Source organism: Chroicocephalus ridibundus, chromosome 1 (assembly GCF_963924245.1).
Source record: "Chroicocephalus ridibundus chromosome 1, bChrRid1.1, whole genome shotgun sequence".
Classification (NCBI taxonomy): Eukaryota; Metazoa; Chordata; class Aves; order Charadriiformes; family Laridae; genus Chroicocephalus; species Chroicocephalus ridibundus.
In genome coordinates, this window is record NC_086284.1 from 112203621 (window position 1) to 112347799 (window position 144179).

The window sequence follows — 144179 nt, forward strand, 5'->3', positions numbered from 1 at the left end:
GTTGTTACAGCCTTTCCTGAAGCAGAGGTTCATATCCGACGTGGAAGTATCCATATTTGTGTTTTAATCTATTCACAAACCTTTCTGTGAATTCCCTTACCTGCTCTTGAAGACATCAAGTTTCTGACGTCCCATACATCCTGTGGTAAAAGATTCCACAGCTTAATTATATATCATGTGGAAAAAGTACTGTCCTTTCTTTTTTTTCAAACATCTCTGTGATGACTTAATTTGATGTCCCTAGTCGCATTCTGAGGAAGAGAAAATCTTTCATGTTTACTCACCTTATAAGTTTTATCAGTTTCTTCGAAATCATGCCAGTATAGGCAGACATCTCTTACTCTTTTCCCAAAAGTTATCTATTTCCCAAAAAGTTAAAAAGACTTAAAATTTTTAACTTCCTTATCCTTTTATTTAGCTCTTCTTCCTATTTCTTGTATTACTTCTATGTCCTTTTTTTTTTTTTTTAATTTGGCTATGGTAGCAATATGCAGCATTTAAAATTCATACATTAAAGAGATTTATCCATTGGTATGAACTTTTTGTTTGTTCTTTATTTCTTCTCTATTCTTTTCCTAATATTATATGCTCCTTCAGACTACGGCTGAACATTAAACTGAGAAGTATGGACAAATATCCATAAGATCTTCAAAACTTCTTTTCTGAGAGGTAGAAACCAGGGTGGTTTTCCTGCACATTTCTATTATATTTACCACTTTATTAGCTAAATCCAGTGTCATGAGAACATTTTGTGACTTTTAATAGTCCATTTTTATTTTGATGCACTGTTAATAAGTACCAGTTTGTTCATCTCCCTATCCACTCTCCTGTCCAGATTATTTATGGACATGTTGAACATTAAGATGCCTTTACATAAGAGCTCTGCAGCGCTCTTCCAGTAGTAAACTTCTCCTCACAGTAAATACTGGCTATTTTGTTTCTTGTGTTTAAACCTCTGTTAATTCATGACCTGGCTATACTTCTTGTCTCTTTTGTAGCTTATTTTCTACAGGAATTTTAATTGAGGGACTTCATCAAAAGTGACATGGAAATCCATGTGCTCTATATTGCCCTCATCACACTTGTCTATGTGCAGTTACTTTCCCCAAAGAATTCTAGTAGATTTTTAAAGATTTATTTCTTTCCATAAAAGCTGGTGGTTATTACTTCCCTAATATATTAAATTTATCTTTTCATCCAGTAAGTTCAATCTTTTATAATGCTTTTTATTGATTTCCCTGGTATGGAAGTAGGACATGTTCTTCCACAGACATTGCTGAAGCCCTCCTCAAGATCTGCTGTCACTTCCCCGTTCTTCTTGACTTTGATACTGAGGCTAAGCGGAGGGGCTGTGGAATAAGGGCACAGCACTGCAAGTGACAAGAAGGACGTAGACTGGGTCTTCTCTGAGACCTCATACAGAAGGAGAGCCTCAGTCCCCAGGTATACTCAAGGGGGGGTAGGCAGAATTTGCCCTTACGGGGTTGCGAAGTATGGATCCCCTGACAGTGAAGGCTGGAGGGCTCTGGCCCCAGAAGGATCAGCACCTGAGTTGCAGAGGAGGCACCAGGTTCTGTGTCCAGCCAGGGGCCTGAGCCATCTGGGCCTGAGCCACACAGCAGCACTGGCAGAAATGATGAAACATCATGGTGGGAGATTCCCTGAGACAGAGGATGGAGGCCTGCCAACCTGACTTGCTGCCCAGGGAAGTTTTGTGCTTGCTGGGATCTCAGAGCCTGGACATTGTGGAGAGAAGACCAAGGCTCATCCAGCCCTCAGGCAGTTCCCCTGCTGCTCTTCCATTTGGGCACCAGCAATATGGCCAGGAAAGACCCAAGGCATATCAAGCATGACTACACAGCTTTGGAGAAGAGAGTCTAGGACAAGGGAGCCAGGTGTTGTCTCCTTGATAATGCCAGTGAGGGGGAAGACTTGAGGAGGATGGACCCTGCAGGTCAACACCTAGTGGACAGCAGATCTTGACAGCAGAGATTTGGCTTTAGTGACCATAGGATCCTCTTTAAGGCTCAATGACTGGGAGCCACCACCATAAATTTATGAAAAGGAAATCATGCCTCACCAATGTGATAGCTTTATACATTAAGGTAACTGGCTTAGTGGACCAGGGCAGAGATGTGGATGCTGTTTATCTTAACTTTACTAAGGCTTTTGATACAGTCTCCTGTAACATCCTCATACACAAACTGATCAAATATGGACTAGATAAGTGGACAGTCAGGTGGACTGAAAACTGGTTGAACGGTCATGCTCAAAGGATTCTGGTCAGTGGCACAAAGTCCTTGTGGACACTGGTATCCAGTGGTGCACACCAGGGGGTCGATCTAGGGCCAATACTGTTTAACTTCTTCATTAATGACCTGGATGATGGGACAGAGTGCACCCTCAGCAAGTTCACAGTTAATACAACTGGGATATACCAGAAGGTTGTGCTATGTTTCAGAGGAACCTCAACAAGCTAGAGAAACGGTCTGACAGGGATTTCATGAAGTTCAATGAGGAGCATTGTGAAGTCCTGCACCTGGGGAAAAATAACCCCAGGCATCCATATGTTCTGGGGTCCTACCAGCCAGAAATTAGCTTTACAGAGGAGTCCCTGGAGGTCAGGGGTAGATGTCCTCATGGACACCAAGTTGAACATGAGCCAGCAATACTCCCTGGTACCAAAGAAGGCCAACAGCCTCCCTGGTTGTATGAGGCAGGCCATCGCCAACAGGTTGAAGGACATGACCCTTCCCCTCTGCTCAGCACTGGTGAGAAACATCTGGAGTGCTGTGAACAGTGCGGGGCTCCCCAGTACAAGAGAGATGGGACATACTGGAGTAAGTCCAGGGAAGTGCCACAAAGATAATTAAGGGTCTGGCCTGAGCATCTGTCATATACAGAGAGGTTTAGAGAGCCAGGATCATTCAGCCTGGAGCAGAAAAAGGTTTAGAGGATTCTGATTCCTGTATATAAGTAACAGATGAGGAGAGTAAAGAAGATATAACCAGGCTCTTCTTGATAGGACAAGAAGCAATGGGCACAACCTGAAATAGAGGAAATTCCATTTAAACAGAAAAAACCTTAAGGAAACACTTTTTTATTGTGAGAGTGGTTGAGCACTGGAACTGATTGCCCAGAGCAGTTGCAGAGTCTCTATCTTGGAGATATTAAAAATCCAACTGGGCATGGCCTTAAGCAACCTGCTCTGGCTGACCCTGCTGGGACTGAGAGCAGCCCTGCCAAGAAGAATTTAGTGGTATCGGTGGATGAAAAGCTGGACGTAAACTGACAATGTGCACTTGCAGCCAACCGTATCATGGGCTGCATTAAAAGAAGCATGGACAGCATGTCAAGGGAGGTGATTCTGACCCTCTACTCTGCTCTCATAAGACCCCACCTGGAGTCCGACATCCAGCTCTGGAGCCCTCAGTACAGGAAAGACATGGACCTACTGGAGCGAGTCCAGAAGAGGGCCACAAAAATAATCAATCAGAGGCGTGAAGCTCCTCTCCTATGAAGACAGGCTGAGAGACTTGGGGTTGTTCAGCCTGGAAAAGAAAAGGCTCTGGGGAGATCTGATTGTGGCCTTTCAGTACTTAAAGCGGGCTTACAGGAAAGATGGGGACAAACATTTTAACAGGGCCTGCTGCGATAGAACAAGGGGTAATGGCTTTAAGCTAAAAGACGGTAGAGTTAGGCTATATATTAGGAAGAAATTTTTCACAATGAGGGTGGTGAAACACTGGAACAAGTTGCCCAGAGAGATGGTAGATTCCCCATCCCCGGAAACATTCAAAGTCAGGTTGGATGGGGCCCTGAGCAACCTGGTCTAGTTAAAGATGTCCCTGCTCATTGCATGGGGGGTTGGACTAGACAATCTTTTAAGGTCCCTTCCAACCCAAACTATTCTATGATTCTATGATTCTATCTATGATTCTATGCTGTGAGCAAGGGGCTGGACTAGATGATCTCTGGGACTGCCTCCCTGCCTCAGCCATTCTGTGTCAGTCTGTGATTTAAAGAGATGAAATACAGCACACAGTAGTTTTAAAATCATTTTTTAAAGTTCTCTTAGACATGGTTGATGAGTACCATTGAATCCATACAGCTCATTATAAGTTTTTTTCATTTTATCTGCAATCAGTTCCATTGGCACTTCCATTTGAGACCATTTCTTCAACTTTTCTAATATAAAGAAAGTTGCAATTGGACAAATTTACCTGTTTTTTCTGTGGTGATGAGCACAAAGAGGTTATTTAATTTTTTTTCTGTCATCTCTCAACCTTACAGGCCCTAGCCTGGTTCCTGCTTCTAATATATTAGAACATGCTTTTATAGGCATTTTTTATGAGCTTACCAAATTATTTCTCAAAACCTTTTTGGTCTGCCCATGATTTGAAATCTAACTTGCCACATACTATGCATTCTCTGGTTGCCTTGCTTTTGATTTCCACACTCTTAATTTCAAAAGATGTCTTTTTACTTTTACTATGCACTATGTTTAGTTATTCTGAGTTTTTATTTTGTTGACTTTTGGGTTTTGATTTCTTGTGATGGGTAATTGAAGACTGATCGTTGTGGTTAATACATGGTATATCCTGAACGTATGATGTTTTCAGATAGGCTCCATGCCCTTTACAAGGGTCTCATCTAACTGGTTCTTTTCAATCTACTTTTAACAAGATTCCTTATTCTTATATATTTCCCTTCTTTGAATTTTAATATACTATTGTGAATTTTTTGCTTGCTTGCTTCTTTGAAGATAACAGTAGCTAAAGTATTTCAGAACATTTCTTCAATAACTTCATCCTGAACCAGAGGTACTGTGCTTTGCTCAGAACTACATGAAGATTTGCTTTTCCCTTGTGGTTTCTTTGACCAGTTACTCTTAGAGGCAATCACCTCGGATAAAATTTGAGGTTCTGTATCATCACCTCTTGTGACAATTATCAGTTTCTGCGGGGCAATTTTCTCAGTATTGCCATGAGATTGAGGCACGGTCGTACACATGGTCCTACATGTGTTAGTAGAAGCAGGGTCAGAGAACGTTATCATGCACGTCCAAACAGCTACCCTCTTACTTAACAGCTCAGATGCTGCCTTCCTGTAAAACTAATGCAAATTTTAAAGCCTGATAGAAGACATCTTTTCACCTTAAATTTATAGAGAATGTTCTTATTTTTAATGAGCGCTAAGTTTACACCAGATTGTGGATCATCCCTTTAATTCTGCCATCACATTACTTGAGCAGAGACAAGTGCTGCTTTGAAGTGTCATTGTGCTGTGGAAAATCTGACATTCTGATCTGAATGCAAGATGTGGCACTAAGAAAGTGGAAGACGTAGACTCCCAGACAAGGACATTTCTCTGAATTTTAATACACACCTGTATTTATTCTTCCAGTCCCTCTGATTCAAACATCACAGTATCTGTTTTACATCAGAGAAATTAAGTTTTCTTTCATTTACAGGTTCCACAGGAAAAGTCAAAAGTAGGTTAAAAGAAAACATAATGTTATGTTGTTTTTTTCCCCAGTAAAAAGGAGTGAGAGAACTACCTTTTATGATCAATATGGTGCCATTTCCTTTTGTGCTAAAAGCTGTCGGTTGCACTCTGTGTCAACTCTGCACAGCATGTTCAGTTACTTTAAAAACCAAAACTTTAATTACTGGATGGAGAACTTGAGAGGTTAGCAAGATATGCATTATCTGGGACTTATTTAAGGATGTAAGACAAAGAAATTAAAATTGTTGTTTTAAAGAAAGAGTAAGAATAAACAGACATTTAGATCATACTTGGGCCACAATACATTAATTCTCTATTGTATACTAATAAATAATGCAGAGACATCAAATAAATGTAGGAAAAGTGGCCTATTTGCAGTGACCACTAAATGACCTTAAACGAATAATTAAAAAAAAAACAATGCCCTTCCAATGGAAAAGTTTCTGCTGCATAAGAACATTTGTTTGTACGTAATACATACTAAAGGGGACATTGTTGAAAAACAATTAAACCTAATTGTTAAAACTCAGGAGTCTGGCAAAGTGAGATTTATAGTGTTAGTATGATTTATAGAGCCTTTTAATTAAAGTAACTGAAGGAATTGCACACCTTTGCAAAAGTTTTCAAGTGGAGAGAAACAGTCCAGATTTGCAGTAACATTTTCCTGGCGTGGTCATTTGCAGCATTTTAACATGAATCAGAATGAGAAGGTCAGAATTTGCAAACTGAGATTATTGATCAATACATACCGTTTTCTCATGGGGCCCTTAAAAAAACTCCCAAAATTTCAGTTTAAGTTTGTGCAATCTGAATGATACTAAAGAGAAGAAAGAGGTATTTGCAGGAAGTGTGAGACTTATGTCTTCCCTTAGAGATCATCCAGTTCTTCACTAGCTGCAATTGTGGCATCTCTCTTATTTGTCCTCTTGATAAAATATGATAGTTTTTAAAATAAATTGTAATACAGCAATCACTTTAACTTAGAAAGACAGTAAGTATGGTAATCTACAGCTGCAGGATCAGTCCAGTCTCAGTTGCCGTGCAGTTTCTTTAAGACAAAATAAAAGCCATTATCATTCCACACTGTACGTCAGAAAATGGAGAACATAGTATTCATTTTCATTTATTCTGAGAATTTATGTAGACAGCATGGAAAGGTCTACAGACCTGGTCTTTCACTGGTCTTAATTATTCCACGTATGTCATTATCATTTATGAATCTAAACTTGATATCTAATGGCACATATCACCAGTACTTAGGAGTCTAAATTTGATATTTAATGGCAGCAAGGTCCAAATTTGGGGGACTTAATTCCAGCTCCTAATTCATAAACTTGGCAGTTGTCACTATGATTTGTGGCACTTGATGATGCTAATTATGGAGACCTAAAGCCCCCTTTTCCCTCTGGAAATCCATGCATGACTACCCTAGCCTATCTCTCTTGTGTTTGTAAGTAACTGGAACTGCCTTCACAGGAGTCCTTTATTGACTCAGAGAGCATTAGAATAATTCCTCCTTCTATTTTCTTAAATCCTTATCTGTGTTTGTGTAAATTATTTTTGGGAATATTAAATTATTGACATAAGGAGTAATGTGCATTAATATAGTTTACCTAATGACTGTAGTTAACTGCCATTAGGTAAAAACCCATTTACTTAATGGTGCTTTGTTTTTATTTTTATTTTAGTATTGTTGTCTAGAAAATAGCTTTTGTAATTATTATCTTGAAGTGCTTAACGTGCATAGAGACTGAAGTGCATAAGCATTCCGGGGAGGAACGTATTGGTAATTAATACACTTCATAGTTTAGAATTTTCCTTTCCAAGACACTTAGCCTAATGACTATAGGGACGAGGTAAAAAATGTACTGTAACTTCCTACTGTCTTCTGGTTTGTGTTTTAGACTGTTTACCTGCATATAGTGAGCTATAGGCCAAGTCTCTTACCTGTAGAGTGATGCGGCCAAGTCAAATACACTGCTCTCCTTCAGATACGCTTGTATTCAGCAACCATGCTCTTCATATTTACAGAAGAAAAATGTAAATTTTCCCTTTTATATTTTAAAATAAAAAATAATCGAATAGGGAATCTTTTATAAATCACACATTCATAGTTATATTTGATCCATTTGACTAATTTAGATTATATCAAGAATGGCAGACATGAAATGGTATCATGCGTTGCTCATCCCCAGATAGACCTTAAGAAACAAGAGTTTAACTGAAAATTTGTTCTCAGTCCCTAAGTAGAGAATGCTTCAGAAGGCTCTTCTGTCAGTATTGCATAGGCTTCAGTTCAGGGGTCTGTCTGTGTTGTGATCATGATGGAAGTAGAAATATTCATGTACGTCAGTTACCGAAGGTGGATAGTACTGGCAATTTTTCTGTCCCAGTGTTATTTTTCACTAAATTCACTTCAGATTTATAAATGTTAAATCCCTTTTGCTTTAAAAGTGTATTTTATGGTATTTTCAGAAAGTGATGCGACTATGCCTGACATTAAAATTTGGGAAATATGACTGACATTTCTATGTTATCAGGAAATTATTTCTACAAGACCCTTGAAACAGAGGGTTAGTGGAAAAGGTGCAAAAGACTTTCAGCTGTGAATATGCTGATGAATGTTGTTTACAGGTTTCCAAGCTTATCGCAAGTACATGCAGAGATAACTTGCATTTAATATGAATTGTTGAAAGCATGCATGACCTAGTGCACATTAACGTAAGTGGGAAGATATATTCAGACTTTCTGCTTGTAGGAAAATATTGTAAGAGGTGAGGACTTTACTCTTCCATTTTGGAAGTAAGAATGTGAAAACTTGCCAATCAATATTACACCCAACTCAGACATTGATAAAACTCCTCCAAAAATTACAGTTCTACTTCATAGCTTTCTACCAAATGATATTCACTTTGTTTACTTTACCCATTTAAGATTTCTAAACAACTCTCTTTCCCTTTGCCCTCCAACTTTAGTTTCTGCGATGAATGTTGCAGCAGGCAGGAAAGGATGTTTAGAATCAAAAAAAGATACATTATTAAGAGGTTTGATTCCTCTTGTTCTAAGAGTGAGACTGTAGAAAACAATGAGTTAAGAATCCCGAATGTGACTAATTTTTATTAAAAACATCCATTCCCAGTGCATAAACATGTGTTGATATGTAGTTTACCAAAAATATAAATAAAGCTGCGTGCAAAATACAGTTCACATATGTTATTCTCAAGAAAAATAATAGATGCAAAAATGTGTATTTTATACCATATGTAGGATATTAATTATTAATGTGCCCTGAATATATAATATGTTAGTTTGATATAACGACAGATGATATTAGTCTTTTTGCCTAAAGTCTCATGCTATGAAGATGCAAGAAAGGTTTTCAAGATGTTTGTTGCCTAACTTTTACCCGGGCAAGCCCGAGGCTGTCATTACCACATGGTTTGTCACTGCAACAGAAAGGAAAACCCCCTGAGTTAACAATCATAGCTGGTTTTTGTAACCCAGGTTTTCAGGAATCAGTAAGGAATAATTTCACCATTGACTTAAAGAGGTATGAGGAAATATTCTGAAATATTACTTTGTGTACATTACAGGAACGAACTCTGCACTACTCTGTTCATTGTCAGAGGAGAGGAAGGAAATGTAAACAGTTATATTGGAAACATGAACATCGGGGATATGACACCTGAAGTAAAAGTTATGGTCCAAAAAATCTGCTCAGATGTTGAGACAAAACACTTAGAGATGTCTAATCTTACTAAGAAGCTCTCTTTTAAGTTTAAGTCCTATTCGGTTAATAAGTTAAATATTATGTGGTGGGCTTAGAACTGACCCACTCTCTGTTTCTACAAAACTAAGTCAGAAACTACGCAGATTCATACCTAATACCCATCAGATATGTAAACTCTGAACATTTCTGGAGCGTGTCAGGTGAAAATAGTTCCTTAGGAAATGCTTATAAAATATTTATTTAAAATAAATTTTAGGTATTTTTGGTTTAAAATTATGTTTAAATGTTTTTAAAGTAAAGCCACTGTTAATAGTCCTTAAGTTCTGTATCATTAGCTTAATTGTTAGGCTGCTTTACTAGGAAGTGGAACACCAAGGTTTAATTTTTCTTTCACTTTAAACCCTTTGTCTCCAGCTTCTGAATACGTGCTCTAACCAGAGTAGTAAGTTTTTCAAGGTGGATGCTTTCCAAAATAAGGTAGAAAAGGGGTCTCTCAGGAGTGACATGCCCTGAAGGAGACCAAGTGAAAGGGAAGTGATTCTTTAGCTTAATAGATATTTCATGTTCATGTGAGGTTCTGGATTTCAGTTCTAGGTCTCAAGATTACTTCTGTTTTCACCAATTTAAAATGTGGTGGGTCTCTCCTCCTGGTTATTTACCATAATCAGCAGGTAAATAATGTTTCTCCCTGTCTTCTGGAGCTTTTTCCATTCCTTAGGCTTCAGTGCCCTGGCCTCACAAGGGCAGTTGCCTTTGTTTTAGAAAGTCCAAAACACTCATGTTCTGGGACAAAAGGAGGCAGATTCTTGATAAACTCCATGCTCAGGATTACCAAAGAGGACAGAGGTGCTCAAACTTTGGGGAAGGGTGGGATTGCCAGCCCTAGACAGTAGTGCTGCCGTCCTGCTGGTAGGTCTTTGATTCTTCTTCCTGAGGTGTCACCTCCCCACAGTGTCCATGGTGGGGTGCATGAAGCCAACCACAGTGAAGGAAAGAAGCGAGTGTACTGATCAGTTCAGCCGTATTATATGACAGGGAACATAAACCCATGCAATGAATAAAACTTACAGTGATATCACAACATCCCGAGTTTTCCTGGTAAAGCTGTGCCTTGTATACAGTGTCTGCATGCCTAACCCTAGGATTTGACTTTACATTAAGTTGCAGGCACTTAAATTTTTGCTTGTTGTAGCTACCTAAATCTTGATTAATTGAAGAGCAGCCGTCAACCCTATGTAGAGCTATGATTACGACTACAGTCTTCAGAGAGCTAGGGAGCTGTTCTGGCAAGTAGGTTACTCTACCCCATTTACTATTACTATAGTATGCTTTAAAGTCTGTGTTTTCATTTCTGTGTGACCACATCTTGACTTTGAACAGAAGTTACATGTCTTAAATTTTTCATTCAGTAGATGGAATCATTTCCCTTAGATGAGTAATTAAAGAATACAGCTGTCCTAGATATGTCTGAAGTGGGAGACGGGTTCAGAGGAAATACAATGCAGCCACTGCCATTTTGAAAAGTCTTAATGTCAGGCAAGAAGGAGTTAATGTGGACTTAAATATATCTGAAAGCAAACACACTTAATGATAATGACAAGTACTTATGCAAATGAACTGCTAATACTTATCCAGCCAGAGGTGATTAAGTCTTTTAGGCCAACTGGAGATTTCACCCAGCAGGGACTATGTGGAAGCTGGTAAAAGACAAAGGCTTAAATAACTTCAGGGGTTATAGCTCCAGTGCTGCACTTAAACCACATTTCTCTGAATTACCCTTTCTGTCATGCCCCTTCTCTTCCCCCAAGAAGGAGGTCACAACTTCAGTTACCTTGTAAATCTTTTAATCTATACGTTTTAAGGTCTGTAAGAGCACAGTAACCTATCCCAGAGTGATATACTGGTATTAAATAGACTGGAATAATGAGCGGACCTAAGGGATTATCTAGTTTGATACTTAATTATGTAGACTAGGATCAAGGGAGAAAATGGAGGAATCACATCTGTCTCTTAACTCCTATAGCGTATGTTCACAAAAAATAGTTATTGATAATTTTTTATTAAAAGCCTTGCTTTGATAAAAGAAGGCAATATAGGCATGGGTGAAATTTAGGTCTATATGAAAGGGTGAAAAGAGATCTTCAAGCAAAATGAACTACCCTATCTGAAACAGAGAAAAGGAAAACTACTAGCTACCGGAATGGAATTGTAAGAGTTCCCAATAGTTCCTTTTTTTATTCCAAATACTTCACTTAGTGTATCATTTTTATGTGCTGTTATCATATAGTTGGATTCCATTGGAAGCCAATGAGGTTTCAAATGGATCATTTTCCCTTTGTCCCGTATTTCGTTGATGATAAAAAGCTGTCCTTCCCAGAAAAGGAAGGTACAAAGACATCTGTAAAGCAAAACAGCACATAAGTAAGTAAGTAGATGAGGTGGGTCTACATACATCCTCTTCAGATGTATATGTGTATATATACACACATATATATGTATTTTAGAACAAATCGTCCAAGTTCTACTTCTCGTATTAGAGGTTATTTTACTAAATATATTTTCCAGTCAAGCAGAAATTAAGCGTTTGATACATACAGCTAATTAAAAAAATACCTGTTACTCAGAATTGTTATTATGTGTTTCGTACTGTTGTGGCTAGTGTTTCAGAAAAAGTTGTACAAGCTTATGACTCAACAGCTTCAGGAAAAAGCCAGTAGTTAACAGGTGTTATCAATCACTCCTCAATATGGTCTTCATAGCTGGGAGTAAAGGATCCAGCTGTCTGAGGTTTTCTGATTAAAAATTCCGTTTTAATAATCTCCCAGTCTTTTGCTTGTGCCCACACATGTTTTATACTTTTCCGTGGGCTTGGGGAAATGAATGGATTAGTAGTATCATGCCTCTGAGTCAGTAAGTTAATTAAAGGCTGCATGTATAAAATGGAACAATGAATTATTTAGTGGATAACAAACATTATCTAAAATTCCATTTACTCACATTTCAAGTCAATTTTTACTGTCAGAATTCATATACCAAAACCTAGTATTTTGCATATTGCTAAAAGTAAATGTTTGCAAACAACATGTTTGCCAAAGTTTCAACTGGAAGTCTCTTGAGTGCTTTGTGACTTTACATTTGGGATGTTTGCTTTCCTTCCTATTCGCCGTCCCCAGTGAAATTTCAGGCAGTGGTGGGAAGACAGAGAATTGTTTGTCTGAAGATCAACACTAAGTATATTGGGAGGTGTAGATTTGAACCCAAATTGCATACCCTGCATCGTTTGGAGAATCTCTGCTCAGATTTTGCTATGGCTTTATAATGAGCCATGTGAAACTTCAGAGATCAAAACCTTCCAAATCAAGAACCGAGTTTTACAACAGAAAATACATATACACTCACTCACCACATCCATGTGCTTGTTGTTCATGCATCTAATTGAGGCAACCTGGGGTTTTTTTTGTGTGCAAAACCCTGCATCACAAATATTTCTGTTGATTTCACTGGGACTTTTGCAAGCCCATTGTAAGCCTAGAGAGAATATTTGCCTACAAAAAGGTTTTATTTCTTGCCATTTAAAAAAGAACAGTTGACTGTCTTTATTGTAAGACATACTTTTCTGCACCTTCATCTTCACTGGCAGTATGGAAGGGCCTGTAAATCTGCAAGACTGACTGTCAGCAGTGCATTTAACTTATGGTGGCCTAATTAGAAACAACTCCAGAATGTTTCTTTTATTTAGAGCCAAAAGAGGCCGTTGATCTATTGTTCATAATGACTGACATCCATTTGGCATAGGAGAATGGAACAGCTACTTTCTGAATCTGATTTATGCAATGCAGTATTTATTTTAATAACTGAAATAAATGGTAAATATTTATAAAGTATCTGACTGATGCAAGCACTAAACTCCCGCAGATTTTCAAGAAGAGCTGGGAATAAGCCCCCTTTGACTGAAAAGGGGACCATGTATTCCTGCTGCACCACAGATGCTGTCATTCTCTCCCAGAGCCCATAAGATCCAAAACAAAGACTTAGATATTGTGTAGTCTTCTCATGAGAATCGTGACTGACCAGACCTCTCCTTTTTATTATTATTAAAAATTAAAATTAAAGAAAGATAAAAGAAACTCATTATTCACCACTTTCCAAGAACATACTGACTTTTGCTAAGCTTTTTGCAAGAGGATATTAGAAGGGCTCTGTCCTCAGATGGGAGCTGTAGCTGGCAAGCAGCAGTTCAGGCAGCCTCGAGCTGAGGGTTTTATACAGCCAGTGTCATAGAGAGGTATTCTGAAATTAAGCATTTCTCTGCTCATCGTGATCACATTCTTATTCTGATCTAAGCATGAGGCACCAAAAAATCCTTTTTGAAATGTGCTCTGTAACAGCAGTAAATGTTCCATGTGTCATTTGGGAGTCTACCTTTACATTCTTCAGCTATCATTCAAAAATCTTGAATTGCTAAAGACTGAGGAGACCACAATGTTTTTTCTTGTTGCCCACAAATTTTTCTAAGGATTGAGATTCGAAGTTTTGCCAGGCTCTAAGAGGCCTGGCTTTCTGAATGTTTTGAGTTTCCACATCTAAAAGCTTTACTTCTTCAAGAAATTTTAATCTCTGCACTCCTCACTTCTGAAACTTTCCTACTCAGGTTCCTACCCAAGAATGGCAAAAGTCTGCAGAGCTCTCTGGGGCCATCCCCAGCATACTTGATTTTGAAGAGGCTGGAAAGCAGGGTTACAGCAGGGTTACACCCAGCAAATGCCTTTTTTTTTTTTTTTTTTTTAAGGAGTCAGTCCGTGAAACTTTTTACACCATTTATATCGTCATTTTCTGTTGTAATGCGAGAAGTGGTCCATTAGAAGTCTGGGGCACCAAAAGATAAAAGGTACTCCTACATTTAATAGCTTTTCCATTTAATGGAAACATCCAATCCTTTTATTATTCTTAAACATTTAAATGTATGACATCCTTTTCAGTACGTGCTTTCAGGCATTGCCTTCTGATCGTGATGTGCATCAGTTCTTGGAAAAAAACGAACAGGGAGTTAATCTCATTTTTCTGCTTGGACCTAAGAAATGTCAATAAATAGAGAGCATAGAAACATATGTATAAAGTGCACGCTCCATAGCTATACAATCCGTTTCCTAAAGAAAGCAAAGAGAAAACCATTCCTTTTGGAAGAGAGGGGTAAGTACTCTGTTAACCAGTGAAAAATAGCATGGCTGTGACATTGGTACTTTCAATGTTATAAAGTGCTTTATTTAATGATATAAGTTTTCAGCAGAATATAGTTGTGCCCAGGTTGAGTAAAGTTCAGAATTCTTAACTACCATTTTTTTTGCAGAAGCAACATTCCACTTAAAAGGTACATATTTGTAGGTTGTTAAGGGTTTCCCCCCCTTCTTCCCCCCTCCCCTGTTTAGTTCTGTGAGAGTCTACACTGTATTGGACTGGCAGTATTAGCTGTATAATTTTATATGAGTACATCTAAAGTACACATGTACCGTCTTTTGTGCTTAGGCATGCATATAAACCGTACACATGGATCCAAAGCCAAACCCAAAATTTGGTGATGTTTACATGGTTATTATATCCTTGCCATAAGGGAGCTAGTAAAATGCGATTCAGAAATCAATTTTTAATCCCAAATGAGAATGCCATGTAAATTAATGCACATCTTCCTTGTTTTTCTGTCCTAATAATGATATATCAACCTTGAACAGAAAATTATAAACTCCTACATCTCTGTCATTCAAAGCCAAAGCAAAAGTGAGATATAAAATATCCTTTCAAGTGTAGTGGTGTCTTCTTTCCTTCCAATATTTCCTCTACTAAGGCATTCTAGAAATGGGTTATTTTTGCCTAAACAGATAATTACCTAGATTTTGTTTCTTATTGCTTATGATCAATCCTCATTGAGTATTTAGACTATCACACTATGAAAACAATTCAAAACCCTCTTAATAGTGATAGTGAGCATTCTTTTAAATTCAAAATATTTCTGTAAATTTGTTTCAGCTCCTATAGTAACAGAGACTAGTTCATAGGTAATGAACATGTGAATTTCGAGCTTTTTCTTTTTTTTTTTTTTTTAACAATTTATATGCCTCATCATGCAGGAAAAATGAGTGTAGGTTAAGTCAAACTTCCATAAGAAGGTGGAGTTTTTGTCAGCTTTTATTCTTCCAGAGGAAGTATCTGGGGAAAATGGATAATTACAATGCCAATTTTTATTATCAAAATAATGTGCAAAATTTATGACCTGATAAATCTGTCCTTGGATGGAGATTCTCATTTTGATAATCCCCCTAAAATGAGTAATAAAGCACCTCTGATAGTAATAAACCATTTTTCTTTGACATTTCATGATAAGTGTAACAACAAATATAGAAGGAACTTCAAAGACTGCTTACTTCAAAAGCTCTATAAAGTCCATTTGAATAAAATCCACGACTTTCATAAAAGTGGTGTTGAAAATGTCATGAATTAAATTAATGGTCTACATCTCTTTGCTTCATATTGTCTGTATTTTAATCATAATTTATTCTTCAGCACATCCTGCATGTTGTTGATTGAAGGAAATATTAAATCCAGCTGAGCTTTAAGCAATTTTAAAAGGAATGAATGAATATAATTATACATGTTAATAGTCCTGAATCTGCTTTTTTATTTGCTGCTGTCTGTCATATAACAGATCAGTAAGCTTTGCTTTTTATAACTATCATTAATCTTTCACAAAGATTCAAGAAATATCCATTTTATAGCTACATTTTTGTTTGGTTGTGGTGTTTTTTTTCCTTCCTATAGCCTTGTTTTAATGTTCGTACTGTGCCAGGGAAGTGAACTACTGATGATTTGATCAATTTCTGGGCAAAAAAAAAATCAACTTTTCCTAATTAAAGAAATAAAGTTTTTAATGTTCTAGTTACAAAGAAAATCTCAGTTGAGAATAGGTAGAATTGACTCTGAAACCAATCTTTTGAGAAGGAAATATTTTTTACTTCATAGTTATGAAGAGCAATGACAATATAGACTACAGTATTCAGTTTTTCCATGTTCTTTTACAATAGATTATTCATATGCGATGGAGCTTTTTTGGTAGCTTTTGTTATGCTCAGAGGAATACTAAGGTAGCTTGAGTTCTGTCCTCAGTCTGATGCTGGTCAATGGTAACTCCAAAAAGACATACTCTGAGATAGTTTGTATGACTTTTATTAGATTACCCTTTGCCATAAAGGAACAAATAATTGTATTATAGATGTTAAATAAGAACTAAGGTGACTGAAAGAGTTAATCAGTTAATACTTCTTAAGAATTGCACAAAAGAAGAATACTTCTTGGGTACTTCTTTAATGTTGTACAAGAAGGATAGATGTTCTCTAGATTAATTTATATGGTTATAACAATGTATATGGTTATAGTTTGGCTATATTATCTCTGCAAAAATGAAGTTCTCCAATGGAATATATTCTAAAATTTTGCTACTTACATCTAGAAACAAGTTCATAAGCACGGCTGATCAGGTTGGATATTCTGGATCAGTCCCAAACTCTGTGTGTCATCCTCCCTGTCCTTTCTCTTAATACTGTTAAGCCTGTTTCCCCAGGAAAGGGTCTTATTTGACCTATCTGTCAGAATGCAGTCCCTCCTATAAATATAGTCCAGGCCTTATAAATTTGGAATTTCAGTAACAGAGAGAGAAAAATCTTTAAGAAATATGTGTTTTGAGATTCAGTGTGCTCATACATCAGAGTGGTCAAAAACGTATCTTAAAAAATTACATTTCTGAAAGAAAGCTTCTGAGCAGAGGACAGACCCCAGTGAAGAGGGACGATAGTGGGAGTATTTGTTCATTGGTCATCTGGGGAAAAAAGGGATCAAAAGTACCTTGCCTCAGGGGGGACCCTTTCCTTGGAGTATTTGCTCTGTCACATATTGGTGAATCTCATCTCGAACCATGATTGCCAGGGAACCAGTCTTCTCCAATCTCAACTTCAATCTATTCTCCAATCTTAACTTCAGGTTCTTCCAGCATTTTCTCTCATTATGAAATTGTCTCTACCTGTCTATGAGAGTAACAGCTAGAGGCAAGAAGGAGCTGAGACGTCCCAGTGAGCTCCACCGGGACATAGGGGAAATGATGGCAGGACACGCAGGGAGGTGAAGTGACAACCCCAGGCTCTTGGCCAAAGTGGGTGAACTACCAGGGCTGACTCACTGAATTGCCAGGACCACAGTTTTGCTGCTGCTATTGAAAAGCAGATTTGCTGATGCTTTCGTGAATGGCGCTACACGACTTTCTGGAGCTAGGGTATCACTGACTTTGTGAGCTACTAGGCGATATATGAGAAATGTGCATTATACTCCATTAGATACCTATATGCCTATAAAAAGTCAAATCCTTTTTTTGTTTTGCTTTTGTAGGATACGTAAGCCTAAGCCGGATTCGGGATCTATTGCTGTGTATATGGCTATAATTCATAATCTTCCTCCCTTCCAATCTGTCCTGTTGTTTTTCTTTTTTTCTTGTGTGTCATTTTTCTATTTTTGACTTGTGTGTCACCGCTGGTAGTGATGGTGTTTTTCTTTGTCAAGTCTTAATTTTATTTAAAGTGATAAAAATGGGAAGAAAACCTCAATTACATAAGAATACTAGATTACACTGCATCAAAACTAGCTCTGTGTTATTTTTCAATAGCAGATATATTTTCTCACTGAGACTGACCTTGTAATTTATCCACTGGGGAGCTAGATAATACAACTGCACCCTTTGAGATGGTAATTATTGCTGAAGTAATGTTGGACAGATATTTATCTGTGAACATTTATGTTAAGTAGCTTGATATTATTGGCCTTTCCCAGAAGGAATTGATATTTTAATACAGTATTCCCAGGCTATATTTCAGTTAACAATATTAAATTTACACTAATTTCTGTAGAAGTTATATTCAGCAGCAAAAGTTCCCTTAAGAAATCCCAGCCATGTAAATATGGTAACTGAATCCTTGTGTAGTTGAGCTACAGAGTAACGATACACTGATGCCTGAATATTTCTTTGAGATCACATTGGTTTCCTCTTGGGATAGCTGAAAAAGGTCAAGAAGCATAAAGTCAAAGAGGGAATAACAATTAAGGAAACTGATCCCTTATGTCACCAAATAACCTTTCCTATTCTTGTGTGACTCCTTTAAATTAACATGGTCAGATGTGAACATAAACATGCCCATGCTTTTCTGGTAAGACTGACAACTTATAATAAGGTTTGTAACACTACAGGTACCCTTTTTCTCTGTGAACTCAGTCAGTACTAAATATTGCTTTGTCTGTCATTGTAAAACCCCGTCAGCCTTATTGTTTAGCCTAAACTCCATTCCAAATATATTCTGGATGAGATGCAAGGGGAAGAATGGAGTGAAGGATGGTGGCTTGCAGCGTGGATACATATAAAATAAAGAAGCTTCAGGTTTCCGAGGCAGTTCATGACAAATGTCTCAACCAATATCTCTTACAAAACCTTAGAAACATGATAACCTAAAGGGAACATTTCAGTTTACGTATTGTCAATGCCATAAAAGTATACATATTGTAATTTTTGGTCGTGTGGGGTTTTTTTGAGATAATGTCTCAATTATGATTTCTCCTTTAATTTTCATAATACAGTGTCTCCACGAATTTAATTTGTTGATGTTTTGCACAAAGCACCTAGGTGTAAATGTGAAGCATAGAGTCTTAAATGAAAAAGGCTTCTAAAGGTATTTCCTAAGATATTTTTATCATTTTCATTTTATATTTGTGCTATGTAGTTGCAAGGAACATTTATGTGAAAAGTAAGATATTTTGTGTTTCAAATTCAAGATGTCACCAGTTGAAGCAATCTAAGCATTGCATCCTACTTCATGTTATTTTACCACCATCATTTTGTATTTGATGGTCTTTTAAAAAATTACTTGAGGAAACACTGAAATTAGCTAATGAACAGTGTGCTTTAAAGTACCAACGGTGTCTTTTTAATAGGCATCTGTGTTCTAGAATGCAGTTTTGTACTGTACACTGACTCTGACTTTCTATAAAACAGACAGGAATTATGAAATAATGGATTTATTGTCATAGTTTGTTGTTCAAAATCAGGCATATTTTAGATGCTTTTTCAAGTTTGAAGCTTTGTCTCTGCATGTTTACTTTTTATGGGCTATGAATGGAGAGAAAATGAGAAGAAATATGTATTCCTTAATTTACAATTTATAAGGAGTTATGTGCCAAGAAAACAAAGAAAGGGAAAAAAGTCATGTGCATAAAAACAAAGAATCCAGAAAAGCAGGAATGGTACTTGAGTAAAAATTGCAAGAAAAGTTCATTCATGAATCTCAGATCATTACAGACAGACAAATCTTGATTTTTTCAAACTTCTGCTATTTTAAGGATGTGTTGAACTCTTAAATGACTTGTCATGTTTAAATTAAAATAGAAAATTTTACTCTTCTCATGTAGCTGAAATGTTGTGAGGAGAAATCTCAGCCTGAATTGATGTAAATTCTGTGCAATTAAGCAGAACCAAGTTGCTCGCAGATGCAAGTTTTTACAAGCTGAATAGCCTTACCATGAGGTAGATTAAGACTGTGTGTTGAGTCATCTCTGCAAAATGTGCAATAAATATATTATTGTCATATAGTACTAGTTCAATCCCCAACATGGATCTTAAAATAATATTAACCATAGTTAAATAATGTATACCAACATAAAGCTAAATGCAAGGTCACATGTGTCACGACATGTGTCACGACAAACCCAAGCACAAATACAGGCTGGGTGGAGAATGGGTTGAGAGCAGCCCTCAGGAGAAGGACTTGGGTGTATTGGCTGATGAGAAGCTAAACATGAGCTGGCAATGTGAGCTCGTAGTCCAGAAAGCCAAACGTATCCTGGGCTGTATCAAAAGAAGGGTGGCCAGCAGGTCGAGGGAGGTGATTCTGCCCCTCTACTCTGCTCTCATGAAACCTCACCTGGAGTATTGCATTCAGCTCTGGGACCTCAAACATAAGAACGACATGGACCTGTTGCAGTAGGCCGCCAGATGATCAGGGGCCGGAGCACCTCTCCTATGAAGACGGCCTCAGAGCATTGAGGTCGTTCAGCCTGGAGAAAAGAAGGCTCCAAGGAGACATTATAGCAACCTTTCAGGGCCTAAAGGGAGCCTACAAGAAAGATGGGAAGGGACTTCTTATCAGGGAGTGTAGCAATAGGACAAGGGGTAATGGATTTAAACTGAAAGAGGGTAGATTTAGATTAGATATGAGGAAGAAAATCCTTACGCTGTGGGTGGTGAGAAACTGGAACAGGTTGCCCAGGGAAGTTGTGGATGCCCCATCCCTGGAGGTGTTCAAGGCCGGGTTGAATGGGGCTATTAGCAAACTGGTGTCTTGAAAGGTGTCCCTGCCCATGGCAGGGGGGTGGGAAATAGAAGATCTTTAAGGTGCCTTCCAACCCAAACCATTCTATGATTCAGTGATCATCTGTTCAAACCTTCTGCTTATGAGTAAATGTAATTAAAATGAACTTAAAATTTCCTTACCTTACAGCTATGACGTCACTATTATCTTTACTTAGCTGTGAGAATTAGTATAAAAATATTGCCTTATTAGGTGACAGCAAATACAATTTTGTGTGCCTCTCCCAGTTTCTCTACCATGACCTATCAAGGTCAACAAGGATTACGAGAAAATGTTCTTTCAAATGGTGAAGACTTAGTTATTTTATACAGAAATAATATTCCTATTATAATGTGTTTGTGGTATTAAGTATTCCAGTTTTTTAATAGTAAGACTTAAAAACTAGAGAGACATTACAATAATCAAATAAAATATTAAATCTTCTTAGATGGAACTGTTTGGCAGTGTACAGAAAACAGAAACAGGTACAGAAATTAAATAGGTGGAAGGGTAGCAAGGGGAATGGGTATCGAAGTGGCCTGCAGGAGTAGGAGATGAGCTCTCCTACTCCAGGAAGTAGGACAGCCCGGGAGGTTTCTGTCCCCGGGAACCTCTTCCGTCCCTGCACTGCTGTGTCACCTTCTACACATGCTTTAGAGCTGTACAGTTAAAACGCAGCTATCTGTGTCATAATTCATATATGGAGGTATACTTCTCTGAGGTTTTATAGGAGATCACAGTAAACAGTTAAAGAAGAGGTGGTTAACACACCTGTAATGACCAAGGATTTATAGTTCTACGTAAAAGAAAAATGTTAGTTCGTGATATTCAAAGAACAGAAGAGCAGAGGGCAGTAAGGAAGACTGGTATGACATATTGTATACAAAGTGAGCATGATGGATGCATATGTAGTATATTCTTTTAATTGCTAATACATAAACATATCATGTGTTGGAATGTTACATTTGTAAACTGAAATCATAGCGAGAAACTGAAACTGATAAAGGAAAGATCTTTGTTAGAGATTTAAGGTTTAAGTCGATTTGCACAGGAGGGTTAAAATTCACACTTACTCTATTGCTTAAGCTAGTTTTTCTGCCTTCTCTCTTTCAACTGAGCTAAAATACTGTATTTGCAAAATACATTGTTTGTACATTGTTCGTATTATTTTTTTTTAAGTAATTACTAAGTAACAATTTACAGAAGTGAAAGCTTGGCTACAGTGAAGCTGAGTGGGTTTTTTTTTCATAAAAAAACTGGGACTATGGTTTCAGCTGTCCTGTTTGTCTTCTAAACCTGATGGAAGGCACTTTGGCTATGTGTATATTGCTAAATAAGAAGACAAAGAACAATTCTCTGATCCCAGTGTTGAGCATACTCGCTGGTTTCCATTCACACTGACAAAGACTCATCTCCTGTTGAAGTGCCTCCCCCCCAAAAAATATTTGATTTGGGCACAAAAACCTTAAGTGACCCAAACAGAGCTAGTGAGTAACTTAACCAATGTGGATAATCAGGGGCTCAGACCTCAACCTCACACCCCAGCCCTCTTTTATTTGGCAATACAGACAGCAGGCAAAATTTCACCTGCTGTGCTCTGTGCCTTGGATGTTGTACCAACATGTACTGGAAGGTTTACAGTCATTAAATGTGAAAGTATTTCTGCACAATTGTTCTTATGACTACGTGATGACTGAATATTCGGCAGTAATTAGATGTCTGTTTAGGTGACTTGGATCAGAAAGAAATGTTATAGAGAATAGTCTTGAAATAGCCTTGTATGTAGGCAAAATGTAATATTGGTACAGCTCTGCTACACACTTTCCCTTAAAGAAAAATTATATGCCTTTTTTTTTTTTTGGCTTATGGTAACCATATCTAACAACAAAAGCCATTGTGTGTTGCTCAGGAGGAAAGTAGGCCCAAAGATGAGTGTAAAACACAAAAGACCATTTTAGATTTATTTTGCTTTGTCATAGTCACTATGGTTTTTTAGGCTGGATTATTTTTAATGCACTGTTTAACATTGGCCAGACTTTAAAGTTCCCATTATTTTTTTTTCACAATTTTAAATTCTGGATGAACGTTAAACCTTGAGTATGTTTACTCATGGTTGCAACTTAATTCTCCACAAACTCAGACAAATCCCGAGCGCGTTAGATCTGTGACAGAGAAAGCTCTTTGTTGTCATTTAGTAGATTTTTACCATGTAGAGTTAGACATAAAGGTTAGGTCCTTGGAGTCGTGTTCTGATGAACATGAGTAGCTTTGTCTTCCCACTCCCTACAGCAAAATATTATATTCCTAACCACACACTTGGAATTGCACGTCTAGCAAATTTAAAGCAATTTAAAATCTTTGACAACCTACTTACACAGATCTAATTGCAAGATCAGTGTGTCCAGTATTCCCTCAGCTGTACTTTTTTTTTTTTCTTTCTTTACAAATGTGTTCCTGCTTACTGCTGCTTACACCTACTGAGATGTGATCTGTACGTTCTCATGGGTGAAAGGCAGGAAAAGGGTTTCAGATCTCAGAAGGAGCCGGCTGGCCATAATAGCAGGGCTCTGTGAGGTGATCTGATACCCGGGCAAGCAGATTTTGTGCAAATGCAGCCCTTTGAACTGACTCTTCTTCATGATAAATTAAAAATACACACTTATTTTCAAATCCGCTGGTCTGTGGCATCCCCTTTCTGCTAATGGAACAGCTATTGTTTTGATTAGTCCCTTTTTTCTGTGTCTTATTTGATACGTTTCCCCCAAAAGCACTGTGTTCTGTTTCCCTGTTAAAAATACAATAGACTGGCTTTCTTTTACAACTGACATAACTAATCAGATTCTGAGGGGAAAAAATCAAGACAGCTAACACATATTCGTTACCATGAGTGTTGTGCAGGCTGCATTTTTTTCCTCACAAGATTGATTAATTAAATATTTATGAAAGAGAAACACCTGGCATACTTCCATAAACAAATAGGTCTCCTGTGGGTTTGCAACAGCTGAGGAGAGTTTTGAGGGACCACAGGGATCTCAGGGTAAAGACTTCCTCACAGCTTGAGTTCTTACACATTGCTGTTTCTCATAAATATGCACCAACACACAAATAATTTCTATTTTGAAGACAGAAAGTGCAATATCAACAGATGAAATCCAAAAGACAGCTAAAGAGAAAGGTAAAGATTAAGCAGAACAGAATTACCGTATGTGGGGAAAATGGCTCGATTTTATTTACCTAAGAAAGGTCTAACGTTAAGGAGGCTCAAACAACTGGGGCCCCTTTTTTAAGGTATTTGTCTAGGGCTGCTGGTTAAATAGTAAGAGCCTTAGACTGAAGAGATCTGTTGAAATCTAAGGGCAAGGGTTAAGAAATTATGCAAGACACCTAAAAGTGGGAAATTCATTCTGTTCACTATTTCAGCTGCTCTTCCAGATGGATCTGCTTTATAGATACTTCCCTGACTCTTCATCTTCAGTGGAATGTTTTCACTGGTATGTCACTGCTTTAAAAATAATTTTGCCACTGACTTCAGCTACAATTTAGCTGGCATGATTGCTTTTATCGACCGCTGCTTTACTGTGGCCAGTTTCCTACAACTGATTGTTTTAGTTCTTGGGAGTGGAAGTAATGTAGCTGTTAGTGTCAAACTCTTGTGCGATATCTTTTACATGTGCTTACATGCCATGTGCTTTCTGTATGTTGTATTATACTTCATCATACTCTGGCTAAGGTTTTTTGTTGGGAAACCTTAGAAACTGGCCAGCTGCACTAAAGCTCGGAAGTTTAAGGTTCAGCCTATATGGGATATGATCAAGACATATTAACTGTCTTCTGTTTCTGAGACCAAATTCTAAAATTAGTTGTTCTGATGAGAGTTTCTGATATTGGTGAAATGTTAATTTATTTCTTAAGTTCAGATACAGCAAAATACATAGGTTCACAAATTTTTAAAATGCAATTTTAAAAAAAATAAATGAATTTGGTTTTATTCTTTACCAAAACTGGAAAAATATTAGAAAAAAATTATCCTTTATCATTTGGCATCTTTAAAATCTGAAACAGAAAACTTAGTTTATAAAAGAAAGTTCAAATGGCTAATCATTGAATTAATACAGATTAAACTTCGGGTGTTTTTTGATTTGGGTTGGGTTTTTTTGATCAAGTGATTTTCTTCCAGTCAGTATGTTGCATTTGTATGGAGTGTTTCTGAGCTGTGAATTGTTTTAAGGATTAAAATTGAGAGGATCATAAACATGTCAGTCTATTTAGGAGAAGAAAAAGTGAAGGGTTTTTGATGAAGTTCTGCAAACACAACTGTTTTGTAATGATAAAGTCCAATGATGTGTATAATAATGTGGAGATAAAGCAGCATTGTGTTTATTATTAAGAGTAGGTAGTACTTTATCTTCTAGGTACCCTCTGTAAGGTGAAATGGTTTTGTTGCTAATCCTATGAAATTTGGTCAAAAAGCTGATGAAATAGAAGCTTTTTCATGAGCTGCAGTATACCAGTGAGGAGGTTTTACATGCTTCTACTTGTATTGTGCATACTTTCATTGTATGAGTTTTTGGGGAAGGTTCAGTGGTACAGAATTCAGAAACACAAGTCACTACTTTTTGCCATGTTAATCTCTTTTTTTTGTTTGTTTTTCATTCATTTCACGTGTTTTCCTGAAATATTAAGCATTGATATGCAGTACATCTCGGTGTGAAACATTTTCAAAGGGCAGTTACGAAGACTTAATCTACAGCAGACTTCTTACATACCTGCAGTTTCCTTTGGCTTTCCCTAGACATCTATAATAACAGTATAATGTATTCCAGGTTTAAGCTGTTTCTTTAACAAAGATGTTGAGCCTACAGATTTTTTACTGTAAAAATCTAAAATCACTCCTCGAAATTAATGTGAATACTAGATGTATGAGGATTGAAGAATTCAATCCCTAACTATCAAAAATGTATTGTAATTGTATATGGGAAAGGTCTTAAATGTCCTGACTGGAAAGAATATTAATACTGAGTGGTAGCAGGTAGATCTTGATTTAAAAAAAAGTCTTTATTTCCTGCTAACTGAAAATGATCACAGGATTGTTTAAAAAGGATGAACCATTGAAATCACCTTGTTAGATATAAATACTTAATAGCAACCATTATAATGAGATAAAAAGTGATGGTTGTAAGGTCAAGTGTGAGAAGGAGAGAGTTCAAAGACGGTGTAGACCCTTCAACATAATATAACCTAGCTTTAAAGGGGAGAGAGGAAATGCATTGCTTGATGAGAAGAAAAGCCTCATGTAAGCTTGATAAATATTCAGGGTTTGTATGTAATGAGAAATGGAATCTGATGAATGAAATGTCATGGTAAAATCATTTTAATCAATAATGGAATGTGACATTATTCAGACCATAGTAATATGTCTTCTCCTTTTTATTCTTTCCCTGTGATACGCTTTCCTTACATTTCCTTTTTTTAAATAGTTTTGGGGTTGGGTTTTTTTCTTTTTTTTGGTTAACCTGAGATTGGTTATGCTAATGTAATGTTGTTGCAACCTTTCTTCTGCAGCTAAGATATTGAAAGTGTAATGTCACAATTCTGGACATAAACCTAGGAAAACAGATGTCATACCTGAAAGTACAGCATTTTCTAGGAATATTTACATATTCAAAAAATAATCTGCCTTTTTTCCTCCCTCCTCCACAGCTGGTATTTTTAAATATAAAATTGGGATAGGATTACAGTAGATGTCATGTGTGCGTAGGGAGTGCTTGTTCAGACTCTTGGGTAATGTAATAATGACCCCAGTGTAAATAACTGTGGATAAATTATGTACTATTGCATGCTAGTTGTCATTTACTTTGTTGCAATGTTTACTTTAGCTTGATAAAATGAGATCTTGATTTTTCATTATTGAGATCTCATGTTACAGCAGTAAAAATTATGATTTTATAATTCGTTCTGATGATAACACTTTATCATCCTTATGGACTCTTTTGTCTGAAAATGCTGAAGTTCATCTTGAATGTTAAGTAGTCTGTCAGTTTACCTTCATAATTTCAAGGAGAAAGTAACTGAGAGACACCCCTGTAACTCAAGGCTTGCTTTTGGCAAAATCAACACTAAGTTCTCTTGACTCCTACTTTTGATTCCAAGACTATCTTACTGCGGACCTTTGTGGACCTCCCAGCTCAGATTTTGGAGTGTGCAGGAGACACAAATATGCATATTGCATTCCCTTTCAACTATTTTTAAGCTTTCTAAAAGTCTTGTTGATGAGCAAAAGCAGACAACCAGGAAGCACTGTGGAGTGAATGAGCCTAATGGAAAAATACGTTCCTTAATATTGAAAACTTGTCATGCCTCTAGAATATCTTGGATGTTGATACTGGGGGGAAGACAAAATCTCTCAAGGACCTTTAACATTTACGCTGAAACCAGTCTGGGAGAAGTAATACACAAAACTTCCAAAGCAGGACAGGGAAAAATTTATTCCCCCTTGTAACTATGTTGGGGTTTTTTTCCCAATTTATCTTCCTATGCTTGTTCTATGTGTGTCACCTACCTCTTTCTCTAAATTTAAAAACAAACAAACAAAAATCTGCAAAACAACTGATAAAGGACATCTTACACATATTTATCTTTTGTTTGTTTGATTGTTACTAGCCGCTTATTTGGGAATGCTTGAATTGATCTTTTTTTCCTTTACTATAGCAACAGCATGGACTGAATATAGTCCATATATTAATATCAAGTGTTTATTTTTGTTTGGATCAATTTGGCTTAATGTCATTCATATCATTAACATTTTGCAGAAATAATATTGATGGAAGTTATTGATCCCTCTTGCAGAAGCCATTGTATTAGTTGTGCTGAAGGCTTACAAATGTTTGATTTTACATTAGCCACAACAATGGTTTGATATAGTCTATAGGCTCAATACAGCCAAACCCAAGTAATCGTTGATTGAGACGTTGGGTAACAAAATCTAGATCCGGGAATGAATTTTGAAATACTGTGCTTCAGTAAGCAGGCTGCCGCCCCCCTCAGGTGCTGTACCTCTTTTCTACACTGATTTTGTTGTAGAGGGCACAAAAAGATACTGTTAGCCAGGCTCCACGTTGGTAGGCATTTTGGCAGCTACAGTTTTTACCTTTACACCTTTATACAAACCCTTCTCTCTTCCTGATATTTTGGAAATGGTAGCACAAGCAAGCAGCATGGTTCTCCTCCCCTTTCTCTTTCGGTCCTTTCCAGCCTAAATTAATTTCCTCCACTGCAGTGTCAAGAAACAGGAGTGGCAACGGCAGAGTGTTTCAGTGGGATGGAGGGAGGGAGGCAGAGGTGAACAAGATGCCCCTGCCTCCCCTCTCTGGAGCTGCCCAGCCTGAGGGGTCTGGGGATGAGGAGCACCCTTCTCCTGGCTGGTTCCCCACGTACCGCATGGGGTCTGGGTGCCAGACCTGAAGGAAGAACATCCCACAGCTGACCTCTTTCCCAGCCTTCAGTAGTTGCTTTTGGATTGCAAAGGCTGTTCCTTCCTATTCCTACCTGATAAAACAGTTCTCTTTCTGTCATCCTTGCTGCCCATGTGCTGGCACTGGGACAGTTGCATTTGCAAGTATACATTATTCTTTTTTAATGTTTCCTGAATACAGATTTATGTAAACACACAAACACAAAGTAAAATTCCACTTTTAGCGGTGTGCAACACTGCATAGTGCCCCAAAGGGGTACCATAATATTGTGTAGGTGGCTAACACAGAAATTGCAGTGTCCATGCTGTGGCAAATTAGTATGTTATTCATGCTTTAAGGGTCATACACAGCCCACTAAAAATTTGCTTTCTATTTTCTGACTTTGAACAAATATCTTTAGGATATTTATAGCGGCATATATTCTATACTTCTGTTAAGAGAATACAGTGAAATTTTTTAAGGTTACAGATTAAGAGCCATGTAGCTTGAAGATTCCTATCACAAAACAGGTAGAGCAAAAAATATTAGTATAGAATCCCTCATCCTATTTTGCAACAGGGATATTTAAAAATCAATGAGCCTTGCTGAAGGTCTCAGTACTCCAGAAACTCAGTTACTGATGAACCTTAGGTCAAATAGAGTACATATTGTCATGATGTAGCAATAATTATTACTCAATGCTGGTATTAATTTTTTAATTCCTTATAGGAGGGTAGCCCAGAAAGAAATTACATAAATTTTCCTAGTTAGGAGGCAGGTATGCTTTCTTGAAGTTCTTTTATCTTTATTACATGGAAGGTCATTTGTGATGTACTAGAAGGATGAACGTCTAACTTTAAAATGTAATTTGTTAAAGTTGAAAATGTTTTTCATATTATGCATGGCTTTCCTGCTTCAGATGAGGCACTTTTAGGAAGCATTGCAAATAAAGGAGTTAAGCCTTCTGTTTAAAGTTAGTCTCTACGAAAGCTAGGAAATAATTGAGAAGAGTAGCTGTACAGTGTAAATACAGCTTCAAAATACTTGTTTGTGGAGGCATTGAAGAATGCTATTTTTTCCATTTTTTTTTTTAATTTGAATTCAAAACTCTTATAAGGGTGCCTGCATAAAAATAAATACATGCAGTAAAGAGAAGTGAAAACGTATGTATGTGTCTGTGTATTTCAACAACAGAATGTTAGGCTTGTAATCTGGTACAATTAGAATTTTAGCCACATTACCTAACCAAAACAAATCCTTCCTTAAAACTGTGAATGCGTTTAGATAGATGGCGTGTTCACAACTGATAATCAGCTATAAGCTGCCAACGTTTACAGAACTGTTTAATTTGAATCGTTGCTTTCCTTATTCAAGGTGTGTCAGCCCCTCAGTTTTTCTGTTGTAATTAAGCATCTTTAGCCTTGCAAAAAACGCTTTAACTGCAAAAATGTATTGTAATTGCATTCTTTTTTTAAGTAAATGCAAGATAAGTTAGTGTGGCATTGGGACTTCTAATGGAAATTTATGGAGCTTTAGCATAAAATAACAAAACTATATTGACTGAGCAATGTGAACAGAATTCTAATGTGTGTTTAACTGCTGGCTGCTAGTTTCAATGAGTACGAAATAGCACTTACTTTATAAAGGATGTAGTAGTTACTATGTACAGGAACTGAAAACTCTTCAGATTCATTATGCAACTTACCATCTGTTATCAAAAGACTGCTAACTTCTCAGGGGATCTTACAGAGAGTAGTAGTTGCTAATCACAGCTTTTAGAAATATTTTTGAGATAAGTAATAACTCTAACCTATAAACCCTGTTTAAATTGGATTAATTTTAAAATACTGGTTTACATATAGGTACTTTTTGATGAAGTTATCAGAAAGAACATTTCAGGTTTTGAAGATGAAAACAAACCTGAGCACTCACAAATTTTTTTTTAGTGCACCTTGAACAAAGCTACTATCTAAATTTCAAACACATATTTGAGTGTGGGGGAATTTACTGTGTATAACATCTAAGTGTTAAGAGTAGATGCTGTAAAGAAAATCAGAATTGAACTCTGTGACCTACCATTAGCTTCCTTGACAGTAAGAATATTCCAGTAGGTATCCCCAGAATCTGTCCATTTAAGGAAGCTAGTCTGAATTAGTCCTAGGAAGAGCCTCTCATTTTCCCTGTTGACTGCAATTACATCTTGCAAATACCTCTCTATAGTTGCTTCAGCCTTTAAAGAACAGCACGGAGGCAGAAATGCTTGAGTCAATTTCCTTTTCTTCAAGTTGATGTTTGAGATAGAGAAGTGGCATACTTGAGAAATGTGAATGCACTTAAAGTTTGGAGGATTAATTGGAGTTGTATGATATGTTTGAAAAAAGAAACTGGTTTTTTTGTTGATAGCAACTTCTGTGTTAAAGTTGGAGGTTTCGTTATCTTAGTTCTTCAGAACACAAATTATATAGAACGTGGTGTGGTAGCACCAGTTGGTTGTACTCCTGACCCTACAGCTGGCTTCACAGGACTGTGTCAGAGAAGCCTCTCACCTAAAAATGGCCAGCTGTTAATTAAACATTCTCAGTGACAATGCAATAATAAAACAGCCCTTTTTGGTTTCTTTCATTTTCCAGTATGTTCACATTGAGATTAAAATATTGAAGATGGGCCAATAAGTGTCAGTGTCTAAGGTACTAAACACTGTGCTAAAGCATGATGGATATCTAGTAACACGTTATTGCTCTCTATTATCTACTCTTGGCTAGATGAGTGATTTGTTCTTGGCTTCAAAATACATAATACAGAGGAGCTGAAGAGGCCATCTCGCAGTTCCTCAATCTAACTTGAAACTGTGATGAACACAGATATTACTAGTTGTTGTTCTTTTTTAATTAACAAAAAATAGGGCAGTAGTAGTGTTTGGTGCTTTTTTATTGAAAGTAGACTAGTTTGGGGAATAAAGATTAGTTCCAGCAAGTTCCTCACCATGAGTACCAAAAAATGCAAAGCTAATTAAGGTATTTTTCACACTGCTTATTATGATATATTTCAAACCTCAAAATAACTCCTTCTTTCAAAACTTTCTATTACTTTTTAAAATTAATAATAAAAACATGGCTTTGAATAGAATATGGTTTCTTCTCATGTGACTACTAAAAATTAGTTATTTCCCATGTTCTTTATGACTTTTTTCTCCTCTTGTATTCCTGAATGTTACGATCTTTTCTGATTTAAACGCTTAGTTAACATTGGTAATATGAGAGAAACTTTTAGTCAGTTTACTACTTTGTTCCCCAACCCACAAACTGATGACATATGATAATGCCTGCCTTTGAGACAGCTTTTTGATTAAGAAGTGGAACTAGCAGATAAAACAGGCTGCTAATTCAAAGACTAACCAGACTTTATAGATAAAATCAAGTTGCTCAGTTTCTTTGTCTCACCTGGCCTTTGATATTTGTTTACAGATGGGCAAGTAAATTACTATACCATAGGTTAAGGAAAGAACATAAAACACCAAAAATTACTATGGTACTTACACACCCACACCCACCCCTCCCCCCCTGAAAAAAAAAATTTCCTCAGGTTTTTGGCCAGTTGTGTTTCAGCTCAAGATATTTGTTTTTCTCTTTGAAGGAGGTTATAAGGCACAGGTGGGCAATTTGCCTTAAAGAGTAGTAAAATACTTCATTTCTGATGTTAAGGAATTTTTCAAAATACATCTCCCCTTTTTGGTTATGAACGTGTATCTTTTAGAAGGGCCAAATAGTTAGTATCATCATTTGGTATCTTAATGACATTCTAAGTTACTCTTCAGAGGTTAGAAAGGAGGTCCAGCTTAGTTAAAACTATGAGTCTATATATTTAACATAAATAAAACCTATTCACCAAGATTAAGAAGTTGGTGCCTGTTAGGAGTTAAAACCAAATGATATTCATGTACAAAAAATCCATTAAATTTAGCAAAAACAATGCAGGCAATTCCAGCCTCAGGAGCTCTTATTGGGTATTAGTGATAATATGTTCTCTACAGAGCTGCAGCCCAATAAAGGGAGACCTCTTTATATGCAGGATGTAGCATAGACAAAAGCATGCTATCTGCTTTTTATTTTCTTTTCCCTTGTAGTGTCAGATTTAGTTCTGGCTTTTTACATATGTATTATAGCTATTGTAATTAGCACATTAAGAATGTGATAAAACTAGGCTGATACAAAAGTTCCTTTGCTGTTTTTGTGAACAAAATCCCAAATTCGAGAGAATTTATGATTGGGAGAAGAGGAGAACATGGTCCAGGAGCAACCTGTATTTCAGAATAACTCTGTAAAATTAGTATTGGATGTTAGTCATGATTAATAGGAGGGATAAGGGGATATCATTTGATGCAACTCTGAGAACCTTGCAATAGTCTTTAGAAACTGTTACTTCTTTTAGCAAATTTTTGAGAAGTTATTGGCCTAAAAGCTTTCAGCCACTTTCCTTATGAACCACGCATGCCCCTTTTGTGTTCGCTTTGAAAAATGAATTTGAGACTGGATCCACTAAGCTTATGTGAATTTGCACACATGTGGAACTGTTGAAATGAAACATCACTTTCTGAATGAGATTGCTACAGTCTGAAATAATTTGGAGTTTGGAAGAGAGTCAGAACTTGGCAATAGATTTACAGAAAGTAAATAAAGGATGTAGAAATAATAATATAAAAGAACACCAACAATTTCAGTTTGGGTAGTGCTTGAATTAAAGTGCACAGAAGACAATATAAGCTGCTTTCTTAAGCCATCCCACACCCTCAACCATAAAAGTGACGCTGGTATGTGACCACCACTTCCCTACTCCCTTACCTGTGTTATTCATTGTAATACCTATGAGTGAAGATTCTTCGTTCATGGGAAATGTCTGATTCATTGTCAGTACAGTTTTAGACCTGATTTCTGTTTTCAAGAGAAATTTGAAAGCTGCTCATCATCCTTTAATCTCAGAAAACCTTCTTACTGGTGTGATGATACGTAAATCCTGTATTTTCAAAGGTCATATCTACATAAAATCAGGCCCTGAAGAGGGATTTAAATTTTTTTTTAATAAGATTGCAAGTAGATATGTAAAGTAAATCATTCCCCTGCCTAATTTCTTCTCACGGTTTCTCCCAATTGGTGGAACTTTCAAAAACAGAGTAATTCTTACCACAAATATTTTACAAATTCATATGTTTAACTTGACATTTTCAAAACAGAAAGTACTCGGGACCATAGAATCAGTTCTCTCTCTGCTCTTCAAGAAATTTGGTAGATTTAGTTTTAGTGTTTGCAATTTGATTCCTTTCTTGATAAAAATCATAGAAATGTTTCTTATGTGAGTAAGTGACTAAAATAAAATTACCCTATTCAACACAGCTCCCATGACCCTGTATGAATTTTGCTTTAAATGGGTGGAATGATGGATTCCCACAGATTCCTTTGTCATGGGAAAGACTGAAATCCCATTAAGGGAAAATTTGTGGGTGGCCCCACCCTCAACACACCATGTTGGTTGTGTAGAGTCCTTATCCCAAAACAATGGCAATAATAGGGATAACGTTGCCTGAGTTCAGAGGAAATAGATTGTGCAATCTGTTTGTTGGCTGATTTCCTTGCTTACAATACAACTTTCAACATGGTAATGAAAATGCTTGTTTTCATTATAGCAGAACTTTTAAATGGAGTATTTTACACCACAGCACAAAGTAAGAGAAAATCTGTTCCTCTTAAAACACAGAAAAATATAAGTGACTTAGCTGAACTGTTTTTTGTGGAATCATAGATTTATTATTCATGTCAGAGTGAGCAATTTGATAATGTTGACAACTTCCTGCAATGCAGAGGCTATATAATTTCACAGAGGATTTTTTTTCATCAGGCCAATAACTTCCTGTGTAGTCCAAGTATATCCAGAAGAAGATAACGACTCTGGGGATTTCAGTTGCTGTCATGCCCCTAGGAAATTGTTTACTGTGATTTTAACTGTTTTAGAAACTGAGCTTATCTAATTTTCCAGCTTGCAGCTGTTGGATCTCTGCTAACCTTGTATTTCAGATTGAAAACCTTTGCACTATCGGAAAGACAGTATTCTCTCTACCCACCAGTCATAACAGGGAAAGAATGAGTCAGGATTTAGGGATTGAATCTGTTTCACTGCTGTGCAGCATGGGAGATCAGGAAGGACTTCTTAATAAGGATGAGTGGTTTATTAAACTTGCATACCTTTGGTATATATTTTATTCTTTGTCAGGGAATGGGTGATATACATCTTTTTACTGATATTAAAGATTTTCACAGATTTGCTGAATGGATGCTCATTGTAATCAGTAGCATATGTAAAGGATAAGTAGATGGTGTAAGAAGATTTGACTCAAAATTCATTACTGTTTTCTAGCACAAAGGCAATGGGGAAATATCCTGCCTGAAAATTAGGACAAAATTTGGCTGATGCTGTATTGTAACCACTTAATGCCACGGCCACCAGAGAACAGTAATGGTGCAAGAATAACTGTTGTTTCTATCTTCTCTGAAGGTAAAACAAGTATTTCCCCCAAATTAGGTCACATTCACAATGAAACAGAGAACTTGTGGTATAGCCATTATTGTAATAACATCCATCTGTAAAGTTGCTTCTCTGTTATTATAACCGTGTCTTGGCTCAGAAGTTTGCGAAAATCACATGCTCAAAATAAGTAATAAGGTTATCAGAAAATGGGAGGACACGTTGCTTGGTAGGAAACATTTAGAGGAGCTAATCCAGTGCCAGTGCATCTGTTAAAATGACGTTAATTTTAGGACAACACTTACAGGAAGGCAAAGAAAATAACTTCAGCAGGTGGTAAAAGAGCTTTTTGGGTGTTTTTTTTCTTTTTCTTTAAGCGCTTTTATCAAAACTTTGTTATATTTTATTAGGGAAGGGCTTCCTTAAAATTAGCACTCTAGGGCTTTACCTACTGTATAAATATTCCTGAATAAGAAAAAGTAGAATGAATGTAATTTGCAAGCAATTATCATTTCAGCAGAGGACAAAAATGCATGTATCCATGTGTTATTTTGGAAACTGCCCTGCTTTATTCCTGTGTTCTTGGTGATATTTGTGATGGCCAATCAACAATTTTTCAGCTGTGTACAAAGTGGATCCGCAAGGATGGTTGCAGGCAGCCACTCCTCCACTTCTCTGAAGAGCTGCATTTCAGCGCTGAACCGTGCGGATTTATGCCAGATCTGGCTGTCTTCCCAGACTGGTGCAGCAAGCCCTTTAAAGGAAAACCTTGCTACAGTATTCACAGGAGTACATATACTCAAAAGTCTGAATGTATGCATGAGCATATGTTTTTGGAAGCTTTCGGGGGTTACATGGAAGCAGTGCTTTTTCTCAGTTTTTACAGGTGAGGAACTAGCGTGCATCTGCCTTAGAAGGTGAGATCGTTAGATGTTTGCCTTGCCTGTGCTACAGGCTTTCATAGAAGTCTGTGTTGTTCCATGTAGGTCTGCCCCAAATACACAGAAGTTTAGACCAGCTCCCAGGAGAATACAAATAATTTATATCACAGCCAGGAACAGATCCAAGATCTCTTAATTTCTATTCTGTATTATTAATGTCTTGCAGATATCTGTCATGTCAAACTTTCCAGGAAGCCCAGGAGTTGAGTTTGGTTTTTAATAGCAGCTATTACTCTGATTTCTTAGAATTAGCTTTAATCATTTTAGAAGAGCTCTACAGCGATCTGAAATGTCATCCTAATGCAATATTTTGATATAGCTCTCTCATGGCATATATGTTAACTCTTAGTTGCAGGCGCAAGCAAGAACATCCCTAAAAAAAAAACAAACCACAAACAACTGAGAAGAGTGAGAGAACAATAAAGAACGTTTATGTTCTTTCCCATAGTACTAATTTCAACTTTGTTTCTTGGGTGCTTTCGGTTAATTTCTCTCCTGTTCTGATTTCCAGGAATAAATGAGAACCCTCAGTGCACCGTTTAGTAACATATTTGAGTCCTGAGAACAAAGTAAAGTGTCTTTCTTAGTTTTCCACAAGCATTTAACATCTCTTCAAATTATGTTTTAGTAATGGAGAATTATTAATGTAATGTAAAATGTCTGAAGGCTAAAAGCATATGCATCTTTATTTTACTATGTTTTCACCTACCCTGACTCCAAACATTTTAATTGTGTCTTTGAGCTTATTTTTTAATTTGAAATTGCCAAAACAATAAAATTTAAAAAAACATAATCTTGAATGAATTTTCTATGTGAGGTGGAAATCTTACTTGTAAAATGATACATATAATTATTTACCATGAGAAAACAATGAGACAACCAAATGAAAAAAACAAGATACAGTCACTCTTGCAGTACATGTAATTTAATAAGCATCTTGCATTTATTCTGAAATGCATTTGGTCACTGAATACACAGTGAATTAAAACTCATTTATCCACAAGCTTGATATGTACATTCATATCATATTCCAAGATCTTTTATCAGAGCGACATATGTGTAAGCATATACAAGTGGAAGTAAAATGCATTGCAAAATGAATTTCCTTTGAGTGGGAGGTATGCAGTTGAGCCAATAAAAACAGGTTTTTTTCCAGTCATCTAGCTCATTTCTCCAGTGAGGACTGGGAAGACACCTTTTATCTGCTATGAAAACTGATTGATTTCTTCTTTTGGTTTTCTTTGCACCACAGGCTTCTGCTGAAAATTAGTTCTCACTTGTAATGTTTTCAGCCCCAACTGTGTTCACCCCTGAAATCAGTCTACTGTATACAAGTATTTTGGATTGGAAAAACATACATTTCTTCTTTCAATCTAATGAAAAATATTAGCCCTCTTGGTTTATTGATAGACCATCATGCAGGCTTCACAGCTCTGCTCATTGATAAGAACACCTACTGATAAATTTTATTAACCTCCCACTTTGAATTCTTATTAAATAATTAAAATAGTTAGATTGCAAAAGGTTGTAAAAATGTGTATTTTAAACTGTTCTTAGTTCCTGCTGATGTTGATTTCACTGCTGCTTTTAGTGATTATCGTATTTGTAGTACTTTGCCTAAGTCTGCTTGGACAGACCACTGCTTGAGTCCTGAACACTTAGCCAGCTGCAAACAGGCTCATACTAGCACTTGGTTTTGTTTATAGTCTTTTGAGGATATAATTAAGTCAGGATTCAGTAATTCAGCAAAAACCTAGGAAGTGTTTACTACTCAATCAGCATTACTTTGTATGAATTATATCTCAATTCAGATCAAATATTTTCTCTCCATTGCACAGGCACAAACACAATCGGACTATGGTCTTGGTCATTCATAAAAATGAAACTGAGCTGGATAAGACATTTGGGTTTAGATTCTAGTTAATGGTATTGGCTTATCTGGAATGTTTCTTGGTTTATATATTTCACAAACTTGTATTAGTGGTTAGGCTGCATTGCCAAGAATATTTACAATTTTGTTGATCTCTGCTTCTGTGGAAGACAAGAACTGAACTCACTCTCGAGCAGATTTAAGTCCAAAGCGGCTAGGATTGAAAAGCCATTCTCTTTACTTGAACATATGATGAATCTGGATTTCAGTCAGACATCAGAGAAAGAGGAAAATTTACTCATCTCCTTGGATTACATGTGGCTAGGAATTTAAAATGTTGTTGGAAGAAATGTTACACTTTGTCACTGTGGTATGGAACAACTGCTCTACAATGCATATTAGTATCACACTAAAAAGAGTAAACAGCACTTGCTTATTACACGATCTTTACTTACTAAACATATAAAAATAAGTACCTATCACAAACACATACCTATTATTTGGCTGCTTCTGTGTAACATTCTAATCTGGATTGCATTGTGCATGTGAGATGTTTGGCTTAATCACAACATGCTTTTTCTTATAATGGATTCCTTCAAACACATCGTGTGATGTAGTATTTTCTTTGAAAGGTGAGGGAATAGAAGAATCATAGAATGGTTTAACCCAAACCATTCTATGGAAGGCACCTTAAAGATCATCTACTTCCACTCCCCCTGCCAAGGGCAGGGACACCTCGCACTAGACCAGGTTACTCAAAGCCCCATCCAACCTGGCTTTGAACACTTCCAGGGTTGGGGCACCCACAGCTTCTCTGGGCAACCTGTTCCAGTGTCTCACCACCCTCACAGGAAAGAATTTCTTCCTGATATCCAATCTAAATCTACCTTCTTTCAGTTTAAAACCGTTACCCCTCATCCTATCACTACACTCCCTGATAAAGAGTCCCTCCCCATCTTTCATGAAGGCCCTCCTTTAAGTGCTAGAAGGCTGCTACAAGGTCTCCTCATAGTCCTCACTTCTCCACACAACCCCAACTCTCTCAGCCTGTCTTCATAGGAGAGGTGCTCCAGCCCCCTGATCATCTTCATGGCCCTCCTCTGTACTTGCTCCAGCAGGTCTATGTCCTTATGTTGAGGGCCTCAGAGCTGGATGCAGTACTCCAGGTGCAGTCTCACCAGACTGGAGTAGAGGGGCAGAATCACCTCCCTCGACTTGTTGGCCATTTTTCTTTTGATGCAGCCCAGGATATGTTTGGCTTTCTGGGCTGCAAGCGTACATTGACAGGTCATGTTGAGCTTCTCATCAACCAACACCCCCAAGTCTTTCTCCTCAGGGCTGCTCTCAACCCATTCTCCACCCAGCCCACGTTTGTGCTTGGGATTGCCATGACCCAGGTGCAGGACCTTGCACTTGGCCTGGTTGACCTCTTGAACTCCATGATGTTCGCATAGGCCCACCTCTTCAAGCCTGTCCAGGTCCTTTTGGATGACATCTCTTTCCTCCCGAGTGTTGACCACACCACAGAGCTTGATGATGTCAGCAAACTTGCTAAGAGCGCACTCAATCCTGTTGTCCATCTTGCCAACAAAGGTGATAACAAGTATCAGTCCCAGTACTGACTTCTGAGGAACGCCACTCATCACTGGTTGTCACTTGGACATTGAGCCATTGACCTCAACTCTTTGAGTGTGACCATCCAGCCAAATCCTTATCCACTGAGTGGTCAATCAATCAAATCCACATGTCTGCAATTTAGACACAAGGATGTCATGTGGGACAATGTCAAATGCTTTGCACAAGTCCAGGTGTCAGTTGCTCTTCCCTTACCTACCAACACTGTAACGTCATCATAGAAGGCCACCAAATTTGTTAGGCATGATTTGCCCTTAGTGAAGCCATGTTGGTTGCCACTGATCACCTCATTATTTTCCATGTGCCTTAGCAAAGTTTCCAGGAGGAATCTTCTCTGTGATCTTGCCTGGGCACAGAGGTGAGACTGACTGACCTGTAGTTCCGCAGATATTCCTTTTTTCCGTTTTTAAAAACAGGGGTAATGTTCTGTTTTTCCAGTCAGTGGAACCAGGCTGCCTGGTTTTTTTGCCCAACTTCCTCTTTGTTGGGATGCATCACTCCTGAGCTTGGACGAGGTGATCCTTGAATATTAACCAGCTTTCTTGGGTCCATCTTCCCTCCAGGGCTTTATCCCACAGTACGCTACCAAGCAGATCCCTGAAGAGGCCAAAGTCTGTTCTGCTGAAGTCCAGGGTAGCGAGCTTGCTGTGCTCTCTTCTCACCACCACAAAGATCATGAACTCCATCATCTCATGGTCACTACAGCTGAGGCTGCCCTTGAGCTTCACATTCCCCACCAGCCCTTACTTGTTCATGAGAACAAGGTCCAGCATGGCACCTCTCCTCACTGGCTTCTCTATCACTTGGAGAAGGAATTTATCATCAACACATTCCAGGAACCTCCTGGATTGCTTATGCCCCGCTGTGTTCTCCCTCCAACAGATACCAGCATGGTTGAAGTCCCCCATAAGGGCTAGGGCTTGTGAATGTGAGGCTGCTCCTATCTGTCTATAGGGGACATCCTCTGCTTGGTCTTCCTGGCCGGGTGGCCTGTAGCAGACCGCCATCTGTAACATCACCTGTCCCTGCCCTCCCTTTAATCCTGACCCTTAAACTCTTGGTTGAGAGCTTCAAATAAAGCAAGCTTCAAATAGAATATGGGAGATTAAGCTAGTGTAGAACACAAGAAGGTGCCTTGTGTTATTTAGAAAACAATGACATGAATATTAAGTGCTGCATAATAACTTACAGACAATTTGGCAGTGTTGTGAATTCTCAAACTTTCCTTTAAAATAATCTTTTTCATCTTTGAACTGGGTTTTGAAAGACTTGAATATAGAAATCTTTAATCACTAAGCTTTTATACAGAGTCTGAGGGCCATGAATTCAGGTAAATGGATATGTTGAGTAGAATATGTTGAGAATACTTTTGTTAAAACATCCTTGATATCTCCTCTGTCTGCCTTAGTTTATTTTTTCTTTTGAAACTAGCTATCATAGTTTAAACACTAATCTCACTTCCAGTTTGTTTTCAAAAATCAAACCAGCCTTCCAAAGATAATATGACAAAAACAGTCTGGGGAAAAAAGGTTCATCTGATCTACATATCTATATAAGTGTGCACAAAATGGCTGGAGATGTAAAGGGGGAAATCATATTTTACCAGCTCCGCTTAAAATAAATCACTGCTTTTAGACTCAGGTTTTGTTTGCTAATTTCTAACCTAGACCTCATTTTTATTTTTAGCTTGTAAACCCATGAAATCAGGGACTGGGAATGAAAATGATAAGACACTTTATTGTAGCAGCACAACCAGACACCACTGTAATATTTTGTTATGATAACCCATGAAGAGAATTCACTGTTAACTTGGGACCATACATAATAAAATACAAACACAGATAATGACTTTAACTCCTTTGCTTTATAGGGTGGAGATTATAGTAGCAAAGAAAGAGCAGGCTGGACTGATTGTCAGAAAAACGTTCTTTCCAAATGACCTGGTGACCCATCAATTTAATTTTATTCTTTAAATTATATGTATTGAGATTCCAGCCATGAAATTGATTGCATAATTGCACTCCTCCTGAGCCCGGGGGAGTCCTACTGAAGCAGGGATGCTGGAATATGCCCAGGCTTTTGTGGGTTTGGAACCATAAATACCAGCAGAGCTCACAGCAGTCCCTGCTGCCAAGGAATTTCTGCATCTTGTTCCTACATCTCAGGTTATTTATTGATATTTTATTTTGGGGGATTGCATCTTATGAAGCATGGATCTCAGTTAGAGATGTTCTTTAAGGTGGAATGGGCAAGCTCCAGTGAGCTTTTATTGATTTAGTGCTTATTGGGGAGGCAATATAGCGTCCGGTGTCATCAGGTGATGAGATAGAAAGGCTCTGTGCTTCTAAGTAATGAGCTGTAACAAACTTGAGCTCTTTCTAAGTCTCCTTTCATCTTCTCATGTGTTGTAATGCAGTACCCAAGTACAGAGAGGATAAGTACACAGATTAAATTGACTGGTTCCACAGTCATTAGAGAAGTATATATTCCCTTGGCCATTAGCAGGTGGAAGAACAATAGATAATAGGTATGTAGTATTTAGTGTTATCCATCTTAAAAATGCTCTTAGTCTGATCCTGATCACCTTTTAGGATCCAAAGGGTTCTTCTCATGTGGGTACTGTATTTCACCATTTGCTAAGAAAGCCAAAAGATTTAGAGTAAGATGTGCTGCTGATATCTGAGCTGGAAGACAATAGAGAATTTCGTATATGAAATCACTGATCTATTGCCATTGGAAAGGAGTACTGGAGGAGGAATTTTATTTCTTTGCATGAGATTTTGTGGGTAATTTGACTTTTCTTCTCTGTATGCTTTTGTTTCATGTGTTTTGAGCATGAAATCCTATCCAATCTATATTACTTCCGTGTCACTCTCCAGGTGAATTAGCAAAGTCTGTCCAAATAGATAGAAATAGGTAGTTTTTCCCCATTCATTGCATCTTTTCCCATCTTCATTGCATCCCATCTTTTCCCATCTTATCTTTAACAAACTAAACATTTGTCATATGGCAGGAAAGGAGACTATGAGCTGTTTTGGGGATTTCTTCCCAGAGCAAGGCTAGAAAATCTGAATAACAGCAACACTGATGGCTTTTAAATACAAACATGCATTGCGCTTTTTGAAACTTGTAGATAAAGCTTGATGCTTTCCACCTGTCCAGGAAGATTCTCAGACAAGACGAGCATTTTCTTCTCAATGAGACTGCTGAAACCAGGTGACCCAGTGTTTAGTAAGATTTATCTAGGTCATTAGTTCAAATTTGATTCTTGCTTTCCTCTTAAAGCTCCTTTTGGCTGTGTTATATTAAACGAACTAGTAGCTAGTTCCTACTGGAAAAACTGCTCATATCACCAAAAAAAAACCATTTAATTTTGTTTGCTGAGGAAAATTCAATGAGCCTTTAAACTCGAACCTCAGTTTTCTTTCTCATCCTCTCTGTCAGCCTCCTCATGGCTGTTTGAGTCATTTTTCTGGTATTTCCTCTGTCTTCCAGAACAGTACCCAATAGTTGTGGTGTTGAAACGCTTTGTGATAATATACTGCTTTGTTTTTCAGTAAAGCCTGGGCAAGACCATTAGATAAAACCTAATAAAAAAGAAAAAAAAACATTTGAAGGGCCGTAATATTATCAGAAATAATCATTTTAAAGGTGAAATCACTGAGAATTGGGGTGAAGAAGAGGCAGTTTCTGGTTTTTGTTTGCGTGCAGGTTTAGGGTTTTTATTGTCTTGGTTTTTATAGTATATCTGTCCTATATAGTGTAGGAAATAAGTGTTACACCCACCATCATGACCAGTGAAGAAAATGCCCTGTGTCTGCTTGGGAATCAGTGTCACACTGGTTACTTGTACCCATCAATTCAAAGGTGAGCAAAATGCTGTAGTAAAAGAATGAACTTACCTGAGGTGACTACTGAGGAAGCTAAGCTTTGTACCACTTTCTGTGGTGTTCAGTGACAACTTTGAGCCAGAGTCTGACAGGACTGTTTTCTTCCAGCGTCAGAGGTCTAACTGATGAGGATTTTCCGCTATGACCATTTCCCCTTCCTTCTAACTACTGTATCAGTTCCTTTGTTTTCCACTAATTTAGTCTGGTGAATCAGAACTTCTGTGAAGGATTTTAGCAACACAGTTGTTGAGCTACTCGGCCTAGCTTTTTGGCATCCATTGAAATAGTAAAAAAACCCAACTATTCCAACTCGATACAGTACACATGCACAGACCATATGGCATCTTGTTGAAGTAACTAGATTTGTTTTAGTTTGCAAATACTAACTTGAGTATTAAATGCCAGCATTTTTTTCTAATGCAACTGTACTTTAGTGATGAGGAAAAAAGTAAAATTCCCCCTTCTGCATTATAGCCTTCCTTTTGATCTCCAATAGGCTGGAAAATGAGTAAAATCTTAGCTTTGTTCAGTTTATCCCTTGCTGGGGAGCAGATTCATCTGACTTTCCCTTCCCTCTTTCCCTTCAAAAGAATTTCTAGTTTTCTAGAAAATTATATTTTTTTATATATATACATATATATGCTATTTGATTTGGACTGGCATCAATTTTAGTTGACAGTTTAAATTTAAATAAGAAAAAAAAAAACTTGAAATGAAAAAATCCTGATTTTAGGCCAGTTTGTAAGTGATAGTTGAATATGAAACCATGGGTCTTTTCATACATACCTAATTTTTATGCTATCTTTTTTTTTTTCCTGTTTTCCCTGGATAGACTAAGGTATCAGAGGAGGAAACAACTGTGTTTGCCAGCCAACTACACAATTAGTACTACCCTTAAGGCCACAGTTATTAAGATATTCCTTGTGAAAAAAGGGAAAACCTGCTGTATGGAGTAATTCTACACAGAATTATTTCAACACCATGTGTCTACAAGTAATTGTACTAATTTCTCTTTCCAGTAGTACTCTTAAGGATGTGTTGTCTCATCCTCAAATCTGTACATTTGTAGTTGGACATCATGATACAGTTTGGCGCTTAAATAGTTGTAGATATTTCATCTGTCAATCCATAAAGCAAACTAGTAAATTTTCCTATTATTAGCCTAGCTTTTTTTTTATTTTACTAATTTCTCAAAAATATTTGCAAGCGACTACGTAAAAAAATCTGAGGAGCCAGCTGAGTGAAAGATGCCCAGTTTTAAAAAGGATACTGTTGGCATTTGCAGAGATTCAGTTAGGGCTGAAACTTTAAAAATCCCAAATTGAATGCCAATGTAACATTGGTGACTGACGTCCCAATGCGAGATTAATTTGAATTCAAAAGCTCACTTTTAGGTGGCCAGGCATTACTATGAAAAGAATCCCAATTTTCTCTCGCATACCCATTTCACGAATTATTGTAATGAGCTGTTGGTGAAAAGGAATAACTTCTCTTGTGCTTGATTTTTTTCTGTGTATCAAAATTATTAGAATCTTTTAGGGCCTTTTTCAATGATAAACCTTCAAAAAGAATATCCACAGTTTCCTATTATGCATGCAAGCCTGTGAGTCCTGACCATCTTATCCCAAGTTGCCTATTTACAATCTTGATGAAACACTGATTAGCTCTGATTAGCTAATGGATCGCTGATTAAAATGTCTAATTAAGAAAGTAAGTTATTTTATTCATGCAGTCAAATTAACTTCCTCCCACAAAACCAACATGAAATAGTTGTACATGCTGTGTAAGTACTTGATTCTGGAAGGTGCACAGTGTTTCCCAAGCAGTGAGAGTTTAGAGTATCTAAGTTCATTTCATTAGGTATTGCAAGTTATGCAAGCTTATACCACTTTAATGAAAAGTATTTGTGCAAATAATGTTTTCTTGAAAACACTGGTTTATTTTATAAAGTAATGAATATCTTGTTACTGCTGTTTTAATCATGAATTTATGTTGTGTACTAATTTAACCAAGTTGAAAAGATATATCATTGAGTATTAACAGACAGAATAGATTTACTTCAGAATTTTTATTGACAAAGCAGAAATTTAGTAGTATTTCTCAAGTGATTATTCGGTAACTTTTAGAAATAATGATTTTTGAATGGTCTGCTGACCTGTAGTGATGATACGGTGTGACGAATAGAAATGCACAGATTTCTATAGTTTTTAATAGTTTTTTTATAAATTTTAATTTGACTGCCCAGCAGTAATAGTGAATAAAGTGGATTCATTATGCTGTCACAGTTGAAACAAATTAATCTAGTCCACAAACTGATGTGTCCAACAACTAAGTCAGTATTTCATAAAGCTTGCTTATGCATCAGCTAGGCCAAACTAGGATCTGTAACCAGCTGTAGACATTTTCTTTATTTGATGATCAGTAGTGACAAAGATGGAGTGCAAAAGTTATGAACAATTTCCAGTTCCCAACAACTGGATGTGCTTTTAGACAAGTTTCAGGAGATATATCCTTACTTCCACAAGGACGACGGCAAATAATGGGGCCTACGGAAGCTGAAAAAGAATCAACTACTTTTCTTAAGAAACGCATAGTTAATTGCGCTTAAGAAATGGACTGTGCAAATTTAATGAAGGCTTTAAGAATGTGGATTTACTGTGCAAGTGTGGCAGCCAAATTACCTATCCATGGATTTAGGAGTCCCTTAATACTCATAGAGGTGATAGACCATAATGGCTCTGAGGAACTGTTAAATCCATCAGGTCAAAAGCAACTTCACATGACAAATTTTACACCTAGATTAAAAACTGTCAGACATTCCTCCAATATCCTAGCTGTTCAAACAATTGCTTTTGTTGCTAGTTAAACTGCAATGTTCACAAACTCTGCTCTTGCTCAATTTTTAACATATTCTTCATTGTTTGACTTTGATTTCAATAAAAATATTGTCTGATATGATGACAAGAGAATTAATCCAGGAGTTCGCTAATCCACTGAAAACTTTGATTTGACATTGTGAAAGAGAAAATAAAATGAAGGAGGAAAAAGTATGGGGCCGTTAGGAGTCAAGTTTCCTGAAAAGAAGTTGGAGCCTAAGGAAAAGTAAACCCAATAACCATAGCACAATAAATTTCCAATGTCTAAAATTTCTTCTGGAAATGAGGAGAAAGAAATGAAAATTCCTGTTACAACACCATCCTTGCTTTTTTTCTGTTATGTACCTACTATATATCACTCCTTAGAGACCCATCTACTACTTCATCTGTCTTTCTAGTAACCCTTGTGCAGAGTAATGTCACAGAAAGAAATAAAGGGGCAAAGTGGAACACCACTGATAGCACTGCCCAGGGCTGATTTAGTGGGCCATGACAATATTCTTAAAAGAAATATATGGATGCCTATTGTGGCAAGGGTATAGAGAGAAACAAATCACTTCTGCATGAGCTGTTGGTGTGGTAAGCTTCCAATTCTCCCTCATTACATATGTTATTAGAAAGCTGAGGCAGGCTCATAATGACCCTCAGCCCTGTTTTGGATGTTAGTCAAATCATTTAACCTTGTCACCTCCCTTTAACCTTCTATCTCAACCCAAGAGCACTGACAAGAACAAGGAACATAAAAGACTTTGTATCCTTTTGATGGTGGAATGTGATACAGCAGCAAGAGAATAGCTTTTGCTTTAACTCATTTCTTTTGTTTCAACTGGGTACAATACAATTAGCAACTCATGGTGGGGTGTTTGAAAAAACATAATAAACTAAAAGTATTCTAAGATTTTGAAACAAGGAAACATGTATTCATGTATGGGAAAAAATGGGAAATATTTACCAAGTAGTAAAAAAAAAACCACCCAAAACCAACCCAAAAACCAAAACCAAAACCAAACAAAACAAAAAAGAAAACCCCCCAAAAAACCCAAAACTTGTGATCAACTGCTAAAGTACTTCCATGAAGGAGGGAATGCCAGAGAAACAGATGAAAATCTAAGAAAAGAAAATGCCAGATTGAAGAAGGAGAGACTACCTAGATCATGTGATTTAAGAAGAAACTGGGTTGATAGGCGTACCCTTTCATTGGACTGAGTGTAGTAAGTGTGAGAGGAGGTCTTCATTGGTAGTTTAAAATACCCATAAGACTCTTTCAAATCACACTGGGAAAAGAAGCTGAAAATAGGGAGTCACATACAACTTGTTTCTAGGGGAATCTCATTTTAGTGCTGTGAATCCACCAGGCACTCCTGTGGCAGAGAAAAATAGTGAATGAGCATTGACTTTGTCCAGCAGTTGGTGAATCCATGTTGACTACCCTTGATAACCTTCTTTTCTTCTACATGCTTAGAGCTGACATCCAGAACGGGCTGTTCCACCACCTTTTCAGGGATGGAGGTGAGGATGATTGGCCTTAATGGAAGGAAAAAATAGGGAGATATGATAGTTATTTTTTTTTACTAGTTGGAATTTCTATGCTTTCTCTCTTATATAAGAATGTCTTTTTTAGGAATTTTTATCCTTAAAACATGAATAAATACTGTTTGAGTATTATTGTAGTTTGATTTTGATTCCACTAAATCAGTGACTGGAGAGCAAGAGATCTAGCAATATCAGCAGTATCTCTTCTTTTTTTTTATCTTGTCCTCCTTCATATCTAGCGTTATTTTTTGTCCTTTGCTGTCAAAATAACCTACCACTCCTCTTGCAGAAGGATTTTACAATCTGTTGAGCAAAACCAAAAGAGAAAAAATGATGCTCAATGGGTAATAAATCCTCCAGGAAAACGTATTTATTAGATACTCATGTTGCAGAACTGTGTCTGGGAAAGATCTGCAAGTGGTACTTTAACTGTGTTGTATTGCAAGCCAAAAAACCAATCTGCATCAGCTTTTTCCAGTTTGCATTAGAGGTGCAAAGAAAGTCAATATTTAAAAGCTAAATACCACCACAGGATTCATATCTCTTTTTGTAATCACTTAATCACACAGGTAATGACCCATAAGAAAAATATCTATCATGATATTTACTACTTCAGCAAGGTACAATTAAATTATATAAGTTAATGAGTTTTCTTAGTGACTGAGACTACAAAAATAATTCCTTTTCTATTTTGTTTTCTTGAGCAAGGAATATAATTACATTTTTTCCCCCCTTCTCGTTTGATGGTTCTTTGTACAGTCATTGCCCTGAAAATGTAAACTTTGATTTAAAAGGAATACAGATGTTGTCTCCTGTCCTCAATGGAAGTACAATGGATGTACTTTTTCTCACTTTGGAATCAAGGTGTGGATCTCTCTTCTCTTGCAGCGATACGTTGTGATGTTAATAATTACTCCTTCTTGAGATCCTCCAGATCAGCTAGGTGATGTCCAGCCTATCTTGGACGTGAAAAAATATGGAATATTTACTTAAAATAGATTAAACTGTTTTCAATTCAGTACATTTCTTATGATTTGAGAGCAACAGAGAGGCATTAAGGAGCTAGGAGCTGTTAAAAACCAGTTGAGCCAGTTTCAAATAGGCCCTGGTGCTTTGCGGTGTTCCGGTGTAAACTGCTCCCTTTTCTTCTTCCTCTTTGCCTGCCCCAAGCCCTTCCCTTTGCCTTCATAGAACATCCTTGGAAGCAAGATTATCTGAGCCCAGGCTCTAGGGCTTGGTCTGCCTGCCTGCTTTGCAAATCTAGAGACAGACTATGCTTTACAAAATGGAGTATTATATTTTACCAGGTTTATTCAGCTACATTTAAGCAGCAACAGAAAAAAGACAAAAATACCCTGCCTCGAAAATATATTCAGGAGAAAGCAACCTGAAGTGCCTGGACACTGGCATATATCAAACTGTGACTATGTCCTGAAGAGTTCTTAAACAGTTGTTTTTTCCATAACATTTTTCTCACGGGACTTTTGTTGAATTAAAAGCTTCTTGAGGAGAACTGCACGTGAGAAATGTGTCTTGTGGTCTGCCTGTTAATAGCAATGTTTTGGTAAAATACTGTAAGTTATTAGCTTTAGATTTGTAGTTGGAGATTATCAAACCATTTGTAGAGGTTAATCCTGGATTCATTGTAAAGAAAAGAAGGAAGTAATAACAATGCTGTGGTATTAACGGTTAGCTTTCAAAACTGAAAGGCAGTGAGATCTGAGGCTTTTAAGCTTGGCTCCGCGACTGACACAGCAAAATAAGTCTGTCTATTTTACAGTTTCGGATGTTAAAGGACGGATAAACTATTTTCTGTGGAAATCTACAGGTTACGGACTCGTAACAGAAATAATTGGGTGTGTTTATAAGTTTGTAGAGACGTTAGACTTTCCTATTCTACTGGCCTTCCAGAATGAAAACACATTGCAACACTCACTCCAGAGTTTTGTTTAGCTTCAGCATTAGTTTCAAGTGTCAGCTGAATTTTGACTTTTTTTTTGTTTTATTTGAGGCCAATTTTTTATCTAGTTTATTTAGTTCCCTTATTTCTTCCCCAAGAACCTCACCATTGCTTTTTCTTCCTCTCACCTTGGACCTTCTCCAAAACTTATTAAAATCAATAGATTTTTTTAATGCCTGCTATTAGATGAATTAATTTTAAAGAGAACTGAAAAAAAGTATAAAACTGTCACAGCATTATATCAGCTTTACATATTTATGAAGGGACAGTAAACTTATTATGCATGATAGCTTGTATTCAGTGGAGATCTGTATTGTAAATGAGTTCAACTACGGTTTATTAGCACTGAACAGTCACTACTGGTCTTTACTCTGTCTTTGGGAATAGCAAACCATGCTCAGTATTAGTATTCTTACTCTCTAGCTTGAGTACTTTGCAAGTAATATTATCCCTTCTGGAATGATTTAATTGCATTTTATATGATTGTGAAGCTTGAGTAGTATTGTAGACGTTAAAACTAGAAGTTAGATTTCAGGACAGTAACAGTTGTGTGATATCTGTTTTAACCTGGTGGTGGGTTTTTTATTAATTAAATCTTTCTGGGCAAAACCCATGCTACATTTTGTAATCTTTAACACTTGAAAATGCACAACAAATTTCACGACAATAGATAATAGGAACATATAATAATAACAGAGTGTGGAATATTAAGTCTATTCTGGAATCTAAACACTGCGAAGCTAAAAGATGAAAAATATATGTGTCAATGTGTACAAAGATAATTTTTCCAATTTGTACAGGGTAGGAGCAGACTGGTTGATGTTCAGCAGGAGGTAGAAAAACTCCTTTGGACATTCAGTGTCATCTCTGGAGGGAAACAAAGAGCTTCTGCTTCAGCCTCCCTCTCTGTGCTTCTCCACCAACTCTCTCACATCTGTAACCCATCTTATTCAAATTACACCAACATCCAAAATATTACACTTGACCCTGTTTGACTTGACCTAAAGTCAAGTGGGGTTACATGTCTGTGGTTTTGCGTAGCAGGGGTTCATGCTAATTCTTTGAGTACTTTGGGAATAAACACATTTGCAACACCTAAATTTCACCTGGAAACTTGGGTCAACCGTGCACATTGGGTTGAGAACCTTCCTCTGAGCTGAAGTCATTTCTAAAGCTCAGAAGCTCTAAGCAAAAGCTTGTTCTAAAATGAGAGGAGGCTCCCTTTGTCCATGGGCCTTCTCAGCAAGGATAGTTGGATAGGCTCAGGATAGGCTAGGAAATACCCTGAGTTTGTCAAGGATTTTAATTTTAATGTGACTATTTATGTGCATCTATTATTTTTTCTATGCCCAGACTATGCCCATGCATCTACATTTCTGTGCCCATGCATCTACAGCACAAGATTTCAAGATAATTTAACTACTAAAACACCACTGTTACTTCTTACTTCAAGACAGTTTTGTGCCAAAAAATTTCAGTTTTCATAACAATTGGACAGGAACAAGAGGAACAGCATATTTCTTCCCCCATTTCTAGTCTTCCACCCTATTAATTAAATGATTATATAATTAATTTTGCCAAGGAATAGTTAAATTTGTGTCCAAAAAAACCCCCATAATATGATGTGGTTGTAGACTTATTGCCATGTAGTAAATTTACATTTATGTGTTAAAAATCTCATCATTTAATCTTTTCATAATCATGGCCACAGATGTGTCTTTGCTGATGTGTATTTGAATGCTTTGCGTAGATACAAGTGAGACTCTATATATCATTCTCCCCTGTCTTTTTAAGACCTTATTAGTTTTAAAATAGTCTTAAATATGGCCTTCTGCAATTACTTGTATAATTCACATTTACAATTAATACAGAGACCCTGGATTATGTATTTTGTGGGTCCATGTACTAAATTTCCTGGCAGTGATAATTAATTGCTTAACAACAAGATTTGCCTGTGTATTTAGAATTTACAACAGTTAAAAATCTTTTAAGGATTTTAAATCATTGTTCAGGAGTTCACTAACCTCAGCCTAAGGTCAAGAGGAAAATGCAGTTATATTCTTCCACACATGGTGCTGTTCACTGTGAGGTTTGCAAAGATCTGGTCCTGGCTGACACGATCTCACTGCATCTAAAATTAATTTAAACTCAATCAATCCTCTAGTTCAGAATACTTATCTGTATCTAATCCATTCTCCTCTTTTCATGCATGCACACGCATGTACAGTTTCTGTGAGCATGAGGGAGTGAAACAGATGGCTTTAACAGCAAGATTTTCCACCGACTTCTATTTAATATAATATTTTCACAGGAAAATAATCCCTCACATGATTTATTAGGTATTTCTTGAACAGGAAACCTAGTAAGTATCCAAGTCATCTTCATTTCTTCCCCAATTATGTGTTGTGTCATCCAAATACAACACTTAGTAATTTTCTGAGGAAATAACCTTTTTTGTAGTTGTCGCCTTAGTAATAATATTGCTTTTACTTTTTAACTACTTCATTGGGAGCTTACCAGAGGCATGTAAAACAGAAATCAGTTTGTATATTGTCACCTAAATTGCACAGAACAGCGATTTAGTCTAACCAGAAAGAGTTTGCCTATAGGAGGCAGTTTAAAAGGTGCAGTGTTCTGTGAGGATGAACCCACTCTAATGCCGGTTTTTCTTCTTCCACATATAGTTGTGCAGAAGTGAAGGAATGACTGAGCATGATTTATAATACGGGTTATATTAAGAAGCATAGAGTATGCACTGCTTACTCCTGCTAATGGCTTTATAAAGCTGCAATTTTGGCATGTGCTTTCATTGATTTAAGACAAACTAATCCCAGTATTCTCATCTTTGCTTTTACGGGTGGTGGAAGAAGCCAATGCCATTAAGACCCAGTCTTACACATTAAAAGAGAAGCATCAGCCCCACGGAAACTCCTCTCCCAGAGGACTGAAGAGGTGTGGCATGGGCAGTTGGTGGAGGCAGGTCTAGAGATTAGCACAAATGTTACTCTGAATCACTCTTTCTGGCATGTTTTTGCAGTCTCCCAAAGGAAATGCAGTCAAATGTTTAACCAAAGTTAATCCCTTCCCCAATTACCATTGCACAGCTGAAGCTGTAGCAGACAGCCAAAAACAGCGGAGCAGTTCCCTTACTCCAGTCCATAGAGAAAGAGACATGGGGTATATGAAACCTCAGCAGTTCTGAAACTTCTATTTACTTTCAAAGTGCTGTTATCTGGGATACGAAAATGTCATTCACCTTTCCAACAGCAGCAGGAAGAATAACAACTTATTTTGCGTGTGCATGATAAATCATTTTAATGGTAAAGGCTAATAGAAAACACTATTTAGAGGACAAAGTTCTGCCAGGGTAACTCACTTGGAATAGCCCAAGTCATACTGGTAGTATTACTGTTGAGACTAATATGCATATAAGAGTTGAACACCTAAGTTATGGGCTGATTTTGTTAGACTGAAAGGGCATTGCTGTGGAATTTTTTGTAGGGACCTATGATCTCTTGCATTTGTTTTGTGTTTTTTTTCTTATCTCATGTGAATTGAAATAAGAACCTAGAATAAGCACTGTTTAATTTTAACGACTTAGTTAAACAAATGCATTTTATCATTTCATCAGGCTTATGGATTATTTTTTTCTCCATCATTGAGCTGTACAATACAAATACTGGTTTTGCAGATAAGGAATTCAATTAGCATTTCAAAGGGGTCAGATTCACTCCCTCTCATAGCAAGTTCTTATTAGCTTATTTGGGATGATTGGGACCCTTGATCAAATTAGAGTCTAACAAAATTAAGGGACATACATAAGGAAAGAGAGGGTAGTGTTTTATTTTGATATAGTAGAAAAAACCTTCCTAAAAATAATTCCAGAAGCTTTTGAAAATTTGGAGAACAGAGTATTCATAAATATCAGCAGTTGTACCTTACCTAATGGAGGTAAGCGAATACATTGATATCTAGAATTTTCATATTTTAGGACAACATTTAACCTGGAAAAGGATCTTTATATGCCTTGACTTTTATGCTTCCAATTAAAATTAGAATTTCATTTGCAGTGCATTTATTTATTGCAGGAGAGTTAAGTTTGCAAAAATGGAACTTACTCTGTTTCAAATATGCCATGTTTAGAGATGTCTGGGAGACAATCTTTTGAGTCTTGTTTAACTGTGATTATTCCTGTCCATATTTTTAAAGTAGTAAAAAGATGTGGGGAGAAACGGTGTTACAAGAGTTTACCTGAAGAACTGCCATGCTTTCCAGAGGCTTGGCAAACCCTGCACAAAGGAACAGCATGGTCTTGCTCAATATTCCATCCCAAAGACATTGGTGGCCTTTGGCCACCCTGCCGATGTGGGAATATCAAGAGTGTAGGCTGGTCGAGAGGCCAGTGAAACAGAGTGCTGCTGTAGTTATCTGTCCCAGGAGAGAGATGCAGATGCAGTTGAATCTCACATAGCACACGCTGACAGGAGATGCACAACTTCCACTGCACTCATCTACCCTCCAACTCCCCCCTGGGAATACAAGTAGCACCAGAGGACATCCTCCTCCTAGCAAGACACAGGCTCCAAACTGCCAGCATTGAGGCTTCTACATGGTGCAGTAGGATGTGCTTCCCGTTTTATCTACTCTGTCAGAAAATAAGAGGGATTTCAAAAGTGCCATCTTAAAGTGGGCAAAGCTGCACTCTGAGGTGTGAATCTATTCTAGTAGAAAAGGCACATTCAGCTTTTTTTTTTTTTATAAAGATGTTCCATTTGTTTTAAAGCTGCTTTTTATAACAAGAATAAGGACGGGAGGAGAGGGGTACTGTTCTTGCAGAAGTTTCTGAAAAGCTGAATACAAATAAAAATAACTGATAGTACTACCCAGAGTAGCACACAGGAATACAGGAGGCAGTAGGTGCAGCGGCTGGACAGCAAACTCAAGCACTTGTGACAACTTATGTCTGTCCAGATGGAGATTAGAAACCATGGCAGTGCAGGGAATTCTCCCAGTGCTCTTTCCCAATTTGTCATCTTATTTTCAAATGCACATTTTGCATGTAGTTAATAGATGTTTGACTTCTTCCCCGCCCCGCCCCCAGTAATATAAATGGATATTTTGTAAAACATCTCACACAGTTCTGATGTCAGTGTCTAAGACATCTTTCAAACGCTTCTCAGTATTATTTGCTAAATGAGAACCTTCTTCCAAGGGAAAAAAAATAAATAATGCGTAGTGTGGATCCCTGCAATTTTCATGGATTGTTACTTTGCTGAAAATTAGTGCAAAGTAGTATAAAATATGCAGAACTGCTTTCTGGCACAAAGATTTATGTAACCACTACTTACCTTAGTATGTGTGAGGTTTGGCTTTGTTTGGCTTTTGCCGTAGTGGTGACTTACCTTCCTAGCCTTGCGTTTACTTAGTAACAGTATGATAACCCTGTTAAAATGCAAAATATTACAGCTTGTCTTCAATGCTGACTTTGGATTAAATTCAGCTTCTGTGTAGGAAGATACAACTCTTACAGACTACAAAGCAAATGTAGTCCTACTGGTTCTCAACTGCTCTATAATAGGAGTTAATGTCCCAAGTTTGCTTCAGAAGTTCTGCCTTGAAGACAGCAGATGTGTTGCTAAAGCCATCTGGCTCTTTTTTGAATATAATTTGTATGCCTATAAATAATCACCATGCATATGGGCTGCATTTCAACCGTGTGTTCCTCAAACTATGTAAGTTGAGATAATTTATTTCTTCTAGTCTTGCTAAGAGCTTCTGCCATACATTCCTGTCCTCTTGTTAATATTCTTGCAAACTATTGCAGTAAAAAAGCAACTTATGTGTACTAAGAAGCCAGAAAAGTTGATTAGACAGGGAAAACTGAAATACCCTTTTAGGCTTAAGCAATCACTGACTTTTTTCGGTATTTTCCAGCATTTGAAGTAACGATTTAGAGTCCCAGAGCTGATTCCAATCTCAAGTCTGCACATGTGTGCATTAAGAAGAAAAGTGTTAGAGAAGGGATGCAAACAACCTCAGTCAGAGATATTATTCTTCTGAAATTATTTCTGCATAATGTGCAAAAACCTGATGTGTGAACTCTTGCTCACCTTTCCATTCGGGATTCTCTTACTGATCAGCTGCATAGTTATGGCTCATATGCATAGAAGATTTCCTAAGCCAGCACTAAATTTGGCTTTGCCTTAAACTGAAAAAAATCTCAAAAACTTATAAAATAAATATTTAAATCAATCCCCATTACTTGTGCTCTCCTGTATGAGCTAGTGTAATTTTGCTGTAGAACTTTCCAGTCTATATTCTTTAGCAAAAAAGTAATTTCAATATAATTTGTTCATATATAGGATTACCTTTCTGCGTGTCATGAATAAGGGAATAAAAATGAATGTCATTGCATCTCAAGCGAAAGGAAACTCAGTTTTTGCACTTGGTAGCATCAGCAGAATAAAGAATTCACACAACCTTTTTAGAAGACAGTTTGAAACTGCCTGTTACTTATTGGAAAATAGCAAAAGGCATTGTTGCATGACTACTTACGAATGCACAAATGGTGAACAAATGCACTATAATCCACAACTAATTGTCTTAACAAAATGGGTATTTTTTTCCAAATTTTAGGATGGTGAATGATACACCTGACATTGCAGACCCGCTTAGAATCTCTGTGAGGAAGGGACGGGAGATTCTTGTTATTGTAGGTGCACGTGTCTTCAATTCTGCTGTGGGGCTCCAGCTCAGCATCAATTTATGTGCATCTTAGACAAGGTACATGAGCAGAATTTTGATTTCATAATAATGCATTTGCAAAACATCATTTAGATACAAGAATTTTGTGGAAATAGAAGTGCAATGCTCTGTTTTGGAGATGGTTTAGAAGTTTAGCTCAAGAACTTCAACTACGTTGTTATTTGGGTTTGTTTAGGTATGCTAACTAAGAATGTCTTGCAAGTTAACTCAGATTTAGAAAGTCAAATTAAAACTATTTTTTAATAAGTGCTATGTAAATATACACTTAAAGTTCATACATGTAATACAAAAGAATATAATATTCCACTTACCATTTCTCTTCCCTTATAACATAGTGGTTTTGATCGATTAAAACTGGTTAGCAGTTTTCTGAACAAATGCTTACAAACTGACAAATGTTGATTCACTGGAAGTGAAACACTTGAGTGTGCATGTGTGTCTGTATAAATTTGTTTCTCTGTGTGAGGCTTTTGAAAGGAAAAAATCCTGAAAGGTATGATTGCAGTCCTCTTGGTAACCATTTAAAGACTCTTTTGGTCATGAGCTTTGGTTTCCCACAGTGGTGCTGGGACTGTCACCCTAGGGTGCTTTTGCTGGCAAAAGAACACTTTATTTGTATGGTACCTTCACATTCATCATCTAAGGACTCACACATGCTGCTTTTCTTAGACCTCCAATCTTGCAAATAATTGGGTGGGATAATAGCCCTGCTGACATGGCATTAGGCCATGAGACAGTCTTGTGTCTTCTTAAGCTTGCATATCATCTTATTCCCTGAGGACTGAAAATCAGGAGATGCTAAATAAGATTTTCATCTATTTTGAATGGTGAATTTTCTTTCACAGTTCTTGTCAGTAAATAGCATGAATATGCATCAAATGCTGTGGGAGATATTTAAAAGAATAAAAGGCCATTTGGGTTGGAGATGGGGGGAAATAACCCAAAACCTCCAGAATTTTATGAGCAAACATTAGTTTTACTATGTCAGAAAAGTATTATTTTTTGGAGATTTACTTAGTCTCAAAAGCCTGATGCAGTATATTTTTAGAAAACACATTTAGAATGTGTTTTCTATACCTATGTTGTCTTTAGAGCATAAGGTTCAGAAGCCACTCTGAAAAATCAAGTTTTAATACCATTTTTAAATCTGGAATTCTGTCTTTAGCCTTAACTTATGCTCAGGAGGCATTTTAAATTTTTTTTTTAAGTTTCTAAAATTCCACTTGTGCAGAATTTAATTCTGATAAATAATGGAGACTGTTTTTACAAGCTTACTGTGTTACCACCTTTATGAATTTCCCATGATATATAGGTGGACAGGGAAGCCATGGAAAACTTCCCTAGCATCCTCCACAGTTTGAACGCGGCTCTGAGGAGTTGAGTTGGGAGGTTGATCTGCTGCTCTGCAGAGAGAAAACCACTCAAAGAGTAGAGACAGACATCACTCTGCTGGGACAGTGCATGACAGAAGTGCAAGTTACTGCTGCAGCCAAGGCTTGGAGTACCTCAGTAAAGTGGTTTTTCCTTTTGGCCTCTGTCAAGCTTTCCTCAGCCTACGTTAGGTACTGATATCATAAAGAAGCAGGGCTTGGGACAGTATGTATACAGATGTAATATTTAAAAAGAATAATAATCCAATCTTCAAGAATTTTTACCTGTGACTGAAATAGCAGAAAGAGTTGTGTTGTTCTGTGTGATGCAGTTAAAGGTCTGAAAGGGTTCTGGAGTTGCTTGTTTAAGGTTTTCACCTCTAGCTTGGAAGTTGAATCCTGACAGAGAGACACTATACGAGTATCACATATTCATTCACCACATCCATCTGGTTTCCTCCACGGCTTGTTTTCTGTCTTTCTTGTAAATATGATGCCTGCAACGTGGGAGCCATATGAAGGATGGGGCCTCCAATTAAACTGGAATGGCTAGGTTGCTCAAAAAGGTAAAGGTAGAGGATGGATAGGGTGTGAATCTGTCCTTCTAATGGCCTGTAGTACATGTTGATCAGTCAGTTAAAAAAAAAAAGACAAAAATGCATGGTAGAACCTGGTCCTAATACCTTTATCCTTAACATGAAATGCACGTAAACGAATCTTCACAAAAGTAAAATCCTTCTGATCAAAGTTATGTACAAGAGATTTTGAAACTTTTTCCTGTAATCTTTGTCACTGATTTCCAATAAAAATTCTGTGTTGTCAAGAAAAAGAAAATCAGGTGTAAGCAATGAAAAATATGTAAAGAAATTAAACACAAATACTTTGTCATTCTAAAAGCAAAACTTATAAACAGGAGTGATTGGATGATGCTGTCAATGCCACAGCTGATCCTTCTGTATAAATATTTTAACTAAGATAAAAGAGGATAAAGTAAAACAGGGTTTTTTTTATTGTTTTCTGTTTGAATTTTTTGCTTGTTTGTGAGGTGGGGGGAGGTTGGTATGATATCCTGTAGGTTTTTTGGAAGGTTTCAGACCTTCAGACCTACTTTTAGGATACCATTCAAACAAAAGTCAACTAAGCACTTATCCTTGAGAGCCAAAGTCTTGTGAAGCCTGATCTCCTCTGTCTGAGTGCACCTCTTTTGCCTTTGCACAAAGAGTGGAGGCAGTGAAGGGTGGTGGTACATCTATTAAACAGCACTCTCCAAAGATCCAGTGAAATTGAAAATAACTGTTTCATTGATAATAGCTTCATGATCAAAGCTAGAATTCCTATCTCCTTCCACTTTCTTCCCATGACTATAAACTGCCTGAAAATGTTTGTTTGATTATACTTCGTGGTTTCATTTACTAAACATCTGTAGAACACTTGTGTATAAAATCCTTTGAAACCTTCCTGCCTTGTTCTCAAATTCTTTATGTCTTACTTGTGTTGCCTTGATTTTGTTGGGTTGTTGATTTCTGTTTGGAGCAAATAGAAATAAGGTTTTTGAAAACCGTAAAATGGTGGGTAGGACCGTGACCATATTTTTAACTACTTCTCTCGTCCTCCACCTTTGTCAGTCTGCATGTAAGCATGGTGAAATTGGACTATCAGTATAGTACAGTATTGTACTGTAAAACGTCACCAAGAAAATAGTTAGTGATGTTAACAGTATATCCCAGAAAACAAGGAATGACTCTAATGAGAGCATAAGTCGTGCAGCTGCCTCCAGCTTCCTCTAGCTAAGAGTGCTTTCTCATAGTTTTCTAGGCCCCTCTGGATTGTGATCTCTGAGTTACTGCTCCAGTGAAAATACAAAGTTGGCTGAGTAGATGACAGAAATACTCTTCAGGATGCTTGTTTGATGTCAATACTGTCTTGCTGCCTCTTCTGTCCTTCTGCTTCTGTTTCTCCTCCCTATGACTGCACATTTCCACATATCATTTTAGGAGACTGAATGCCATTGTGCGGTCCTGTGCTTGCTTTGGTCTTTTCAAATTGATTGACATAATTGTGAGGATCCATTGTATAGTACTAAAAAAAATTATTTTACTGAACATATAGAGTACTTGCATCCTATATTAATTAGTTCATATTGGAACTAATGGTTCAATTGGCATGGTTCAAGAAGATGGTGCTTCTCTCCAAGTGGGAGAAATGCAGAGCGTGTGAATGAATGGTACTTCTACTGTGATGCATGGTAGACTGACCATCTGAGTCTTGCTTTGGAGTAAGTTATCAATAAATTTTCTTAAAAAACTCAAAATCTTATTCCCCATAAAAGCAGCATTTCTAAGTTGAATTCAGAGGTAGTATAACTTAAGCTATGCCCTTCTTCTGATTTTATCTGCTCTGTTACTGTATAAACTATCTCAGTGCACTAAATAGCTAGGAAGTACACAGCAAATTTAATAGAACTTTGTGACCCTTGTAAGGACTTAACAACACAGAGAGTCTATACGTTGGTGTTTGTTGTGACTTGGAGAGGCTAGTGCAAGGTAAGTGGTAGAGACATATCACATCATAAACATTGCAGGTTGCTGGATTAACCCCTAAGGCTGCACTTGCACACGCACTTCGCCTCTCATCCGTGAGATGGGATTCCTGTGATGGGAGGAGCAGAACTGTTGTTTCGGGGTGTATAAATTCACAGACTCCATTAGGACTGTGGCCAGTTTGTGGTTTACCTCCTGATGTTTTCAATCACTGGAATGGCCATACCATTACCTCCATTTGATTCCTGAGTTGAAAGTGCTCTGTTACTTTCCTATTTTTAACTCTTTTCTGTTGGTTTTGATTCAGCCCCTCTTACTCCTGTCACTTCGCAGTTCAGTGAACACTTAAAAGCCTGTTTTCCTTATTGAAGGAGGCCACACAAAGCTCTTCCCACGTGTCACAAGCTTATTTTTTTTAAAACTGTAAGGTGACATCTTTTGCTTGCTTAAGTTACATGACAAAGTCGGGAATCAGAAAGTTAGGGTAAAAGAATTAAAATGATGTGCCTTCATAGTGCACTGAGTTCAGCAACTGATCTTTTTGTCTTCACAATTTCAGGAGCTTAGTAACACATTTTAATAATCATAAGAGATCTATAAGCCAGCTTGTGAAGTGACATTAGCACAAAGACCATATGGATGATTGTGAAATATCTTGTTGAATTTTTAGGAGTGTGAATTTGTCTAGAGTCATGTCTCCCTGAATACAAAAATAATTCTTCTTCTGTTCACTGTGAAGTCAGTTTCTAGCAACACAAAGCATTGCAAATTCTGTTTTGTAGAGTTTTAATTCTCTCAAGTTCAACTTCAATTATCACATACAGACCTTTCTGTAAAGGACCTGAATATCCACAGTAATCTATGTGCTGAATGTTTTATCTGTGTGTGGAAAAAAGGAATAAATGAATCAGAATATAAGGTCTTTGCAACAGAGCAGTTCTCGAAGAGAACTGTTTCAGTTGCTATTTCTAAAGTAATTTTATCTGCAGTCCAACCATCTACCTTTCAGACCCTCTTTACAAGCACACAAATTTCCACTTTTATGTACACATGCCCTTTTCACTATGTGCCACTTTCAGCAGTTGATGAATTATTGATTTCTCCTGTCACAGTTCTCTTGAGCTACAGTATTCACGATTCTGAAAAAGGAACAAGATTCATTATTTTACTTTTTTGAAATGTGTTCCACTCTCTTTAGATTTTCTTATTTTCCCTTAAGGCTATACGAAAGGGGTGTTGAAATGGCCACAAGTATAGGACAGGAACCTGCACCCAGATGGAAGGGTTCTTTGGAAATATCAAATAAATTGATGAAGACAGCAACAGAGTTCGGGAGTAAATGTTTCTGTCAGAAGTCCGTTCTTCTTGTCACTGGGGGAGGAATGAGAAACTAAATGTTTACTAAGAAGATAATTTTCCTGTTTTTACTTTGGGTTTTCAGTCAGCCTTTTGAAACATAATCATGTTTTATAAACCTGCTGTGAGATAGTTGGGTGTGTTTACCTTTCTTTTACAGATAGGATGCCTTTAATTGAAGCAGAGGTTAAGAAAACAAATCAAAAATTAGAAAAAAAAAAATAAATCAAGAGGCTAGTGATTTAAACTTGCATTGTTAAATATTGGTGTTTGATTTAGACTTCCAAGGTTTTTGGCTTAAGCAACTTTGCTTTTGGTGTCGTGGGTTTATTCATCATGTGCAGACGTTGCCTGCCTTTGGAGCAGTGCTGCTTCTCATGAACTCCAGCCAAGGCCAGAGCCAGAGGTGTATACATCACCGCCAGCCGCCTGCCGGCACTGGGAGCACTGCTCTGGGTCAGCTCTGCCACCCACTCCCTCTAGCATCCTGGGTTTGGCAGAGGCCAGTAACAGACCATTCAGAGAAATATGTGAGATCTTCACAGCATGCAGGTGTGAGATATGTTTGGTCGTCTTCTGTATCTGCTAGAAGCTGGCTTAAGACCTAGAGCATGCAATTTAATTTAAACTCTGCGTTTGTACTACCTGTATTATATATCAGACACTTGGTAACCAAGCACTAAGTTTTTTAAATGTTGATGTCTTGCCTCAAATACTCTGCATCATAGAGTTCCATGGTCTATTTGCCGGCTGGGGGGAAACGCAAACTTTTTTTTTATCAGTTTTGTCACTTCAAATGTAGTTGAATGTTCACTGTTTCCTCTGCCTGTGAAGTTTTGGTGAAAGGGATTTTTTTTTTTTTTTAAAGAATTCCATGAATTGCTTTAAGTCTGTGTTGATTCATATCAATACTAGACAAAGTAAATACACATTTCCTAAAACAAGTAAGATGATGCAAACAACTCTAATGCGTGCTGATAAGTGGGTTGAATGATGGATACATTAAAAAAACGGAGGAATGCATTGACTATTATATGTGAATGAAGTATTGAACTTTCAGCCCAGAAACGTTTTTTGACAAAATTTTAAAGATCTTTTTTCCAGATAATAGTAGATGCCATGTAATATCTGCAAGTAGAATATAATTTCTCTCTGCAATGAACTGCATAAACATCTTGACAGAGAAGTAAACTGTTTGACAATCAAATGCAGGATGTGCAGGAGACTTTAGTCCAAGTTTATTGTTGTTTATGCAATCTGCAAATCAAATGATTCTTGGCATAATAGGGGAAGAAACTTCAGTAAAAATCACTATTATGAGCACATGACATATGTTTGTGTTAGTAACCATGTACCCTTGCAGATTATCTTCAAAAGAATTCAGTTTTACGATCAGAAACAATGGAATTAAAGATAGTGGCATACTTCTTTCCCTCTTATCTGAATAAAACTCAAATTTATCATGATGTAGAAAGCATTTTCATTTCTTGTTCTTAGACCATTTTTATCACTACAATGCAAAGGCTATTTTGAAATAATATTTAGGTTTTTATATTTTAGGATACATAGAAAATAAGACCTCAAGAGAAAAGAGGTTACTAGTCCTTCCCCAGTCCCAAAACAGTCGTGACTGTTTGTCAGTTCCATTCTTGAAAACTTCTCTGGGAAATTTATTGCAGTGCTTAACTGTTCTTTCAACTAGAAAGGTTTTCCTACCTTAAATGTTTTTCCTACCTTAAATGTTTTTCCTACCTTAAATTTACCACCCTTCAATTTGACTCTACTGCTTCTTATATTGTCTGCTATAAATCTTAAAAGTAGCATAAACATCCTCTTGAATGTTAAGCCTGTTTTTTCAAAGAGCTTATTAACCCCTTACAGCCTAATGTGAATTTAAAGCCAGTTTTCCCTTCCGTCATTCTGGTCTTTTGTGAAATATTAAACAGTGCGAGATTGGTGTGGACTCTGACGAAGCCCAGCTTCATACTGTTTCTTTCTAATTTAAAGTGAATCCTTGAGATCTATTCACTTGAGTAGATCTTTCCCAGAAAGCTGCTTTACTTCCCATTTTCTGTAGGTTTGTTATGTTGTGCAACTGTTTCATAGTGGTTTCATCTAGACCACGTTCTGTAGCTTGTTTATGAGATGGGCATATAAGATACTGCTTTACTAGACTCAAGGCATATGGTGTTTACTGCTTCTTCCCCAAGGAAAGCATATTATTGTGTCATAAACGGAAAAGGGATTGTCTTTGACAAAACTTATTCGTGACAAATACCTGTTGGCTGTTGTTCACTTCACTTATTTCTTAATTTGCAGATCATTTTTTTAACTAGTGCAAGCAATTTCTTTCTCAAGTTATGTGAATAGATTTAAGTAACATTTTCTGTTATTGTTTCAAAGATGGTTTCATAAAGACGGTCCAGCAGCGGGAATGACTTACACAAAATAATTGTATTTGCAGAGTTTTATGCAAAATCAGTGAGCAGTTTGAAAAGGATAGTTAATTCTGAAGTTGAGCCCTTTTCACTCGATGAGCCAGATGTTGTGCGTTTGGACTTACAAGTTCCATTCTAGGTACGCTGGGTTCAGGAAGGGGTTGTTTATATTGGCCATCTCCTGGAATCATTTTAAAAACAGGCTTTGTTTAATTTAAGTCCACCAGGAATCTGTCCCTCTTTAGTTATTTATTTGCTCCTCTGCGCAACGCTTTCTAGAATCCTTGATTCTAGGCTGAGTTGGGCAGATTCTCTGGCCTACTTTTCATAGCAGCTGATTCATTTTTCTTTGCTGATGGTTTCTGGAAATATCATCTAACTTTGATAGTTTGCAAGAGATGAAAGGGGATGAATGAAAAACACAAAGCATGGCTTTTGTGGGAGATAGTCTTCCTTTTTTGTGATTTTTTTTTTTTTTGGGGGGGGGGAATACTTAAATAATTTTAAAATAGATGGATGGTGGCCCGTTTTAAGTAAGATTTTTTGATCCAAAGATCTGTTTGCAAAGTATGTAACTTATTTCCACAAATATTTCTTATCCAGCCCTAAAAGGAAGGGCAGTGAGTGCCTCAGGCCTCCGTCTTTGCTTGGACAACAGCTCTTTTATCTCTCCTTCCTTCTCATAGATTTGAAAATTATTATGATAGCACAAAAGGGAATGACAGCATCATGCTGTAGAGCATGTAACCTACAGAAAAGTATTTTTTTTAATCAGGAGTGTTTGGAATATTTTATTTGGATAGCATGATTTATTGCAATAGCACCTTTTGTGAAGAATTTCTTTGTAAAGTTTTAGATAAAATTAATGAACAGGTAAGCCTCAGACATAAGATATGGATCTGTATATAACTCAAGGAACTGAGAAAAGACAACTGAGGTCTGGATTTATTTTGTTATTAATGCATTGGAGCAATAGTGGCCTAGTACACTTGGGAAATTCAGTATGAGTGGTAGTAATGACAGCTGTGTTCAACTGATGTAGTCATTTCATTCTTTCACTCACCTCCAAGAGTGAACACCTCCATCCTTCAGTGTTGTTTTACTGATGTTGTATTTGATATTATGCAAAAAGCCTTTTCACCTTTGAGTGATTGTTTTCGCTCTGACCAAAGAAATAATTAATTTGTGTTATTGGTAAAACCAAGCAACAGGGAAATCCAGCAGCAATCTTCTCTCTCTTACAAGCAAGCAGCATTACAGCTGTCCACCTATTCAATCTAGTATTGCCAAACCTAAATTACTGTCTCTCCCACTTTGCCTGCAAATGTCAGATCTTCTGTTATTTAAGGTCAAAATCTAGCATGCAAAAAACAGCAGTCATAAGAGTGAACAAGGACTCAAGGCTCAAGCAGAACATGAAACTGGACATGAAGGTAGACATGAACTTTTACTAGGTACTAGTTACAGAAGAGGAAAACATCATTGCTGGAATCAAGTGGAGAGTCATCAGGCATTCAAACTGAGGGTAAATTTGTGTATGAAACTGTGTTTTCAGACAAGATACAAACCAGCTCAAGAGTATTGCTGAACTGTGTAAAAATATCTTAAGCCACTTGCACAAGGGAAGGCAGGAAAGCAGTTAGCACAGAAAAACGAACATTTTCCTTTTCATTCTTCCTACTTTTCTCTTACTATTCCCAGTGCCTTGAATGTGCTACAGTGGGAAACAGAGGGATATCCTCATCCAAAATCATCCTAAATGTTGATCTGTTTTTTTGTTGTCAAATGAGAATGGCTTTTATGATTTCACTTGGACTCCTCTCTGACTATAAATAATAGACATACGTACAGTAATTTGAGGGGTATTTCTCAACTGAATTCTTCTAAGACAATACCATTTTGTCTGAATTTGCTCCCTAACCCCTCCAACTTTAACCCATACTTCCCTAAGTAGTTGTCCTTCATCCGATCTCTTGTACCCTGAAATGGCTGTCAAATTGGAGATGGAGATGTCGAATTGGAGATGTGACGCTCATGAGGGAGATACAGTGACAACACTGCGAACGTCATTGTAGCAGGTGTTCTATTACAAATGGTGCAGTAGTCTGTATTTGGATTACTATATGGATATTTTACCTGAAACACACTGAATATAATCTGAAGCTGATAAGATTGGGGTTTTTAATTCGCTCACTCTAGGATAAAATGTTGTACACCGAGATGTTTTTACTTATTATTCCTATCAAGTGTTTCATTACTACAAAGGAGAAACCACTGGGTACTATCTAACAGTAGCTTTGATATACATATTTTGTTGTTGTTATTATAGGAGGAAAAAAATACACAAAGATTCACATTCTTCACCCATTTGTTCATGTCGTCATTTATGTTCAAGAGTATATACAAATACAAGTAGTTAGACTTAAAATTATACCTTGAAAACTTTTTCAAGTTTTTATCAGTCTTCTGATATTTAAAAGATATCTTGTAGTCTGCTGTTTATGAAATAGCATTTTGTACTGGCACATAATATTGGCATTTTATCAGTATGTAAAAAGTTTTTGCAATCAAACAGGCAAAAAAGAGAGGTAATTTTTTCCTATTTCTGAAAAAAATTTTGCCCAGAAGAATGTTAAACCTGCTGTTAAAAATAAGGCTTATTATTTATGAAAGTGGTGTGGGGGAGGTTTTTGTCCCTCCTTAGGTTTCTTGCCAGTCTGTGATCATGTTCACTTGTCCCTTATGTCTTCACACTATTTTCTTTGTATTTATCTGATGCGTGTCATCTAAATTTTACATTGAAAACTAAAATGTTTTGTTATACAATAACTGAATTTCTTTGTCTAAGAATGTCAAACAGCCAGGTTTTCTTTTGCTGAATATTATCATAACATCAGTCCCCTTCCTCCTCCTTTCTCCAGCTATACAACTTAAATTTTCAGGCTTTGTTCATTTAATCACAAGGGAACCTCTTCCTTCCCTTTCTCCCCTTATAATTATTATTTTTTGTCTGTGTTCAGGTTCCAGCCTCATTGCAACTGCATGCAGGAGCGGTGGCAGCTGTGACAGATGCCTCTTTGAAGCCTGGGGAGCAAATACACCTAATGAAAGGGCTTGTATACCCTCTCTAAAGGTGTTTGTGGATCGATTCTAGCAATTTCGTATCTTTCCTATCCCTGTGCTACCCAGTGTTTCTCTTAAGCTGAGTTTGACTTAGTTGCAGAACTTCCCTTCCTCAAGAGATACAGGCTCATGCAGAGGTCAAAGGCATCCTTGATGAGAGGAATGTTTCAGACCTACTGTGCATGGTGTTTGATTTTTGACAGACTTCAAATGCAACCTCTCTAGAACAATGCTCACTTTCTGGCAAGTGCCCTAGCATCAGACCTTTCCCAGATAATGGGAACAACAGCAATCGCAAGTTTGTTTGCCAAGCTAAATTACAATCGGTCATTTTTATTTTTTCTTCCCACTGTGATTTATGGAATTTAAGTTTCTTTTAATGAGTGAGGTACATATGTTAAGGGTCTAGAAAAACTGTCAAAGGCTTGAATCCATCATTGCAAGTGACTTGTTGGAAAATAAGATTTCTTAAATATGTCTGAATAGTTCTTATCATTGCATAATCAAAGTTTGTCAAAGCAAAGAGCAATTTGGCCCCACATATCTCAGTCCATTTCATTCTGTTCATTGCTTTCTCCTGCTGGTTCAGTATGATGGCAGGTGAAGCTGTGAGAAGCCTAGGATCCGCTTGCAGCCAGTTTTTGATCCTTTCAAGGCCTTCGTAGGTTCAATTATCTCTTCCCAGCTCACAGTGGCAGCTCAGCTCATAATTGTTTATGCATCCCATCTCTTCTTGAGGGGTGGGAATTACTATCCCCATTTTGTAAATGAGAAATCAAGATCATATTAAGTGTTTTGTGTAAGGTAGCAAGGAAAATGGGCAAGTCAAAAGAATAGCCAAAGAGAAAGTATACTTCTTAATTTATTTTTTTTATTTTGGGCAGTGTATAAACTACTGCTACATCCTGTCTGCAATACCTGAAATATTAACTTCATATGTGTTGATGGGTTTCTTTTTTTTCTATTTGGATATTTGTAAGCATAAGGAAAATAACATTTAAAATTGCATCTAAGTTTCATTCTCTTGCTGTCTATCTTGTATAATGAGGCATAAAAATCATCAAATATCTTTCTTGTTTAATAGTTAATTACCGTTATCGTTACTCATTGCAAGTATGCTATACCTTCCCCCTCTTGTCTCAGATTATTTTGTGTGTTTGCATTCTAGAGATTTCTGAAATGTTTTTAACTCAGTATCCCTATTGCATCTCTGAAATTACTGCAATTATCCTCAAAATTACTGTGTAATGCATTTTCTTCATGTGTAGCGTGTGCATGTGTTTGTTTGTATAAATATTAACTGCAAATATTTTGATGTTCACCTTTGGGGAGTTAACTTATACCATGAAAAGGGGGTTATTTTAAGATCTTTTGTCTTGCATTCCTGGTTTCCTAGCAAAATTTATCCAGGTGTGGTAGCTGTCCTGCTATATATTTTACAGCAGAGTTGTTGCATTAACTCATTTTATTGGAGTGACTACTTTCCACCTGTGGGTAGTTTCACAACAGTTCCAGCAGCAGAATGCAGAGTGCCAGCACAAGCTCAGTTGACAGAGAGGGTTTTACCCAGAAATGCACTTCTGTGACTTAGTTGTTGCCGTTGTTTTTGTCAATGTTAGTAACACACCTAGCTAATTCCAGAGCTAAATGCTTTAATTTCCTCCTATCTAACTTTAATTTATCATAATTGTTCGTAGTTAAGCAGGCTTGCTTCATTTATACTCTTTTATTTATTAAGAACATACTCTCAAGTGGCAAATAGTGGATGGGATGCAAAAGGGGAGAGAAATTAAAAGTGCAGGTTGCAATGTATAAAGAAGCCCATAAAGCCATTTCCTAGGGAGTAAGTGAAAGGATTTTAGAAAGTTTTAATGCTGCCTAATACCTCTTTGCCAGAATAATGCACTTGACATAACACAAGGAAAAGCATTCTTATTGAAATAGATAAAGTCGTCTTATGAAACTGGGTGAAACCTGTGTCAGATGAAGCAGTGACAAAGACTATGCCTCAGCTTCTCAGTTGGGTAAATATAGTAAATCATTTCATAGCAGAGTCAAATAGGCACACGACCTGTGAACAAAAGAACATATTTTTTTTTCCCTGAGCTAGATTGCTTTGCTCAATGAGGTCTTATTCAAGCTGTAAAACCAGGTGAAAATGACTTCTGGTGAACTTGGCCAATTCTTTAATATTATGACAATTCCTTCAGCCCTTTCAGGAACTCAGGAGAAAAAATGTAACTTGTCAAGTTTGATCTACCACTAGGGAACCCAGAAACATCAGTGTCCTGAGCCTCAAAAGCTAATGCAAACAGCAAAATGGTTTAGGATATAGTTACTGTTCAGTTAAAATGCAATTAAACCAAGCCTCTAATGATGTAGATGTAGAATCTGAATTAAAGCTGGCTTTATGTATTTCAGTTGATTTGTAACAAAACCTTTATATAGGCTTGCAATGATTGAAGCTGAATCTAGAAGTTCAGAAAAGGATATAAATGTAATAAATCCTGTTCATTCTAGTATGTGAAGACTTTAATAAATATGTCTAATCAAAAATGCTGAATTCTTTTGTATTTAAACAGTTTGCTGGAGCTAAGAGAACCCTCTAGGTAGCAATTGGATTACTTCTGCATCAATCGGACAAAAAGCTTTGTTCTTTTTTTGAGGTGGACTTCTGTTTCATGAGTAGATATTTAGGATGTGGAAATCATGTTCCCCAGAATACACAAATCTTTTATGTATTCTTTCTGTGTTACTTGGCTTTAGCCTGGGAGGCTAGGTCACACATGCTGTGGAGAAAATATGCTATTCTAAAAAGCTTTAAGGACTTTTAAAATCTTTACATCAGGCCTTTAAAATATTTTTAGATTCTTTTATAGTCAGATGCATGCTTGAGGCAATCAAAATACATATAAAAACATTAAAGTGTATGTCATGCAATAGGGGATATCATGGTAGTGATAAGTAAAGTGCCTATCATGATAGTGCAGCCTTGGATAATGCACATTGTAAAATATATTCTGCATGTTTTCAGACTTCAATTCTGAAAATGCACAGAAAGCTATTTTTACGTCTATTCCTTTTTTTTTCTTTTTGCAGATAATCACAAATGATTATCAGTATTTGCGTAAAAATGTTTGTGAAATGGGATTAGGGTTAGTAGTAGAAAGGGAATCCTATCACCTCAGAATGAGCAGTTTCTCAGTGGTTACACAATGCACATACCGCTAATCTAGTATTCATTTACTCTGATTTCTGTAATTTTTTTGTTCCTGTGCATTTAAGACTTGCTGCATTATGAACCCTAGGAAATAGCTTGCTTTTATTTTTTAGAGAGATTATCATATCCAGGTAGCCATTTTTCTTCTCTTACCCACTAATATGAAATCTATATACATGGTAAAAAGCAGTATTTTAAGAGAATTTTCACTCGCAAAAATACTTGGAAGAAAACGTTAACAAAATATTTTTGATCTCTTCATCACTGAAGGAAAATAGTACTTAAACCAGAAAAACAACAGAAGTATATGATTGGCACTTGGTAACACCAGCTTTGTCTACTTTCTTCAGAAGTATTGCATTTAAAATAGTGTTGTCTGATTAAGGAAGTGCATAAAGCTACTAGTCATGCTCCAAAATACCGACCAATAGGAACAAACCTGATAGTGCTATCAGAACAACCAATTCTATTTTGAGCCCAAAAATACACTTTTCAGTTTCCTTTGTGATATACAAAATGTAAGTCATCTGGGTTTCATCCTAGAAAGAAAAATGGAAAGACCATTTAAATTGCAATAATTTGCACCATTATTTTTTTTTCATGGAATAATTTTAAGGGTCTTGTGCTTATGCGCCATCAAACTTTGGCCACTTAATAAGATAGCGTATTTCTTCTCTAGACTGAGACTACAAAGGAGAAAAAGGAAGTAGTGGATTATAATGATCAGATTGAAAAGGCTAGCATAGTTTAAATATAAGTGGCGTCTTTCAAGTGTGTAAGGTTATAAAGTCCCAGTAATGTTTCTTGAATTCTCATCTATTAGTGCAAGTATTTCAGTGCTCCAATATTCCCTCAAAAATCCATTTTTTCCTCAACTTTTCCTCTGTTTGAAGGTTTAACAGGCTCCCCGTAATATTTTTGTCCAACAGCCAATAATTGAATCTGCTATTAAGACAATTGCGCTTTTCCTGTACATGGTACAGGGCACCAGGATTTGAGATGCTCTAACATTGCTCTTTTTTTAATTTATAAAATTATTCTTATTTATTTTTATTATTCTGTTTTAGAATCTCTACCTTTCTTTGTTATAAGATTTAAAAGTACGTATGAGAAGTATGTACTTTACATACATAGGACATATATCCTTTAGTCTGTATTGTTCCTATTCAGAAAATCGCATCTAGTCCTTCATCTGTGGTATCTGGATCTCCAGGACACTGTGCTGAGTTTAGATTGGATTTCATAAGAACTGTCACTAAGTTCTTCAGTCAAATAATCAAATTGATTACTCACCTGAAATGAAAATGACTGCATTTGAGAATGAGAGAAATGTTTCTCATGTCTTCTATGCTTCTATTTAGAAGCATAATACAAAAATGTAAATAGAAGTTTAAATTATTACTTGAAAGTTCTATTCACTGCGTAGAGACAGAACTTATGCATATGATATCCTATTTATACCTTTGAGTCACAACAAAATAAATTCGAGAAAGGATGAATGACTACATTTTCTATATAAAATAGGAAACAACTACTTTGTTTTATCTGCATTCAGACTTAACTTCCAGTGCCTAAGAGTGCCTTTTCTGTTTCCAGGCAAAGCTTTTCCTTTCATCCAAATGTTATCTATTTCTATAATGCCCTGAGCTAAGAAAAAGTTGTTATTCTACCAAAGAAATTAAATTTTTAATACAATTACTCTATAAGGTATGATTGACAAGTCTGTGCCCTGCATAGTTTTAAATTCAGTTCTTTACCCCTTAAGAATGAGATCATACATGTTTGTTTAATGTTATTTGTCTCCCCCATTGAAAACCTGCATGAAGTCAATGACAGCACCATACCACGAGTTTTCATTGCATCTAACTCCTTGCCCCTTGACATGGGTGGCACTGTTGTGAAGCAACTCCAGTCATTGAAAGGCAAAAAAAAAATGCTTAGTAAGTCTGATCATGTGATGATACATGAAAGTTTAGGCAAAATTTTGAAGTGCTGCTAGATGTCCTTTTCATTCAAAAATGCACACATTTAGACAGAGCAGATAACAATGAGTTGGAGCAAATGTCCATTTCTAATAATTCCCTTTTTCGTAGAAATGTAGTGCTTCTTACTAGGTGTGAAAAAGGCTTTAACAACGTAACAGTAGAAAATTCTTATTCATATTCCAAGCTAATCAACATATTTGTTGTGCCTGTATCTTCACACAAATGAAGAGGATGTTGGCAAGGCTGGTTCATGGAGACGTTACATAGGGGGCGAAAAAAAAAAAAGAAAGGAAAAAAAAAATATAAAAAAAGAAGATATTGAGCATTTTTGGCCCGATGGTATCCCGTACAGCTCAAAGGTATACAACTCCAACATCTGATTTAAAAGACCAAGGATGGATAAGAAGATCAAAACAGGCACAACATCATACCGCAGCCAAAGCCGGAGCAGCTAATTGCTGCATGTTCCCTATACATCGCAATTAGTTGCAGCAGCAGAGTCAGCAGCAGTGGCTCTCCCTGCCAGCCTCATCACACTTAGGTAAGTCAAACCATCACAAAACTGAGGTAGAGCTGCGGAGGAGGAAGGCAAGGGACAAGGCTCTTGCAGGAAACTGGTTCTTAGGGGATTATTTGTGCTTCCTAAACAATTCCAGTTTGTTATTTTGGCATATCCACAGTAGGGTGTAAATGCTAAATGCAAATCTGTGTCTACAGCTGCTGCTTTTGTTTTGCAAGCTTCAGAATGGTATTTCCATATGATAGTTGCAGTTGAAAATGGCATTTATTCAGACATCTTTTGCCACAGCCTTTACCTTTTGTAATGCTAAATATTGCTCTTTACCACCCAGGGGAAAGTGTGTTTTTAGAGATTAGTGTAGATATTTATGCATGCAATTTAATTGACCCTAGTGGGAGCCTTCTGGAAATGGCCAGTGTTTCCATGGCTGATTTTTCACTTTGCCCGCTACCAGGAGTAGGCAATGATAGCAACATTTGCCACCACTACTTTTGAAACCAGGTGTGCAGAAGAATCACTAGCAGACCACTTGCAATGTACCCAAAGAGACCATCCCAGGAGGCCTCCTCAACTGTTCTTCCCAGCAGCAGTGTTTCACCCATCCTGTAATGGTCAGGCCTTGTGTGTGTACACTGGGGTGGGCCAGGGCTGGTACTGGTGGCGAGCGGCTGTGGGGCAGCCCCCTCCTAAACTCCCAGCAGCTCCCCCACCCAGTGCCTCCCTGCAGGGATGGTGGCAAGAAGTTACAAAGGTTCATTTCTACTTCTGAGCCATGGCCAGGGCATCTTCACCCTGCCCAGTGCCTCCCACTGCCCTGCACCGCGCTCGGAGGTTTGAATGACTGGTGAGAAAAGTACCAGCAGCAGTGCTTAGGCTAGAGGTGACAATGCAGGAGAAGTGCTGGGGCCCTGCCGTGCCGAATTCGGCTCACCCCCTGGGAGTGAGGATTAGCCAAGCGCTACATGTGGATTGAAGGCATTTGCAGTGCAGGGAAAGTCTCGTTGAGTCCCAATAACCCCGGTACAGTTATGTGGAGTCCTGAGCACCACCTACCGGTCCCTTCAAGAGGCACTATAGGTGTAGAAATTCATTTCTTCTATAGAACCATCAAAAATATATGGGCAGGATATGCCTCCAAAAGAAACTATTCAGTAGAAAAAGGTAGCCTTAAGTTTTCAAACGGACTGTAGGCACATGCTGGGCATCTCCAGTCAATTCTTTGAACAAATGAAAACAGCCCTTGCCCCACTCCCTCTAGATTTTTATCTCTGCTGCTTCTCTTGTGTTCCTGCACTTATTAGTAGCAGCAGTTAAGATACAGCTTGTAGGAGGGATACAGTCTCGCAATTTTTGCTCATGTAGATTGTGCCACTAGCTCAAGGATTACTGCAGTAAATGTTGAAGACAGGATCAGACTCAAGCAAATGTGATGTGTGTATGTAGGAACTTGAAGGTCTTTTCCTGATCGATACTCGCGGCCAGCTCATCAGGCAAAATCACCTATATTGCTGTGGTGTCACCTGTACTATCCTGAGCATAGCTGTTGCATGCCATAAATTTAAATAACTGATACAAGCAGAACACTACTTGACAAACCAAAATGACTATTTATTGCGAAATGGGAAGCTGCATATTTGGCGTGTTAAGGTAACAAAGCAGCAGTTCAAATCCATCACCCTTACAGCAGCATGCTCCCTTTGGCAGAAAGCTCTGCAACACTGCAAGTATTTGTGTATATATTAATGTTATTCTTGGATTACAGATATCAATTCTGCTCCTGTAGGTGGATAATCTCTTGAATCCTCCAAATTAATCCTATAGCAACAGCTGAGAGAACCATAGTACATCAAGATTGCTATCGCTCCGAACAGCTTGTTTGTGTGACCCTTGGCTTTTCCAAATATGTCATCACTATGGTTAGCCACATCCCTTTCAAACACTACAGGCTGCGCAGAATCTGTACCTTTTAGGACTACCTAGTCAAATCAATCCTACAGCTCTTTGCAGCAGTATATCTTTCTGTTCGTGTAATGACCATTCTCTAATCTTTTGTTATTGTTATAAGAATTTAATGTCTTTTATTATTTCACAGTTGGAGGCAAGATATGCATACATTTAAAAACATAATGATTTGTTGTTAAAGGGGGTTATTTTGAATACGGGCTATTACAACTTTATGTGTTTTGTAAACAGCAGTACACTAAACTGACTTAAAATTGGGCTAGTATCCTCCTTAGAAGAACTTGTTAGAATGTACTTTAGTTTATTATTTAGGAACTAGAGGTGAATGGAACAGAGATGTGCTTAAATTATACTGTTGTTGTGTTAAGTCATTATGACTCCATGATTGTCTCTTTTTTTTTTCTTTGTTGTTTTTGACCTATACTTTTAACAGTAAGAGAGGTTTTGAAACCATGTCGCAGTGAAATGTATTACAATTTCAAAAACAATGGGACTCCAAATTGTTGCAAACGGTGCACTGCTAGACCTCTCCTAGATATGGGATTTCTGCAGCATTCTCCATTTCACAGAATAGAAGACATAAGACACAAGAAAATTGTATCAAAGGCAACAGTAGACCCTGGGCCTTTTGAGTGTCAACATGTATTTTATTTACAAGACTATCCTGCTTCAATAGCAGTCGGTTCATTATTGTAGTCTCTGCAAGTATTCACACTTACTTGGTTGCTCATAGTACATTGCTCTTGACTGAATATACCTTTTAATATTCTCTAACATGTACTCATCAACAAGTAGTGAAACATTGCTGTGGTGTTTCTCCCTTAAGAAAGTCATGTCATCAATTGCTTAACAGATAAATATTTGGACTGACTACAGTCTAGAAAGAGGTTATACTGTTATTAAGTAAGGGCTGCATTTGGCTACGTGATTACAATTCATTTACCTCTGACATGGAAGTTATACGCAGTGAAGTATCTTACAAGAAAATGGAAAAAGAATTAATTTAAAAAATAATTACAAATATTTCTTTTATTCCTCCCCCATTATAGAATTAAATACTCACCCAAAATGGACTAGAACTACCTATATGTTTTTAACAAAAAATATAAAACTTTAATATCAGACTTACTCATCTGAATTGTGGAGACGACACACAAGAGAACAGTTTCCTCTTATCTGTAGCCGCCTTGGGAACTTCTAGGTGTATATGGCATCATACTCAGACGTCTTCACTACCCTTGGGGAGAGAATAATGCTCTCTACTGCTTATATATTTATTGTTCACTGATTAGCTGCTACAGAAATAACAGTGACACTGAACATGTTCATTTAGAACAATTTCCCTGGAGCCTTTTGCTCTATGCTTTATATTCCCCAACTTTACCTCCATCTGCAAATACTTTCCTTGATGACCAATGTATCTCTGCATGCATTCTTGCCTTCACAGTAATCTTTCTTCTTTTCTGTAATGAAGTAGGTCATCATTCAGCACAAATAACTGTTCCTTTTCTCTGCCTTGATTCTCTTCAAGTTGCTCTGAACTTGCAAGGAAATTTCTACTTTTCTAAATAAGTTCCATTTAAAATGTAGATTTCTTGTGGGGGGAAAAAGAAATCACTAGGGTTTTTTATATAGTAAGGAAAAGCCCATGAAGGCAGGATGCTAAGGCACTCTTTTTGTAAATAAATGAGAATTGAGGGGGAGAAGGATAAGTTTGCTTTTGCTTTCAGAAAATATGAAGACAAATTTCCATCTAAGTTTCTCATGGAAACAAAGTAAATTGAAATCAACTGCTATAGCTGGATAGAACGAGTGTAGTCAGTCTGCTCTCATTATTCAATGACTATTCTGCTTTTCTATTTTCCTTTAACCAAATGTAGTCTGTGAGCAAGTGGTTCTTTAATGCACTTATTTTATTGATACCAGCTTATTCATTTTTTCATCTATTGGTGTGACATCATTCCATAACGTTAAAATCCTAAAATAGACTTGATATAAATTTGATTGTGTGCGGATCAATTTTATTATTAATAAAATACAATGCAAACTTTCTGAAAGCTATACAACAGTAGGAACTTGTAAGAATGTGATGCGCTTTGACTTTTTAAAGTAAACTTGCAGAAAGTGTGGGTGGTGTTGGAGCTTTCTAGCAAGCTTTTTTCCATGAGGGCATTCCAGATACATACTGACACATTATGTAAATTTGTCATTGTGATTTACACTCTTTAATGACCTCAAGATGCTCAAGACTTACTTTTAGATGCACATAGACAATAAATGAAGAACAGTAAGACGGATGAAATTAGGCCAAAAAGTCAAGATATGTCAAAGCAATATGAGTGGTAAACATGAAACAGTCAGGCAACATCATTCTTCCTAGATGTCCAGCTATGTTGAACCAATATAAATATTTGATGTGATAGAAAAAAAAAAAATGCCCAGCAGCAGCAATATTTTCCTTAAGGAGGTAAAGTCCAGCTGTTATTCCCTTCTGTCTCCCAAGCATATTGTTGCGGTCTGGATGAAAGAAAGCACAAAAGTGTCCAGAATGAAGAGGAAAGAAGGGATAAGTTTCAGTCCACTAAAATAAGAGCTTTTGTAATCTCATTTTTATACCATTATCAGAATAATTTGCTGTTTCCGATTTAAATAGCATATTTACTCTATCTGTAATGACTGTCACTGAGACAGTCTTAGGGTAGAAGACAATTTCTAAATCTCAGGGATATCAAATAATCCTCTGACCATGGTGTTTTACCAATATTACATTTTAACCATTATGAATGGAGATTCTGGGATAAAACCTCTATAACAGTATTTGTGAAGGTTACCAAAATGCTGGAGAAGGGTGTGTATACCTAGGTTACTTATGCCTAATACCAACAAAAAGTCAGCGAATCAATATTCTTGGAGTCAGAAGCTACTTTTAAGGTCAAGTCTTTTGAAGTAGAATATAGTTGCCCATTAAATGATATTTTCTTTTTGTTAAATTAGGCAGTTCAGGCAGAAATTATGGCTGTAGTTTTATCACTGGAATATGAAAGCCCTGCAATCTGGACCATTCTCATGTCCCGCTGAGATGAACTGGAGTTGGGTCATGACCTGGAGGAAGGACAGTGAGAGAAAGTGCCCTCAGTTCAAGAGGCTTTCGTGTTCACCTGAGCAGAAATTTTCGGTTTCCAAGTAGCCGTTGTATAAACAAAAGTTCAAACTAGAAGGTCAGGACTGTAAATGACTATAATAACTGACCTTTGCTTTCTCTGTAATTGTTCCTCCAGATCAGAGCTAACATTAGTGGAGCAGCGTGAGGAAGCTGCTATCTATATAGCATCTGTTTTCTGGCTAGAATACATCAGTTCTCACAGTTAACCACCAAGTACCTTTTGGCGACTCTAGATTCACCTGGGATTCCTCATTAAGCTTCACTTTGAATGCAAAGCTTCCCCGACATTCTGCAAGCCTGGGACTGTCCTTACATAAATGAGTCAACTAAGACTGAATTTCAAGATATGAAGCAGGGGCTGACACAGTAGCCCCATTTTAATTTCTATTCTATACACGTGAGCATTAACCAAAATGCAGCAATAAAAAGCTATTCCTACTCGCTTCTCTAAAGGGGCTGTGAAAATACAATTACTTCATTTGATTTCTACTACAGTCCTCAAAATAAGACCTCTGCCACCTTCTCTGAATACCCTCAAGCTTGACCTCCTATTTTAGAACTAATCCCCCTTGGTCAGGTCAAGAAAAAGATTTTTAATCTCTCCTTTGATCCCTCTATCCATATGGATATGTATGATGGAGGAACTGACAACTCATGAGGTAAAATTATTACTGTCAATAGAAGGATGAGGGCAAGTTTGTCTAGACTTCTTATGATGGAATCAGTGGGATATTTGCTTGAGAATTATTTTTTCTTTTGAGCCCCTGGTGGTCATTTGTGTGTTCGGGAAACAGCATGAAGTGAAAGAATGATAAAATATTTTACCAAATAAATGAATAGAAAAGTGGAAAATAAATTGTGGGTTTAAAAACTTCAAAAGAGTGGTAGTTATTTCACAGTATATATAAATAAACAGGTTATATGGCTACCTGAGTAATGGGGGTTTATGGTAGCTGCAGAACCTGATTCAGCAGCAGCTGGTTCTGTGGGCCTTGATTCAGCAACATGTTAAACTCAGATTCAACGCTTTTTCTGTTATTTGTGCTGAAGTTGCTACAGACTCTGTGTTCTGTTTTGTTTACTGGTTTACCTCCTCAGACTTAATTCGATGAAAATTATCTTGCTCATTTTCAACATCACTCTAAACATCTTGTGTCAAAATTAATTTTCCTTTATAAAAGCCAATTCACAATTTGATTTCTTTGCTGAAATATTTATCAAGCTTTCATCTGAATCCATTGCCTTCTCCCTTTTCAGCTTACTTCTCCGAAGCAAAGTACTGAAAGCTGGGCGATTTCCTTTCATCCATTTTCCATCCTTTTTTATGGAAAGTGGCTGTACACTCATGGAAAAAAAAGAGCAGCGTGCCCACCCATTTTCCTTCAGCTGCCTCAACGCGAGAGTAGTGTTTAATGTTTGAGTGACGTATACTGGATGTCGGTGCGGACCGTACACAATTTATGGGCTCCGTACTCCAATCTCTGCCCCTTACGTGTGTGTGTGTAAGGTCAAGGCAGCCAGGCTGGCTGTTGCTGGGGATCATTTTTATCACATATCATGATGAAAAGGAAGAGGGAACCTGGTGAAAAACAATGATATAGATCATGGCTCACTGAAGTTTCAAAACAATTCCTTTTGGGAAACACTGTAGAAAATGACGAGAGTATTATCTTTGAAATTCCTGAGTTGTTATAGCTGTCATACTAGAACAGTTCTAAGTAACAGAAATAAATATGATTTTGTGTGTTTGTAACGCTATTCATCATTAGACAACTAACTTATTTGCAGGAGGTGCGTGATTTATCATATCTTGAATCAGCACTGTTTCAAGCATATTTTTTTAATTTACATATCCATCTATAACATAATACATCTGAAAATCATCAAGACTGTGAATGGTATGGAAAATAGACCTTTAATGAGATGTGTCAGAGCTGTTATCACGTAGCTTGTTTAGAAAATGAGCACATTCAGCATACATACAATTACACACCATATTGCTCCCTAGTAATACTTCATCCACGTGTCTCTGCATGATAGTGTTTTGGCTGTGAAAAAAGGTTCCAGGAATGGCATCCTGTTTCTTTTTTAAGTCTGTCAAGCGGTTGTTTGGCGTATTTTGGGAGAAGGCAGGAGAGCCTAAAGAAAAAAAAGTCTTCATAGTGAGATTTTTTTTGAAGTTCATTTAGCTGTATTAAACAAAAAGGCCTAAATATGTACAAACTTCTACACTATGACTTAAACTGAACACATTCCATGCTAAAAGCTATTGGCTATTTTAATAAACTCTGCTCTCTTAATAAATGTAACACAGCGAGAGAGAAATTATTCTGCAGATCATTATATGAGGTTTTTATTTAATTATTTTTATTAGAGAGCGTCGGGGATAGGCTGGGATGTGCCAGAATTGAGTTTAATTTCTGGTTTTTTGACAGTCTTGAATAATAATGGGAAAGATAATTAGAACAGGAACCTAAAGTCAATGAAAATATTGCCAGTGATTATAATGGGATCAGAATTTGGTCTGTTTCGCTTTCACAAAATGAAGATATAATAGTGCTTACCAGTCACACATGGGAGTCCTAAGAATGAAAACATTACAGTAAAAATAATGTGGCTCAAATTATTGCTAAGGAAATACGTAATAGGTACCTAGTTATGACTGAGAGATTCAACGATCAGATCAGGTTACCAAAACCTTTTTTCTGCGAATGACATGGTGGAAATCTTCGGTTGTTTCCTCAACATATAATTTAAAAATTGTAGGAAATTAGTGCACATTCAGCATCAAAGCATAGTAAACAAAAGAAACTCCGCGACTACTGCAAAATCACATTGTGAATGCCGTACAGGCTCTTGCATTTAAAATTTGGTCATGAAAGGCAAGAAAAAAATATTTTTTTCCCTTCCTTCTTCATAAGAGATATTCTTTTACCATTCTCAAGTAACACAAAAAATTTGTCTCTCTGTTCCATGCACACTACTTAAAATTCCTTTATGTAAGAAACCAAGAAAATATCAGGCCTCTACAATGGTTTCTTGATTATTTCTGGCTTCCTCAGAATGAAAAATGTAGTTTTACAAGGATGGCTGTATTTTCAGTAGTTTACAAATCTTGTAAACTACTGTACATTACCGGACTGATGAGACCATGCGAAGCCTCTCTGACTTCAGTGGGAAGCAGCCTGGGAGTAAGGGTCTGTCCTAGAAAGCAGCTTGAAAGGTCAGCAGGGAAAAGGTACAGAATAATAAGTTGATCTTGTTCATAATATCTTGGAGACACCTGGCTAAAATACCAAGTAGCATGTTTGAAACAGAAAGAAGTCATTTTCTTACTTCTATTACTTAAATTATGTAAATTATTGCTGGAGGATGTTGTTGACAATGAATGTATAAATGGGCTCAAAAAGGGATTAGAGAAAAAAACCCTCATGGAAGGTAGAGCCTTAGGATACAGCTGAAATTTCTGGTTGCCAAAAAATGCAAAGAGTACTTTAACATCACACCACATTTGGCTTGTATGAACACTGTGCAAGATCACACATAGTCTCCGCAGTCTAAAAGCTGGGCAACACATTTTGGTCCCTTTTTAGTCCCTCTGAGTACATCTTTCCAGCAAATGTCTTTTTTTTTTCTTACAATGAGTAAGTAGATCATCTAGGGGAAGAGGAAGTGTCCTTCAGCATCCCTTCTCTCTTAGGCAGGCAAGTTAACTTGTCTGACCTGACTCTCTTTGACAGTTTTTGTTGTTTGGTTTGTTTTTTTTTTCTTCCAGAGAACAAAAGACCAGCAAGCTAATAAAACATCTTAGTAAAATGAGTTTCTTCAAGACAGAGCAGTCTTTCCTTTCACCCACAGATACGTACAAATATTTGCAGCATGAAAAAAATTTTCTGAAAATTTATTCAGATTAAACCTTCCTTTGTGAATCTTACATTCTTTTCATCCCTGCTCCGCTATTTGGTCCCTATTTGTTTGGCTCCTTTTTTTTTTTTTCCCAGTCTCAGATACAATTCTTGTTAAGATATCCACTTGAACTCCTTTCTTGCTTAAACTAATTCATTTTTAACTATTAAATTTATTTATATTTCAGGGATGGATAAACCTTGCTACTGCAGCAAGCCTGGGTTATTCCCCATTTAGAAGAGTCCCCTTTGTTGTTTCACTAAGAACTGTTGTTATGATCCTGTACCTCTTCTTTGTTTCCTTCTGACTCTTTCTTTATAAAGCTTTGTCAGATAGCATCACATAAATCCACTGAGGAGAGCATGATATTTACAGATATTGATACAAATACTCGTTTAACTGCCTGCATCTAAATAATTTAGATAATTTACTAAAATAATCTGAATTTGCATCAATTTATTAAAATAATCTGAATTTTGGCACATTGCTTATGTTTGCAATAAGCAATGGAAATGACGGCTATGGAGTCAAATTTGCAAAATTTAAGAGCAATGCAAAGAATGCACAACAAAGCCTCTTATGATGTAAATGGCAAAGCAAGCACATACTTTTTTTTACATATCTTTTAACAAGCTTCAGCTTGTGACACTTCTCCAGCATAAACCATTAAAATAGTACTTTAACTCACAGAAATTGTTTAATCCATCAATAAAATACTGAATTAGTTTATTTGCCACTATCCTGTGTGTTTTGTTTTGGTTTTAAATTGAACTAATCAGTTATACTCTGTATTCATCAGTTTCCCCATCTATAAAGTGGGGCTAATGCTTTCTTCTTAAAAATCTTGAGACTTAATATATTAAAAGCAATTTCAGATCCTCAGGCAGAAAGCACTCTAGCAGTGCTATGCATTTTTATTATTAGAATGTTTATAATCAAACCCTTTATCCTGGGCGACAAAATGCCCTTCTCTTAATGGAGATTTCCTCTTTTGTTAAAATAGTTTAGGAAAATAGCAGTCAGCATAGCAGTCAAAATCCTCAAAAAATTACCCTTGCATGTGTTTCTGCCACAAGGTGGTGATTAGATGGCTGTGCGCATCATTTCACATAAACTGGGAATACTGTTTGGAAAATGTTGTGTGATGATAGTGAGTTAAATGCTAAGACCTTGACAATCTGCATATATAAAACAAATGTTTTCATAATATGAAAAATAAAACCATTCTTTTCTCGCAAGATTGCATAATTCCAAGATCATCATCCATCTGTGTATATCCTTTTTTTTTTCTTTTTGCTTACTTTAATAGCTTTATTTTGCAACTTAATGTTTTTCCACCAGCAGGTGAAAGCATTCATAAATCTGTCACGAACAGTTGCCAATGAATATTCATATCTGAACTGTCTGATTGCAGTACTTTGACATTTTTATTTGATTCTAGCAGGAGAGCAAACTTAGACATGCTTCTTATTTCCTAATGTATTCTAATTGATACCTCAGCATTGTACTGCTGAGTAAGTTAATGTAATTGGTTACATCAAACTACTAATTTGGAATATAAGCATACATGAAACAGATGGTTTAAAAATAAAATAAAATGCCTGACTACATGTTAAAAGGGAGCTACAAACTTTTACTCTCATATTATTTCTAAATTTGGCAAATACTTAGGGCCTTTTGAAGCCAAAAGCTCCTACTGTTCAGTCACAATACTTATCCAACTATTTGACTGTTTATCTGTAACATGGAAGAGGGAAGAAGAGAGGCAGTCAAATATTTCTATTCAGTTTGTCTCAATTGTCATTCCAATATTTTTTTTTTTCTCTACTGGCTTTGTTGTTTAGTCATCAGAAGAAAAGTGAGGGGATTACAGTAGCTCCTTATAAACCACTATTTTGGCTGCTGTGTTTAGGAAGTAGCACTTTTATCCTTAAAATTTATTCTGCCACTGACCTAGTAGGTTGGGTTTGCTTTCTACAGCTATTTCTTCTTTCTATGCGCTCAGTCAGGTATGAAAAGAAAAGGGTGTGAAAAGTGTTTCTTTCAGGTTTTTTTTTGTTTGTTTGTACGTTGTTTTTTTTTCCCCTGGCAACAATCTTTAATCTTTGCTTACTTAGAAGGAAGCAAGGATCTTAATTTTTCAGCCTTTCCTCTCTGGTTAGTTTACACACTAATTCCATTTCCACTTTTTTTCCAGATCAAACTTTAGGCTAGGAGTCAAGGGAGAATCTTAGGGAAACTGCATACATAAATCCCATAGAAATAAATTATATTTGAACACCTACCTTCTAGTAGATGTCTTTGGAAATCTAAGCTTCCATACTTTCTCTTAATTAGGAAGAAAAACAAAGTTACTGTAGAGGTAGGGAAGAAAAATATTCCAGTGCTATTTTTCTTCAAGCAGTCGTGTAAAACAGCCATAAAAATGTGTACTGCCATTAATCTATGGAGAGACAAGACCAAAATGTCTTCAACACACATGAGTGAAAGACAGTTTGTAAGCAATTAAGTGTTTTTGAGTGTGGTTTAGTTCCTCACAGAGAAAACATTGTGTAGCCCTGGCCATAGGATTTACTTCGCTGATGAAAATGAAGGGTACAAATAAGTCTTTTAATAGTAACAGTACCTTCCACGGTAGAAATGGCTGGCGGTCTAATGAGATCTTCAGTTGTGAGCTGTTATTGCAATACCATGAAAGATTTTTTACTGTGAAGCTGATGCGATACAAGTAACAATTGTATCTTTCAAGGAGTCTTCCAGCTGTTAAAGAGGTGTGACACGACTTACACCTTGAATATTTAAGTATCACCAGACAGATCTCAGAATTTACCAGTCACAGGCAATTTAGAGATTTGCGAATCATTTACTGGCTTCAACACCATACGAGTAAGACAAAACAACACTTATCTTAGCTTTATGTAAGCTTGAAATTTAATAAAAGAAAGGATTTTTTTTCTGGATCACTGGCAGTCCTCATCCACTTGAAGAACCTGGCAGCTAGTGAATGAAACTACTGTTACTCATTAGCTGTTTGGAAGGCTAAGTCAGTTTTAAAAACAAGATTACAGCTACTGGGTCACTTAGGCATAGCTGAAAATTAGATCTAAAATTAGATCTGTAAAATCAAAACTACGTTCAAGAAAGAAAATGGGATTCAAAGCTTCCAGCTCCAGAAAGAAGCAAATCAATCCAGCTGATGTGCATTAATACTTAGTAGCAGCTTTGCATAACTCTACTGTGAACACATATATGTATGCATTTTATTTTATGTTTCAATCATGAAGAATATCAATGTGTTTTCTAGAAACAGTTTTATGAATGAATGCAAAAGATGCAATTCTGCTTAGGTATAACGTGGGAAAATTTTAGCTGGCACAGAACTGGAAATACAGGGTTACTGGAAAATAACTGACAGTAGTATCTGAGTTGGTGAATCTTTCTTGATCGGTCAGGTATCCAGCAATACTACTTAGAACAAATGCCCAGAATCATAAGTCAAGATGTTTAGGAATAGTTTATCTGAATTACAAAGATTTCAAGGTTCGAAGGTAGATTTACTAATAAATAACATTTGATCCCAACTGAGCACTATATGCTGGTGACAAAGTTACTATTTTTCTGAGGTGTGTGAATAGATTGTGGTGGAAAGTGATATTTGAGGAGGGATATGATCTTTGTTTGTTTCCATACAGCTTTGAAAGGCAATTGGAAGTGTGTGTTATCTTAGTGAAATAAGACTGCTCTTAAGCTATTGTTGTTTTTTTTTTAAATTGTGTTTTTACCATCAGCAAGGTGGAATTTTATTTTTAAATAGTCACGAACAAAAGGAGTGATATTTTTGCTCGGAAAAAGGTTTGGGTCAAGGTGTGCTGGCAATTAATTCTGTTTTTCCAAGTAGCCTATAAGAATCTCAGATCTGGTTTTCAATGTCTTTGTTCTCTCTAGAAGACCCAATTAGAAGTTATCTCCTGAGACTCTTAGAACAACTCCTCATATATTAGTATTTTCTATAGAATTAAATAATATTTTGTTGACTCTCACATTAACCTTATAAAAGCAGAACTGTACCAATAATTTGATGAGTCATTAATTTTTTCAGGAACAATGGACCAAATTCATGCTTTCTATATCACAATGTAATAGTTGATTTGAGGCCATTTTGTCCTTTATAAAATACAGTTCTTAACATGAAAATAATACTTTCAATGTTATTAAATTTCACTGTACCACATTCATTGGTTGTTTATTTGTAGTCAGTTTTAAAGGAAAGGCAGGAATCAGTTAGAGAGGAGGAGTTAAGTGCACCACTTAAGTGCAAATCCTGGGGAAGTGTACTGACTCGTAATAACCACACAAGTCCTATAATGCAGAGTACGAGTGGACTGCACATTTAAAGAGGCACAGGCCAAGAAAGACGGTGCTAACTACATTTAGTTAAGCGTGATTTCTTAGAACTATTCAAATTATCACGCATAGAACAAAAAAAGTTCTACAGGAGACCAAGGAAAAATACTGTAATTTCCAATTCAAACTTGTAAGGAGTGTCAAATTCAATGAATTCTAACTACAGTTCTTTTGTCCTGTATCAAATTCTTATATGAAAAGTTGGGGTGCCACTCTTGATTGTATAATTACTAGTCTTATTAACTCCATTTTTATGTAACAGAATAATGGGAGCATGGCAAACACAAGATATGATGAGGGAATATTTGTATAAATAAGTTTCTAGGTTTTTTTCTCTTGTGCAACTACTAAGAACTCTGCCTTTTCATTCAAGAAAATGCTTGCGAATCTTAAAAGGTTATTGAATGATAAAAATCATTCTTAGCAGCAAACTGCTAGGAAATTAGAGATGAGACAAAAATGAAATTAGACAAGAGATAGCAAAGTCATGAAAATACTTAATCCATAAGGAATACATGCACAGAAGACAGAACTTGTTTATTAACCAGAATAAGGTATAGATTGAACATATGATTCTACTCTGAGGAACAATTTAAACAGATCTACTCCTAACAAAAAAAAAAAAAAAAAAGAAAAAAACCAAAAAAAACCCCACCACAACCCACCAACAAACAAACAAAACATTTTGAGTCAAACCCAAGAAGTGTTACGGCGTTATGCACAGTGCAAGGCTAGATCTAATCCCAGAGAAGTTTCTTAGCCAAATGTACAGATCTTGAACCTTACCAGTGCTAGTAAAGTTTGTATTTTTTCAATAACATTAAAATCTGCACTACAAATGTACTATAATGTCAGTTTTGCTACTTTTTTGTCTTCTATGTGGTCTGCAAAATACACAGTAACTTTTGAGCAGATCCGTTCTGTTAGGCTTCACCAAGCAAATTGCACTGTAATAGCCTCTATTTGATCTTTCAGTACCTAAAAACTGCCTAGAGGCTACATGTTTCACTTCATTTCATTGGATCAAAGAGAGGGAAGTCTAGGGTTTTCAAAGCACATCCAGACTCCAAGTGGTGAAAAGTGTTCTTTTGATTTCAGCCATCCAGAACAAGCAGTGCAGATTTAGTATGAACCCCATTAGTCACCGCACTCTCTTCCATTTAATAGTGAATGATTTTTTTCCAAAGGAGCACGGTTATAAATTTGTCACAGACAGCTCACTACCACACTCTGTAGATGTTTAACAAGGTTTATATAAATATAGGTTCAAACAGATTTTATTTTAATTACATCCTGGTTTTATGCACAAATTTTTCCTAATGAACAAAAGGACTTCAGTGAGTGGAAGAAGTATTCATGATGTGCTGTCTTCCCGATGCTGTTAATTTGAGACACTCATTTGCGATTTTCAACCCAGTAAAAGTCCAGCTTGAATGTTATCATGGAACACTGTTTTGCAATAGCAGTGAAAGTAAATATCCTCTTTCCTCTAGTGTCTATGCATCTTTAGAAATCATGGTTGGGAGAGCTCTAACAACTGTGGCAACTCTAGGAACAGTTGTATTTGAATCTGAATCTGAAAGAAGAGAGGCCTTTTTAACCCAACATCACTTTTTTGAATGAGAAGACTTAAGATGCCTAAAAGAAGAATGTAAGAAAACAGAATGTAGAAAATGGGCTTTCCTCTGTTTTACTCCAACCTTCTAAGAATATTTTAAATTTAATAGGTGAATATTCAGTGGTAAGCAGCTACGGTGATTTTCAAACCATAGCAATATTTCAAACTGTAAATATCTAGTGAAAAGTTCACCCAATAATATTGGTTTTAGATTGTAGGATAAAATGAATATTCAGACACCTTCCTTCACAAGTCCTTTAACTGAACAAATCATGAGAAATTAAACTCCAGGAAACAACTCTGTTTTGTCAGAAAGATGACCTGGATGATCTAACATATCTCTCATTCCAGCACAATTATGTCTCCTGCTCTTCATCTTTGAGTGCATTCAGTTGACCCTTAACAGTTGCTGTATCATGCATTACGTTTTAGCTGCTTAAACTGTATTATATCCAAAACTGACCAATAGCTTTTAGGGAAATAAATATCCAATAGGCTTTTATCAGAGACTTCAAGGAAATAGTAATATAATGCTGTAAACAGCAACAGGCTTTCATTCAAATGGATTTGAAATAACTGCTGACATTCTGGGGTTTTTTGCTCTGAGTATTTGCAAAAGTGCATCTTTGAGACCATTGTTTTGAACTGTATGCTACATTTCCTTTATAATTTTAACCTGTTTCTGTTCAACAGGTATTTGGGGCATAACCCTTACAATGGTATACCTTGGAAAATGAGTCATGTATAAGAAAAGTAACAGAATTTTGCATATGTAATTAGATTGAATTAAATAGCTGCCAGAAGAGGATAATTTCCAGAAACTGAGTAGTAGCACCTGCACATCTGAACAACTACTCTTCATCCCATGAATTTCTCAAGAGCCTGATCTAGTTCAGTCATTTAGCAAATGAGTTAATCACTCAGCCATTCCTACTGGTTTTACAAGAAAGGATGACTTAAATGACCTCAACTATGTAGCTAGAGCAACATCTCATTAACAACTTGTTTCTTTGTGAACTGTGTTCCCTTTGCTTCCTTTTAATCCATCATTCCAACACTCTGAGTTCTCTAGGAATTAAAAGCTGCTGCTGAACATAAAAAAAAATTGCATTTGAATAACATTATTTATTTAATAAAAAAAAAATCTGTACTTCACTTTCTTATACTTCATCTTAGCTGACTCTCCTTGAAGTGTAGCTATGGTAGCATGTAATGTGTAGACACAAGGGAGTCTCTAATCCAAGCATGGAATTCAGATAAAATCTGCCCCCTGTGCTTTTCTAGTTTCATGTTTGCTCAGCTCTGTTCCTCTTGAGCCAGTACATATCCATTTACATATTTGAACACTGTATTACGTACTTGCTGGGCATTTATATATAATAAAATGTCCACATTAGATATATAAGTAGATGTTAAAGCTCTAAGCCCTAAAACAGATTTTAAACCTCTAAGCAGGTTAAACAGTTCATGGATGCCCTCAGCTGAGCTTGAGACCAGGCCTTTTTTCCTAGACGCTCATAGTGACTTACTTCAAGGTTTCAGAACTCTGGAAGGTAATGAGTTGAGCTTCAGTATTCATTCTTTGCAGACTTCTTAACCTAAAATGCTACTGGAATTTTTTCTTGGCGTAGACTAAGTAATTTTCTTCTCACCCATACCCCACCCAAAATATGAACACTGAAGTAAAAATAATGTTGGGTTTTTTTCTGATGGTATCCAGGACACCTTTCTTGAGCTTTGTTTTCCAATAGTTTCATCAACTGCATATGTGTTTAGGCAGCCTGCCTTTACTAAAGTAACCATGTACAAAAAGCTTTACAGGTTAAAATAACCACACTCCAAAAAAAAAAAAAGGAAAAAAAAAGAAAAGATAATATTGGATTTCAGAAAAACAAATGTGAAAGGTAATATCTCTCTCTTTATCACACTTTGGTCTCATGTTAAATGAAAGCAGATGTACTCTCATAACCCAATCTGAAGCTCAGTAAGGTCAGTAGGGTCTTTGGTATTTTCTGTGAGCTTTTGTTCTTTGTCTCTCAATTAGACTGTCTCTAATGGGCTAAGTCTAGGGACTTGGAAAAATTTTGGACCAGAGATACAAGTATCTAAAGGGTGGGTTTAAGGAGGACGGAGCCAGGCTCTTTTCAATGGTTCCCAGTGACAGGACAAGGGGCAATGGGCACAAGCTAGAACATAGGAAGTTCCGTTCAAATACACGGAAAGACTTCTTTACAGTGAAGGTGACAGAGCACTGGAACAGGCTGCCCAGGGAGGTTGTGGAGTCCCTTTCTCTGGAGATTTTCAAGACCCTCCTGGATGCAGCCCTGAGGGATGTGCTTTAGGCAATCCTGCTCTAGCAGGGGAGTTGGACTAGATGATCTCTAGAGGTCCCTTCCAACTCTGAAGATTCCGTGATTCCGTGATTAGCAAATATATTTTATACCACAAATTACAAACAAATTGTGAAATTATTTAACTATCCAGTTCCACAGTTGTGCAGCAATTTAAGCAAGTACTCTCACCATCACTATGGGACTCAACCAGCAACCACTAAGGCTGTGTAGGTCTGCTGCTCCTCCTGATCTTAGATCCCAACATCTCACTCAAACATTCAGACTGACACCAATAATAGATTATTTCATATCCCAAAAGCTTATATTGTAATTCGAGTTAGGGTCTGTGAGAGGTGGGATGTTCCACAAATTAATGTAAGACCTTGTTTTATCAAACTTTACACACTTTTTTATAATCATTATGCATTTGATTACCAGAAAGAATTATCTTTTCAGTTTCGGCTGTTTTCCATAACTAATTAACCAAGACAGTGACAAGTCAGCAGCTTTTAAGTCTTTATGGTACTTTATTTGACTACTTTATTTTGATCTCCTGGGCAGAGGGTTCTTGTGTTCTGGAGAAATGGTGTATGTCTATACAGGCTTCTTTATGCATTCAACTTTAAGCTTGTTACCTGTCCTCTCCTTCTCTTTTCAAGGCCATCATCCCTTTAGTCTCACAGAAGTTTCCATTAGGTATGTTTCAGAGATTATAATTTTGGATTGTTAGGTCAATGCAGGTTAGAATAGCAAACAAATCTTAGAAAACAGCAATAGAGGGACGGGGATCCAGAAGGCTGGACATTCCACATGTACCTGAGAAATAGTGGAAACTGGAGACAGGATTCAAAAAGAGAAATGGTATAGTCAAAGTTTCAGCTAACAGCAAATATTTCCAGCACTGAAAAGCTGAAAGCAAAGGAGACACTATGCAGTATGAGCCAGTGACAGTGATTTTTTTTTTTTAAGGCATTGCAATGCATCATTTATAGAACAAGTCTTGATAAAAGATTCACGTGTTTGCTAAGATCAATTTGATCTTAGTATTACCTCACGAAATATGTTTAGTTTTGATTTTATTGAATTCCATTCAGTATATGAGGATTATATTGTTGTAATAATTACCTATATGGATTGATCATACACAGTTTTCAATAAACATTTAGTTCTTAACTTGGTTTACTTAATTGCATTTTGTCAGGTGTATTACTTGGAATTGCTTTTGTTATCCCAGTGCTGTTAATCTCTTCCAGTGAAAATGTTTGTGAGTAGTGACATAAGATATCTGAGATATCTGACAGTCATTTCCCATCATAACATGTGAAAGTAGAGCTCAACTCATGTTTTCGACAAAAAATTGAGAACAGCCCTGAGGAGAAGAACTAGGTGATCTTTAAGATGCCTTCCAACCTAAGCCATTCTATCATTCTATGGTTACACTTTTTGAAGTTAACTGTTTAGTAACTGAGTTTCAAAATTTCATTCTAGATCGCAAGATTGTAGTAATACTTTAATACTTTTATGATAAGCATTGCATCCCTACCAGCAACCGACAAAGCAAAAGAAACTTTGTAATTTTTTTCAGCAGATTGAAGGTGTAGATTAACAGGTTGCTTTCAAAATTAGCATGCAGGTTGTTTCATGAGTGTATAAATGACCAACATTTCTACATTACACCATGTAAATAATACACTGGAGTAACCTTAAATCATAAATATACCCATTCACTTTATGGTCGCAATCTGGTTTTACTTCCAGTATTCAGCATACATACCGTTGTTGGCTACAAAGATACAACGACATTCAAAATTCTCAATCACAAAAATTAGAGAAAATATTAGATATATTAAAAAAATATATTAACTTTGTCTTTCTTAATTTTCTCTATTTTATTTCCTTTCTTGACCATTTACCAAAGGGTACCATCTCCATACTTTACAGTAATTACAACAGATTGCAATTACAAAGTAGGTTTGAGATCTTTACAGCTTCAGAAGTGTGTTCCCTTTGATATTAAAATGAGAAACACCAACATGCACTGTACATCACCATGCCATATTATATTAATATTACCATGCCATTGCCATCCTTCAGTAGCATATACCTGACAAGCTCTAGAAGCATCCCAAATGTCCAGAAAATGCTTACAGGAGTGCAGTATTATGCAAAGATCTCTTGCGGTCCACGTTAAGCATTACATAGGCTAATTAATGTCCATTGGTGATGGCTTAATAAAAGTTAATCTTCTCCTGAGACTAAATTTGTGTCTCCCAGGACAAGGAAAAACACTTTATAAATATTTCACTTTTCTTGAGGACTTGCTCCAAAAGTTCAGGTTTGAACCAAAAGGATGCAGTTGGGCTTCGTAGAATCATAGAATCATAGAATTGTTAGGGTTGGAAGGGACCCTAAAGATCACCTAGTTCCAACCCCCCTGCTGTAGGCAGGGACATCTGCCACTAGACCAGGTTGCTCAGAGCCCCAGTCAGCCTGGCCTTGAACACTTCCAGGGATGGGGCTTCCACCACCTCTCTGGGCAACCTGTTCCAGTGTCTCATCACCCTCATGGTGAAGAACTTCTTCCTAACGTCCAATCTGAATGGTCCCATCTCTAGTTTTAATCCATTCCCTCTAGTCTTACCATTACCTGACATCCTAAAAAGTCCCTCACCAGCTTTCTTGTAGGCCCCCTTAAAATACTGGTAGGCCACTATAAGGTCTCCTTGGAGCCTTCTTTTCTCCAGGCTGAACAACCCAACTCTCTCAGTCTGTGTTCAAGAAATAGTTAAGTACTTTTACTTTATTAAACCATCCTGTAGTTTTCAAAGTCAGATAAGAAAATGTGTGACAAAGATTACTTTATAATTTGGATCCATTCTCTAGAGACCTGATACTGGCTTATTGAGAAATATCTGTTATCCAAACAGACGTGCATTCTCTGAAATTATTTTTCTTGCCAACATCAGTTTCTAGGGCTCTATAAACTTTCATTTCTAAAGCCCTAACCCCAGACACTTACTAGCAATAAGTACTTTATTCTTTCAAGTTTAAAATGTCTGGTTTATAATCTCCTTACAGATTTCGCATTCTTGGCAAAAATAGGCTATACTGATTGATATTACGTTGTTAAATGTCCAATAATGTTAGATCACTTTCCAAATTTGTTATTTTCGTTTGTTCAAGTTGGACTTGATGTAGGACAGCAAAACAAAGCCATGTTAAAACACTAAGGCAGGTGTCTCTACGTCCTTTGTACAGAGCAAGAGAGGTTTAATGGTTTAATGTTTCCTCTGTTAATGTGTACAGTACATTAGTGAAAAATACTTACGGTTAGAGCCACAGTAAAATGGCACATGAACTATTGTTAGACAGAGATAGTCTCTGCCTAACACCTGCTGTTTAATAAAGTTTTGGCTAGTCATGTGTAGCGCTCAAAATATCATTTCTCCCTGTTTGTGGGCTGCTATGTTGCCTCTTGTCTAAAAGCTCACCTAGTGTACTTATCTCCTATTTTACTGATTGTGCTGGTGGGAGGCTTGTGAGGGAGAGGTAGATTCCTCCTAGGTTTTTATTGACACTCACAGTGCAGAGGCTCTGCACTTTTCCATTCTTTTCATTGAGAACTTTACGATTCAGACTGAGCAAGAGGTCCTGAGGAAAGTGATCTGAGAGATGTACATACAATGCAATTATTACTGGTGGCAATGATAGTGAGAATTCTTGAAAAAGCAGAGTCGTCTTTAAATCTCTCGGGTCCCATAAATCACCCCACCAGCATTCATGCAATTCTTAAACTATATACTGCATGAAACAATATCCCATTGGCAACATGAAAACAAATAAATCAGAGATAGCTAGCTTGAGGAGTGTGAGCGTTTCCCAATCAAATCACTGAGATGAGCAACTTCTTAGAGGTTTTCTTTCAGAAAGCATCCAGATGCCTTTTACATTTTTAATGTTTCTGTGTTACATTTATCCCAAAATTAAAGGAAAGTCCTAGCATTACAGTGCTACCTTGGGCTGAGGACTAATGCCCCATGCAGATCTTGCTCAGCGTGTGGTCCTGGACAAACCAGTTAGTCTCCACTTGTCACCCATAACTCAACTTCTCATCAGGTTAAGAGGCATGGAAATAAAGAACTTAGGTACTAAAGTTTTTGGGAAACTAAACATATAAAAATATTTGCTGGAAAACTTCACAATTCCACCACTGCACAGGGCAATTTGTACCATGTAGCCCTTTGGGTTTTTAAGCAAAGCCAAATGGCAGCGCTCAACTGAGACTGGAAAAATCTCTGCTACGGACTGTAATCATCCATCATCCCTGAGAGAGGTAGGAGAAAAAATCCCACCCCCACAAATTTCACCACATCATTTTCTATTCTTCAATCCCTTCGGCAAGGTGAGGAGGCATGTGAAAGCACTTACCCAGGCCACTGGCCTCCGTTAACTTGCCCAACCTCATGACCCTAATACAAGTCAGATTTTTGGGTTCAAGAGATCCTTCCTACCTTCTGTGTCACATTATTCATACAGTTTAATAGGTAGGTATATGTATGTAGTGGTTTTACTTTCTCAGTAACGTCTACATTTCAGCAAGGATTACATTTGCCTGTATAAACCCTAAAAGTTCATAGACCCAGTAACAAACAAATTGCATCTTTTTTTTTTTTTCCGAAACTATTACTTCTCTCTGTGCTAAACACCTCTTGGGAGGTCTTGAAGCTCTTTTGAGTCTACCTTGATTTAGATTGCACACCATGGTAAATAAGAATTATATTGTTTACTAATAGGCACCAAGAATAAATCTGTGGAGAAAAATTTTTTTGGCAAGAGGACATTTAGGGAACAATACAAACAGGTCTTAACTGCCATTTCTGTTACACATCTTGAGTGTCTCTGGGGGAATTCATATGTCCTTTTCCCCTTTGTTTATAAGTTAGTTTTACATGGAAAATACTTGCACTAGGGGACATTTATATATAAATTATGCTGCTTGTATTTTGGCTTTCTGTAAACACAAAAATTACTCCTGGAATAAGTAATTCCACTCTGGAATACACAATGCAGATACATTGCATGCAAGAATGTTGCTTATTAAATTAACATTAAAGGCAATTATCTCTGGTATTTCTCTGAAGATTTTGGAACACAATGTAATAATAGCTTATCTTCTCCATTAAATTCAGTGTGGCCCACTTAATCTGACAACGGAAAGAACAAAAATGAGCAATTTATGTGAAAAAAAAGACTTGTCCTCCTTCTTAGAGAGACATCATGCTAGAAAGTCATCATGCTAGAAAGTGTTAGCTAAAATGTTCTGGAAATTTAGTACAAGAAAGCTGGAATAGGTTTACTGTCAGCTAACAGGATTAAGTTGAAAGCTGGAAGCAAGTCTTCTCCCTTCTTTCCAGTACTTTAGAATATGTTTCCAATTAGTTTCATTTTAATCTTAATCAAGAAAATATACATTGAGTTGGGAGAATGTAGGTTGCTGTGGCATATTTTGTAAGAAGCAAGAAAGATGTGTATGGCCTGGCAGTTCAGGAAGACATACCTGGCAGGGCTTGTTACCGCTCTGTAAAAGTGTATCCGTCGCATCTGCTCTGTGCCTTTATTCTGATTTATTTTGGAGCTGAAGTACTCCCCAGCATGTGAGCAGGGTAGCTCGTGCGCCTGAGGTTGTAGTCTTGCTGCTCTAGGGCTGCGTGTGGAAAGGGAAAGAGGAGAAGGAGGTCTCCTCAACCCTTCCCACTAACAAGACGGGGGCTGGGGTGGGGGGAAAGTGCCCCAGGTTGGTAGAAGGAATCACTGGTTACCTTGTGTTTTCTTTTCTTTGGGATTAGTTGTAAGGTTTCTTTTTTTTTTTTTTTTTTTTTCCAATGTTAATATGGTTCACTCATAAATTCAGACGCTAGTCGGCCCCTAAATGCGTATGCACTGTACAGTCTTTTTCTGACCAGAAAATTGGAGAAGTATTAGATAACTTGGATGCCTGTCTTCAGGTCAAAATCAGCTGAGGGATGTGAATACACGGGAAGACTGAAGCAAGTTATTTATTCATTAGAAGTCAAGGAAAAGCAACCAAAAGAGTTCTTAAACTGAATCATTTAAGGGCAAATTTTGTATGTTTCCCAGGGACCTTTATGCCTATAAATAATTCATGCCCTTCTATCTCTAAAACGTTTTTCATTTTTTTTCTCTGAAAATGTTTTTTATGACCAGGTCACGTGGTTGGAGTTATCCTTTAATGTCCTTTAATGTATTTTTTCACTTTATCATTTTTCCATTTTGCTGAGGAATACATTAGCCTTTGCTACTTACCCTTGAAACATCTACTTTAACAGCAGGCTTTGAAGAGAAAATGAATAGTGAAACATTAGTTGTATCATAGATAGTTGGGGGAGAAATTTTACCTGAAAGATCGAAAATATCCAGGAAAAAAAAAATTGTCTCTCCTGGCTTAGGTGTAATTTTTAAAATGCCAACTGTATTAACTTTATATATTAAAACCAGAGTTCAGGCTTCTTCTAAAGACTCAAATATCACGTCTTTTTTTTTTTTTTTAATGAATGTTTGTGTTCAAAGTGCTAGAAAAGGAATTATAGTTTTGAGAATACAGTAGGACAGTATAGTGTTACAGTGGCCACCATATAGGACCCCTGAAGCTCCTTCCTGTTATTCTATATGATTAAGCTTCACCAGGGCTTAACCCTCCCAGTAAGAAAGACATCTCTGATCATTGAAATTTCTGCCATGATCATTGAAAATCTCTCCCATGTCTGCATTTTGGATATATTTGTTGTGCTATGTGACAAGGCATAAAAATTCCTCTGAAATTGATGTGAAGTTTCCACAGGGAAGCTTCAAAGTCAGGGATCCACAACAGTACCTTCCAAAACCGAATTTCAAACCATTCCAAAATACGTGTCCAAATGAAACACTTTAATTTTTCAGTCTACTAAAGTTTTGAAAACAGATCAAAATCTTTATTCCAGCCATTTTTCTAGGACAAGACGACTATTGACATTGAAGAATGCTTTAGTGATGACTTCGTTGGTCCCTCTAGAAAGCTGGGTGATTCAGAGGAATTGGAAGCATTCCCTTTTATGTATGCATACATATGCATTTATTTATTTATTTGAACAGCGCTGCCTTTCCAACCTCAGGAGAGTTTTCCTATATTAATTGCCTCTGTGCTTAGATGCCTCCAATTATTAACCTGCAGGTGTCTCTAATCACTGTATATTCCCATTGGGTTTAGGTTGAGGGCTATTAGCTATGGTGGTTAAATACAACACACATTATGTGGTTTTTGTTTACTGTTTTATCCCTCAATTTGGCCTCAAAGACTCCAGAAAACAGTCATCAGCAATCACTTCTTTTCATTAACTGCAGTGTCTTGGATCACATTTTCCTCCTTCCCTTCTTTCTCAGGGAGAATATTTAAAGGCAGTACATAGACTAAAGCAAGAGGAGTTTTCCAAACACTATTCCACAGAACTGAACTTGGAACACAGTTTAGCCATCCAACACTTCTGCTATCCAAAGCCATAAAAGTCCCTCTTGGGAAACACACACATTTTTGCTAAGACTGCAGAGCTGGGATATTTGAAAATATAAGGAAGCTGTGGACTCTCTCTTCATTTGTATGGGGTTATCACGGCTTACTCAGCAGTAGAATTGCATCTAATTATGTTGGTACTAGACTGAATCTCTTTTAATTGATTAATTATAATTCAAATGTAGATTAGCAGCTTTTAAAGGTCAAAACCTTTCAAATTGCACTGAGTACTTGTTTGTCTCTCCCTGTGCTGTGTAAACCTGGTATTCTATTGCAGTCTGAAAGCGACACCATAATTACAGATTCGGAGGATGACAAAAATTGATTAGCAACCAAGGCTGGTTAGGAACAAAGGAACTGAGTCTGGTTATTCTTCTGCCCTCCCTCCTGAAATGCATGAGCTTTGATTGTACTGCAGAGCATAAGATTTTGACAGCCTAAGGTGTTTCAGAAGTGAGCAAGCACTGTTTAAATAAACAGTATCATTGATTATGAAGCTGGCACACTGCAATCAAATATATTTTCTTTCTTTAAATTCTGAATAGCATGAGATGCTGCTATTATTACTTTTTAAACAAGAAGCATACTGATGCAAAATTAGTTAAACAATGTTTGATGTAATACTCCATTATACTTTGTTCTTCCTCTCACTCAGGTGCTAACACAGAACCCTATTTTTTTGTGCATGTCACCCCAAGGGCCTCAAAGTGGCTGAATAAAACATGTTATTTTCACCTACTGGAAATATCCCATGTTTTCTGTACTCTACAAGCAGCATGTGATTGTTACCACATTTTTTAAAGTGCTGTAAGTGACAGACAAAAATGAAAAATATCGAAGTTTTCCTTTGTGGTGGAAATGAAAATACATTTTTCACAATATGAAATTTGCCCTTACTTCTAAGAGAAGGACTACTTATTCTTTCCACTTGTGAGGTATGATGCAGAAAAACAGCAGCTTCTTGTTGCTAGCTATTTGACATATCTTGTGATAGAATTAGTATTCTGCGTTTTTGAGTGATTGTTTTTGTGACCCTTGATACTCTGTTGAAATAGAGAAAATCTAAAGCTGAAGAATGTTATTCTCTTTAAACAATATGAAAAGCCTCTTTGGAGCAATATTTCTCATTTGCTAATTTGCCAGCAGAAAGTGAATAATATCCATTCCTGAAATATTCTATTTTGCACAGGAGAAGAAATTAAGAAGACAGTGAGAGTCATTTGATTTTGGGCGTGCAATTAAGAGCACAATGAAGTTTCTCAGAGAAAACAGAGACCAAACTGGCAATGCACTTTATTGGAGGGGGCAGACGTGGAGGGAAGAGCTTACTTCTAGGTCTGAAGCACCATTTTTGGAGCAATGTTTGAATATGAGATTGCTGGATCCTCGCAAAGGGGAGAATACAGTGCAAATCCCCTGAGAAACCTGTTCTGTCAATCCCTGTCTTTCTCCAAACAGCGTGCTCCTATACACTAATATAGAAACATAGTTAGTCAAATATAATGGTGTAAAAACATACAATGAATGTTATTTCTGGTTACATAAATGTCTTGTCTGTCTATATTCAGTCAGGTTTCTTTGACGTTATTTTTCATTTCTAGGCAAAATGTTACTGAACACAGTTTATAACGTTGTCCTGTTCTGTTTTGTAAGTGATTATGAGTATGGCACACCTTAAATACAAATATATAAGTATACATATACTCTGCGGGTCAAGTAAGATACTCAGGGACAGGACTTGAAAGGTATGAAGATTCATCCCTGTTGAGTTGGGCTTATTATACACAGGTGTCCTTACCACAACTCAGATTCTAATGCTAAAAAACATATTTTGATGAAATTTTACCCTCACTGAACTTGATTTCAATTTTTTTAAGAACTGGATTTATTAATTAAAAAAAAAATAAATTCAGAAGGAGCAATGTAAGTTACTTCTTCCAAGAGCAAGGAGTAGGAGAGGCTGGGCAACAACACAATAGCTGTAAAGTCTACTTAAAGCTATTTAAGTAGTTTTTCAGAGTGGGACATATTGTGGAGACTCCTATCACTCAGAAATTGAGAGAAGATAAAGTATTAAAACCAGAGGAAATGATAGATATCAAAGTGAATTTTGGCACAGTTAGTAGATTTAACAGAGTCAGGAGGATTTTACTTGGAAGATATCTGTAAACAGTAGAAAAATATTTATAAAAATAAACCTTAAATGTTTTCATTCACTCCACACAGAGCAAAAGACACATATGAACCATGAGTCACTCAGAAGTTTGTAGTCCATTTGGTTTTGGATATTGTTTATTAGGGTAGTGAGCAGTGCATTGTCAGCCCACATTTTGGAGGGAGAAGAGAAAGCCATCTCACAAAAAACAAAAACAAAAACAACCAACAAAAAAAACCCCAACCCGTCCCCAAAAAAGAGGGTGGGGTGTCCAGTGAAGGGAAAGCTCCCGCCCTGTCCATGGCCCTGTCTTAGGCAATGGTGGCAGCGTAGGTGCCGTGGGGCCAGCTCTCCCTGCAAGTCCCACTGTGCTCCCAGCACTTTCAAGCTGTGTTCCCTGATGTTTCCCCTCCGTGAGGAAGACATTGAACCCAGTGCTCCATAGAGATTGAATTTTTACAGCCATTTCAGACCCCTTCCTGTCATCCAGCGCTAAACACTGCATTGGTTTCTGAAAGGACTGAATGAAATTTCCATCTGCCTGCAAACATCATTAATTGAGGCATGGTATAAATTATATACTGAGGGAAAGGAGACACCATTATTTCCGATAGTGGTGCTGATTATATAGTAATTAAATTTAATTTTCATTCATCTGACTGTTATAACAATGAAATCAATTTAGGAGTCACAATTGTCAGCAACTTGGCAGAATAACAGTAAACATCTAAGCAAGATTGGCAAGGGAACTTCGAGATTCTAAGAAATTGTGCATTTAAACAACATTAATCCTCACTTTCTTTATAAGCTCTTCCCCTTCTAGGCTCCTTGGAATTTAATTTGGCTCTGGCTCAAAGGAGTTATGAATGGAAGTAATTTAAAGATGGATGGATGTTAATTTAAAGATGCCGTCATTTTCTGACAGAGCCGGTTACTGAAGTGTAAGAAAATGTATAAAGAAGATAGTGTCTAATCAGGAAATGCCAGTCAGGCAACAATTTGGTAAGTTGATGAGGAAGAGACACGATGCTTCTAATAGCCTTTAGTCTCTACCAAATACAACACATTTGATGAGCTAATTTCTGCTATGGTACGCAAAGCAGATTTCCTAAATGCTATTACACAATTGTGTATGTTTATACCATAAATGGAGATATTATTTTTTTTTAAATAAGAGTAATATCAATATTACTTCCACTAAGCAGTAATGTAAATTGTTTAATATATAAACATTAGCATGAATTGGAAAATTAATTAAAAGAACAAGTCACTATAATTATGATAAATAAAGCTTATCTTTATTGCTAGCATGTTTCTCCAAGCAATCTGTCTAAATGAGAGGAAATTATATACCATCAACTTTCCCAAGAGCTAAAGTCTCATTTTAAGAATCAGGTATGCTACACTGAAATAAGAAAAATATCTGCTTACTTATCGTGTTTTAAGGGGGATTATAGAGAGAGGCTGAACCTATTTTGCCACCTGTTCTGCACATACAGCATACAATTCTTGTCCCATTTAAGTTAGCGACTTTTGTCAGTGAATTTCACTCGCTGTAGTTAATTTAGGCAGATTTCTATGCCAGGGAAGCTAGTCATTATACTCTAATGATAATGTACATATAACCATTAAATATGCAACACTTTTCAAATTGGGCTGTTTGAATTTGCTTGCTGCTGGGATATTTTTTAACCCTAGCGTTCTCAAAAAATATCTAGTATATTTTCATGTTCACCAGACTCTAGTCACCACTTTGAGAGAAAAAAAGGAGTCAACAGAATTTTCTTACAACTTTGCTGAGCTATTAGAAAATGTATCATCTATCTGTCCTCCCTTTCCTGGTTGGTCTTGTACACCTCTTCTCAATAATTTGTTTATTCAATATATTGAGAGGTAATTAAATATTTAATGATTCCTATCATTATTGAGTAAAGAAATACTGTGTTGATATACACACGCCATATATTGTTGAGTTCTTCATTGTTGCTTTAACACACTAATTTTGGTGATCATCTTTCACAACTTCTGAAAACCATCTTCTGAGTTCAGGTGTTGAGAAAAATGTAGATCAAAAGATGTTTGAGGATATGTGGGATAAGAAGAGAGACAATAGAAGAAAGCAAAGCAAATCTCTGGCCTCATTTTAGTACTGTGTAAGTCTGGTGCAGTCACAGGCAACTTCTCCTCCTTCTTCTCCTGAACATGACATTGGGCCAGCCTGGATGTGCTTGGTCAGGATCTCAATCTGTTATTCTGGTCTGCCATCATGGTACACAACTACTGCTGCTGGGGGAATTAGGAATATATGCAAATGCGATTCAGATCATTATATCCTAGTCGTCTCAGTTGCATAATCATATAGTAAAATTACGTGTTAAGTTGAACTTGTGCTTGCACTTATCGTCCCATACCAGAACAGTTGCATTAGCTGGGATGCAGTTGTTTTCCAAATGACATCATGCTCTTTATAAATCACCATCTGGATGCGCCCCCTAGAAAAATGGCTTTATCTCATGTTGCTGGGAAAAACTTGGCTCCAAGTTTTAATCAGTGCCATAAACGGGGAGGATGCTGATTTATTAGTTAATTGTCTAGTGTAGATGTTCACACATGCACATGTGGCATGTTGAAAATCTTGCCATTGCTGATTGTTGAAACCCTTCATGCTCAATTTTTCCAATGTTCAACTTCTCACAATACTCAAAAAAACACATTAATTGGAAGACATATTCCAAATCAGCTTTAATGAGAAAAGTGTGAACTTCCTCCTAAAACCACTTGCAGACCATACACTATAAAATTAATTGTGTACATTTTATTTGCCTCGTTTCACTGTACAAACGAGATACTGAATGTATATAAAATTCTTGTATCAGTGCCTGCAAAGATTTCTTTGACAGCAGTTGCACAACTGCTTTCAAAACAATGTCTTAGTCTTCTTTGCAGCAGCACTGAAGTTGATTAGCCAAGATTTGCAAATTATCTCTCTAAAACCCACTGTGCTTAAATTGATAAGGTGCCACAGTGTTAAGGATCTCTGTATCTGAGAGAATTTTTATCACTTACTGGATTTATTCTGACTTCTGCTAATTGCAGTATTCCCACTAAAAAAAAAACAAAACAGAAGAGACAAAAACATTTATTATAAATAAATTCTAATTAGTAAGTAAAGTTCATATACAGGATGCTTACTGTATTTGACCTATTCACTCTCTTCCCTTTGAAGTTTTTTTGTGATTTTTTTTATTAAAGTTCTGGAGGAGAGTTTAGAAAAGCAGAAGATTAATTCTCCTAAAAAAATAATAAACCTGAGACTGGTCATTTCTTTTTGAATTCAATGCATAAGTAAGATGTGTTTGGCTTAATTGGCTCTTGCAGTGAATTCCCAGTAAAACCTTCAGAAGAATTTTTATTTACCACCATCTTCTATACATGAGTGTTGTGCTTCTGTTAAGTTAATGAAACAAAAACCAAAGGCCAGATTCCCACCTGAACTAATAAAGAATCAGCCTCTCACCGTATTTTTCCACTGGGGAACCAATCCTTTAAAGGGGAGGTGAAATCTGAGGTCCTCATAAAATTTGTGGTTGTTTAAAAATCTTGCACGTGCCAAGTTAAAGGTGTTAGCCCTAGTGTCTTGGTGAAATTCCAAATTAAATATTTATGTTCTGTGTACCTGAGATCTCTGTCTAATTTCATTTACATATTATTTCTTTCTCTAATGGCACCCATCCAGTATAGTTGCTGTATTTCACTGGTGATTTCATGCTTCATGGTGGTAGTCTAAACTTTTGTGAACGTACGGAGTATGTACGTACAGTGCGTTTAAAGGAATTAAGAAATTTCTGTCTCCTTTGGCAAGGTCTTTGCATCCAGTTAAACTGTTATATAAAGGAACAAAGAGGAGTCAAAAAGAAGATAAGAACTGTGATGATATTTCAAGGAGGAGTGGCTATCTATGTGGCCTCCCTGGAAGTACTACCACCATCCATCTTGAACAGTGGCAGTAGGACAGAACCATTCATTAAAATTTCCTGGGAAGAATTTCCCGAGATTCAGCCTACATCCCAGACAGCTGACAGGAATTAACATCGTAATGAAATGTGGGATTTTTGCCACATTCCAGCAGACAAGTGGAGAGGGCGGCCAGTGGCAGGTTTTGCCAGGCACAGGGACCGTACAGCTTGGGAGGTACGAGAGAATACGTAGCATTCCACGTTTCCACAGACATGTAGGTTTTGTCATACTCCCCCAGAGACCAGTGGTCATTTTAAGCTCCAGTGGATGAACATTTCCACCGTCCATATGTTTTTAGATTCCTGGATCAAATGCTGGAAGCCTGCAGCTGCACTGCAGGCATTGAGCAACTGGGCCAGTCAGTAAAAAGCTGTTATAATTGGTAACCTCCTCTTTTTCTTTTTATGCTGAAGAAAATCTGCTAAAATGCTGACAGTGAAGTCCATGTCTTAACTTTTGATTTACACCAGTTTATCTATGAGGAAAGTTTTTATGCTGCTGACATGATTCAGTCATCTAAGGGGGAAGGTAAATAGTAAATATAGACATACACTTTATAAAAATAATCTAGCTGTTTTCATAATGAGAAATTCATTGGGGGGAATGTTTCCTTTCCATATAGCAACATAGTGCTGGCTTATAATGGCTCAGTCCAAAAGAGAGGGCAATGACACAGATAAAAATAATACTTGTTAAACTGAAAAACCTGTTGTTAATTATACAGTAACTGTCTGGAATATGGAGGGGGTTTATTTTGAATTATTTTTAATAATACAAATATATATGAGTCTGCCCATATATCTGGAAATTAATCTCAATAAATTAACTATTTTGAATGGGAGGAGACTTCAAAAATCTTTTAGATGAAAATGTGCGGCAGTACAATTCGTTCGTGAATACAATTTAATAAAAATATTACAATTTTGTATTTCACTGTATTTTAGACATCAATTTTTCAAATGACCTAGCACAGAAGCAGAGCCTCTGTAATACTCGCCGGCAATTTTCTATACTGTCCTACAAATATGCACACGAGAGTAGGAAAGACAAAGACCTCAGTGCTTCCTGTCCCCTCCTCTGAATTTCTGAGCACGCTGATATGGTTCGTCTGCAACACACAGCAATGTGGTCTCAGTGGTCTAGAAACAGCCCAAGATCGGGGATTCGAGGGAAGGAGGGATCTAGGATCTAAAAATGAAAAGCAGCTAAAATGAGAAAAAGAAGTTAGAAAGATCCCTTTTCAGAATAAATAGGTTTTTTGCAGTTGATTAGAAGTTTGGTTTGAAATAGTCGTAATTGCTTTCTTTACGTGTTAATGTTTTTTGTCTACACTGACCATTATATGCAGTGTGTGTCAGGCATACAGCTGAAATGTGATGCGGCCCCTAACATACTTTAAGTAGCAAAAGATTCTTCGGGAGAGTGTTATTGCATGTCATTTGTGGATTTGTGCCAGGAACCGTGGAAACTTTAGAACAGTGCCGTTTGCCTTCATGTGTTATTTCCGCTGCCTAGAAGAACACAACTCATAGTAATTCTAAAAAGGGCAACAGGGATAATTGGGTTCCTGCTGCTACACATGTTTATCAGTGCGCTACTGCCAGATGTAGGGCATATGCTACAAATGGTCTTCCTATCCCCAAAAGGAAAAACCGAACCCACCCAAACCAAAACCCCTTAGCTTTCCCCACCTCCTTGCAGGCATATTAGTACAGCACTGGGACTAAAGCCAGGAAGGCTTTTTTAGCTTTGATACCCAGACCTCTTAGATTAATGCTTTTATTCAACTGATGGTTGCAGATGAGGGATTGTTTTAATTTTGAGCATAGAATAAAAAGTCATGGCTTTGCATGAGAAATTTAGAGACTGTGTGTGGTGTTTAGATGCATACGTAAAAGTTTATACAGCTCACGCTTTGTATGTGGCTAGTGAAGATTGGATTACAGCTCAAATTTCAGTATTAGATATTTTTTATATTGGGATGTGTTGTTTCACTAGATGCTTTTGCCTAACATGCAAGAAACAAAGCTTAATTTCTCCTTTGCTCAAAATGGAAACAGTTGAAAAGAGAAAAAGTCACGTTCAATTCAGAATTTTATGAGTAAAGAATTTCACTGGACTCAAATGAAAAAGAAAAGGCTCTTTTTTTTTAACTGCATTTCAGGAAACTTTCAAATTAAATTTAAGTTTTAATTTATTAAAAATGAGCAAAATGCTTCAATACCTTTAAAAAATTTACATTTAGGAATGATTAAGTCACTGAGCTGGAACCCAGAATCTCTTTCTGCCAATCGAGGTACAGTTTAATTTTATTGTGCAACTCTACTACAGCCATTTAATCTTACCATGTGCCTTTCTTCTTCATCTGCAGAAGCAAAAATTCTGTTGTGCTGTGAAGTTAGTGAAGTAGTCCAATTTTATTACAAGACTTTCACAACAGCTACAAAACACATGATGGGAAACGAAATTGACAGCTTCATGCAAGTGTAATGGCATGAGCCCTGCCAGGTTTTCTCCCTGTTAATAGACTGTAGACAGTACTCAACCATCACCTTAAAAAACAATGGATAATACTAATTTGTTTAGTATAAGTCTCTGAACAGCCTCAGGGATGAAGCTAAACTTGTATAGCAAACAAAAATTACATTCAAGGCATAGAAATACTTGCAGTCTGTGGAGTAAATTGGATCGAGGAGTGATACGTGGGTAAAAGCTGAAGCAAAAGTACTCAGTGGTGATTAGCAAGTAAAAGTATGAGTGCCTTGAAAAACATGAACAACTAAGAAGAAATATAAGTGGAAAAGCTAATGCTGTAATAAAATGGAGCAATTGGAAGCAAGGAGATAGTGGGAGATAGATCCTGCATCACTCCAGGGCAGTGGGATAACGCAACACGAAATGTTGCTTCATTTTTTGTTTCATTATTATTTCCCTCTAGATGACATTCTGGATAGACGGCTTATGATTCAAGTGCACTGAGGTATTATTTTTGTTAACACACATGTTAGACAAAGCAATGTTTTGAAAATGCCAAACCATTTTAAAATGGCACATACTGTATGGACACAGTTTATCTCTCAAATTTGCATGCGATTTGCAAATACGGATCTGATTCATATATTCTGATTCTGATACATATATATCAAGAGGTCAAAAAGGTTTTTCTTCAAGACCCAACGAAGCTTATTTATGATTTCATACAGTGCAGTAGCTGTAAAATAAGGGATTTATGTTTGTTTTACCTTTAATATTTTAGAATATTGCTTTTAAAACAATGTAAAGCGTTTGTTTTCTAAGTAAAGAATAACATGTACCTTCACCACTCTGAGGTGAATGTCACCTCAAGGAACAGAAATGTTTATCAAATGACACTGAGGAAAAAAATGTTGAAAACCCAAGAAGCTCAGAATCCTATTTTACAGGTAATTGCATATCCATTCTCTTTGATGTAAGAAAAAGTCTTGGGAAAGTGCCTTTTAAAGCTCTGAAGTCATAGAATTAATTTGACTACAAAAGGAAAATAATTTTACCATCAGGAACATAACATACCCCTTTAACTTTCCTTCTTAACTTTCTTAACACCAGTATATGTTAGGGGCGGACATGCTGGGAAGCAGCTCTGAGGAGAAGGACCTGGGGGTCCTGGTAGACAGTAAATTATCCATGAGCCAGCAGTGTGCCCTTGTCGCCAAGAAGGCCAATGGCATCCTGGGCTGCATAGGGAAGACTGTGGCCAGTAGGTCGAGGGAGGTTATTCTCCCCCTCTACTCTGCACTGGTGAGGCCACAACTGGAGTACTGTGTCCAGTTTTGGGCTCCCCAGTTCAAGAGGGACAGGGAACTACTGGAGTGAGTCCAGCGTAGGGCAACCAAGATGATTATAGGACTGGAGCACCTCCCTTATGAGGAAAGGCTGAAAGAGCTGGGACTCTTTAGCCTGGAGAAGAGAAGGTTGAGGGGGGACCTGATTAATGTTTACAAGTATCGAAAGGGTGGGTTTAAGGAGGACGGAGCCAGGCTCTTTTCAATGGTTCCCAGTGACAGGACAAGGGGCAATGGGCACAAGCTAGAACATAGGAAGTTCCGTTCAAATACACGGAAAAACTTCTTTACGGTGAGGGTGACAGAGCACTGGAACAGGCTGCCCAGGGAGGTTGTGGAGTCCCCTTCTCTGGAGATTTTCAAGACCCGCCTGGATGCAGCCCTGAGGGATGTGCTTTAGGCAATCCTGCTCTAGCAGGGGAGTTGGACTAGATGATCTCTAGAGGTCCCTTCCAACTCTGAAGATTCCGTGATTCCGTGATTCTGCCAAGACTTATGACTGGAGCTACACGAAGACCTTGTAAACAGTTTGAACTGTGTTCAGAAGAAACTAGGAAGTGAGTACTGTTCCTGGAAAAATGATCTATCCTGCAGTTAACACCACCATAAGAAGGGCACCTGACACAAAGTAATGCTTTAGGTTCCTTTTCTTTTGGGCAAACAAGGTGCCTGAATTAAAATCCTGGATTGTTGTAGGTATTTCAGCACCTGAGTTCTAGCAGTTGGTTGGAAATCAAGCAGAGCAAGACTTGCAGATGCTTCAGAAAACCCATCCCAGGGCCTTCTAGGTCTTCAAAAACATGACACGAAGTCACATCACTCTAACATTAAGATAAAATGTCAGAGGCATGTTACAAATTTATAATTACTTCAGACAAAGTTATTGGTCATAATTTGTCATTATTGTGCATGGGTAGCGGACTTTGTGTTATGCTCAAGCTTCTTCTCTTCATCCTTGGTCTTTTGTCTCTGTGTTGTCAGAATTACTCACATTCAGATTACTATGTTGTATTTGTTGGGCTGTTTCCCTGGTGCCCCTCTCTGGAATATGTATTCGTTTATAGACAAGTCTCATTATTTCCGTTAAAAAAAAGAAAAAAAAAAAGAATAAATAAAAAAAAAAAGCTGAGGCACAGCAGCTGAGACCTGTATGTAATCTGCACCTAAACTGGAAACTAAACTTAAACCTTGTATTTCTAGTCAGTTATTTTGGGGCCACTGAGGCCAATGAGGCCATTCTCATTGGTTTTCCAGAAAGATTAGATAAGACTCCTTCAAAAGAAAACCAAAGGCACTCTATGGGTCTGGTGAGGATAAGACAAGGCAAAATGCTCCACGTATAGGTAGCAGTTCCCTTTTGTTCTATCCAAGGTGATTAGTAGTTAAGAGAGTATATACATTATTAGCAGTGATTAAAATTCTTTGAAGAAGGAGCATCTCACTTTGCACAAACGTCCCAAAGTTTCAATGCATAGCAGATTATTTGATTCTGGGAAATTTCTTTCATTCTGGGAAACTACATCAAGAAGCTTAGAAAAGGAGTTGATCAGGTCAGGAAAACAACCCCAAATATCAAGATTGGTTTGGTTTTCAACAAGTGGCGAACTGTGTGTTTCACTACACTCTGCTAGTCACAAGGTCTTGCTACTGGCTGGCACTAGAACTTGTAATTACTCTTTCTCATCAGCATATTTAGTATGACACGAATATTTTGCTACTCATTGTCTATACAAAAATTGTGAACATCTTGACGCAAAGCACCAAACGGTGTTTTCGTTAGAAAAAAAAAATATATTTCTTGTAAGTCTGAGTAAATTTTTTTAGAAGAGTATAAACAGAAAATTCTATTAGAAGTGAATTGTATCTTGCGAACAGGATATACAATTTAAGACCAAGAAATACTGTGCAGATTTGTCCTTGGAACATGTCATAATTTCCATATCCGTGCTTTGAGTCTTAAAAGAAATGGCTACTAAGTACATTTACTATTCTACATTTTAGTTAATTCTAGAGCAGTGCTTTGATTTTTGATCCCTAATGCTTTTTTGATGACCCCTTTTCAACTGCCCAGAAAGGACCAAGCTGCCTAAAATGCAAGACAGTTGCTGGAATCCACATTAGCCATGTCCTCTTGCTCCCTCTGAGCAGAAATTGCCAGCTGAGCAGGACTGTAATGAATTCTTATGTGTTTTGTAGTGTGAACTGCCATCAATTAGGAACTAAGCTGAGACCATCAAATTCATTTTAATTAGAACCTCTGATTGGATTTATGCCACGATCCCAAAGGTAAAAAACTGGTACAGAGATTTACCATCTTTTCCAAGTGAAAATTTTAATTCTAGTCCACTCTCCTTCCCTAGTATTGCATTCCCTTTCTTGGTGTGAGTGTGTGTATGTGTAGGAGGTTGAACTTTATTTTCCTCAGCGGGTAGTGGAGATGTTCATACACAGACTACTGGGCTGAGAGCATCCCATTATTCCATCCCTGTCATACACCATTCCATTTATACTGGCAGGCAGAAAAGCAATTTTATCTCTCACATTCTCATTCTATATATTTAATTTCTAATGAGATTCAGGGATGCTCCATTCCCAAGGCACATTATCTTCCATTATTACCACAATACAATATAATGTATAAAATAATAATAGAGAATAATAACTAATGTGTAATCATCAAGCTCATTCTGTCTTGAATCTGTTGTTACGAAGTCTGACAATTGTATCCTAGTAATAGGAACACCTAACCTCTGGATGTTTCAGCTTGGAAAGATAATTTCTTATAGGTTTTATTATTATTATTATTATTATTATTATTATTATTATTATTATTATTATTATTATTATTATTATTATTATTATTATTATTATTATTATTTTAACCTTCACAATCTGTAATTTGAAATTCATGCTTAGAGTTCAGTTAGCCATAACCAGTTCTGTGAAATGTAAAATGGTTTCCCTTATGGCTGGAAAAATATGCAAATATGTTTTTCCTGATGCTGAATATGTCTGTGAGTTGCATGCATTTGTACGTATAGAAAAATCCACACATAACATTCTCCAGAATAGCCTTCATATTTAATAGCTTTGAGATCAGTGAACCTTGCAAATGGAATGATAGCTGAGGGATAGTTTTAGAGTTCACACACAAAAAATCTATAGGATCCTATGTAAATAGCTGGGGGCTAGAGGAATTAGACAGAGAAAAATTACATCTGCTCAGGGAACAGACAATTCTGGCCATATTGTTGACCCATTAAGTCACCTATGATAGCACTGAGACAGAAGCCAGGGGACTTTAGTTCAGTCTTCAATTAGGTCATCCAATCAAAATGTATTTAGGATTATATCTAAACAGACAAGTTGCAGGATGTCTCAACTTGTGCCCTTTCTGTATCCCATGACTAAATCTCAGTCAGCTACATCAGGAACAAAATAAAGATGAGACCGCTGCCGCACCAACAGCTTGTGGTTGCACTAAAAACGTCGCTTAGGTATAAATATACATTCATGTTTATGTCATGTTTCAGGAGCCTTTGTTGAGATTTAGATGTATTTACACCTCAATGTGGATAAAGTGTAATTGAAACAGTATTATACACATAATTCCTTTCTCCCGGGCTTCACTTTTTGTTGATTTTTAGGCCAGGCCCCAGTTTTAAAAATATTTCAGGGAAGAGCTTCCAAAGTTAAACATCATGACCTGGCCAAGCCAAATCCTGAAAAAAAAAAAAAAAAAGAATTAATAGTTCCTAATGACATTTCAAGGAGATTCAGGGTGTTTTGTGACACTGAAAACATTTCAAGACAACTAGCTATCTTTATGCATTTTCAGAAACAATTCTGTCTTGTGAAAAATCTGATGTTTGAAGAAGTAATTTTTTATGCATTACATGCATAATTTGATGACCTGCTAGGTCCCGGTTCTTGGAAAAGCAAATCACTTTATAGGTAGAAAATGTCCAGTGCAAAAATGAAGAAGGGAGAGCTTGGATTTCAGAATTCCCTTTTGGGCTTATGTTTAGAAATAAGCTAAAAAATGAGATATCTCGTTTCCTAAAGTGTTTCCAGTTGTTGCCATCATGATCCCTATGGACATTATGAGTTCCTTTTCTGGGGAAGGGTGTCTTGTAACCTTTGGGTATGACCACTTACCTTGAAGTACATTGTTATAGCTGCTTAGGAAAAGTAATTCACCTGCAGTTTCTATGATTTAAAATAATACTTACAGAGGGTTTCATTTCCTTGTGCTTTCCTTTATATTATGATCATAATTTTTGTTCATCAGGTGAAACCCAGTAACAACTCAATGGCACTGAGTAGTCACAGATACAAAAGTTAATAACTTGCTTTACTAAAATAACACCATATTCTTCCTGAATCAAATGTTCTGTGCACAGCCTGTTGTTTTTTAGTTAGATGTGTACTTGTAGCAAAGTTTTTGGTTATAGTAAAAAAGGTAAAACTCATATGTCTGGGCATAAACATCTGGTAGGAGGTGTAAGTAAGACAGTAGACTAGGTGGACTGTGGTTGTCACCCAGGATTAGCCATCCCTTATGTGTCGAATTTGCAGAGGGAAAGAACCGCTAACTGGAAGCCTCATCATCCAACTTCTATCTATACTGATTCTTTCAGACAAAATTTTAGAACAATGCAGAGAAAAAGCCTTTCAGGCAAAGCAACACTTCTCTGAAGTGCAAATCCTCTTACTGTTGCAGCCGATATTCAGCGGAAGCATTTTTCCCCACTCTAGCTTGTGAATCTTCAACTGAGTCAAGGAAATAATATGATGTTCAGCAGACTCCAGTCAACTAAGATTACATTCTTTGTACCATGAGAGTAAGGGAAAAAACCACATTTGCTGAGACCAAAGGGCGCAGAGGGGCAGCCCCTGAGTAATTCAAACATAAACAGGAAAGAAACTTGATAGAAAAGCCTGGCGCTGGTCCATGTCAAGGCTAATTACTGCCACTTTTTTCATGCAAAGTTCTGCATTAATAAGGTAGAAAAAAAACAGGGAATAGAGAGTGTGCAGTTCTCTTCAAGGGCACAGCTTCACCTTTGAAATCCTTTGCTTGCTCTTGAATTTAGAACAACCTATAAGAACTAGTTTTCACAAAAATGGGTTCATTGAAACAAACTGTTAAAGAAAAAAGCAATTCTGATTTTATTGACATTAGAATAAAACTGTTGTTAGGTAGGATTTCACAGTTGTTGTGGCATTATATTTCTTTAGTCAGAAACAGTGGCAGATGTTTTTTACAGTAGGTCAATCTTATCTGTCTAGTAACTAAGCAATCAATTTGTTTTCTCCTATAAATAACAGTACTTTTGAAGTGCATTTTATTCATTTAGCATTAAGACATGGTGAACGTAATAGCTATTTAGGTAAAATGACAGCTGTAGGATTTAAACGGATAATGTAAAAGATGTTCCATTGTTTAAGATAATCATGGATATAAAACAGCCTTCCTCTTCAGAAGTTTTGGCATGACCCTAAAAATCCTGCTGCAAAGTATAAGTTCCTAACCTTGCAAACAGTCCCTCTGGAGGCAGTGGACTAGCCACTCGGGTGATAGGTTCTAGGAGAGAAGAGAGGGAAATAGGAAAATATTTTTTAAAAAAAGAAATGCAATGCAATGCAATGCAATGCAATGCAATGCAATGCAATAAAAAAATAAAATAAAATAAAATAAAATAAAATAAAATAAAATAATAAAATAAAATAATAATAACCCCTCAAAAACCCCACCTGTTTTAGTAAACAAAAATTCCCAAAGTGGAATTAGTGGCAGAATGCCACTGATTTAACAGAAGATGAAAGGAAGAAGGAATTTGAACTGTTGCAAATTTTTCAGTTTTTTTTGTTTTAGAAATGGAAGTCCTCCATTTCCATTTCATGTGTTAGAGGACATCATCACTGGAGTGAAAAACAATGAAGCTGGCTGAGCAAATGGCCAAGTTCCTTTCCCCCTGAGATTTTTTACAAAACGGAGACAAAATCCATGTTCCATACCAACCAGCTTTCTCATGAGTGGAGTCCAAAATAAGCTGTTTCTAATAAGTCTATTCCTGTAATACTCTAAAAAGGACCTGTGTGTGTGTGTGCGTGCAAGAGAGAGAGAGAGAGAGAAAGAAAAAGAAAAGTCCTTGGAACTGATAGATCATTGATAATCACTATCTGTTTAATTTTTCCTTGAACTTAATGCCAAACAAGTAAGGGTTCATGTTCTCCAAATACCACTTTGATGTTTTATTGATTGCTTTTGTCGAAGTGAAATGTTTGAAAATCAGAAACCAGAAAGTTGCAGTAACTTTGTGTAACATGTGTGATTATCACTTTCTGCTGTTTGTAGTCAAAGACACGCATTGTTTACTAATGGCTTGAGATAGCTATGTGTGCAGCCTTGCACACCCTACATATCTGTGGTCAGTGCCAAGCGTTAAGTGTTCTCAGAGTTCAAAAATATCTCTAGCTTGGATGTGTTGCTCAAGTGACATCATTCAAGCAATTTTAGCACATTTTATGGAGGGAATATGAATACCACATTTTAAATTTGCCCAGGCCTTCTTGCCATTTTTATGTCAAGAGCTGGAAAATACTCGAAATTAGATCCTTTAGTTTCAGTCCTGCCTACTCTTCTGCATGCATGGAAAAATGTGGTTATTCTACAAACGGTACTTTTTAGTGTGCGCACAAGTTTGTGTTCTCAAGGCCAAGAGCATTTGATACTTCCAGGCAGATTAAGAGCAATTCTAACAGCATAAATGCAGGACACAGTATGAAGGCAGAGACAAATCTACTGTTTTGCTGAAGGCCATTAAAAACTGTGATTTTTGGCAAACCTATCCATTACTGTGTTAAACTATAACAGAGATACGTTCAGAGGGGAAACAGTATCCCCTTTGTTGAGCCAGAAAAAAAAAAAAATCCTGTTTCCAAGCTGCCCTTATAAATTCTTACTGAACCCTTTCAAGTAGCTTGCCAAAACATTAGGCAGTTTTAGGAGAACACTGGGGTGCAGATTAATTCTTAATAAATTGATTGATATCCCTACAAGTAAGCAAGCAAGCTGTGTGCTCAATGCCATTTAGGTCCTGTGTATCTGACAGTTTCTTCTATAAATTATGGTTTAATTCTTTAAAAGACCAGTGTGTCATCTGCATTAAAAGTCTTCAAGTGCTTACAGTTGTTTCACATTATAGCTTATTGTATTACAGTTCTGGTATATTCTTTCTATAAGTAATCTTGTGGGAGCCAAAGAAATAGGAGCCCTTCAGAGTGCGACGGCAATGACTTTTCCATGTTTCCGCTCTGCACTGTGGTAATGGGGGAGCAATTTGAAGAAACTAATGGAAGCTTCCTAGGCGTCTAGGTTTCTTAAAATCTGATTCAATTTTCAATAGTTTTTGATTTTCATTTTAAAAAGGGATCTGGGGGAGGCTAGTCACTCCTCACAGGCAGTAAATATGCACTGGGTGTTGAGTTGAAAGAGGCTGAAAAAAGTCTTTAGTAAAGTACGTTGTCAGGGAAGAACAGAGGTGTACAGCATATGCATTTCCTTATACAACTTGAACCAACTATAATCATTGATAGCGGATATATTTTGGACAGGTGCTGACAGAGCTACTTTTTTCTCACTCCCCTCCACGTTTGTGTGAACCCTAAAAAGGGGTGGTGCACTGCCCGGGCCCCTCTTCCCATACTCATGGACAGGCAGCACAAAGAGGCTACCTGGTTTGTTCAGCTCATCGGTCGTGTTCCCCGTGTACTGCTAATTACCTCCCAATACCCCAGTCAGGGCTTCAGTCCTGTGTTATCTCCTATGGGTAGCGTTACTTTGGGGGCACAAGCAGCCTGCCACCCCAGTCCCAATGGGGAGTTTGCCGGAGGGCCACCAACTTCATGTACTTGGCAAGGAGCCTCCAGCAACCTGTGTGTTGTTGCTGCTGCTGCTGCTTCTACTAATCCTACCCATTTCCACCCTGCACCAGCCTGATCAGAGAGCTGCTCGGGGCAAAATGAACAAGTGGGGATTCCCAGCATGTCCGGCATATAATTTCTGGAGAATGAGTTGCATACCTATCAGCAGACATTAACTCCCAGAAACGTAAAACTCAGTTTCAGTTGGTCTGGTTGGGTCTCGAATGGCAGTGGTGACTGACTGGCATCCCCAAAGAGACTGAAAATTATCAGATAGAGGAAAAAAAGGGATGAAAAACTATTTCGGGGTAAAATTATCCTACAGGTAAGAACATATTATCATACGCATTTCCAATAGAAAAGTGTGAAGAAAGGATATGTAAACGTGAATAGCAATAATTTAAGTGCTTTGAAAGTTGTCCATGTATTTGTCACAGACATTGGATTAGGAATTCTGAGGGAAATGGTATTTTATTTGTTTCAGGCATGCTTTTCTTAGGAATAAGTGTAATTTTCTACAGCAAATATGACACAAGGAGTCACTGAATTTTGACTGCACAGGTGGTTGGTTTTTATAATCAATGTGATCTTTTCCCAGTTGTCAACCTATAATTTTTCACACACATGGAACAGATGAATGATCAAATGAAAGTCTTGTATTTCTTGTTCCTAAACTGAGTCTATGCATATACACATTTAAAGATAGTTAATTTAAAGATAAATATCCTGTAGACATCATTGGAAACCATATTAGAAACAGTATTTCCTAAGAAAATGGAACTACCATACATTAAAAATGAGACCAAAGATTACACTGAAGATTTCTTAATTATTTTTTAGTATATTTTTATATCATTCAGTTTCTGTCCTTTTATTTTCTGTGCATAACTGTTTTCATGGTTATTTTTTAATCCTTGCTATTTTTTGGAGATATTGGATGCACTTGGAAATTTCCAGTTTCCAAGGAAATGCCAATTGCTTAGGTTAACAGGTATTTCTTTTGTGAAAATGAGGTTCCTGGAAAAAATGTCCCAGATATTTGGAATGAAAGAGTGTAAATTGTTCTACATTGGCAAAGTGTAGACTTAGAGATTTGAGACTAACTTAGACACACCCAGAATTGCTTCATTTAGCCTTCTTTGCTAATTTTGCTTCTAAGCCAAATCTCAAACCTGTATATAATAAATAAATAGTAGACTGTCCAGGGATGCCAGTGATTAGCACCCACGTATGTGTGACTAAATTCACACCTGAGTTTTATTTTGCAGCTTACCTGGTCAGTAAGGGGCTGGCATAATGGAAAAGGCAAAGCAGAAGCATTACATCCCAGCTTGACCTGAGTGTGTTGCAATAAGTTTCTGGAAACCTGAGACCGTATGTGATATCTTAATGTACTCCAGCATCTGAAATAAGCTCTTTATTTCTTCAGAGAGGAGAAGGGAGTTTCTGAAAAGCATGATACTTAAGTCTTGAAAATAACTGACATGAGTGGGCAGAGAAGGGCTGTTACTGAGCAGAAAGATTTTAAGCATTTCCTTTAATAATAAAAAAAAATCTTTGAAAATATCTTAAAAATAAGATTATACGGAGAAGGCATTGATGCTGTTATAATGTTACTAACACTACCCTGGATGTTTGGTTTAAATTATTTCTTATGAATCTATACTGTTAGAACTACTAGCTTTGATCTCAAATATTCTGAAATTGTCCCTTTTGCTCAGTAGATAACACTTATTTTTGCATGCATACACTTTTTCTGTTTCCTTTATTTTTTTAACCTTTCTGCAGGTAAAAGTCTGAAAAACTATTGTGGCACCCAGATAACCATACCTCATATATTCACGTACAGTATTCATATACACTATAAGAACACTGCGCTAGTGTCTAGCCAATTCAAAACCACGAGTATTGTGGCACTATATTGATCTTTTCTATCCCATTAAAATGTACTATCCTGTTGAAATATATCTTTTATATATATATAGAATCCAAATAGTTTATATATGAACAAAAATGGGTTTTTTTTTTTCCCATTTTCTTATCGCATCATAAGGATGCGATACCATAGGGGCTATTTTATTCTCTTGTTAGAATGCAGTACATTGATTCCAACTGCTAAATCATTTTTATGGCACATTAACAGTATCATGACATCAGGAAACATATCTTTCAGCTTGAGGGACCTTTTTCCAAACCAAATACATCCCACATGAACACTGAAAACAAATCATAGCAGTCTATTCTATAGTGGACTAATACAGGCCATTTTCAATCTTAAAATATTTCCTCAAATCAGTTTTTGCTCAGACCTGGGATGACATTGAAAGGTTTGGAAATAGCTGAGGTTTTCTTTAAGCTTTGTGTTACTCACTTAGCTTAAAAATGTGGTTGGTTTTGGGTTTTGGTTTTAGTTTTTTCTTTTGGTGGAGTGCATTGGGTTATCTAATCAGATATTGAAGAAAAGAACATCCATTCTGAAGTAAATTTGCTACCACTTGTTGCTATTTGATATCACTGTGAAGAATAGGAAAATTAAGAAAGCAATGGATGGTTTGACCTTCCTGTATTTCAAAACATGTTTATCAGCCTCTAAATCAGACCATTGTTATTGGAAAAAAGTATTGCACTAACTACGTTTTGACTATGTCACAAATCCTCAGTAGCAAACATCACTTCTCAAGAAGGAAAGTCAAGCTTTTGGTTCTGACGTCAGTTTTGCAGCATGCTTCACTTCATATTGGGAAAGGTTTTCTACTTAGCATGTGCACATGTATCTACCTTTCAAAGAACAAACCTAGCTCTGTTTATCTTTCTTTTTTCTTTACTCCTATAATTCCTTCCACTGTTTGTTAATAGTGACAATTTCCCTCTATTTCAGAAAACAAAATAGTAACTACTGAAACAGCAAACATTTGCAGCCTTCATTATTCCCTCTAGCCTTCCTTTGATATGCAGTTTCTGCTTCCAAATTAGCAAATAAATGTGAAATTGGCTGTGATGGGTAAGGATGAAGAAAATAATCTGAATGTAGTTTTAATACGTTCACTTATGCTGTATTAAATCGGAGCTGATACCACCTTTGTAAAAGCAAAATGAATCCTAAGAAATCTCAGCCAAGGAACCTAATCCAAATTTTTTTATAAGAAAAACATCAAGTGTCTGCTCAGAAAGTACATAGTGCCTGCAAATACCCAAATTTAGCTTCCATTTCCAACAGAGCTTGTCATCAAAAATTTACCCCCTCCTTTTATCTAACAGAAATACTTGGGAAAGTTATGTAGTTGTTATTAACGATAAAAGCTTATATGAACCAAAGCCATTAAGGAAAGCCTGAGGATCTTCCACTTTTAACTTACTGTTTTTCTAGGGAGAAAAAGGTTCCTCCACTCTTCAAATAACTTCATTATTAGGAGGATGGATAGTAATTTCTTAGCTGTTTCTTATTCTCTAGGGATAACTTGGCACCTGTGCAAAAGAACGAAAGTAAAATGATTGTGTTTCCAACTTGTTTTCCGAGATCCCTGGTTCTCCATATCTCTTCTCGTGTGTTTGTTGGGGAAGTGTAGTGATTGTGCCATTGAATTAAAGACTCAAAGACTAACTTGTCAGTGATGATTATGACATGATAAATTTGGTGAAAATTGTCTGATTGGTACTTAGCAATTCATTAGACACATTTTAGCTTGTTTGTTTGTTTCTTTCTGTTTTCTAAGGTAAAAAAACCAAAACAACCACCCTGAAACTAATACAATGGCAGTATTAAGGTAGAACTCAAAGAAATGAAGACTATATACATGCCAACATATGGAAGCAAGTATTTATGATCTCTATATGACTCGTTGCCTTAGTATCCTACCCAGGGGTATATACAATGACAAAACAAATATTTGCTGAGAAAAATATGAAGTACATATATTTTGGCAACTGACTTTTGACACAATTTTTAAGGGGACTTTGTAGTAATGTCTGGGGTTTGTTTTAAATCTTAGTCGCAGTGATAGAGCATTATTAACAGCTTTCCCCAGGTGTTTGTCTAGTGTGATTGTAAAACACTGAAAAAATAAAATATATACTACCTGCCCGAAAAAGTAAGAGGTGTGCTTGTCTCATCCTATGCACAACCTCCCCTCTCCCATGTAAATGCACCTCCCCTCTCCTATGTAAATGCATACACATATACGGTCATCTTCTATTTCTCTCTCTTTCTTTTAACAGCTTCTACATGCAAAATGAATTCTGTGCTGTCAACCTTTTTAATTTACTGAGGGCTAGGTTTCGCTCTTTGTACCTAACTGTGGGAATGAAGTGATTGGCACTTAATCACTCCTGGAGATGTCGTCCCCAAAGAGACACTCCTCTTGTACTAGCCCGAAATGGTTTACTTTATCTTCTTCTACGTGCATCCTCCTCTTCAGTACCTTTGAGCATGCACAGCTCAGAAAGATGTTGAGGAAAGCTAAGTTTCATTTCTCTGTTCCATGGGATAAGCTTTATGTGGATAGTTCTGGTTGCTCATCTACATATTCAGTCTGGAAGAAGGAATGTATCTTACAAGTGAACACAAATCTGATCCAGAACAAAGGAAGCTTGGGCAAAACTGCATGTAAATCTTTCAAGGGACCCTGAGCAAACAGTCAGAAAACGAAGGGGTTCATTTTACATTCCCGTTAGGCTCTGAGGCTCCCCAGAGGACTGACATTTCTGTGTTGTTTGTGTTACTTTGGTGTTAACCGTCCATCTGCTGGGAATATAACTGAGGTAGGCATTTGATTTCCTGACAGCTACAAGATATCAATCAGACAGTGATCAAATGGTGTTGCTATGTGAGAAACCCTCTTGGTACAGATTAAGACTATGGGCCCTCTGCACAGTGCTATGTGGTCTTCTCAGTCTCTTTTTGGAAAGTTTTTGCCAAGTACACTCTTAAGTCTTCTGATAGGACTCGTGTCCCGCAAGTAATCGTTATCAGACCTATGACAAAAGACATATATTGTACAGTGGGATCTTGTTGTAATGGATGCTCTCTGCATAAAGAGCTGCATTATAGAGTGGAATTTCTCTTCCAGGAAAAGAATTTTAAGAGCCCAGCACTGCATTAATTGCAATGAAAACTTTATGGGCAGTAATGAGTGGGAAAACTTATTATCCCCTGATTTTCAAGGTTTTTGTTTTTTTAAAGTGTGAGTCGATATTTTTAGAATTCAGCACAGAGCCGCGGTACAACTCTTATCATCCAAAGCATTACGTATGGAGAGAAGTAATTGATTGCTGGTTAGTTGTAGCTGTGACTTGGGTTTCGATTAGAATAATAACTTAAAAACTCTAACAGAAAGCAGCTATTTTGCACATTGCAAAAAAGCATTTGTGTAAGTTTGGTGTGTTTGACTCATGCATAATGTATACTCCTTAATGACCAGCATAGCCAAAGGATGGCACTTGAAATTGATGAGTGTGATATATTCATATGTAGAACAAATTAGTTTAAGGACAGATGAAGAATAGATGTGCAGTCTAGCTAGCATGAACTGTTACAATTATAGAGATTATTACAACCACAGTCTAATACCTTCCAGACATCAGAAATCATTAAGTGTCAGAGTTACGTAGATCTACAAGCTAGTTTTATCACAAAAATGTTATTGTATTACAGCAGTTTCAATTGTGCCACTGAATTTGAGATTAGAATAATATTTCTACTGAAAATATTTATTTTCACAGGTTTTTAACTTAACCTTAGAAATAAACTCAAGAAGCAGCATGATAAAAATATCCCCAAGTGAAAAGGATAGTCATACAGGGTGGTAAATTTTGTCTTGGAGCATTTGGTTTCCAACACACAAGAAGAATGCATTGTTTCAAGTCAGTGGAAGTCAGGGTGAAATTGTTGATCTGAGCAAAGCCTGGCCCTCACACAGGTGTGGGACTGAAAGGAACTCTTTTGCTTGAGGCCAACTTTGAAAATAAGTAATTTGGTCATATCTATTATAAGAATCTGTAAAATATTGTAATATCTAAACTCACTTCAGGCCGCGCTTAGGTTTAAAAGTGAGCTTGAACCAGACCAATAAATCCTAATATCCTCAAGTTTACAGGTGTACTTTGAGTTGAATACGGCTAACTTTTATGACTGGGACTACTCCCAAAATTTACACTGAAAAATGACTGGAAAGCAAAGTTGATTAGATGTGACATTTTTCCCGTTGCAAATGCTGTGAAAGAATGACATGCCTACTTATTGTATTCTTCACTACTCTTAATCCTTTGATTTACAGTTTCATTGGTGACAAGTACTTCACTCACAAGGACTTTGACTTTTACCTCCACAAGGTAAAACAGGCAGGTTGACATGATGGTACCCCAGGCAGCCATGGCAATGGCCAGGAAATAATTTTTTACCCAAAAAAGGCCAATGAAATTAGGGGTCACTGGCATAATTTTTTTGTTTACTATTTTGTTGATAATGTCAAATTCCAGCAGGGTCATGTTTGAAAATTAATATTTCTTCTTTATAAAAGGAGTTCTGTTGAAATGTAATTTCCTACATAACCCCAGACATTTTTAAAAAAATATATATCCTTTGCCCAAATCATACTTACTGTCTTACTGATATGCTGAGCAAATCCTACGCACTGGTTTGGGTGGTTGAATTTCCGTGTTATTGTTAAGGTCTGGTTTTTATATCATGAGGCCCACAGAAAATTTTAGAAATGCCATTAGCTGGATGAGGAAGTGGTAAGGCCATACAGCTGTTAGGGCACTGACCTACCTCTTGGAGCTGTTGTGACGATAAATACATCAAAGATGTTTAGGGTCAGGTGCAACAATTACTTAGCCACCTAGTGTTTAAGCCCTGTGCTACTCAAATTTAGGTACCTGCCCTCAGAATGAATAAAGGGTGCTTACAGAAATGTATTCTGAATTGTCTTCAGATCTACAAAGGTGTGCCTTCTGCTTACCTGATATTTAGGTACCTTCACACTTGAAAAATGAAACTCGGAATGAACAGCCAGAGGGAGCCCTATTGTGACCAAATCAGCATACTCAGAGCGAGCTGGCTTGGGGCTACACAGTGAGAGACACTGAACCTAAAAGGGAGAATGCTAACGCCAGTCTGTCAGGTGCCTTCACCAGAGCTGGAAGGCGACACGAGTGATGCATAGTCTCAAGCTTTCTCCCTGCTACCGCATCGCTTTATTCTTAACATTAGTGACAGGCACAGACATACTCATGCATGCAAGCAAGAAGTAAAAAGGTGGTTCATAAAGTTAAACAATTCCTAACCCTCATCCTACACTGTTAAAATCATACATAAATAATCATCAGACTCTCACAGAATGGAGGAAATCACCCTCCTCCCCTCCACCCCCAGTCACTCCCACATGCTCTTTTATTAAGACACGAGAATTACATCTTTTTCCAAGAGAAAGAGGTAAGTTAATGTGTGTTTTTTCCATAAAGCCAACCCTTGATATGTTTATGCGTGTCACCAAAATGCTATGAATTTTCACTTTAGAAGTTTCGTGGTTATAATGAGGTTTATATGCGAATTTTTTTGGTCAGCTGTTGCATCTGCTCTAGATTAGACCACATATGGAATGCAAAAAGTGAAACTAGAAGCAAGGAGGAGAGCATTTTGAGGTTAAATTGAGAAGGAGCAGATATTTTCTGGATACATGCATCTGAAGTCTAAGTTTTCCAAAACCAACTGACCTAGATATTTAGGCAGCTAACTGCTGTTTGACTGCAATGGACAGTTTTCAAGGCTAAAAATGTTTTTTCATATTAGCCATTAAATACCACACAGTAAGGAATCACATAAGTATTCCAAACAAAGGGATAACAACAAAAATGTGCTCATGCTGAAACTGATGCAATTCAAATTCAGATGGTGAAGCAAACAAAAGAACAAGGGAACAGAAATCATGTCTTTTCTGGTCTCACAAACTTTCAGGCAAATCTTACACAAATTCTGCTTTTAACAGGGTACATTGTTACTCAAACGCTCACAAACAAGGCCGTACTATTCATGAATTAATGGATCCAAGACCAGAAGCTCTGTAATTTAGATAAACTAATGCCTAAAACCAACGTGAATTCCGAGGAAGGTAGGTTGGTTGGTTGTTGGGTTTTTTTGTTTTTTTTTTCAAAAAGATTCCCACTGTAAAGAAAACATTTACATTGAAACCATGACTGATCCTTAATGAAGACTGATTTTAAACTTCTCTATATAACTCCACAGTTCACTTGTGTAATTGTAGGTCTATCATATAGTCTGTATCTTTACTTTACATATAAATTGCTGAAATAATCCTCAAAAACATGAAAATTTTGGCTAAAAGAGCAAATGGCTGTTTACATGATAAAGAACCATGATAAGATCTCAACTTTAACAATATACAGTATTTAATTTTCAGGAAATTTCCACAGTCTATGCAGCTTACTAAGGTCTTCACTTAAAATGCCATACTTAAAATGTACCTGTTTTTTTTTACTGCAGGAAGTTATTTTTTGCCTCCAGTCATATAATATTTTCAATCCAGGAACAACTTGTTTCCAAGGTCATTATATAGCTACAATTAGGTAGTTTAAGGGGACGTATCTGAAGGTCTGACGTGTGCACAGGTTAAACCCTCATGAAAAGTGTCTTTTCCAGACGCAAAGTAGATTCCACAGTGGCGGCCATGGCCAGTCATCTTAATTTCTTTAGCCTTTGATACACAAGACTTAATTTTGTGTAGGTGCTGCTCAGCCGCAATCAATTCCTTGGAGCACATGAGGGAGGGAGGCCCCTGATGCTAGCAGGGGTCTTATCTAAGAGGTCCTTTTAGCGTAGGGCCCTAGCAGAGGTCGTGCTGCCTTCTCCCCTATTACTGTGCCTTACAATTCCAAGAAGAGGAGGTGATTTGGTTTTGGTATATCAGGTTATGGAGTAGGAAGAAAATGCAACAGGGCACCACCAAAAATGAGAGCCACAAACAGTATGAAAGGAAAGCATAAATTAGTTTGAAAACTAACGTGTGAACAGAGTCTTTACAGTGTTTGTTAAACGAAGTTCAACACACCAGTACACCTGGAAGCTGAGTCACTACAGAGCTGCATATTCTTGATCCTTGGGGGAGCTCTGCAGCCTATTCCTAGATCCATGCTACAGCAGTTTCATTGCTAATAATAGCTTTAAAATAGCTATAGCTATACTAATGCACAAAAGTGACTGAGTAGATGTATCCCAATTATATTTTGACTGGTGCACAAAAAGGATGGAAAGTAGAAGTTTCTCCCATAGGCATAGATAAAGTTAGTTCTAATGTGCTGACAAGACTACAGATTTGGCAGAAACTTCTTTTTTTTTTTAAATCTAACTGTACAAAGACCAGAAGACCAGAGTAATAAGTAACTTTTTCCATTGCTACTCTACACTAAAGAGCAAGTCCTGTATCCAAACTGTCTCTAACAGAGGTAGAAATTACAATGTAAACAGTAAGCCTCGCTTCAGGCTTCTTTTCTTTTTTTCTTTTGTTTTTTTTTACATATTCTGTCAATAACTTATTAATGCGATTCCCAGTTATTTAGTCAGAAATTCCCCAGGAAGTCAGGAAGGTCTGTACTGTTAAGTGCTGCTTTGGTGTCATGGGATCAATGTTCAGGGTATTCCTTTGCACAATGTTGTAACCTCCTTATCTCAAGTTGACATTGCACACCACTCATCACTATCAGTGGCAGAAGCTTTATCAGCATCTCCAGTTAAAGAAGCACCACTCTCTAGTTGGAAAAAATCTGTGTTTACTGTTAGAAATGTCAATCTTTTTGTCTTGTGTTCTCACTATTACTTACTGCCGTGCCTGCAAATGAATAGCAAGCTTCCTGGCTTTACCAAAAAACTGATATACTCTGAAAAAAAGGATCAAGGAATAGTCTATAACAGTGCATGATATTTTTATTAAAAAAAAAAAAAAAAACCAAAACAGTTCATAAAAGGAATCTTCCAAGCTGCTGATACTTTTTTGTTGTTTAAGTCTCTTATCACTTCAGAAAATCTTAGGTAGGATACAGTAATAAACTATGCTGGTAGCTTTGAAATATTTGGGCTCAACTTTTGACTGGGTATTGGGACATACTTATAGAATTATAACATACACCTTTACAAAAGTCAAATTTATTTGTACCTTTGCAATGCCCATCAAAAGCACGTGTGTATTCCGTCTGCATGCCAAAATATCATGTAAGCCTAGTCCACTGGCTAAATCCCTGGGTCATACACATTTTCAATGTTATGTGTAGTTCTTAGTTTATGTTTAAGTTGCACACAAATCATGGTCAAATAATTCACTCAAGGTCACACAGTGCAGGATCTGGTTTCACTGGCAGGAAAAGCCATTACAGAAAACTTAAGGAAACCACAGAATTCTTTTGCAGAGGGTGTGCTGCTCACTGACATTAGCGCAAAGCAGCCTTAACAAGCTAGAGAATCTGGTTGTGCAGCTTCAAGAAACTACTTATTTTCTTCTTCAGTCATTTGTAAGCTCTCAAAAAAAAACCAGAAAGTTTGTGCTCATATGCCTAGCTAATCCAATATCTCTTATTCCTCTGGGTCAAGGTCACCCAGTTCTGTCAGATGGGATATAAGTTTTCTGTAAGGCATTGCCATTTGTGGGGCTAGAAGGTCAAACCCGGGATTGCTGCTTTGTTGTGGTCATTTTGTTCTGTGTAAAGTATGTAATGTGACATCTTAAAGAACTCACTTGTACTGACATTTAGCCCATTTCCAAGGCATAGTTGCAAAGTTTGCCCTCGCTTCCCAGGTACTAAGGATAAATATACTGTATACCATATAATTCCTATGTACCAATGCCTTCTCTTTCAATAAGCACAGGTTTTTTTCCTCTGCTGGGTTTTTCAGCAAATGCAACACAGTATTCCATTGGGTTGTCATCGCTATTTTAATCTGTGTGGTGGCAGATTGTTTTCCTTCTACAGTTTTTACCAATTTTACAGTTCATTACTAGTTGACTAAAATTGGTGCAATTTGCCTCTGCCAGCTGATGTTTAATAATAACTGTCAGTCCTGCCAAGACTGTGCATCAGTAAGTTCTGACAGTACCTAACACATAGCACATATGTGGATTGACTACGTTACATTCTTCTGACAAGCCATTTAATTGACTGATAAAAATCAAGGAATTGAGTGGATGAACCTTGAGAGGAAGCTAATTTGTGTGTTTATTGGGAATTCGATACTATGTTGGCCTCTTTACTTGTAATTATCAAAGTTTTGCCCTACACATATCTTGTTTTGAAGGTAACACTAGGAAATTTGTTAGCTTTACTCCTTGCGCTACTTATATAATGTCAAAGACCTAAGTGCCTTGAATGTCAAGCCATAGAAAAAGTGAGATGTGATGCGGTTTTCCTGACCACGAAACCGAGGGTAGTTGCTTTATTTGCAAACTGTTTAAATCTACTTGCACGCAAACTTTAAATGAGGAACTGCCAAAATTTATGGTTCCTTAGGGGGCCGTAAGTGCTGCATATAGTGGAAAAGTTGGAGTGAAAACAAGTCTTTTACTTCCCCTGGAGAAGAAGTATTGCATGGAGGTAGGTCAGAGAGCCACGTCTGGCTCACTGCTGACTTAATATGTGACCTGAACAAGTCATATAAGCCCATTGTTTCTGCTTTCTCAAGTGTAAAATAGTTAAAATATTTCAGAGGCTACTTGTGTACTTTAATTGGTTGACTGTTTCCTATATACCGGATAAAAGGAGCTTACTGCATGTTTAAGCATCACATTTCCCTTTTATATTTTTTTTTAACCAGAAAGACAGGATTTTCTCATTCTTCCTCTTACACTTAGCTAGTTTGTGTCCTTAACAGTTCTTTTTTCTCCCATTACTGTTACTCTGTTTTTCTCTCTGTGTGCCTTTGTTCTCCCTTTCTTGCCTATTTTATTCTGCTTCTCTGTCTTTCTTCCCACTCTGTTTCACCATATTTGTGACATAAATCATTTTTATCCTAGAGTCTCGCTGCGTATTCGATACACTGAAGCACATTTTTTCCTGCTTGCTGTGTACTCACTCTGTGGAGCATCAGTCCCTGGAGGATGCATGGGTACACGCTTCTTATTTGCAAGTACTTCTGCCTCCTGCATGCAAGTGCTTCAGGGTCTGCTGGAATCAAACCCGCCTCCAGAAGCTCAGGGTTACAAAAAAGACAGCTCGGTTTTGCCTATGATTCTGGTCTGGAGTCTCCAAAGGAACTGTCCTTTACCAAATAAAAAAAAGCTATTGCTGAGTCATAGCTGCTGACTTGAAGGGACCTGAGATGCAAATCTGTGACCCAACTATCGGTTGGACTATCATTTTGTTGTATATAGTAAATAGGCAGAGGCACTGGGAGGAAAAGAGTAAGAAAGGGAGTTGCCAGACCAGAAAAGGGGGAAGTAGGCCTGAGGGGCTGGGGGGAGCTGAGTTACCTTAGAAGGGTCCTGTGCCAAAGGGACAAAACTTTGTAGTTACAGTATCATTCAATCTGAATGCTTGTATCATTTCTATAGAAATGATTTTGAGGTAGTAAAGCTCTGTTGTATGACAGTGGAGATACTTCCTTGGTGCAGACAACTCAAATACATAGGCATCCCAGCACATCTGGCTACAGTGCCACAGTGGTACATTTGCATCTTCCATAATGTAGCAAATAACACAAATTTCTACAGGAAAATGAAGGCAGTCTTTTTGAAACAGTTCATTGTTGTCTTTTTTAGCTGTCTAGTCTCTTTCATTTTGTTCTTTGCTCTTTTAGCTGTCAAAACACTCATTTCTACTCAGAGTGAGCCAGAACTGACTGCTGTCCTTGGACATCACAAAGCTAGACAAGGTTAGGATACTGGCATACAGTAGGTCCTCACCAACACTGCCCTCCACAAACCCCAGAGTTTTACTGTACTGTCCTGGTTATGCTTTTTTTTTTTCCCTCTGCGGATCTATAAAAGCTATAACTGTTGTCTATAAAAGGCATACCTGGTGGCCTGAATGGGAATTCAAGAATGTCGAAAGGACTATAAAGAAGAATTTATCATAGAATGAAATTTGAAATTGGTGGTATGTTTCTTTTCCATTGCATTTTCACCCAAAGAACAATACCTAAAGGAAGCATCCATTGCACGCTGGCATATTCTAGCCCTCAGGAATCGTGTGTCCACTCGCGCTTTACTGGCAGGTTGTTATTCACTTTAATTTCTTGTAATTTATCTGTTGAACTGTGCATTTTGTGAGTATTAGTCTCTTGCTAGATACACGCATACAAGTTATCTTACCCCTACCCTCTCAGAAGACCCAGGTGCAGAAGGAAAGGGCTGATCAATGGGTGCAGGTGTAAAGACTGTACAAGGTACCTTCAATAACAGCTGGGGGGGGTGATGAGGAGAGGAATCACAATGAGAGCTCTAGAGGAGCAAGGCAAATCATTTTGATTATATATTGAGCGGGTTTGTCTTTTTTCTAGCAGGGACTGTTTGAATATAAATATTCGGGGGTGTTTTGTTTTTAAAACAGTAGAATGTTTTGGCCTAACACAGCCAAAACAGAATATTCTTGAGTAGTTCTTCATTATCAGGAAAAAAATCAAACTAATCTTATTGGCTTACATTTCCAGCAGATTCTTTACATTTCTCTAGCTTTTCCATTGAGAAAATGAAAAACACATTTATTAAATGACCTTTAGTTTTTGCCATCTAGTCAAGCGTTCTTTGCACTGGCACAGTAATACCATTATCCTGACCTTTGTCTCCCTCATACAGTTTTTCTTCTAGCCTGTCACTAGCACTGGCTAAGCTAGTAAGAAGAAGAAAAATATTATAAAAAGGAAAAGTCACAATCTGATTCAAATTGTTAGGCAATGTAAGCCTCTGGAGATGTTTGTTCCAGCTATGCTTGCTTTCCTTCTGTTTATTTTTACCTTTTCAGCTGGTGTTTTCTATTTCTTTCCTAGATTTTTTTATTCTTCATTCTAAGCCTATTTAACCAGGTATATACGTGTGGAGAAACAAAGTTTAGGACAAGTTTATTGTGAGATTTTTTTGGTCTGAGTCATAGCTGTGGTTTGCCTTGATGTAAAACCTCCCACAATAGCATGCTGTTGCACTTGCACGTGCAAAACACTTGTATTTCTTTGAAGTTAAAATAAAAGGGCTTCACTGTTTTCTCTGACTTCAACATAATCAAGCAGCAAGCGTCTATGCCTAAATCCTTCATTTAACTTTCAATCTGACCTTGGATTAATCCCTTTACCTCACCATGCCTCTGTTTCCTTTCCTGCCCCAGATCAGCATGCAGGCAGTGCCGTGAGAGTTGGGGAGCTCAATCTTAATTCTTTAATACAGCTGGAAAAAATCCCTCAAGACATAAGCTAACAGATTTCAAGCCATGCTTATTGGCTACTTTCCAGTCTGAGTGGAGTGCAGAGCTACAGGACAACTAATATGGCTTGAAAATATCACTCGAAAGCCTTTATCTCAATAGTGTTTTGACTAATGCATAACTTGCAGAAAGACGTTCAGTTTCTATCTGAAAACATCAAGAGATTTACAGTGTGCCAGTTCTTTCTGTAATTTTGTCCTTTGTTGTGTGATTTATTTCCAAGCACATTGCATGTTGTTGTAACACATAAATTTAATAAGAAATGTAATCTACCCTGCTTCCTTCCTTTCCTGATATGTAGGAAAGAACTATGGAGAATATACATTTAAGGACAAGTGACAGGGCTTCACTCCCTTTTCCAGTGACAAGGACTCCTGAAACGGGGCTGATGTGCATACAGAGAGATGATTTCCTGTTGTTTGTTTCTAGTCTAATCAAGCTGATTGGGATGAATGATAGTAGTGGCGTCTTTAGCACATACCAGAAATTTTCTTTTCTTGTGAGCTGGAAACCGTTTTCAGCAGCAATAGTAGTTGCCTTAAGATGGGATATTTGATCATTGCCCTTATAATGGGAGTCACTGTTTTTTTTCACATACGTGGCTGCTTACGAGCTTAGAAAATAACAGCATGCTTCATCCATCGATCTGAAAAAAGTCTTTGTAAAAAGGGTCACCGCTGTTATTCCCATCGAACAAATGATGAAATGGATGAGCAGACAGAGAGAAAAACTGGCTCAAGGTGACAAGAAGACTGCCAGCAGAGGCAGCAGAGGAGTCGTGTCCTTCCGTGGTACAAGCCCCAAAGACCCTGCGACTCCTTGTGTGAAAAACTTGAGCCGATTTACCGCTGCTAGACTCATCAGAAACTCAGAAATGTGGTGATCCCAAGAATAGACTGTTCCCCAAATAATCCGTGGCCAGACTTGCATGAAGTCTATTTCTACTCTGATCCTTTAAGTTCATCAGGGCTTGATAGTTCAAAACCTATAGTTATTTGTATCTGCTTGCATGGTCAACTTCAGTCTTCAGTACCAAAAAACAAAATACAGAACACTAATCATACAAACCCATGGGTTCTTTGAAAGTGGAATAAAAATATATGAGCAAGTCTTGGGTAGGGATGCTTATTATGTACGGTCTTTGTGGGAAAGGAAAAGCATTGTAATTTTGGACAGTACTGATATCTACCTGTGTGTAGACAGGGTGCTATTTGTCCACAAAGCTAACTGAGGATGCATTCCACATGAAAATAAAAGGAAGTGCTAATTACGGTATATCATATGGTATCCAAGATTCGTGCATAATTTTTTAATTTCCTATTACCTTTTTGTTATCTTCCCATTCATTGACTTAATTGATACACTACCTACCCTCTTTTGTGCCAAATACATTTGTTTTCTTCCTTCTAGGTCACAGTTTTACAATTATCACCATAGCAACATTCCAGCTATAATAAGAAGATACATCTTCTGAATGGCTGGTGATACAACATTAACTGTTAGAACATAACATTTTTCATGTTGGAAACATCTGGAGTTCACAACCAGCAAAGATCTGTAAAAATGTCTGTAGCTCTTTAATAATCACCCAAGGCTGTACTTGCAAGCTTTATTAGGTTGCATTTACAAACACTCCTTCGTCACCAAGCATGGAATGTGATAAAAACAAGCCTTATTCCAACACAAAAAAATAAAATATAAAGTTCAGTTTACAAGTCATGTGGCTTAAAAGAAAAAAGAGAATTTCAATTGGCCTTTGTGTCAAGGCCTTTATTTTAGAGGGTTGGGCCATACTCCATTCCTCTGCTGTTCCCAGCCTATTACCTACAGCGCTAATATTGCTATTTACTGGCTGATTATATCCTCTGGCAAGATTCGCACTGTGTCTACTTCCCTGCTGCAAACTAATCAGTTTTCAAAATTAGTTATCGATCTCAGGCTCATTGTGGAGGACAAATTTAGTGGCTGGTTCATTGAGTATCAACAGTGCCACTCCTTGTGTGAGCTGCGTAGAAGCGAAAGCAAGATATTCAGGCCCACGTACATATATAATCTTCTAATATAAGGAGATACAAGACAAGTATAAACGCATTGGCAAATGAAATAGCTTTTGTATGAGAAAGATGACCTAAAGAAATCCAAGACTATTCCTCTGTTAAGGTATACATATAATTCTTACAATATACTGTGGAGCGTTTATCTGAGGGAGAACACGTGTATCCAAGAGAACACGCATATCTGAGAAAGAACACAGAATACTATTACTGGGAAACATTACTGTTACTTAATTTGAAGTGTTTGGGGGATTTAGGTTTGTTTGGTTTGGTTCGTTGGTTGGGTTTTTTCTTAGGTAGGAAATGAGCTTTTTTTTTTTAAGATAGACCATTCTTGAGATTTTAATTTGCAAACGTATTAGATGAAGTCAGAAAGATTTTCAAATAATAAGTACTTGAAGTTGGGATTTATGTTTTAGTGAATAGCAATATGTTGCCATTATCCATTGCCTAGCTCTATCAAGCTACATTAAATCTTTTCAGTGGTTATATTGTCACTCCTTTGGTTGTAATGGGAACTTGTCAGATGCAGGAAATTTTAATTGGGAAAGTTTCCTGTAAAATGCTGAGAGAAAGATATAGTCAATAACCCAACATTTTCCTGGAGGTGAAAGGCCCATGGCCAAGTTGTTTCTCTACCTGAATGAAGGTACATGAACACTAGGTTGCGTGTTTCTAAATTTTGTCCCCAGGTAGACTTGTAAAAATTTTGAAACCTAATTCTTTTTCTGAGAAAAGAGTTTCCCATATAGGTTAAGAATGCATTTCCTAGTCCCTTTAGGAAAAGTCTTGAAATATTGAAAACGTCCAAAATATTTTTAATAACAGTCTACTCCCATCCCACTGCAATAATTTAATTATTTATGAAAAAAAATCAATGTTAGAAATGCTTTTTCTCTTTCTTAAACATTATTCTCAGTCTTTGTACTGGGAGAAACAACCCAATCTTCTGAACATTTCACTATTGAAACAGCATACCGAGCATCTGCCAAATACGTGTGTGTGTGTGTATGTATAAATATGTATTTGAAAATTAGTTTAAGATGTTCAGTAAGTCATTTATTATGAGCTCCTTGAATTTTATTTCAACATTAGTATTGAAAAAGTGTCCAAAAATGAGAATGTCAAAACCATTATTTGCATAGAGTTTTCATTAAAAACTATAATTTTCCAAAATTCACTCAAAACTTGGCTGAAATTTCCCCAAAGGTTTATGAACCTGGACTCTGTTTCTGATTTATGAGATAACCACAAACCAGGTCCTTGGCTTTGCTTGAGTTTTGAGACTTTCATGGTGTGGTTTATTTCTGATATACAGAAAAGCTGGAGACTTGATGAATAGTCGGTGGTCCATGATTGTGCTCATTATTTCAATGACACACACATATAACTTTCCAGAACAAAAGTTTTTGATTTGTATTGATGAAATTAGAAAGCACTAAGATTTTTATTACAAGGTTAATTTTAAGTAGAAAGTTTGACCGTACATTCCTGTATGTGTAAAATTTCAATAAAACTCAATGAGAGCTGGAGTATGCAAACAGCACAAATCCTAAGTATCATGGAAATTGAATCTTGGGAAAGAAATAACGACACAGTAGAGTTACCTGTGTTGCTGTGTATTTCACAATTATTTCCTCTTACCCTGTGATGCATCAGAAGCATACTGCTTGTTTTCCACCATTCTTGAATGAAGCCAGAGTGTTAGAACAGCCTTTTCCCTTTTACCTCTTCAACTAATTAAGATGTAGCATATGAATCCATATATTCCGCTACAAAATCTGAGTTAAAACCTTCTATGGTTAACATATACTTTGGATCAAACACTCCTTAGTCGCTTACATTCCTGCATTAATGTATCTGAAATGTTTCAGATATAAATCTGGATTTTGCTTTGGTCTTCGTTAGCAATAACTAATATATCCTCTATTTATTTTCACCTGGTATGCTGCTGAAAAGAATAGAAACTATGTATGCCAGAAAGTCGCTTCTTATTTCTATGAAAATAATCCTCTTTTTTCCCTCATATTATTAGAGGTGTAGAATTCTTTTCTCCCAGAAAATGATACCTGGAATAAGGTAGCGTATCTATTAATTTTGATAGAATTGCGCTCTGATATAATACTAAGAAGTTGAACCCATTCTGTTATTTTTTAAAAAAATATGTAAAAAGAAAAGCAGTACAGAACTTTTTCTTTCATTTGAATGATATGATGTCCATATATCTCCCTAGTGACTGCTGACGCTATAAGCAACTTCTGTAAAGTTTTTATTTAGGACTTTTTAAATCTAATTGCATCTGCAAAGCAAAAAAGTATTTTAAAATATATGAATAAATTAAATATGTAATCAATTTCATTTGAAGATGAGCATCAAAGTCTAAAAAAATCCAACATTTACTTGTTTCAGTGAAGCAGTCAGTGGACAAAGACCTTTGTATAAAATTGATCTATAAATGTAAGTAAAACAGTAAAATATTTTAGACTTCCATTTCTTAGCCTATCTCGGTCATTGAAATGCTCTATCCTCAAGGGAATTAATGAAATTAAAAACTATGTTACTTTTTTATTTGGGCATCATCTGTCTGCCTGCAATTTGTCTGCTTTGAGATATAGAGTGAATGCTTCCACAAGTATCTACATTGAAAAGGTAGCACAACCACCTTTTGTCCTAGATTTTTATTAGACTAAAACTGCACTGAGGCGCAATAGGCTTAAAAATGTTTTGGCGCACTCAAAGACAGGACTGGGCAACTAAAAAGAAATACTAGAATGAAAATGTAAATGTTTTTACTCAAGATACATTTTTCAAAGAACAGTCTCTCATATGGAATTTAAGCTATATTTTAATGAGCTTTAATTAAGAAAAAGATGGGAAAATTCAAGTTCTAAAAAACTCAGAAGTGAAGGTGTAGTGCTAGCATACTGGATGCCAGTACTGAAATTAATGAAATTTTTGAGAGAGAGATAAAAAGGTAACTATTTGTGTCACTGAGATGTTGTTACACTAAACAACAGTACAATAACATGGAGTACACTTTAGATTTGTATTTAGTTATGATTCTTTTTGGAATTGGTCTTCTTCCAAGATATTTTTAGCAACTTTGTGTGGTTGTATGCTAACTGAAAATGTTCTAATATCTTTAAATTATTTTTCTTCTTATGAAAATTATGGCAATTTTATAGGGGTTTATATTTTCATAGTAGAAATTTTGTTTGCTATTTTGGCTATCTTATATGCTAACCCTCGATAAAAAAATATCTGTTAATGGAATAAGAGATTCCTAGTTCAGGTGTTTAAGATTTTTGAACCTTGAGTACTTCTTTCAAAAATTTTAACAGATCATTTTTTATACTATGTATATATACTATCTTTGCAAAATCCTTTATTTCAGTTGAATGTTTTCAAGGATGGAAATTAATTCTTTGGGAATTTTTTCTTCATATTCAGTAAGATAATGAAAAAGGAATAAGGCAGATCTCTCTGTAGAAAATTCATCCAAGGAATTTTATGATGGTGTGGATCAACTGGAATGCTATTGTTGTTTTTCAAAACTGTTTTCTTGAATAATTTCAGCTAACCAGATACTTTGAAATAGTTCTGTACTTCAGCTGCCTAGATATTACCAGTGTATGAAATAAATGGGCCTTCCCTCTACACAAGACAAGGATTTGACTCATAGTTTTGAAGTATGAGGATCTTACCTTCTTGAGTCTGTTGGATATGGGGAGATTTCCAAAGCAAAAATAGAGCACTGCATACCAAAGTCTCCCTGGACGTCAGCCCAGCTATGTTCCTACATGGTGTGTCCAACAAGGAGTCAGAGCAAGGGGGTGGCAAGGTCTTCGTACCTTGGCACTTTGGGCTGCCATAAATAAGGCCAAGTGTAAGCCAGCAATCCCAGTATTTTGTGCGGCTGCCTGTGCTCCTGCATCAGAGGAGACAGTCGGTCAGCCTTCTACGTGTAGCAATTACAGAAATTGCCACGGGTAAGACCATCTCGGTAGCAACTCCCAAACATGCCAAAAACTGTGGAAGCCACCACCTGAGGGTCAGGTTTCACATGACAGCTAGGCCAGTTTTATAAGGCAGCTGTAACTGAGAAGGGCAGGCAGTTGATCTGGGGACTTGTCTTCTGCGCCTGGGATATGTGAGCGTGCAACTGGGGAGCGGCAGAGGGGAGTTAGGAGGGATTCCCCCTTTGGACACCACTAACACGTAGGTCACCTTACACTAATTTGCACCTAGAACAGCTTAGCTAAGTGTAATCAAACATGGATCCTTTTCTAAATGAAGTATCCTTTTTCTTACTAGTTTACCCACACAGAAAAATATTTCCCAAATCAACTAGCTATGCAGAATAGTCTAAGAAAATCCACTCTGCAGCTGGATCAGGAAAAAAAAGAAGTCCTCCATAGTGTGTGTAACAAGAGTTGTCATACTGCTGACAGCTGATGAAAACACATTTCTGGAAAGCAGAGTTCGTATTATACGAGTACATAGTAACAGCATTCCAGTAATGTTTGTCCTACTAAATTCATACCTACCTCCTAACTAAGAGTAACACAACTAAAAGCGATCTGCTGAGAGGCACTGAGCATTCCCAGATTAACATGATCTTAAAAGACGCAAGCAAAGTTAGTGCATCTTCATCCTCCCTTTGAGTTTGATTACTAAATAGGCCACCAGCTGTGACTACAGCTACATCTCTAGTGCTACAGAGTTGCTAAAAAGAAAAAAAGCAGCAATAAGTGGTTTAATATAATTTCCATCTATCTTTGGTGCCACAAATCAGGATTAATCGGATATAATAATTTATATGAAAGTAATTGAAAACATGACATCTCCATTCCTACACCCAGACTACGTTCATCATTCATCATTCATCAGCAGGATAAGTTACAGACACAAAATCTAAGTTAGGAGAAGAACAAGTCCCTGTGATTTTGAGTGGTTTGAATTGTTGGGGTTTTTTTTTCATTCTAAATCAGTACCTGCTAATAAAGCTAGCCAAATCAGTACAGATTTAGTATCATCTAGTATAAATGAATTTAGCATCTGTGAAATGCAAGGTGACTGCATTTGGAGTCCGTTTGAAGATGCTCAGCAATGCACAAGCTATCCCCATGCAGGAGTGGTAATGGCATTTACTACAAAAAGCGGTTTGTATTTTAAATTTGTGATGTGGCTTTTCAGTCCAGAAGGAATTCATCCTTTCTTAGACTTGATCCAAGCATGATTGCACCAAAGCTTTTATGGCTGATCAGGGTTGAAACACTGTTACATCTTTGGCATAGCACTCTTTTCTTTTATGTAGGTTTTCTTCCAGTAGAAAGTAAAAGTCTTAAAATGTGCAACCCAGCTTAAGTCAAGCCCGAGCACTACTGCAATAAAGAAATCCAAATAGTGTTAAGCAGGTTGATATCATGCAGCACTTGACTAGATTCCTCCTATTTAAAATATTCAGGTTTGCTTATACACTGCCATTGAAGTTCAAAGCACAGTATTTGGTTCATTTAACAACTGCAGACACTCCATTAGCCTTTCTCACTACCAGCTTCGCATCCCATATGCCTGCCTGATCCATCTGTCATGTTTTGTCAAATGTAAGCACTCTCAGGGACCAGCCATGATTTTACAGTGCATTGCAAAATGGGGCTCCAACCTGAATACCCACTGAACCAGAGACTAAAATTTTAATAATAGAAGAGCAAATGGGAACCTCTGTGATCATGAGGACTATGAGCAAGGAGGAATGGTTACATTAATGTAGATATGTGGTGGGCAATAAGATATGTAAATCTTCACTGAATGAATAACATAAGGACAGTAATATCAGGTTAGATTATACAGTCAGTATTCTGCCTTTGATAGTACCCAATAAAAGATGCCGAGAAGAAAGCTTAATGGGCCAAGTACCCAGAATCCTTTCCTGGTGCTTACGTGCTTGGCTCAAAACAAAAAGAGCACACAAAAAGCTACGGATTTGGCTTTTTACTGTAGAAATGGATGATACGGAATTAATTGCAATCTAAATACATATACCTCAGCAATCTGGTCACTGACATTTCCATGCTTCGATTAATATGCAGTATGATTCCTGTGATGATAGGATGCTAAAAAAGTTATCATTCCAAACAGTACTAGTAGGAGGAGAAGCTGTTTTAGTATGCTGTTGTCAAGATTTACATATTTGTATACATATAAATCCCTCTTTCTGTCTTTGCGCATGCACTCATACATACACACACGTATATATAAAGAGTATACAACTATAATAGATATGTATTACACTGACTTCTTACTATCATACTAACAGAAATTACAACTTGTTGAGTGTAAAATATCTGATTTTATAGCAGCAGCTGTATCATGGCTCAAATAACGTCTTCCCTCTTCTTATAGAGAGCTATCTTTTTTTCAATATTCTTATACGCAAATTGCAAGGTAATCTCCTTGAAAATAAGACACAAGTTTCTCCCTATAAAATAATAAGAAAACTATTATTATTATGGTACTAAAATTTTAGCGTATGAGACAACTTTTTTTGCCACTTGAGTTATTTAGACTGTGTACATATCAAGCTAGTGCATAATGATATTAGAACAGCTGTACTGGTTCAGTTAAGTAGCCACTATCCTCCTTGGAGAGTAGACAGTAAAAGTGCTTAGGAAAAGAGTTTCATAAAAGGCTAGTGACAGAGCATTTTCTTAGTATATTCTCTCATTTTCAGACAATCTGTGGCATCAAGATTTCCTGAGCCAGAGGCTGCATGCACATCTTTGTGCTTAATGGCCCTTAATGGATCTTTTTTTTCCTAATTATTTGCCTAATTATTTTTTTAATTCGTTTATCCTTTTGGCCTTCGCAACATCCTGTGGCCATGAGTTCCACAATTTAATTATGTGTTATGTGAATAAGTACTTCCTTTTGACCCTGGATGCATTAAGAATACTTTATCTGTATTTCTTCTTCTCTTTTTTTTTTTTTCTTTTTGCTGATGCCTATGCAGCAGGAGCTAACTGCTTGGAAACTTTGTTCTTTAGACTTTACCTCAGTGTTCTTTGAATCTGAAATGGCCCTTTTGATGTTGGCATAAGCAAGCATACACACTATAAACTGTACATAAATGCTGGCTATATCCTGACGCATGCAAGAAATATGTTTCTAGTCCAGCTTTTTTTTTTTACCAGAATGTTCTCTATCCTCCAGTTTCAGAGACCGTGGGTCCCTGATAAGCTTTGTGGTCTTATCTCTTACAAATCCAAACCTCTAGGGGCTGTAAAGAATGAAGGAATTAAAAAAAAAAAAAAAAGAAAAAAAACCCCAAACCAACAAACCCACACACACACACTACAAAAAAACCACACCAAATACCAAAAGATAAGTTTGAACTGAAAACCTACAAAAATACTAGATTCGGCCTGAACAGTATGTGAGAAAAAGAAGGTTAGTCTTCATGTTTCCTAAGCTAGATAAATTTGCGTTGGCCACTAGCAGATCCAGCTTTGTTCTGTAAACAAAGGGAGTTGCTCTTGCATCCATCATTTGTGAATTTGGCCCAAAGAAAGGAGGCATAATTGAATATCAAGAGTTGATCATCAAAAATAAGAAAGTCAACTTCTTTAATGGAAGAGTGGAAACAAGGAGTTTTGAATGAGTATAACACCACTCACAATCGAGTTATTTTTCACTAAATAATTAAATGTGGATTTATGGCCATACCTGAGGTGCTGCGATCTAAAAATGTCAGCTTTACAACTTTTGATTTAGTCTGACAGAGGTAGAAGAAATAAAGCAAAGAATAAATCTGATGAAACATCTGAAGCTGTGGTTTTATTTCAGGCTAGCTAAAAGAATCACTTTTGTGGAGAATGTATTTTATTTTAATCTGACTGCTAGCTTTTTTCTGACAGTTTTCTTTTACATTTTTTCTTCATAGTTCTTAGCCAAATGTTCTTCCGATGGCCTTGAGTCAGCCACTGCTGACCAGAAGACAATAAATAATAATACATAATGTGGATAATATTCTTCCTAGAGAGATTATCATGAATTATTTTGCACCCTGTTGAGCATATCATGACTCCTGGTGTGATGCTTGGCAGTTCACTGCCCTCTAAATGCACCGCTTGGTCGTTTCCTATATCCTGCAGTTTCTGACTTTGTCATGTAGATTATCTCTCCTCTTGTTTTGCCATCAGCATGCATATAAAACTCTATTTGTAATACTGAACCTACTAAGTGATATTTCAGAACCTTAAGTGTACAAACAGTCTTCACGTAAGCTGTTTAATACATTTTCCTATACATTCTTAAATTGGCTACATCACATCTTGGTTGTTCAACTCCATGTTAGTTCAATATTTTTATATTATAGCAACTGAAAATGTAAGAAGTGCTTTAATAGGAAAGATAATACAGCTTGATTATCTGATACAGAGATGAAATTGTTATGAGGCTTTTTTTCAGCTAGCTAGGCCTGGTCGTAAAACTTGTCTTCCTTTTTAACTAAAGAAATACACAATAAAGCTAGGAGAATATGGATCATATTAGATGCTTCTCATGATAAATGGTGACAATCAGCGCAATTTGAATCTTGCTGTCTCATCTCCAGCATGTTTTGAAAGGACAGGTGAATCAACTGGTGAGTCCGATGGCTCTTCAAAAGGAAAAAAATATGTGCATATTAATATGAAAATAAATATCATACCTGATCTGATATCACTAATAGGCCAGTAAGAATAAAGTTCTGGTTTTTGGAATCAAAGTATCCCTGGACTCAAGCCACATGAGTAGGCAAAGGGTAGGTGGAGTCATCCCCCTGCTTGCTTCCTCTTGCATGACCAGAGTTTCGCAGCTCAGTCTTCCATTTCCTGGACATTTTCCTCCTTATTTTTAGCATTTTGGAGCATTGGCATGCACAAGGAATTCAGAATTAAAACCAAGGCAGCCTCAAGACATAACTGACTGAAATGTTTATATGCCTCAGAATGTATCCTGTCATCATAGCCAAACTTCAAGGAACAGATGATTTCTGCTTAAGAAAACTACATTATGAAAATCTGGAAGGGGCTCGGTGCTATGAGTTGTTCAGACTTCTTAAATTGCATTGTTTAGCCTAAGACATGAGGATACTGTTCCTTTTCTAGGAAATAACTAACAGCTCGCTATTTCAAACCAAAGGATGGTTCAAACACGACAATATTAAAAACAGTAACATATTTTCCATTTAAAATTCTCACTATAATGGACCTTTCAAGTTTCTTTGGGGGAAAAAGAAGTTAAGCAATATTGTCTTGCTTAGCTTTTAACATTTTAGCTTGTGACTGATTTTAAGTGCTGATTAAATACAAATAATTCTCATCTAAATAATTTATTCAGCTAAGAAACAATTTATTTCAGGTTTGTCTTTAAGTGTTCAAGCTTTGTAGAGTTTTTAGAGCTGCTCTCTACCTTTTCTTTGCAACCACAACACTATGCCAAACGATTTCTCCACCTGTGCTTTGAGGGAGGCCAGGCTTTCACCAAAGGAGTCTTTTGTCTAGGGCTTGTTAAAAAATGCAAATACTAATCTGTATTGTTTTGTATTATCTGTACAAGTAGCAGCGGTTGTCACCACAGTGTGTTAGAAAAAGAGGAAAAATGCTTATGGAGAGTATCATAAAGACAAGGCTCTCTCACAGGGGGCTCTCAGGTTCCAGTGAGCTCTGCCAACACTCTAATTTCATTAGTTTTAGGGAAGGCAAACTGTCAGTACCTGGTTTGGCCTGCAGTGTTTGAGTCCTAACTTTTCCTTGGGGTACATAAAAACATGTGTAAACATACATATATATATATATACACATACATATACATGGGTATATATTACATAGGTGTGTGTATATATATACGGGTCTGGGTGTGCCTATATATATGTATATATATGGATGGGCAACTGCTACCTTGTAAGCTAAGGTACACTAAGGAAAATAAGTCTTTTTCTTACAATCTGGAAAGAACTTAATTTTTGGTCTCATCTTGTTCTTTCTCACAATTTCTGTTCTTCTCGCTTTTAATCTCAATGTCATAGTCCAATCCTACTATCTCAAATCTTCATATTTTTGCCTCTGCTAATAGTTTGACGTGCCTTACACTATATAGAGCTGACATGGAACATATGGTAGATTACTGAGCACAGAAGTATTATGTACAATTTCTACAGAGAAGCTATCCATGTTACCACTAAAATAGATTATAAATATTTCATTAAATACAATAATAAAATTAATTGCTCTCCCAAAAAAACTACTAAAGCCTAAGTCAAACACTGTTGCCAGAGTTTGAATGCTTTATTGCTTCTTTTTTTAGAAGAACTGAAAAGCAACAAGATTTACTTGATCAGTACTTTCTCTTAAGGGATTTTACTGATGCTGGATGTTTGCTATTTGAAAAGAAACACTTTAGTTTGGTTTAGAAACATTGCTTGATGGATAAATAAAAGCATTCTATGCACATCTAGAAATATTCTAGCAATACTGAAGTATCAGAAATAGTGTGGCCAACAGGACTAGGGAAGTGATCATCCCCCTGTACTCAGGACTGGTGAGGCTGCACCTCAAATACTGTGCTCAGTTTTGGGCCCCTGACTACAAGAAAGACATTGAAGTGCTGGAGTGTGTCCAGAGAAGGGCAACGAAGCTGGTGAAGGGTCTAGAGCACAAGTCTTATGAGGAGCAGCTGAGGGAACTGGGGTTGTTTAGTCTGGAGAAAAGGGGGCTGAGGGGAGACCTTATCGCTCTCTACAAGTACCTGAAAGGACATTGTAGAGAGGCGGGGGCTGGTCTCTTCACCCAAGTGACAAGTGACAGGACAAGAGAAAAAGGCCTCAAGCTGTGCCAGGGGAGGTTTAGATTGGGTATTAGGAAAAATTTCTTCACTGAAAGGGTTGTCAAGTGCTGGAACAGGCTGTCCAGGGAAGTGGTTGAGTCACCATCCCTGGGGGTATTCAAAAGGCATGGTGTTTACAGGTTTAGTGGTGGACTTGGTAGTGTTAGGCTAAAGCTTGGACTCAATGATCTTAAAGGTCTTTTCCAACCTAAACGATTCTATAATTCTAAGATTCTAAGAACTGGAAGTGAGAAACAACTGAAAATTTCAGTGGAAATATATATTCAATTAAATAGGACTGGGTTCTGCCAGGTCCTCGTGCCCTGATCACAATAGTGCTCTCATCCAGTCCATGCATCCTGACTGCCTTGGTGTGGAAATGAGGGTCCACAGATGGGACTTTGGTAGGTGCTTGCTACTTGAATGATACAGAGGTGGGACACAGGGCACACCTTCAGATCTGGGAGCAGACCTACCAGATTTCAGACTCCCTTGTTTAAACATGCCTCAGGCACCTGGGCACAGTGTGCTTCTCTGGGCTGTCATCAGGTGTCTTCACCACCACAGACCCACCAACTCCTCCTCCTCGGAAGGGGCAGAAAAGCAAGCTGGTGAGTTCTGGATATTTTGCCTATAATTGGTGCTCTTCGCACAGATTATACTTGAGTAAGCTCACAAGCATAGCTGATGAAAACAGTGAACATATACTCAGCTACCAATTTCTAGGAAAAAGTAGAATCTAGGTCTAGACTCAATCCTGTTTTGCTTTGGTATGCACTTAAATAAAACTCAAATCCATCCCACACTTTTCAAACAATTCATAGTACAAACACATACTTGTTTGGTTTATGTTTGAAGCAATCTCTTACTGCATTTATGCAAAACTTTGACCCCACTTCTCCCTTAGAACATCACTGTCGTGGGATGCAAGATCAGCTAGAATTTCAGGCACAGGAAAGGGTCAAATAGCGTAACTAATTGCACTTTTATGAAAGACAACAGAACACAAGTTCACCAATTTAAGCCTACAATGCAATCACGTTTAAATGTTGAATACCCATTTGAACCACAACCCATTATTGCCCATACCCCTTAAAAATCCAAGCACAAAAATTCCCCAGCGAGATGCACAGCACAATCAGCACATTCTCTGTTGTGTTTCCTCCACATTTTAAAATTAGTACAAGTTAAATGTGTAACTAATGTGATGATTGTTGGGTGTTAGAACTGTTTGTATTTCAGAGTGGATTTTCCGATCTTTTTAGCTGTTTATCTATAGGTCTTCTATGAGAGCATGTCTTCATTCTTCCCTGGTGTTCTCAGTC